Source organism: Protomyctophum bolini (assembly GCF_963924005.1).
Source record: "Protomyctophum bolini genome assembly, chromosome: 24".
NCBI classification, from domain to species: Eukaryota; Metazoa; Chordata; class Actinopteri; order Myctophiformes; family Myctophidae; genus Protomyctophum; species Protomyctophum bolini.
The window spans coordinates 10618853-10741160 of NC_137885.1; the positions used below are offsets into that span (position 1 = coordinate 10618853).

Consider the following 122308-nt stretch of genomic DNA (forward strand, 5'->3'; position numbering starts at 1 on the left):
TTGTGTTGCGGAGGAGTGTGTTTTTTTGGGGGGCGGGGGAGATGCGACCTGTTCACAGAGTCACATGAGTGCCTAGGCAGGGAGTGTCTGACAATGTGTCTGACACCTTACAATATGTTTATGTTTAGTTTTAGTTTTTATTTATTTTGTGTAATTGTGTTATAAAAAAGGATGCATGATTAATACTGTATAAATAAACAAGTTAGGAAGAGCCAGTAGGCTTATTTATTATTATTATTATTATTATTAATAATAATAATAATAATGAATGTAATATTATTATTAATATTAATCATCCCATAGCATATTTAAATTATGCCTACCATACGCACACACACACAGAGAGAGAGAGAGAGAGAGAGAGAGAGAGAGAGAGAGAGAGAGATAGATAGATAGATAGATAGATAGAGAGAGAGAGAGAGAGGGGGGGGGGGGGGGGGGTTCTCCTGACAAACATGACCTCCTCTGCAACGGGTGAAGTCAGAGATTAACCAGAACAAAAGTTACCATTGGCTCTCCCCCTTCACCATACATGGGATTAAGAATATTGGTGCCACTGAAAAGCCCACATCGCTCGGCAAGATAAGAGCCACATGAGCCTCAGAAACCAGGGCAAAGAAGAAGAAAAACATATAATATGAATACATTTAGAATAATGAACTAATGATCTCTCTCATGTGAGGCTTAAGGTTAATGAAACATGACCCCCCCCTCACACACACACACACACACACACACACACACACACACACAAATGCCGATTTGTAACATCCCCCCTCCCCCGTGAGTTCTGTTGAAGAGAAGCTACTTGGCTTAAAAGATCAAATTAGCCTAGTTATTATAGTAGCACCCAAACTGCCATGGTGTTGACGTTTCAACCGAGGCCGCTGCCCTTTTCTACAATTGTTTTCAGCTCATTTTCCAAAAATAATTACAAGCGTGGCAGACGTGTCCCCTGACGGCGGTGACGGTGGCCACACTGTGCAGCTCGCTGTCACACCCACGCATCTATCTAGGCCCGGGGCCTCAATCCACTCAATTAGCTGCCAGGCTCTCCATCCAGGTTAATGGAACTTTTGATTGGGGGGACAACGGCTGTTTCCTGGGTCCTGCAACCTCTTGTAGATGGGGTTGATAGAGCCAGAGAGGGTCAGAGCGCCGGCGTCTTATCTGCTGGAGCAGAAAGTAGTCTATATCGTTGGAGCCGCACCGCTGTTTGTTGGCCGTGCGCTGCTCCCACGGACCTTTCTGAAGCTCACTCACACTGGAGGAACTGAATGTTCTCTTTTTTAGAGCTTTTTGTAATGGCGAGCTCCAAAGCCGCAGACGTTTGGTGATGCGTTTTGATGTGTTCAGCCTGGACTCATCTTTACACGTTAATTTAACCAGTAAGACGCCTGAGGGCGACCTTCCTTAAACGGCGAAGTTGTGTGCACTGGCCATATATAGAGCGTATCTTGAGTGTACAGGGTTTGATGAGGGCAGATCAAGATATGGAATGTCAGAACAGGTCAGCTCCATATATGGAGATCTAAGGGTGCATGGCAGCGTGGGCAGTGTACAGGGTTTGATGTTTACAGTACATGCGTGTTTGAGGTGTTACATAGACAAAGCGTTGACGCCATCTTGAAGTGATGGCGGCAGCTCTACCGGTGTGCCATCTATAGTCGTGATTCCAAATATATCCAAACTTTGTTTTTATTCCTAGGCCTACTAGCAAAACTCCACCAGTCTCACGAAGGCCCGGCGCCACAGGTGTGCCAGAGGGGGCTGGGGCCTGGCACCCTCAGTTGCAAATTCTGTCCCCTCAGTTTAAGTTGTATGTACATATTGTACATTAAAGTGAGATGTGACACCTCACCATTTTCAACTTCCTCCTCAGTAATTTCATGTAGCCGGGCCTGCACGGCAGACACTCTTAACCACATTACCTGATTGCTTATGCACAGTTTTGACAACGGATTTTTTGAAACACTACATTTGAAAACAATACACACAACACTCTGCATCTTTATCTAAATGAAACACTAGTATTCTCACATTGTGGTATTGCTACTTGTGCATCTGTTTATGACATTTCACTACAGCATTTGTGTTCAACCTTTTTCATATCAAGGTATCAAATAAACAATTTGATGTGATTTTGCCTCTCCGTTCCAAAACGTACAATATTTTGGCAGCAGAACTCTTCCACAAGGAAGAACCTAAAAGTTACCGACTGCTGTAAAATCTCTTCAGCCTTCAGCCTGGTGGAGACAATAAGAAAAAAAAATCACACCCGTGTGAAGTAAGTGGTGCAAGTGAGGGGGGGGGGGGGGGTTCCAGACCCACAGGAGCACACAATCGCCAGCCCGATTCCGGCACACACACACACACACACACACACACAGAAAGAAAGAAAGAAAGAAAGAAAGAAAGAAAAATGGAATGAGCTGTGAAAACAGAAGTTGAATGAGCCAAGCAAGGGGAGAGGGTTTGATGGGGGGGGGGGGGGGGGGGGGGGATAATCCCAAACCATATGCAGGCAATGGAGGGTGAGACAGAGAAGAGAGAGGACTGCAGGTTCACACTTTGGAAGCAGCAGCACTGTAATAAAAGAAAGTGTCATAACACTCGATGTTGTAGACATGAAAACACATTTTACACACAGGTGCAGAATTTGTGAGAGTGGCCAGGTCTATGAAAACAAGCCCAAAAGAAGCCAACATGCAGTTCGACCACTTGAGCCCTATATAAAAAGTGAAACTAAATATTTTCAGATGGGAGTCATAATACAATTGTTTTGGCAACACTGATGGAGCATTCTTTGGTGACGCAGGCATGAAATAGTCTCTCTTTGATAGTGCTTGCCTGCCATCTACTGGTCGTTTGATAGAATGCCCCTCTCTCTCTCTCTGTGTGTTAGGTGCTTGCTGGAGGTGCCAACTTCATGCACCTGCTGGTTAGCCAGCACCATCAGCCACGAGGGCATTGCACACCTCCAGGAGCAGACCACAGAGAGGAGAAAACAGCAGCGCATACAGCGACACCAGCCTGCTGCTGGGGCCTACGGCTCACAGAATCTAATATGTTGAAAACTATTTTTGACTGGCCACCAACAATGCATAGGGCTTCAATTTTATATATATACACACTTCTACAGATCTACAAGCTGCACAATGCATTGCGCTGTGACATTTTGGGAGCTTGTAGATGTTTGGCATGTGACCCCAGCACTCAACAACTTATGACAGGGATTTAATAACAACTGTTTTGGATCTATGATCCTATAGTTTACTGAGACACTACACTGTCTCTCTGCATTCTATGATCCTATAGTTTACTGAGACACTACACTGTCTCTCTGCATTCTATGATCCTATAGTTTACTGAGACACTACACTGTCTCTCTGCATTCTATGATCCTATAGTTTACTGAGACACTACACTGTCTCTCTGCATTTCTATGTATTTATTTTACACTAGAATATGTCTTTTCTATGACGGTACTAAATTGATTGACATTGTTTTATATTTACGGACATGTCAGCCTTCCGCTGCTGCTGCTGCTGCTGCTGCGGATGCTATAGAGGCTGCTATTGATGCTGCTGTAAACGGGTAAGAATGCACAAAACAATCATGTGTATAGTTATTATAGTCATCACAGGTTACAGTAAAAAAGAAAGTGGGTGAAATTAGCTTCATGCATTTACTTATTTTATGGTTGTGTGTATTCCTGTCTTAGATGGTGTGTCTGCAACTCCGGGATGGTCTAGTGACTCTAGTGTCTAGGCAGCCGACAGAGATTAACTGCACAGCCTGGGCCTGGGAGGAGGTAGGGGTGGCCTAACTACCAAATGTACTTGAATTACTTTTCCTCCCCCTTTTGAATACTGTAAAGCTCAGGTTTACATACCGTTTGCACTGTTGGCACTACATACAACTGTTTACTACTTGGCATGATTGCACAACTGTATATTAAATAATGTTGAACATTGAGGTTTTCAAGTCATAATCAGCAAAAGTCTTAGACAATCATGATGTGATTAATCACAATTATGTATGCGTTTAAAAATATAAATAATGGACAGGTGTGATTTTCAAAGATAATGAAACAAGTTGAAGTTTATTGTCATAACAATGTACAGTACATATTTAGCAGCCGTGAAATTCTTGTCCAACTCAACTTGTCATAGTAATACAAAGAATAATGTATAAATGAATAACAACAAAACAATATTAAAATCAATAAATCATGACATTTGGTACTGTCCTCGAGGCTCGCTGTTGTTGCCCTGTTCATTGTGTATAATTTCAGCAGTGTGTGTGCTTGCGTGTGTGCGTACGTACGTGCGTGCGTGCGTTCTTCCAGGACATTGGATGCTACTGTACCTCCTCTCTCTATCACACAGACACTGAGGAGTCATGGTACCACACCCTGAACCCGACATAGAGCGGTTCAGTGAATACTGCCAGGAAGGTGTGCAGGTGAGTGCGAGTGTCATCGCGAGAGGACATCGTGGAGAAGGACACAGAGCCACCACGATAGTCAACACGCACTAATACTTTACCGGAGCCAGAGGAGGGACGGTCGGGGAGCTCGGTTTTCTGATTATTGTGACACACGGTGTAGGCGGCGTTAAAAATGCCGTCGCATTTCAGACTCCAGGACTTCTTGTTGAGACCAAACTCGCCGTCAACACTGTGGAGGCCTTTGTATGCCACTGCTATCTGAACGCCTCCGCTCCACTTGACCACCCAGGAACAGCGTTTAGTCACCGTCAGCCTCTGTCTACACATCACCTGCCTCAAGTATTTAAATCTGTTCGGGTCATCAGTGTACTTCTGATCCGCACTCGTCCATGTCACTTTCCTGTTGTTCTCAGACAGAAAGGTCTTTGTGTGTGCCGATGAGAGAACAAGACGGTGAACATTAAAAAACATCAACACACACACACTGTTGCTGCTTACCGTCCGTAAGCAGCTAATCTCCGATCGACGTGGCACTGGGTGCACAGACTCCCTGGATGTTATAGTGCCACCATGAGGCACTCACACTCCCTGGCGACCAGAGCAGAACCTCTTCACATTGGCCAGTTATAGCGCCCAAAAAGCATCCAAAAAACTCCTACAGATTTTGTCCAAACATCACAGTAATCGGTAGACATCATATCAACATTGCTGGCCCACAATAACCTACCTGACCTGGTGGAGACGTGCGCTCCTAGGATAACCTACCTGACCTGGTGGAGACCTGCACTCCTATATAGGATAACCTACGACCTACGTAACCTGGAGGAGACCTGTGCTCCTAGGATAACCTAGCTGACCTGGTTGAGACCTGTGCTATTATAGGATAACCTACCTGACCTGGTGGAGACCTGCACTCCTAGGATAACCTATCTGACCTGGCGGACGTGTGCTCAGAGGAGCTCACTTTTTTCTCCTAGTGATTAACTTCTTCTCTTTCACCAGGAGGGGGTGTCGTTAGCACATGTTTACCAGCTCCACCAGCGCAGTGCTGTGTGGAGTTCAACATCAGTTCAATTTTAAGAAGAAACTAGGGGACTTTCCTCTCCTCCCTCCTTCCACAAAACCAAGCAGAGCTTTGTGAAGGACCACTTTTATTTAGATCACCTTTTGCTTAGAATACACCTCTAGCACTGATCATCTTTCATTTAGACTTTACCGGAAGATCACTTTTTTTTTTAAAGACTACAAATCTAGCAGTGAGCCAAGCAAGCATGGATCCACTACACCTCTACCAGTGAGCTTTATTTAGACTACATCTCTGGCAGTGAGTTTAATTTAGACTACATCTCCAGCAGTAATATAATCTTGTATTTAGACTATACTACACCTCTACGGTGAGCTGAACATGGATCAGAGGACGACGCTAGAGGCTGCAGCCTCTCTGCTGTGCTTCTACGCCGCATGCGCAGCGGCAGTGATTGAACTGCCTAGACCCCCACAGCATCACTGCAGCATCTCAAACCTGGACCAGAGCGGCGCAGAAGAGCCTCCAGTGAGGTCTGGAACAACCAGGACACATTCAGCTCCAGAGGACCTTTCAGTGATGTCTGGAACCAGGACAGACCCAGAACCAGGAGAGATGTCTGGAACCAGGACAGACCCAGAACCAGGAGAGATGTCTGGAACCAGGACAGGCCCAGAACCAAGAGTGATGTCTAGAACAGACTCCTCCGTCGTGATCCATGACTGCATGCTGTTTGTGTACCAGACACTGTCCACGCTGCAGCACAGACACAGGCAGACAGACAGCCAACTGTCTCCTCACAGACCGACAGACAGCCAACTCTCTCCTGCAAATACTGTCCCCAGCTTCGTGGACCGAGCACAAGGTTGGACAACTTACTGTGTGTTTGTATTTATTTATATATATATATATTATTTATTTATTTTTATCTTCTAACAAGCTGGCCAGTGGTGTAAAAAGTACTACTTTAGGTAAAAATTAAGTTTTTATTTAATAAAAGTATCACTACTTCAATGTAAAACAAGAGTAAAAGTAAAAGTCTGGAATTCAAAATGTGTGCGCGCACCACGGAAATTATTTGATTGGCTGAGCACTGAATGTGATATATGATGACAATGATAAGAGCGCCCCTCACTTCACACGAGTGTGATTTTTGTGTGTGTGTGTGTGTGTCCAGTATCACAACGCCAGCAGCAGAACAGGGAGATCAGCCCGAAGGTGCAGCAGGGAACTCTGGTACGTAACGAGGTGCAGCAGGGAACTCTGGTACGTAACGAGGTGCAGCAGATAAACCTGGGACTTAACGAGCGCTCCACCCCGCTGCTGCGACCCAGCCGGAACACGGCGCCGCTTCGTCACGCTGGACGCCGCGGGAGGAAGAGGCGGACGGCCTCCACCCAACGGGCGGACGGCTCGCTTGGAGGGGGAGGGGCAGGAGGAGAGGCTGGCGTCGGCGGCGGTACGGGTAAGGCCTGTCACAATTTTCTATACATAATCGCCTAATTATTATTTGAGGTCGCATTTATTCTTGCATAAATTGCATGAGCCACACAATTAAATCATTAATCGCAGTCAACGGTCGCCCTATAGGCGTGGGGAGAGGCGGCGGTCGCAAGAGGACCCGCTGCGCCCGGCGCCCGCTGCGCGTCAGCTTCAAGGAGCTGGGCTGGGACGACTGGATCATCGCGCCGCTGCACTACGAGGCTCACCGCTGCGAGGGCGCCTGCGACTTCCCACTGCGCTCCCACCTGGAGCCCACCAGCCACGCCATCATCCAGACCCTCGTGCACTCCATGGAGCTGCCACGGGGGGGCGTCGTGCCGGCCAGCTGTTGCGTTCCGTCCCGCCTGAGTCCGATCAGCATCCTGTACGTCGACGCCGCGGACAACGTGGTTTACAAAGAGTACGAAGACATGGTGGTGGAGAGCTGCGGATGTAGGTGAAAACAACAAGATGTAGATGACACAATGTGGTTTACAAGTACTACGAGATGTAGATTTAAACTCTCGTAGAGGCCTATAAACTGGCCTAATATTTAAACTCTTGTAGAGGCCTATAAACTGGCCTAAGATTTTAACTCTTGTCTATAGAGGCCTATAAACTGGCCTAAGATTTAAACTCTCGACTCGTAGTGTGTACATCAAGGGTTAGGGTTAATTTTAGGCCAGTTTACAAGCAGTATGAGATGCACAACGTGATTTACAAGTAGCCTAAGATTTCAACTCTCCTAGATGTATATCTGTATACATATGTACCTGTATATCTACAAGAGTTAAAGGGTAAGACCACTTTTGTATATAATTGCTCCAGTGATTAGAAATTGATAATTCAAAATTATGCTCATCGACTTACATTGTATGCTGAAAAAGCTCTCAAAGTCACTCTTTTAGAATGTCAACAAACACATACAAAGTTGATTCAGACAATATAGACTATATAGACTAGAGCATCACCAAAACTCATGTGGTTTAATTTTGTTAACTTCCTGTTGATTTGTCCATTAAGCTGTCTATCTACGAGAGATCAAATCTTAGGCTAGTTTACAACTAAGCCTCTACGAGAGTTAACATCTTATGCTAGTTCAAGCAGTAGGAGATGTATGCGACGTGGTTTACAAGCAGAGCTAAGGCTGCAGGTGACCACGACGCACCGACTGACTGCGTATTAGAAGCATTGGTTCTCAAAATGGGGTTTGGGGACCACCCCAAGGGTCCTCGAGGAGGATCCAGGGGGTCCCGTTCAAAATGAGAAACTGTTTGGGTATAGTCAGGGGGCCGGTATTACTAAAATCTGAGAATACTGATTACTTACTTACTAATACAATATATTTGTAAAGGTGTAACACATCTCACAAAGACTACAATTAACTTTCCTTAAGCGGAGAATCTGTGACAGCTGCTGAATCCGTCCACCAGTGACATAATCTAGAAACTGCAGGCTTTCTATTCCTGAAAAGTTGCAATGCGAAAATGGAAGCCATCCACAGGTTTCTGAACTGTCCACATCCCTTCTATGAGACACAGTAGGAAAACAAAATTGTTGTATTTTATCATGAATACCGTATTGCGCCGAATATAAGAGGACTCCGATTATAGGACGACCCCCATTTTTCAAAACTCATTTGTGGAAAAAGAACATTGAATGTCAAATAGTCTAGTCCATGATTATAATACGAACCTGTTTTTTAGGATAGCCTATTTCCATTGGAAAAAAGTCGATAGGTTGAAAGTGGTCATTTTACACATGATCTAATTTGAAAACCCGGGTCAGAAATGTGAGTTGTTGTACATTTGTCCATTCCAAGTTATGTATGTAAGATTTGATCGATTATCTAGAAGCTGGTATTAATTAATGATTTATTCAAGAGTCTGTGTCCAATATATATATATATATATATATTATTTTTTTTACAGTACGTTTCTTTTGAAATGGTTGACTTAGCTTTAAAATGCACTGTATACTACCGTATTTTATAAACACAATTTCACATTTCTGTACACAATTTTTCATCTGTGTATTTATGTATTTTAAAGTATGCAAACCTTAAAGTTGTTTGATGTTATTTTTTTTTATGATTTAAAAATGTACCTAATGTAATAGGTGTTCTCTGTGCCGTCAAGGTGTAAAGATGATGTGCATGTGAATGGGTGAATGTAATGCACCTTGCATAGGCACTATATAAATGCACCATTTACTTTGAATAGTGTGCGCTGATTGGTCACCCACAACTGAAGTTCCAGACCACAACTGAAGTTCCAGACTAATATCTACTCAGTCTTTTTTTAGTCTTTACAGTCTTTACTGTACATACCAGGCTCCTCTGTGAGTCTTTAATACATCACAGGTAAAAGGTGACTTAGTGGAAAACTATTAGGAAAAACTTGGCAACTAGTACAAATCAGTAGTCGTGAAACTACAGTAATTACAGAAAGTATGCTGAAGCCATCATTTAATTCATGTTTCCTTCATATTGTATTGTATTGTATTGATGTATGTATTCATTATTTAATGAACCAAACATAATTTAGATCAGTGAATCTAATATAATTCAATTAAAATTGTCCATTAAATGTTTTACACATCTCTTCTGAAGTTTTGATCCAAACTGAGTTTGTAGCTATATAATTATATATTATGCAGATCAGATCCAAACAGAAAAATAATAATTACCTGAGACAACTCATTTTTATATTTCTTGTTTGCACTAATTGTGCTCAAAAGAGCAAACAGAAAAAAATGGAAGATCCTCATTTAGCATTACTATGTAAGCTTTAGAATAAATAAACGCATTTGTTCATTAATTTCTCATCGAGTCAATAGTGTTTTCTAATTAAAAACACATCAAATAAGTGCTTTGATTACGAAAGAAAACAAGAAGAACGACCAACATTCTTCAGTAAACCACATACAGTAGTCGATCAATAAAAAACATTATGCAAAGCATTAATACGGTTGAGAAAGAATGGCGTTACAGATTTCAACAGATCTTTGTAGGTGAGGCGTTCCATAATTTGGGAGCCATTGAATAAATCCATCTCTTATATCTTTAAGCTACGGATATGCATGCATCTTGCATGGTCATGGTCATAATACTTTGGCAACATGGCTGAGATGAAATAATTCCGTTTTTGGTCACTTTGTGTGGGACTTTAAAACTCCCAGCGTCTCCATTGTCTTTGTGTGGGACTTTACAACTCCCAGCATCTCTACTGTCTTTGTTCAAATAGATACAGTATGTACTCAACTGTGTATCATCCAGCATCAAGCCTAATTCGGAGGAAGCTAAATTCTTAATTACAGCGGGTTCAGTGAAATTCAACAGGCCAAGAAAGCAAAAGAGAGAGAGAGGGGATGTTAGATTGTCATCGTCTACAAGCCTTGACACAGTACATGAAAACAAAGGCAGGAGGAATGATTCTGAAGGAAGTCCGACTAAGCAGCAGAGACACTGCACCACTATGGCAGTTCCAGTAGAGGCAGCACCCTGACACTAGCCTGGTTCTGACTGCGAGTGTGGTCAGCAGTTCCCAGAAGAGGACAATGTGGCGTTTGTGGCAAACTCATGAGCGAAAGTGCAATTACCCATCTCCATTTGAGTAGTTTCCATGGAGGGGCTCATCTCTACAACGTCTTCTACCATTGCTGTCAGTGCAAAGTGGCCGCTTCCGATTGGTCAATCGCTGAATTCAGCGGTGAGTTATGTCTTGATAATGACCGCTCCGCTCTATAACAGACCGCTGCCTAATCAAACCCTCGGAGCACCAGCTGCGTCCTGCTTGATTTACTGTGGTGCTAGGCTAGCCACTCCTATATGCAGCTATGTGTGTCCCTATACGTGTCGGACACACCAGAGGCGTTTCCAGGAATTACATGTTGGGCAGGCAAGATGTGTTGTCGTAGTCGTCGTCCCCAATACATCAATTTAATCACATCACTAACTTAATGAGAACAGTGTCTGTGCTGTGATTAACTCTATCTCATTCATACACAAAAGCAAGGTTTGTTGTGGATCTGAAATTACTAAGAATTCCACTAATTAAACTCTGTTAGAAGTTTTACAAGACAAGAGCACTTTTTAAGGCATCAAGTGCTGTATAAAATAAATCATAATTATCTATTTACCGTGTTTGAAATACTACAGTACAGACCTATAGGACCTTACTGAGCATAGAAGGAAAACCGGGACAAGACAGCAAGTGGAACATTTGCCTGTAGCTAGCTACAATCCAGCAAATCATTTCTGATAGAGAATTTAGTCAGTGCAGCCATGGACACTGAACAGTCAGAAAACACCATTCTGGCAGCCAGCTTGGTAGCGTGCCTCGCTAGTCATTAGAGTCCCAACCCAAACCTTCTGGTATCGAATCGTGGACTACTTTTTTGACCGATAAAGTAGTGTTTGTGAGGTTAAGTTTAGGCATAGTTTTTGTGAGGTTAAGGTTAGGTTTAGGCATATAGCCACTTGCGTGGGTTCCAAATCAACACAGTGGAGCACTGACAACAAATCACAAGCAAATCACAAGGCCTGTACTAACAGTCCTACAGTCATGAGTCCGACTCCCTACCCAAAACCCACCCCTGAACCTAACCTCACTGAAAGCAATGGGTTACTTAGTTTTAACCTAGTATGTCTAACCAACGTATGCACTATGCACCACGATTTTAACCCTCTTCTTACGGGCTCTACACCAAGTAGATCCAATTCCCACTTTGCAGCTAACAGCTGACATACAAGCTCATAACTACTGATTAATATCACAGTTAAGAGCTTGTATGTCAGTCGTTTTGGGTGAAAATCCCTCTAGGGACCTAGTCATGTGTGTAGATCCATGTGGATCCATTCCAGAACCATCCTGGCCACCTCTCTCCCAGAGTCCACAGGGATCTAATCATGTGTGTGGATCCATTCCAGATCTGCGTGGATTCATTTCAGAACCATTAGGGGTGTAGTCATGTGTGTAGATCCATGCGGATCCATTCCAGAACCATAGTGGCCACCTCTCTCCCAGAGTCCAACACGAAGGCGTGACGGAGGCCTTTCTCACACAGCCGGATGTGTCCGGTAGGGAAGTCCTGCTTCAGATCATGGTAGTACTGGACAGGACACCACAGGTCTGAGGCTCCGTAGTAGAACACTAGCTAGAACACACAGATAAAACAAAAGACGTTTGTTTTTGCTTTTACGTCCGGAGACCTCCATTCAGGACAGGCTTCAGACACTCAGGAGACTTGGCTCAGATCTGAACCCATTTGATTTGGCGCCGAGGAGAACCCGTTGCGACCGCATGGCCTTGCTGAACACATAAAACAGACTGGGCACCAAAGGTCAGCAGATCTGTAGTAAAATGCCAGCTATGAAACATAACAGGATAGAGGTCAGTGGCTCTGTAGTCGAATACAAGATGATTGCAATGCTTGGATAAGTCAGAAATTAGGACAGAACATTGTCGTTCTTATCAAAACCATGGACAGCGACGTAGATTCAGAGATAATAGCATGTTTTGTCGGCCCGTAAAACAGGGAAGTGAACGATGTGTGCATCAAAAAGATGTCCAGGAGCGCTGAACAAGACGTTGCATAGCAACAGGAGCCGTCAAAAAATGGATTACAGCGATCCCGTTTTATATCATTAACACAGTTAGTTTAAAAAGGACCTAAAGATGCCCATACACATCCTTAGCACACCGCGTTTTTTATTGAGAGGACGTGTACATACACACGTATTTAGTACAAAGGTTGTTCATATTCTTACCTTGTCAAGATGTTGTCTTATGGTGACGTCGTCTCTTGCCAGGACTTGGTTCATCTCTTGACCTCCCATGTAAATAGCATTGGCTAAAAGACAGACAAACAAAATCACATACAGTACATTTAGTACAACGGTTTTCATATCAAGGTCCATTATTTATGCTCAATTTGAGCCATAGCCTCTCAAACCCAAAACGAAAGCATATGTTGTTTTTGTTGGATAAGATTTTGTAAAAAAAAAAAAAAAAGAACATCTATCCATGCTGTATTGATGTATGTGGTACCATTAGTACTTAGGGGAGATAACAGGCACATAAACAAAATAACAACTCTTTTACATTCTCTAATTGTGTAGACTTCTTGTAAATTCTGTAATGCGGGTCCATTTGGTTTCATTTTACGCTCTCAAGAGTTAAAGATCTATAAAGGTCCATTTGGATCCCAACTCTCCATCATTTAGCTGGGGACCACCTGGAACACCCTCAAGGACCACTGGTGGTCCCCGGGCCACAAGGAAAACGCTAGCCACCCCGTGCACGCACACACACGTTCTGACTCCTGTTCTCACTAAATTAAGACACACACACTCAGTCGCACGCACCCTCCTCTTGCACTATTATGCTCGAACTGCACCTTTCTAACTAACTAAATGTGTTGTATGGAACATAGACTCGAATTGCACCTTTCTAAACTTTATTTCTGTATATATGGAACATAAGCTTTACCTAACTTTGCTACTACAGTTTCCTTGTAGTAGCAAAGTTACTTTTTCTTTTACTCGTTGACTCTCTTGCACTCTTTATTCTATCCCTTTGTTTGCTGTGCTTGCTGTGATTGATTGATGCTATCTATGCTGCTGCATTGTCTGTGCCAAAGTAAGCCAAACTAAAATAAGTTTTACTCTTATGTACCTGTACACAAGATGTAACAATAAAGTACAACCTTGAACTGTCTGAAAACCCCTGATTTAGTAGGAGATGATTGGTTTGGTGACCTTCCTTCAACGACCATAGTAAAACACTTGCTGTACACAAGCCCATCAGAACTAGTGATGGAGCTCGTTTATTTTGATTGATAACGATCACCTTATCGATCAGACTTATCGAGCCGGGTTCTTATCGAGCCCACTAGCATTTTCTATTATTTCGTGGAAAGACGGGAAATAATTTCTGAAACGAACCATTATATTTTACTAGGGCCTTCAAAGTACTTTTTTTAAAAGACCTTTTAAATTTGGAAAATAATATTGAGGAAACGGTTAACTGGTCAATGTGTGTACCATCACTTTAAAAGCATAATTTTGCTTCCTCGGGAAGCGCTCGTTGGCAGGTATCAATACACTTTTAGAATAACATGTTTGTGCCAGCATGGTGATTAGATTTATTGATTGATTGCCTCTTGTCTTGATTGTTTAAACATGACGCCAAGGACCGCTATGCTCATAACAGGATTGATAAACCCAAAGCTTATCGATACTGACGGGTACTCGATACGTTAAGAGTTTTTTGTGGGGTATCGGGTTTCGAGCTCCATCCCCTAATCATAACTGACCTGCTGGGTCTCCAGTCAGCAGGCTGACAGTGGGATTGACCACGCTGGGGTCCAGACAGGACACTCCACTGAACACCAGGCTGACCAGAACTCTCAGCAGGCTCCGAGGCAGCAGAGACAGCAGGAACACGGGCAGGTACGCCGCGTAGCGCATGTGACACAACAGCGGAGTCATCAGCTGACCCTGGGGAGTCGCAGACATGCGCTCGATGGTGGGGAAGAGCAGCACCGCCTTCAGCACCTGTGAAACACAGCCGTCACGCATGCACACGCACACACTAATTCAACGGCTTTGAATTTTTATGATAACGAACAAATCTGTTTTTCTCTCCACAACCCACCTCTGCCAGAACGTCAAAATCAGTCCCTTGAACTTAATTTAATCCCTATAGCTCTGCCCATTTTTCTCACCATTTCATCAATTTGAATATTCCAGGACATTTTATTATCAACAGTAATTCCTAACAACTTTACTTCGGTTACTTATTCAATATCTGTATCCCCTATAGTGAAGTGTAGAGATTTTAACAAGTGATTTGAACCTAATACTATACATTTTTAACCTGACGCTGCCAGATGAGGGCGGTATTGCGGAAACATATTCCCCAACACAACACTCATCTGGGATCTCTGACGGAGTTGAGCCCTGAGTCAGATCTGCTTCGTACCGAACCAATCAGCGTGAGCTAAAGGCGGGATGCGGATGTGACGGTATATAGACACGTCGATATGATTGGTTGTGTTTGCACGCCCACACGGTGATAGACAGACGCTCCCATCCAATCATCTACCATGTATCTTGAAAAAAAGGAACAGCCCCGTCATCGAATTTGCTTCCGCGATCCCAGATCCAAATAAGCTGTGAAACAAATTTGTGTAGCAATCTTTTTGGATCTGGCAGCGTCAGGTTAATACATTTTGCCTTTTCTACTAAACATTTTGTCCAAAACCCTAAACTTATTTCTAACCTTATTCTCAGTAAAAAACAAAGAATACAAGAACGGCCCCACCGAGCGGTCGGTGTGAGGTCTGCGGGAAAAGAACGAGGGCGACAGTGTTTCAGCATTCCGGATACCTTAGAGAAATGGGTCAGATACCTTGAGTCCAGGGTCTCTCCTCATCATGTCCAGATGATGTATTAGATTAGATAGTGTCGATACAGTAATGTTGATTAGATCCACGGGGTCATAACAGATACCTTGAGTCCAGGGTCTCTCCTCATCATGTCCAGGATGATGTAGCAGCCAATAGAATGACCCAGCAGAACCAGGCTGGTGTCTCTGGGAACCTGAGCTCTCAGGAAGGACAGCTTGTGTTCAATCTGACCGCTCAGACCAAACACATCCTGCTCCGCTGATGACCAGTCTGTTGATTAATACATTAATAAATACATGATTAATACACAATTAATTAATACGTTCAACTGACCGTTCATTGAGTGACTCCAGTCACTCAATGTTCATAGTATTTGTAGTAGTTGACAGTAGCACAATTTGAAATGTGTTTGACTGGATTGCTGGATTACTACAGTGACTCCAGTGACAGCCCTCCACAATGAGGGCTGTCTTACTGTATGTAGTCCAGGAAGGAAGTGCCTGTAGCATCACAGACACTTGTTCTAAATCTTCTAAACATCATTAAGCCGTTTTTTCTTTTTCTTTCTTTTTTTTGCAAAGGGGAGGAGCTAGAGTGATAAAGGGGTGGGGTCATACCTTGGGTCATGTCCATGGTATCGGGAGGGTCACAGTGTCCGGCGTGGCTCACTGCCCACACCGGGTGACGGTATCCAAGCAGGCTGTGGAGAGACTGCATGAAGGTTCTGTAGAACCCCACCAAGCCTGGATTACCTGGACGAGACACAACACACCTGGGTTACCAGTACAGTAGAGAACCACACCTGGGTTACCCGTATAGTAGAGAACCACACCTGGGTTACCTGTACAGTAGAGAACCACACCTGGGTTACCTGTACAGTAGAGAACCACACCTGGGTTACCCGCAGTGGCGTTTCCAGGAATTACATTTTGGGCAGGCAAGAATTACATTTTGGACAGGCAAGATGTGTTAATTGTCGTCTCCCCGCGCACAATCGTAGCACTAAAAGGATTTCAAAGAGATATACCTGCCAGATAGTAGGATACAAAGAGATATACCTGCCAGATAGTAGGATACAAAGAGATATACCTGCCAGACAGTAGGATACAAAGGCTGAAAGGCTTGCATTTACATTCCAATGGGTGATTGAGGGTCGCGCTCTACCGCGACGGCCAATCAGCTGTCCACTAATAGTTCTCATGTCTTGTTTTTGTCCTCTTTTTTTTCTCATTGTATGGATTTTGGCCAGGCCAGAAATGGATTTGGACAGGCGGACGCCTGCCCTCGCCTTATTGTAGATACGCCTCTGGTTACCCGTACAGTAGAGAACCACACCTTGGTTACCCCAGATTGATTGATTACCGGTACTTTAAATTTTAAAAGGATAGAGTCACAAGAAAAGAGACAAAAAAACCAACACAAAAACAGGACAAATTCGTAAAAACTGGATTTTTTTCCTTTTTTCCCCTTTCTTTTCCTTTTTTTATTTGTGCTATTTATCTATTCTACACTATAAAAGTCAGTATACCGGTATGTTATCTACATTATGCATATGCTACATTATTTCTAATCCTAGACACATTTTAAACTGGTGAAGTGGGCAGGGAGAAGGTGAGTTCTAGGATGCAACTTAAGGATCACTTTAACCAATTTATTCTGGGAGGTCTGGAGTTTCTTCTTGAGGGTCATAGAAATGCCAGTATACCAAGATGTACAGGCATGAAATGGTGTGCCGTTTGATTTGAACAAAAGTAGCCTCGGAAACCCAGACATTTTTATTTCCAGGAAGAAAGGTAACCCCGACCCTCCCCCGATAGCAATAGATACTGGGCTGCCTGCGGTTGTCGTTGCCCATCCCCACCAGTCTAACCACCCTCGGCCATAGAAATGCTAATGTGTGGCTTTGTTTACATGGGGACATCACCTACTCTCCTGGCACGTACTGTATAAAAAAAAAACACCACTTGCCTCTGTGCGTTCCAGCCTGCTTTTTGCTGTTGTCTTTTAAAGCTGACCTACAAGCCCACACTGTGTTGCAAAAGCGGCAGTGATGGGCTTACAAATCGCCAGGGCAGAGCTACATACAGCTGAACTCCACTACATGTCGAGAAGTTAACGGCAGACGAGTGAGACGACACAAGAGAGAAGCAGAGTAGCCAGGTGCCAGGTCCTTCATGTTTCATAATAACGTTCGCTGTTGTCATACCGTTAATTTATATACGTTTCTGAAATGTAACTTTCAAGTGAAAGTTACATACTTTATGGATTAGTATTTCTTGCCTGACTGCCGTGAACAAACGTGTGATTCAGCGGGTCCAGATTGCGAGCAAAACGGGCACAAAACAGACACTAGCAGTGACGTCAGAAAGTCAGAAAGTGACTTTCTGTGTGTGCAGATTGTGCACTGCATGCACTCAAACTGTGTTGATCATGCGTGACGTGATGGCAATTGTATTCACATTGGTAAAACTTGCCATCTTGTGTATACGACAACACATATTTTGTCCTTGACAACATGAACAGGCGCAGAAGGTTCCCCCAAAACACACCGACCACAATGACATGCAGAGTCATATGCAAACATGTTCAAAAAACGAGAAGTACAGATGTGCCAATCCTTTCCTGAATGTTTAATGAAAATGCATTGTTTTCCCTGCAGGTTTTATTCACCGATCAGCCTAATGCTAATTCTACTGCTCTGCTACTGAAAAGAAGTGTTCCACTCCAGCAGAGGAACTCTGTCTAGGGGCATACTGGCAATGGCAGGACATGTGAAGTTCTCAAATCTGTAGGCTATCTGACTAACATCAAGGTTCTTTATGAGTCAAATATGTTTAAATATTCTAGGAGTTTTCAAAGGTTAGTGAAAACGCTCTGAATGATCAGCCGATCTAAAACCTCACAACGTAGTGCTGCACAATTAATCGAAAAATGATCGAGTTCGAGATTCACTCTATGCAATCTGATTTTGTGAAGAATCGTGAAGAAAATCGTGCAGCACTGGCTGGCTGTCCAAATCATTTTAGTCACTTGTATGTTTGTTTGTTTTTTTAATAAATATTTTCATGGAGAGAAAAAAAAATCGTGTGAGAATCATGATCTCAATTCTTGTGAGATTCACATTTGAGCGAGAATCATGCAGCACTATCGCAACGCAACCCAGCTGCGAACTTGTAGATCGGCTATTTTCGGCAGAAGAAAGGAGGGGACCATGTGCAGAGACCTGTGGGACCTCACCTGGAATGACCAGGAACAGCAGTTTGTGTGCAGAGCTCAGCCGACAGGAGCCAAACTTCAGGAGCTCTGTGATGGCTCCATTACAGTAGATGAAGTCGGTCTGAGGTTGGTCCCTGGATTCTGAATCCATTTCACCAGCTACAAGAGTGAGAGGAGGAGGAGAACAATAAGCTAAACTAAAGTATATTAATTTCACTATAAATTAACCATCTATAAGTTGGAACAAATCAGAAAATGTATATGAGTGACTATTCAGAATGATGTATATGTTAGACACTAGAAGAGAGTTCTATCGTAATTCTATAGTAAATCTGATCTTCTCTTATTGGGGTCCCAGGTAATCCTTTCCTTCCGAATGGGGGTCCACAACCTAAAGGTCCTTTCAGACGGGCATCGACTGACGCACGTCACGCACCTAGTAATTAATTTTCAATGAAAGGTCTGCATCTATCTTCTGAAATCTTATCATCACACACACACACTACAGGATATATCTTACACAATTGTTTCATCAGATTATCTCATACAGCACACACTACAGCCCACAAGGTAGATTGTGATCTATTCCTACTGTATGTAACATTAACATTTTTTGGCATCTGCAACTTGAATTAAGGTGACTGGATTGATTGACATCAAAAGGGCCTATCAGCTCAAACCCACAATGCAATATTTTGGCTATATATTTTATATTTTGTGTTGCACAAAAACGTCGGTAGCATTACAAATGAAAATACCTTACCTATTCCATTTCTACCATTTCCCATTCTAGCGATATTCCAGATAAATATCAAACATGTTTGAAAATGACCGGAGCGGCCCCGAGCGCCCCTCCATTTTTGGAGGGGCGCTCGGTCGGTGCCCCTCCACCCACCGAGGGTGGGTGGCCATCACACGGTTGATGAAATTGAGACTTATTCGCATTTTGAGGTGTTTCCATTCAGGAATTTATGCGCAAGAAGAGCCTTAAGGTGGTTGCACACCGGCCACGTTTTTCGGAGAAACCGATGGAGAAACGCTGCAGAAAATCCGAATTCGTGCTGGGTGTGTGTGGACCTTTAATGTGCAAAACCAGGGCTGAATGGAAACGTAGTCTGTGATAAAGCTTGTTAACCAACAGTCCAAAAAGGTAAGCATTCATCATGTCAAAGGTAACAACAACCTACTACCTACTAAGATAGACAGACCTTTATTGATCCTGTTGCTAGGCATGTCACAATGATTACATAATCGCCTAATCGCAATTATGTTTGCATAATCGTCAATCGTTTCCATGTTGAATTTTTTTTACACGTGTTGCACTTGTAGATCAACTATTTCCGCTATTTTGTTAGAAAGACAATTATAAAATTATAAAAAATAAATGTAACCAAATTAACATAAAAAGATGTAAACCAAATTAACATGCAACTCTGATTGTGTACAAATGTAGCCAAATGGACCCTTACAGCTCTGTAACTCTGAGACTGTACAAATCGATTGATTGAATGTTTTATTTCACAGTATGCAGAATGGTCAATACAATATGGAACCAAATGGACCCTTACAGCCAGGTCTGTAACTCTTGAGTGTACAAATGGAACCAAATGGACCCTTACAGGCATGGGCGGATTTAAAGGGGGTGCAGGGGGTGCACTGCACCCCCTGGCACAAAAAAAAAAAAAAAAAAAAGTTTTTTTTTTTTTTTTTTTTTTTCCAAACTTAACTTATGGCTTCTGACTGTAGTTTATAATCATCTCTCTTATCATGACTAGAATTTCGCGGGCCTTCGGCCCGCTCATCCTAGCGGCGCGCAGCGCAAATTGGAGGAAGGAAATTGTGAGAGGTAGACAAAGTCACAACATTTAAAATGTTGGTCTCAGTGTATTTTTTATGGAGTCTGAGTGTATTTGTAGGAAAGAATTGTCATGGCTGGTTCTTGCCTTGACAAACATTCGGAGCAGGAGACGTGCGAAAGATGAACAATATATGATTTATTAAATAATAGGCCTATATAAGGAACTAAAAAGAACTGCAGTACTTAACATAACAAATTATATGGAATGTGTAGTCAGTGAGTCAGTGGTGTAGGTGTAGTGTATGGATGTGTGATACATGGTGTGGTGCATGTGTGGATGGAAAGAACAATCAAACATGGAGGCATGGAGGCTAATGAAGGGAGTGGAGGCAGCAGGTGTGGCTCCTCTGGATCTCTCTTCTCAACTGGGATGAGTGTGGTATTTATGGCCTCTGGGAGACACCGGGCCCAGGTGCTCTCCCATCAGCCATCGGGCCAATGCCCTACCCAGGCTCACCTACAGGATGAAAGTTAGGCAATAGGCAGGCACATCCACTACTCAGTATGTGTGTGGGGTATCACACTCCCCCCCCCCCCCTTAAAGTCGTGGTCCCAATAGGAACCATGACTGTCCATTTATCCTACATACATTTACTATACATCAAATGAATTAACATGTTACATTTTACAATTAAGTGCACTATATTCATCAAATGTATACCTACGGTTAATTAACGAAAATGTCCCACTAATCAAAAGATTTTACATTTTACAATGAAGTGCACTATATCATTTTTAACATGTTGTTAAAGGAACAATTATATTGGGCAGCTGATCCAGAGGAGGGCGTGGAGGAGTGGGGTGATGTGGAAGGGGTGTTTCTGGTTCCAGAGATTGTCATGGTTGAGCTTGTAGAAAAGGAGACAGAAAAGTTTGTCAGTAGAGCCTGCATAATGGGAGAAACATGTCCACCAGGGCAGACGTGAAACAAAGGATAGTGATTTGTTTGATCATAATCATGTTCAGGTTAGCATCAGTTTTATATTATTCAGAAATGACATGTGTAGAAATGACATATGTAGCAATGCAACAGCCTTACGTGAATGGGGATTGTAGGGCCAGGAAGCACAGCGCGAAGCAAGGCTTGAAAAACCACATTGGTAGTATGATGTTCCGGCTGTCTTTCTTTCTGCTTTATGGCATAGGTGAGAGCTTCTGTGGGAGCAACGGTTGACAAAGTCAAAACATGTAAAATGTTGGTCTCAGTGTATTTTTAATGGAGTCTGAGTGTATTTGTAGGAAAGAATGTTAATGTTAACAGTGAACGCAGTTGTTGTGGAAAGGCCAACTTAGTAAAGGAACACTTATATTGGCCAGCTGATCCAGAGGAGGGCGTGGAGGAGTGGGGTGATGTGGAAGGGGTGTTTCTGGTTCCAGAGATTGTCATGGTTGAGCCTGTAGAAAAGGAGACACAGATAAGGGATGACTCAAGCACAAAATGTGAGTGTTAATGTTAACAGTGAATAGTAGAAGAAGCTGCAGTTTTGGTCAGTAGAGCCTGCATAATGGGAGAAACATGTCCACCAGGGCAGACGTGAAACAAAGGATAGTGATTTGTTTGATCCTAATGATCTTCAGGTTAGCAGCAGTTTTATATTATTCAGAAATGACATGTGTAGAAATGACATATGTAGCAATGCAACAGCCTTACCTCAATGGGGATTGTAGGGCCAGGAAGCACAGCGCGAAGCAAGGCTTGAAAAACCACATTGGTAGTATGATGTTCTGGCTGTCCTTCTTTCTGCTTTATGGCATACGTGAGAGTTTCTGGGTTACCCGTCCTTGAGCTGGCAACATAAAGCTGTCCGTGAGTGAAGACAGGGGACGAAAGCCAGACCCCCACTCTTGTAAGTGTGTGTCCTTGGGATTTGTTGATGGTGGTGGCAAAAGCGGTGCGGACTGGAAACTGCCGTCTGGCCCACACAAAGTAGGAATGTTAATGTTGAGGATCAGCAATGAACTTGATTCTAGGGATCAGGACTTCCTTTTGTGTGGCTGCAATTTTGCATAGCAGCAGTTTGTAATCAACATGTTAAATTGTACAATTAAGTGCACTATATTCATCAAATGTATACCTGAGGTTAATTAACGAAACTGTTCTACTAACCAAAATATTTTACATTTTACAATCAAGTGCACTATGTCATTTTTAACATGTTAGATACACTACTACAATAGTTCAAAGTGTAAAACACCCTTAGAGCCCTGGCCTTGCAACACCTGGACCCTCCTCCCCCCCCCAACAGTGAACACAGTTGTTGTGGAAAGGCCAACTTAGTAAAGGAACAATTATATTGGGCAGCTGATCCAGAGGAGGGCGTGGAGGAGTGGGGTGATGTGGAAGGGGTGTTTCTGGTTCCAGAGATTGTCATGGTTGAGCCTGTAGAAAAGGAGACACAGAAAAGTTTTGGTCAGTAGAGCCTGCATAATGGGAGAAACATGTCCACCAGGGCAGACGTGAAACAAAGGATAGTGATTTGTTTGATCATAATGATCTTCAGGTTAGCAGCAGTTTTATATTATGTGTAGAAATGACATATGTAGCAATGCAACAGCCTTACCTCAATGGGGATTGTAGGGCCAGGAAGCACAGCGCGAAGCAAGGCTTGAAAAACCACATTGGTAGTATGATGTTCTGGCTGTCCTTCTTTTTGCTTTATGGCATAGGTGAGAGCTTCTGGGTTACCCGTCCTTGAGCTGGCAACATAAAGCTGTCCGTGAGTGAAGACAGGGGACGAAAGCCAGACCCCCACTCTTGTAAGTGTCTGTCCTTGGGATTTGTTGATGGTGGTGGCAAAAACGGTGCGGACTGGAAACTGCCGTCTGGCCCACTCAAAGTAGGAATGTTGAGTATCAGAAATGAACTTGATTCTAGGGATCAGGACTTCCTTTTGTGTGGCTGCAATTTTGCACAGCAGCAGTTTGTTGTTGAGGGTTCTCAGGAAAAACAGTTTGGTGCCATTGCAGAGTCTGAAGTGTGATTTATAGACAATTAAAGGAGTTCAGTGTAAACAATGTTGTCAGTTTTGCCCTCATCATTATTGTCTATTAAAACTTTGACAGCACTGGCTTTCTTTCCCCTAGAGAAGGCTGTGTACAGTTGGCCATGTGCGAACACAGGCTGAGGCAAGTAGATGCCAACTCTGTCATTTTCCTGGCCCTGACCTTTATTTATGGTAACGGCGAAAGCTAACCTGACAGGGAATTGTCGTCTGATGAAGGTAAAGGGAAACTCCTCACCTCTGTCATAGTGCGGGATCCTTGGAAGGAAGATTCTTTCACCTCTGTTTGTCCCTAGTGCAATTTCACACTCAAGTACTTTGTCCATCATCTGCACCAGCACCATTCTGGTGCCGTTCTTGAGAGTGCGGTCGCGACCTGATTGCAAGTTTCTTAGTAGCATGACAGGAGCTCCTAGTTTGAGCTTCAGGTTATGGTCAGGGATTCCAGAGGGTGTTAGTGAGTTGAGGAATTCTATAGGCAGAGAATCCTTGTAGTTGTCCTCTTTAACTGAGTCAGCTGAAAAGTAGATTTTCTCTTGTCCAGGGAACTCAGCTAAGCACCTGTTGTTGATTTCGCGTATGTCCTTGTTTAATGGAGTGTATACAGTGCCTTTAAGAAGGTTGTCTTTGTGGACACAGCCATTGTGCAGGTCAGGAAAGGTGTTTGAAATGAGAGTATCCATATCCTTTACCAAGTGCTGTGGTGGAATGTGGACTTGAATGGCAGTATCTCCATGTGTGATTTTGTCTTCCCCCAAGTCCAGGAGGTAGTTGGCAAACTCCCTCTCAGCTATGTCAGTCCTCATGTTGAAGTGTAGTTTGTGTTCTTTCATGAGAGGATAGAGTGGAGACATTTGGATGCAAGCTCTAACAATTTGGGCTCTGCTTGCTCTCTTGATAACGGGGAGTGTCTGCCTAGGGTCTCCACCTAACAGGACAGTTTTGCCACCCCAAGGTTGGTCAGAATGCATCAGGTCCCTCAGTGTTCTTTCCACGCACTCTACATTGAAGCGGTTAACACTGAAGATCTCGTCCCAAATGATTATGCTGCTTTCTTTGATTAGCTTAGCCAGGGAGGACTCAGCTTTTATGGCACAGACGGAGTCTTCAAAGATAGGGATTGGTATTTTAAATCTTGAATGAGCTGTCCTGCCACCCTCAAGGTTCTGAGCAGCTAAGCCTGTGCTGCCAACACACAGCACAATGCCATTCTGTGCTCTAATGTTGGCTGCAATGACCTTAAATGTAAAGGTTTTGCCATAGCCTGCTGGGGAGTTGAGAATGAATTGTCTTGTGATGGTGTCCTCTTTTGGTGCATTCACTGCCTGATAAACCGCCTGGCAGAGTGCCATCTGTTCCACATTCAGTAGAGGACTAAGCAGCTGTACAATTTCTTCTTGTTCTGTGTTGTTGAATCTTTCTGATGTGAAAATTTGTGTCAGCTTTTCCTGCTCAGTTAGTGGTGTTGGCTGTGGCATGTCCGTGTAGTTGGATAGACGATTTCCCATTTGTGAGAGCTCATCATCCAGTGCAAGTAGTACCTGGTTGTGGATAAATGCCTTGTCTACTGCATCTGTAGGGCACATCTGTGCAGTGGCTTCTGCATGGAGGAAGTCATCACTGAGCTTTTCGAAGAATTCTTCAAAGAGGTGTTTGGGCTGTGATGGGTGACAGTATTGGAGGATGATAGCAAAGGTTTCTCTGAGTTTTCTTGAGGATGCATAACTTGAGACTTCATGCATGGCAGTGATCCATTCTCCATCGTCCTCCAGCAAGCCCATGGCTCGTGCTGTGTCTTTGAAAGTTGTGTAGTGGTTGCCCTCATACACTTTAAGGTCGTCATAGCTTGTTGGTCCCCTGATATGAGCCAGGAGCATTTTTAAGTAGAATCTTTCTCCCTGGAGTACTGATACATTGGACATCCTTCCTATTGTCGTTGGAGTGTGCGTGTGCGTGGATGTTGGAGATCTTTCCTTCCACATGTGGCTGTTTGAATTCCAAGTGTAGTGTTCTGGGATGTCCATGTACAGATGTTGCCTTGCGTGATGGTCACTGACATTTAGCTGGAAGAAGGCCAGTAATGTAGTGGGTTTGGCTGCTGTCAGGGCCTCCTGTGCATGGCCTTCTGTGAAGATGACATTTTGTTGGCCTTCTGTGTGGATAGCGAGACTGAAGACAGCAGGGACTCTGTGCTGGATTTTGTACTCCATTGTTCTCCAGTGTGCGTCATGAGCATCAATTGTCCTGGCATTGATGAATCTGGAAATCTCATCCTTATCTTCAATGGTGACAGTGCCAACATCAACTCCCTTATGGATGTACTTGTAGAGGTACTTGATGGTGTGAAAGGAGCCGACAAATTCAACATTAATGTGGCACTTGTACTTCAGAAGGACCCAGGGGTTGTAAGGCACGACCCATCTGCTGTCGAAGGTAAAGCCGTGCTTGCTAGCAGTGTGACCGTTGATGGGTCTTCTGTACTCTGGGTAGCCATGGCCATTGTGAGGTAGGCGAGTTTCATCACAGTATGCTTTAGGGAATTTCTTGGTACAGATGCCATTGACCATGCAGGGGCTGTTGGGGTTGACTGTTCCACAGGGTCCATGCAGCATTGTTTGAGACACCAGCTCATACAGCTGTGGCTCTGTCTGTGGGTTGGGTATGTCTGCCCTAATGATGTGATCGATGTCATCAACACTCAAGGTCTCATGTAGGAGTAGGAGGATGTGAGCGTGTTTCAGTCCTCTCAACTGTCCCTCAATGGTGTGTACTCTAGCCTTCATGTTCCCAAAGACACCCAACTTAATGTCTTTGAGGAGGTTATCCAAGAACCATTTGAAAACTTTGTTAACAATGTCTGGTCTGTCATTGGGCTGCTGTCCTGGAAAGAGGTTTTGCAGAACACCGTCACTCCGTGGGTTTGCAGTCATGGTGATGAATAAGTCAAAGTTCTTGTATCTGGCTGCTATTGCAAGGGCATCAAGATAGTGCTTGTACAGGTATCTGGGGCTCCCAGTGTGGCTAGCTGGAAGAATGATGCGTTGACCAATGTGGGCAGCCTCAGTCTGTCCTGGCTGGGTTTGTTGAGTAGCCAGGATGTCAGACAGACCTGAATACTGATGTACCCTGTATTTGTCTTGCAGTTCCTTCCTCCTGTAGAAGATCATCCGGCAGCTTTCTATCTTGCTGTACTGATCGCAAAAGTACTCTTGGCCAAGTCTCCCCGACCTCAGTAGAGTGTTGAAGGAGGTAGTTCTGGGATGCATGTGGAATCGGAAGAATTCTTGAAGGCTGACTTTTTGTGTGGTTGAAGTTGCATGAACTTTCATAATGTGATTATCAATGCTGTAGCCGGCATCTCCATGTGGCAAGATTATGGGATAGGCGGTTGGATCATACATAGGATGGAGTGCATTGATTCGTGTTGTTTGTCTCTGATTAGGTGCATTAGCTGCAGTTCTGTAGAGTACAACATCCCTCGGCTGTGTTTGTTCCCCGGGTGCCAGAATAACCACATTAGTCACATCTGGATTAAGATGACGTTTGTGTGCTCCCTGTGAGCTTTGGGCCTTGAACACAATGGTGAAGTCCTCACTTGGGTTGAGGTTGAACATTTCCGCTCCGCTCTTAAAGGACCTGACTAAAGGATTAACTGTTTTCAGGGCATCCTGAATCAAGGTCAAAGTGTCTTCCCTAACTCCATCTCCCCTTGCGTGATGAAGGCGGTTCTTAATTTCATTGTCTTGGTCATAGACAAAGATTTGTGAGTATTTGGGTTTGTGTGTGTTGTCAGGAAAGACTGCTGAGGGAGTGAGGTGGTACATCTGGCCACTCATCTTGAATGGTTGTGGGCCACGTCCTCTGAAGTTCATTTTCGTGCCAGACACAGACTTAGAAGCCATAGAAACCAAGCCATTGTACTGTCTGATGTTGTCAAAGAACTCCCTTGACTGTGGTGACGTTCTGGCAAACAGAGATGTTAGTGCAGGAGGTGGGTCCATGAATGGTTTGAGTTGAATTTGGCCATAACGGCAACAGGCACTGAAGGTTTTTTTTCCAACAGGACCTTTTGACGTCTCCCAGGGGAACATGAGAGCATGGCATGAAATGCAGACCGAGTCCATCCTAGGTGTCTGTAATGGATTGCTGTGTGTAAGTAGTTGAGGTGGTGTCCAGGCTTTTCGGAAGTGTGTTGTCTTTTGTCTGGTCATGCGTGATTGTGGTTCTGTGAAGGTAGATAGGAGAGTATTAATGAGTTATTAGAAGTGATGAGAGTTGTGAAATGTATGCATGTTAGGTCATGGAGTGAATGGTTATCAGCAAAAGTGCAGTACAGGGGTAATGGGAGAAGATGAGTAGTTAGTTACCTGTGGCCAGAGGCGTTTCCAATGAGCGGGTGTGTGTCGTTGTGTGGTGGCTGGCCTCATGATGCTGAGCTGTAAAGGTAGTGGTGAAATGTAAATATTGTGTTGTTAGAAGTAATGATAAACTGCAAGTGTAGGTCATCAATGGAAGAAGTGTTATTTAATGATGGTGTTGTTGCATTAAAGTGACACACACACACACACACACACACACACACACACACACGTATGTTGATAAAATGGAGAATAGGAAAGTGCATGCAAGCACAGAAAGATAACAATGCACGGGCTTGAAAACTATTAAACACAGACAGAAGTTGTCAGAAGCACACACATGCAACATGTTATGAACGTGTGATTACCTGTTTCTGGTGCTGTTGCGTGAGTGGAACGCTTCCGTTTGGCGTTGCGTGTATCTGCTGAAAGTGATGTGCGTTTTTTTCGTGGTCTGATGTGTGTTTCTGGGGGTGATGTGGTAGTTGTCCTGTCCTCATGGCTGGGAGCTGAGATGGTAGGGGAGAAACGTAAATTGTATGTAGTTATGAGAGCTAATGTTATCATCTGTGGTGCAATAGTTATGTAATAATGCTGCTGTGCATTAATGCAGTCAATTTAAATATTTGTGAAGTTGGTAAAGCACACACATGCAACATGTTATGAACGTGTGATTACCTGTTTCTGGTGCTGTTGCGTGAGTGGAACGCTTCCGTTTGGCGTTGCGTGTATCTGCTGAAAGTGATGTGCGTTTTCTTTGTGGTCTGATGTGTGTTTCTGGGGGTGATGTGGTAGTTGTCCTGTCCTCATGGCTGGGAGCTGAGATGGTAGGGGAGAAACGTAAATTGTATGTTGTTATGATAGCTAATGTTATCATCTGTGGTGCAATAGTTATGTAATAATGCTGCTGTTGCATTAATGCAGTCAATGTAAATATTTGTGAAGTTGGTACTACCATGTGGGTAATGATATTAGTGTGTAGTTACCTGTGGCCAGAGGCGTTTCCAATGAACAGGTATGTGTCCGTGTTTGGTGGCTGTCGTCATGCTGCTGTGCTGAGATGGTAGATGAAAAATGTAGATATTGGGTATGAGAAGTAATGATAAACTGTATGTCAGTAAAATGTGTTATTGCAGAATGTCAGTAGTGCATACATAATGTAACATAGATGTGTACACACACACACACACACGCGCACACTGAGCAGGGGGGAGGTGTCACTCTCTGTGTGTCACACGCACACACAGAGCAATGCAATGGGCTGTATAGGAATGAGAAAGCAATAAGCATACATTGACATTGGCAAAGCTGAAGGTGAAATAATGGCATCCCCATGCATCAAATGTCTGTTGTGTAGAAATTCTGAATGTCCATGTAATCTGTGTTTCTGTGGTAAGGCTGCTCCAATTAATTGATGAGTCGTTATGGAGTTGCTGAGTGATTGGCAACTAATGTAGTGATAGATTAATTGAATGGGCCTGAATATATCTGTGTAGGCTGCAACAATGATTTCATAAAGCGTAGTTTAAAATAGTTTTGAACAGGCAACTAATGTAGTGATAGATTAATTGAATGGGCCTGAATAGATAGATAGATAGATTTCTTGATTTTTGTGTCATGCACCAAAGGCGTCCAGCCCACATGGGCTTACAGGACACACCATGTCATTGCATTCAATATTGCATTGTGTACAATAAACAGATATGTTTTGTTGATATTCCCTTTTTTTTTTGTTACACAAACAAAACATTCTGCCTTATTTCCCACGCCCTGCATAAAAAGTCTGGCAAAGCAAAAGTACCTTTCCTAAAATAACATTCCAGTTTTTCATAGTCCTCCAACCAGAAAAAGTCTGCAAATGTGTTAATGCTTCATATAATGGGCAGTAAAACAAAAGATGATAGATTGAACAGGCAACTAATGTAGTGATAGATTAATTGAATGGGCCTGAATAGATCTGTGTAGGCTGCAACAATTGGCGTGCTTTGTGTGAATGGCTGTGGTGAGGTGAGGTTCACTGTAACTTTTTAGACATTCCACAGCGCCAGCGCCATGGGGGAGGGAGGAGGGGCACACACACACACACACACACACACACACACACTGGGGCCAGCGTGTAGGCATAGTGTACTGTAGTAAATATAGGCGACTAATAATGTGCATGGAATGGATAGTGCATGAGTGTGCCGGTTCAGCGCACAGGCGCAATTGCGATGTATGGATAAATGAAATTATTAAGCACGCAACATTGAGAAGCATGCAACATGCTGTGTGATTACCTGTTTCGGTTCGCGACACACACACACACACACACACACACACACACACACACACACACACAGGGCGATGTATGGATAAATCAAACGAACGATTAAGCAAGAAACATTGAGAAGGATGCAACATGTTCAGCGCACAGGCGCAATTGCGATGTATGGATAAATGAAATTATTAAGCACGCAACATTGAGAAGCATGCAACATGCTGTGTGATTACCTGTTTCGGTTCGCGACACACACACACACACACACAGGGCGATGTATGGATAAATCAAACGAACGATTAAGCAAGAAACATTGAGAAGGATGCAACATGCTGTGTGATTTACCTGTTTGGGTTTGTGTTGCGCGACTGGCTCGCAAAAGTTTGGAGGCACGCGTGTATTTAGAAAGTGCGCTGCGTTTTCTTCGTGGCATATTGTGTTTGTGGGGGGGTGATGGCAGAGTATATTCCAGTCCAGTTGGCGGTGGCAAGCATGAGTCGTTGTTGTTTGTGTCTTTGTTGTTGGTGGAGTGAGTACGCCTACAGTGCAGTCAGAGAGTAGTTCACAGGTCACACACAGGAGCAGTGAAAGGGGGAGGGGACTTGGGATGGCAGTGTAGAGTAGGCACGACATTGAGGGGTAGAAACCATCCCGGTCGCGTGGTTCATCTAACGCGTGTGTCACTGTGAAGGACTGGCCCCATTAAGTGAACGTAGTTGGCGTAGTAGACGCCAACATGACGATTCTGACGTAGGCTGTTGAGGTTGAGCAAGAATAGCGTGTTTCAGAAAAGTAATATTTAAGCAGTAAATAAGGCATTTTTGGCGAATGCTATGTAGTCTATGTCTTTTGTGGGAGTGTGCAGGTTTTATTTTGCATAGAGAGATGTGTGGTGGAAGTGTGGCTTGGTCGGAGATAGAGCACGAATGAGCGGCCAGGTGCTCATGCACCCCTTTCTATTAGGGTAGCAGGATATGATGCCTCGCTGTACGGCTGTAGTGCATGTGTGTATGTGTGTGAGCTGCTGTACTACCTAAATAACTCATTTTTAGGGGTTAGGGCATTGTAAAAACGCTAAAATAATAAAATAAAGGTTTAAAAAATCGGGAGTCGATAGCCAAGCAGTCGCACCCCCTGGTGTCAGGTTCAAAGTCCGCCTATGCTTACAGGTCTGTAACTGCATTAAATGCTGGATGAGTGAGAACTTTCTCAAGCTTAATGAGAATAAGACAGAAGTTCTCATAATAGGCTCTAGTGAGCAGAAGGAATTGATAAGAAACAGACTCAGTAATCCAACTGTCGGAAGTAACCCTATGGTAAAGGACTTTGATTTATAATATAAATAATTGATTCTGATTTGAACTTCAATGCACACATTAATAAGGCTACCAGGACTGCCTTCTTTCATCTAGAAACAACGAATTAGAGCCTGCCTGTCGTAATAGAAGATGCAAAAACGTTGATCCGGCATGCTTTTGTTTTCTCCAGACTAGATTACTGCAATGGCCTTTTCTCTGGCCTGCCAAAGAAAACAACGGACAGGCTACAACTTGTGCAAAACGCAGCAGCCAGGGTTTTTAACAAAAACTAAGATGAAAGAGCATTACTCCAGTTCTAGCCTCATTACACTAGCTCCCAGTTGTTTTTAGGATTGATTTTTAAGTTCTTGTACTTGTGTATAAAGCTCTAAACGGTCTTGCACCTTCCTTCCTCCATGACTGCCTGCCTAGTTATGTCCCAGACCGCCCTCTTAGGTCCTCAAGTGCTTGCCTGCTCAAGATGCCTAAATAGATAGGCGACCAAGAAATATGTAGCCCCTTTCGGGACCCTCGGTTAATTTTTCTGAATTTTGGACGGGTCCCTCATCGGTTATTCCACTCTCCATAGGTCGCAGAGGTCGTACCTGCTGTCTGTTCATGGAGCACAGGACGGTCACTTGAGTGTTGGTGACACAAACACTCAAGCGACCGAAGGTATGTAATCTAACATTTAGCCTGGGACAGATGGGACGGGACCATACGTAAAGTGTAGTGTAAACAAACTGTACGTAGGGTTCAGAGCGGGGCTAAGAAATATGGTGAGGCAGCCTTCTGCTTTTACGGCCCAACGGCCTGGAATAAATCAGACAGGCTCCCTCCGACATTTTTTAAGCACAGACTCACCTTTTCACTATTGCTTTTAATTGAGTGTTCTTGTTCATGTACTCACCAGTGTTATGCTCTATATGCTATTGTTTTATTGTCATATTGCACTGCTTGATTTGCTGCCAGTTCTATGCCCTTTGCTATTGTTTAATTGCCTCAACGTTATTCTGTTTGTTTTACTGATATATTTTCTTCTTTGTTCTCTGCTTTGTAAAGCACTTTGCGATGCATTTGTCATGAAAGTTGCTATATAAATAGTTTATTATTAACTCCAAATGGACCTTACATGTCTGTTACTCTGAGTGTACAAATGGAACCAAATGGACCTTACAGGTCTGTAACTCAGAGTGTTACAAATGGAACAAAATGGACTCGTAATGGGTCCAATTGGGTACATTTGTAACACAGGGTTGCAACACTCAGTAGTGAATTAATTTCTCAATGGGCTCAGTCAGTGCTTGGTAGCATGGATGCTAACTGAGGCTAAACCACACACCACAACAACCTCCTCTGTGTCTAGTAATGAGTGACTCATTTATAATGATTTTGAATTAATTGTAATTAAAACAGCTGCAGTAGCAGGTGCTACTGTAACTGTACGTACCAAAGTGTGTTCTATATGAAGATGTTGCTCTCTCTCTCTTCACTGACAGCAGCGTGTATTCTTCCTCATTCTCACTTCAGCGTAGAACGCCCACTACGTGAGGCATCATTTCTATTGGTCACACTTCATTGTAGAACACGCCCACTCCGTGAGGCTTCGTTTGTATTGGTCACACTTCATTCTACAACGCACGATCCGCACGCGTCCCATAGCGAAGGTTACATTGCAATCGGTGACCCATCGAAATCCGTGACTCAGAGGTCTCATGTTTTCATGCGGTTGAGTATTATGATTTATTTTCTCAAGCTTATTGAAACATTAATTATGCAGTGATTCTGATTCTTATTAGCCATTTTCATTGCAAGGAGTTTTATATGCACAGCATAATGCATGCCATTAACAATATGTACACAATGTGGGGATTGAAATAAAGTGAAATATTGCTTTTACGTTGTGAAAAATCTTAAATATGCTCACACTGTGTAAAGGAAAGGAAAGGTACTATGTTTACCCAGGGTAACTGGACTAAGCTCAAGAACTTGTTTACAGCCAGACCCTGCTCATAGAACAGGGGTTTTCAACTGATTGTAAACGAGGGACCACCATCCTGACTTAGAATCAACCTGGGGACCACTATTGTGTTGGGTGAGGATATGGCCTAAGATTAGTGCTTTTGTAAGTCAACACTTGCTATGCATCCCATGTGTATACATCCCACTGTTTCTTAACCGTTGACTACTACTGGTAAAAAGTCCTAATAATAATGACTCAACCAGACAATCCGGTGCACTTCCCCCTTCTTGAGATTCTAACTCCCATTTTCTGTTGAATTTCTTGAACTCCAACTTGTCAGTAAATGACTACATGGATGGACTCATCATAGGTCACCAGGTCATTCAGTTCACGGTTTCTCAACTAGTGGAAAGAACATTTAAAACAAATCAACAAATCCTACATTACTAAATGCATGGTCAGGGACCACATGCAATACCTCCACGGACCACCAGTGGTCCACAGACTACCTGTTGAAAACCCATGTCATAGAACATTTCATGGTAGGGGTTCAATGCCTTGTCCAAGGGCACTTCAGCGGTGGTCATTTTAACGTTAATTATGTCCGTAGCAGCGCAGGGCTGTCTGAATTTGTGTGTGTGTGTGTGTGTGTGTGTGTGTGTGTGTGTGTGTGTGTGTGTGTGTGTGTGTGTGTGTGTGTGTGTGTGTGTGTGTGTGCGCGCGTGCGCGTGTGTGCGCATGCGTGTGTGCGTGTGTGAGAGACCTTTTTAAAAAAACAACATCTGGACTGTCTGACATTAGTAGTGACATGGGTGTCATATGGGTGTCATCACCTGATGTAGCTCTGGTCCATGATAGTCCAAATGTCATGTCTGTCTGTCTGTCTGTCCCTGCAGTGGTGTACTGTAAAGTAACTTTTTTTTAAATAAAATGTTCATTGAATTTTTATGTTTTCACAAGATGTATCATAGCCTAAATGTATACAAATAAAGTAAGACAAACTAGAAAGGTATAACAAATTAAAAGCACAATATAATAAAACAAACAAGATAAAACAAAAAGAAGAAAGGGCAAGCAGCACATCACATGCAGTAATCATGAAACTATAGATACACAATAGGCTATACAGTCAGTTTTTCATTAGAAAATATATATAAACAAACACCATGGGCACATCAGAAGGCAAATTGCAAGAGTAGGCTACAGCTGGGCCGGCTCTCTAATCCAATGAATCACTTATTTTATAAAGTGATCAAATCATAAATAAAAGTAGATAGATCCCTTGGCTTAATCTCAATTTGGCACTGAGTCTTTTTCTTTCCATTGGAAGTACTTGGAAGATTTTCTCTATACCACTGAGTAACTGATGAAGGTTGGTGAATCCAATTGAACAAAATGCATTTTCTGCAGAGAAGCAGATTATAGTTTAGCTCTTCTAGGATCTATAGTAGGTCTACCCCAAATTTTGATGGCAGCCCTATTAGTTGGGTCGTTTACTGCAGTTCTGTGACTGCGGAGAGCAAAGGTCCGTTTCTCAATGAATAGGATTATTAAACAAATTGAGCCCCTGCATGTACCTCGCAAAAATGCGGGGAAAATTCATGAGAGCCCCAAATCCATATGGCCACCATCAGACACCTGTAGGCACAATAAGGCAAAATTAGAGCATTAGAGCACATTTGGGCAAGTAGCTATGGCTTTTTAGCCCAAGGAGTGTTTTTTATGCAAAACTAATGCATGGATTCAGAATTATGAAAACCCCCTACTTTGACACATGCTCACATGCTACTGAAAGCAGAATGAATTTTAGGTAATTTTGCCTTATTGTGCCTTAACAGGTTTTTGATGGTGGCCATTTCTCCACATTTTTGCGAGGTACATGTTGGCTCAATTTGTTTAATAACCCTCCTAGATGACAAATCCATTGAGAAACGGACCTTTGCTCTCCGCGGTGACGGAAATGCAGTAAACGACCCAACTATATTGCCCAGGATCTTTACAGATCGTAGACTTCATATTGAACTCAATTCCTTTGTCACAGAAGACCAGAGCTTGCCAATCTTGGGACATTACATTTCCCAGAAACAGTACCGGCACGTACCAACCACTTTTTTGCATTTATTGCACAATGGGGAAAGTAACTCTTGTACATTTAAGTACTATGCCTAAGTACAATTTAGTAAATTGTAAAAGGGCCATTTTATGACCTCGGTCAAAGGCCACTGCAGTGCCTGTTTATTTTTGCTGAGGCACTGTGCAGAAATATGAGTTCACAATATAATTTACAAATGAGTAAGACAAGTTGAAAGGTAATCTACAACGTGTCTTTTGTTTATTTCGTAGGTCGTTGTCTCTGTGTGCCGACTTATGTCTGCCCACGTCCTTAAAGCACAAAGGAACGACTCCTGGAATGTATTTGATAAATAAACAGTTTTTTCTATATACTCACACGGAGTCACGGAGACAATGGGCTGTGTGGCACAGAGTTGTAACAATGAGATCGTAATAAAGCTTGCTTTCTAACAACTGTCTATCTTTGCCCAGACAAGCTTTTTGTTGTTTGTACATATCCATGAGCTGCAATGTCATCATTAGACTCATGAAATGAGAGGGGATTTCATTGATTTAAATCCAGGTGTGAGTCAGATGGATAATCTAACCTTGACCTGTGCGTTTAACAATGCAACAGACTGACTATTGAAAGAAGTAAAGGAAGTCTAGCATTATGGTGAGTTTTATGCATATGTAATTAGCCTGGCTTTGGGCAGACAAAAGCCTCCTCCTCAGTATGAGTGAATCCACATCATCAGTCTGGCCAAAACCAGACTAATATGAAATGTGTCAAGCTGGGATATGAACTGAAAATAACTTTTCCACATTATTTCATAATGATTAATAGCACACTACATCAGTAAACACCTTGGGGTATCCTATTGTATTTCTCTCCCAAGCTTAAACCATTTCATACTTTGTCCTGCAATGGTGTTGTCGTGAGGTGAGAATGGCCGATCTACAAGCTCACAACTAGGTCACTGTGGTTAGATTGTAGATTGTGAGAAGAATTACCTACAGTACAATAGATGACATTTCCAAAACAGGGAATACGGTTGAAAACGTTACCTATAATGACGATTGACAAGGAAGGTTAACTAAGTTGGAGACTAAAACACAATTAAATGACTTGATATCCGTTATGAGTTCACTGTTTATGGACTATATGCTTCCATGCAGGTCATGTGTGTGTGTGTGTGTGTGTGTGTGTGTGTGTGTGTGTGTGTGTGTATGTGTGGGTGCAGGACTCCCCCTCTGAAATTATATCCAACCTCAGACATCTCTTCAGAGAATCTGAACTAGCGAGAGGAGGCTCAGTATCTCAGTATACAGTATATTAGTCTATATTAGTCTCTAAATACGTAATTTAATTATAGGCCTATCAACTTTACTTGATTTGCAAAAGGCTGAATGTGCTTGACTGCCAAAGTTATTAACTATTAATTTTCATTGCATTGCCAGCATCTTGATAATTTTCAATGGCGGCTCTTCTACATAGACTTCTATTGAATTTCTACTTTGAAAAACAAATCAGAAAACCACTCGATTTCTCCTTTTCTTGTTATCGGAACGTATATGTCGATCAGTGTCAGGTGGATTAAAGGAAATGCCTCTATGTATATGTAATTTGTAAATTGAGTATCGGTATACTGTGGTTACTTTGCGTATGACCCGTTTGATGCGTATGTATCGTAGCAGCATACTGTATGACGTCAGGGTATAACTGGTACAACTAGCTCTCAATGATGACGTAATAAAGATGTGGATTAAGGACCCAATGCCAGGGTGTAATTGGTTTTCGATGGTGAGTCGGTGACATAATGACGATATGTTTTAGTGTCGGGAGGATTAAAGGTATAATGCCCCTATGTATACATGTATGTAATCTGACACCACTGCCATATCAAGCACAAGTCGTCATTACATAATCAAACGGCGAAATACGAAAACGAAAACTATTACTTGCGCGCTCTGCTTGCGCAAGTGATAATAAAGAAAGGCAGTGTCACTCAGTGCTTGCTGAGGTACTGCTGGGACTTGAACCCAGGGTCTCCTGTTTACGAAACAGGCGCTTTAACCATCTAAGCCACAGTACCTATAAATGAAAGCCTGATGTTAGAGATAGAAGTGATACTCTGATAAAGAAAATGAATCATTGAAGTTCTAAACAAATTAATATTTCAACTTTCATGCTATATTTTACATATGGAAACAAAACAAGATGTTTCCATTCTGATTGGAAGTGTAGCCAACAGCACAACCTATAGTGGACACATGGAACCTGTAGAGTGCAGTGGATCACACTTTTCTGCACATGTGTAGTTGAAGAGGACCTCATCTACATGGATTGAAATGATCAGTGCCTCATAGTTTGGCTAACACTTGGAAACAAAATAAGAAAGGAGACATACCGGTATTTCCATTGTGATTGGAAGTGTAGCCAACAACAGCACAACCTAGTGGACACATGGAACCTGTAGAGTGCAGTGCATCTCACATTTGAGTACCACAGGATGAGTACCACATTGAATGTAGATGAAGACAAACAACCTCAACTACAGGATAAAAAGAGAAGGATCCGGGCACACAAAGTTAAAAAATGAGGAACGCCTTTATTTAATTAAAAGGCAACTGCCAACATGTTTCGACCCAACAGGTCTTCATCAGGGCAAGAATGATGGACATCATCAAACATACTCATTATATAGCAACAGGACACACAACTTTGCAATGACATAATTGACAGTGTCAGAGGCACGTGAGTGCCCATTGGTTAATACAGCCGTAATAACATGGACATGCCATTAGGCACTCAATCAACAACTGATGCCACACATGTGTGTGACAGCCAGAGGAATATACTGTATAAGCAAAAAGCCAAGCACCAAAATATTCAACGAAAGGACACAATAATAACTAGAACTGCACTCTGCCGAGTGCATACTTGCTTGTTGCACACTAGTAGGCCATAAATGGCCTACTAGTGCGCAAGCAGAGCGCGCAAGTACTTTCGACCGCTGGAAACTATCACATCTCAGTATCTCTGTGAAGGAACGTTTGAAATGTATAATCATTACGTGTAACTATTTGCTACCTAACTACTTTTTTACAGAAAAATGAATCATTGATATGTGATGAAAAAAAAGGTATATAAACTGGTATATAAACTAAAATATATTATACAGTATAATTATTTTATTACTTATTGTAAATTGTCAATTGTTTTAAATGTATTTCATTTTGTAATATTTGTAATATTTACGTAATAAACAGTAAACAAAGTAGAAAACGAAAAAACTAAAGAAAACACATAAAATCAATATCTTCATTAAGACCAGGAGGGGTGAGAGCGTCTAAAGAATGAATCCAAAAGGTTTCCCGTTGATTCAATTTCCTTAGGCGGTCGCCACCTCTGGGAAAAGGTTTGATGTGTTCTATACCTGTAATTCTCAAGAGTGTGTCATTGTTGTTATGGCATTGGCTGAAATGTCTAGCAATCGGATAATTGATATTATTAATGCGATATTTGTGTTCAGCCAATCTATCTCTGAGGCGGCGCTTTGTCCTGCCAATATAAAAAATGTTAGGACAGGTACATGTCAAACGATATATTACGTGAGTAGTATTGCAATTGATGAAATCGTTAATCTTATAGGTTTTCTGTGTTTTGAAATCTATAAATGATTTAGTCTGTGAGACACTGGAGCAGTGGGGGCAACACATGCATTTGAACATACCTAATTGTTTGTTAAGCCAGATCTGCTTTTTAATAGGTGGAAGTTAGCTGTGCATGAGTTTACCCCTCAGGGTTTTTTTTCTTTCTTTTTTAACCTCAACTACAGATTGAAATAATGGGTGTCTCATAGTTTGCCCAACACTTCCGTACCATCAAATGGCAATTGGCCTCCCCCCCGATGTGGGGTCTCAAGTCTCATGCTCTACCGACGAAGCTAACCAGGAATAAATACCTGTACACAGCTGCATTCTTTTACCAGATGAATATGTGAATAATTAAGTTTACATGGAAGATTGCAATGGCCCATAATATCAAGAGGTTTATGACAGAAAAACTATTGTGAATAATAAAGAAGGTCAATGTCACTCAGTGCTTGCTGAGGTACTGGTGGGATTTGAACCCAGGGTCTCCTGTTTACAAGACAGGTGCTTTCACCAGCTAAGCCACAGGTAGAAGAAGGGATGCTCTGTTCAAGTAAATTACTCAACAACAAATTAATATTTCAACTTTCATGCTATATTTTCCATATGGAAACAAAACAAGAAAGGAAACATATTTCCATTGTGATTGGAAGTGTAGCCAACAGCATATCCTAGTGGACACATGGAACCTGTCTCATGCTCTAGTCTACCGACTGAGCTAACCAGGCATAAATGTCTATTGGATTTCGCCCTTGCTGTATAAATGCCTGTTACACAGCTGCATTCTTTCACCAGATGAATACATGAAAGATTGCAATGGTCCATAATATCAAGAGGTTTATGCCAGAAATACTTTGTGAAAAAAGGACAATGTCACTGAGTGCTTCTGAGGTACTGCTGGGATTTGAACCACCGCCACCGCTCCAGCCCTTCTCTCTGTTTTTACTCACCACCGTTCAACATTATTTCAGCTCCGGTGGTCACCTCACCACCGAAAATCCGGACTATGAATAGGCTTTAAGACACCATACCTGAATGAACGCCTGATGTTAAAAAGAAAAACGAATTGATGCTCTGGTAAATGACATTAAAGTTCTAAACAATATATATGGTTCTAACCTAAGAAACCAGCACTAGAACTTTGAGCTATTTTATATTCCAGCCTTGTCCGTGTATGTCTATCTTTGTCTGTCTCTGTAGTATATGCCCAAATATGGCCAGAGATGACTAAAGTCACAGTACATACATGTACTGATGTCATACATGTGTGACATCATAGCCGGGTCTCCAAGGACTCTTATAATGAGTTCTGCAGTGAGTTTTACTGCATGTATGTTGTGTGGTAGGCCTTGATGGCATGGCAGGCTGCGATCTATTCCATTCGTGTCTGCTCCTGGTCCCTGCCCTGGTCCTGCTGGTGAGTGTGTGCCTCTGGCTGCAGATCAGAAGGACCATACGTCAGGCACGGGACGGTGGCTGTCCCACAGTGGCCTTCTTTCACCCCTACTGCAATGCCGGTGGCGGAGGAGAGAGGGTTCTCTGGTGCGCCATCAGGGCTCTCCAGAACAGATACGCCAACATCAAATTTGTGGTGTACACTGGGGACCGTGGCGTGACAGGCCAGCAAATAATAGACAGAGCCCGGGATCGGTTCAACATTGCTCTTCCCCGACCGGTACACTTCGTGTTCCTGAAGTACCGTGTGCTGGTGGAGCCGGGTTTGTTCCCCCGCTTCACCCTGCTGTGCCAGAGCATCGGCTCCATGTTCCTGGGATGGGAGGCCCTGACAGAGTTAGTCCCTGACATCTACATTGACTCAATGGGCTACGCCTTCACTCTGCCCCTGTTCCGCTACCTGGGGGGCTGCAGCACTGTGAGTTACGTCCACTACCCCACCATCAGCACGGACATGCTGTCTGTGGTCAGAGAGAGGAACCCCAGGTTCAACAACGCAGACTACATCTCTAACAACAGGTTCTTGAGCGCAGTCAAGGTGGTGTATTACCGCCTCTTCGGCCTGCTCTACGGCATGGCGGGCTCATGCTGTGACGTCATCATGGTCAACTCGTCCTGGACGCTGGGACACATCGTGGCGCTGTGGCGCTCACCTAGCCGCACCAGCGTGGTCTACCCGCCCTGCGATGTCACCGGCTTCCTGGACATCGCCCTGGACGAGGACGTGGACAGAAAGAGACATTCCGTGGTCTCCATCGGCCAGTTCAGACCGGAGAAAGACCACCGGCTTCAGGTCCGGGCGTTCAAGAGGCTGGTGGACCGCAGAAAGGAGGAGGGGCTCAGGCTGGTGCTGGTCGGTGGATGCAGGAACCAGGAGGACGAGGATAGGGTGCTGATGCTCAGGCGGCTGTGCCAGGAGCTAGGTGTAGCCCACAGCGTGGAGTTTAAAGTCAACGTAACCTTCGAGGAGCTGAAGAGAGAGCTCATGGAAGCCACCATTGGCCTGCACACCATGTGGAACGAACACTTCGGCATCGGCGTGGTGGAGTGTATGGCTGCGGGGAAGATCATCCTGGCCCACAGGTCCGGCGGGCCCAAGCTGGACATTGTGGTACCATTCGAGGGGGGTCAGACGGGCTTTCTGGCTGAAAATGAGGACGACTATACAGACGCCATGGACAGGATCCTCACCCTGCCTCCTGCCGCCAAGCTGCAGATCAGACGCAGTGCTCGCCAGTCTGTGGCTCGTTTTTCTGACCAGGAGTTTGAAGCCTGCTTCCTGGCAGCCATGGAGCCACTAATGGGAACACTGGCACGGTGAGAGGACAAGTGCCTGTGTGCTCTATTAATATTAATTAATTTAGTTATGTACAAATATATTAAATTTTACATATTCTCGGCAGGTTTTTGTTGGGTTACATACATGCCCATATAACCATTTTAAAATAATATATTTGAAGGCTGTGTAAGCACTCTGATCATGGTTTTGAGGGACTCCAATGCATGGCTTTTGAGGATTACATCATGTGGCAGTCTATGGACTTTTTGTTTGTTTAGAGTACTTATGACGTACATTGTTTCCCAGCTAAGTCTATGGACTTCAATATTTGTTTAGTGCACTAAATGATTATGTAAGATGCCATGTGCAGAATTAGCAAGCATAGCCAATCAATCTACTCAATGTGTTATGTGAGCTTGCGGCTCTAACCATAACCTCAGTAAAATTAAAGATAACCTTAACCATAACCTCAATAAAACTAAACGTCTGTATGTCATTGCCACGAGAGATAACTCATGGAAATGTGGCCACGCAATTTACAAATCTTCATATGGGACAGTAAGCAGCATGCCATGAAAAAGGAAGTTGCACTGGAACCCATTTAACCCAGAGGTCGATGGATCGAAACCATCCTCTGCTATTGTAACGCCCAGGGATTCAAACTCCAGCCACCCACGTGAAAGTCCAACGTCTTAACCACTAGACCAAAGGGATATGCACAAGGGGAGATATTAGACTTGTGCAAATACAAGTTTGTCTACTGCAGATCTACAAGCTCAACGTTGTGATGGGACACATTGTAGCTCTGCTTTTAGTTTGCCGTAAATGTTGCCAATTTTCTTCAAATGTTTGCCAGTTATCATTTAAGTCAACTTTAAAGTTAGTCGTATACATCTACAGTAGTTTTTTTGAGGGGTGCAACCACTCCCTTACGGAGCTGTGTGTGTGGGTCTGAGCACGAAAACAGCATGGCTGTTTTTCACCACATGCACATATTAACTGTATATATGATGATTTCGGGTGTGCCAGTGCAGTACAGTACAGTACAGTACAGTACAGTACAGTACAGTACAGTACAGTACAGTACAGTATGCAGTAGAGGGACCCCCATACGATAACTGTCATTTCTCAAACGTTTCGGACGTGGGGCGGCCCCTGGCCGTGGGCCTGTGGGTCTGGAACCTCCGGGGACCCCACACGGAGTTGCAACACTCACTTCACATGGGTGTGATTTGTGGTTGGGGACTCTGCACTTGTGACCCCGGCCCACCGGGCAGTGCAATACCATGGTCAAACGGCAGGGGGTGCTCTCCTACCACTACTCTAAGCGTGGAATGTGCTCCTCCACACCATCCCCCTCGAGCTGGCTCTGTAGGGAGGGGGAGGGGCATCAGAGCTAAGGAGATGCGGAACAAACATGTGGTCGAGAGAGCTTCTCTGCAGACAGGCACACGCATTATAAAGCCCGAGATTGAGAGTGGTTCCTTTAGAACAGAGGCTAATACAAATAAATGGTGTCAAGTAAACAAATAGAAATGTATTTAAGTATTTACCGCATATAAAAAATAAAATAATAATGAGCCCATCACCCATCACCATTGCATTGGTGGTTCAGTGGTAGAATTCTCGCCTGCCACGCGGGAGGCCCGGGTTCGATTCCCGGCCAATGCATACATTTATTTTCATCATTGCTCTTTTCAATGAACCTTAGAAGCATTATGTTTGCAGAAGACGAGGGGAAACACTCACACATAGGCTATCTATCTTAGTACCTTAGTACTTCTAAGGTACAGACAGGCCTTCACATTCAGTAGATCCTGTGATCTTCTGTGGACAGATGTAATTTCCTGAGGTCTATTAGGACTATAAATAATAAAATAATAAATCGCCGTAATATTTTGTAAATAAATACATATAGTTAGCCCCATGCTCGAATGCCCCCCGCCCCTCTGTCAAAAACAGCTAAAATCCCTAAAACGAAAGAAAGCAGCAAATGAAAAAAAAAATTACACTCATCTTTTACTTTCTCTAATAACAACCTTGGTTGAAAAAAACTAAAGTTGTCCTTTAACTATCTTTATTTATACTTCACATTTAACACATTAATTACTGTATTACTGTCATGAATGTGGGATGGGAGACTATTCCAAGATCGGGGGCAGCTACAGAGAAAGCCCAGTCACCTAGTCAAGTTTAAGGGACTGATGACCTGAGTGACAGATACAGAGATCTCCATATTGTCATGGAAGGGACACCTACAGATATCTCCATATATGAGCATAAAAGGACATAGACAGACCTCCATATATGGGTATCAAAGTCTTGAGCATCAGAAAGCACAAGTCCAGTCCCAAATACTATATCGGTAGCTACTGCTGAGACTTGCACTCCCAACAAATCACCACACCCCCGATTCCTGAAGTAAGCACTATTGCATTGGTGGTTCAGTGGTAGAATTCTCGCCTGCCACGCGGGAGGCCCGGGTTCGATTCCCGGCCAATGCATGTATTTATTTTCATCACTGATATTTGCAGTGAGCCTTTGAGGACAGGTAAGGGGGAAACTCCCGCTTAGGGACAGGTCGTACTTTAAAAAGTGTACTCCTGTGATAAAAGTGATAAAAGTTACCCAACTGATAAAAGAAAAGTGGTGTAACTCCATGTGGGGGTGCCTGGGGGGTCCCCGGAATATCCAGACCCACAGGAACACGCCCAGGGGGCCGGGCCGGTTCCGGCGAGCCGCCTCGCGTCCGAAACGGTCAAAAAATTACAGTTAGCGTGTGAACGTAATCATTGATTGTTTATTTTATGAATTAACATTTGTATGACCCTCCATTGGACTCAATCAAAATAAAATTAGCTGACCGAATCCCTTGGACTGAGATTAGAAAGGCATAATTGTAACGAAGGCTTTCACTATCTTTCACTATTTCACTATCTAAATTTGGAGATATCCGACATATATTACTAACCAACATTACCATCTCCATATTTGGCCCGGGCTGACCTACAGCTCCATATATGGAGATGAGAGAGACATCTAGTCTAGTGCTGACATCATGGTAATGCAGAACTATATGGATATAGACGACTGGCATCATCATCGTGACAAGCATTCAAGCCGACCCTATATAAGGAGTGGTTATTACCCTTGAGGAGATGCAAGCACTAATTTACTACGCTCCTCCTAAAGCCAAAACGGCAGACAATGTCCACTCGGTTTCCCTCCATGTTTCCACGCACAACAGAGTCCCTGTGGTTCGACCCGGATGGGCCCCGCGCCGACGGAACCGAGCTCCAACGGCATGAACAGCAGCACCAAACCTGGTTGCAGAGCATTGCTCAGAAGGACAATAACCTCATGCCCATTGGGAAGCTGCCCGTCTTTGACGCGGAAGAGGACACAGAGGATGAAGACGACGAGGACTGGGAGGATGAAGAGGACATGCAAGACATGTCTGTCGGACTGACTGACTGACTGACTGACTTCGCAGGCCGACCTCTGCACAAGTGGTTCACAGTTTTGAGTCACCCCTGTAAATAACCTTTTTCATCCACGGCACCGCTGAATTACATTGTTATAGCACCTTTTGATATTAATGGTAAATGTGCAATTCTTTCCCCCATAGATACAGTATGTCACGAGGAAAACTGGAGAGAATATTTGTTTCCATTAGGACAGACTTTTATACTTGGCATTTAACCACATAAACCTCAGCCTTCAGAGCTTGTCATGTTGTGAGACGTGAGCTTGTAGATCTGCTATTTGGGGTGAAGAGACTTGGTGTGGCTGAAAAGGGGGGTCATCCCTATATGTTCCCCAGGTTCTATGATCTTCAATCACCCGGCCCCCCAAAAAAGGTTCTATGTTTCCCGCTCAACCAAAAAGATGTTCTATGTTCCCCACATAACTAAGTAAAGGTTCTATAAAAGGTTCTATGTTCCCCACTCAACCATGGAGGCTGTGGACAGTTCAGAAGTTAACATATTATGAAAATAAAATCAAAAGGGGGGGGGGGCTGACAATGATGTCACTGGAAGGCAGGAGTCTCCTTTTATTGATTTCACAATTACAATTCCAAACATGGCCCGCTTGAATTAACTTCTGTCTAAATTAGTAGCTTAATCCCCACACATGGGAATGCCCCCATATTAGAGTTCTCATCGGGCCCGGGATCAGGCGCTCGGCCCGGCTCGCCCCGACTATTTAGCATAGATTTTAGGCCCAAAGCGGCCATAAAACGTCGGGTTGGGCCTGCTCGGGTTTGTGCAGATTTTAAGAACGCTACAGAGAGTAAAACTGAAACGCACCAAGTACAGTTCAACTTGGGTATAGATGGTCAAAGTGGTTAAACTTCAGTGACACTGATGAATTCCAAATATTATCCAAGTATTCTGAGGCACCCCTGGACTTGCGTCAAGGCACCCAAGGGTGCCACGGCACCCACTCTGAGAAACCCTGCACTAAACACTCTAATCAAGTTATAAGCATTGGTGGTTCAGTGGTAGAATTCTTGCCTGGCATGCGAGAGCGAGATGTAGATTCTTACCATGACGCCGGGCAGAAGGTGTGAAGATGAGGGGACAGCAGGCTGTTGTCTCTACTGCTATGAAGGAGTACCAGAGAATCCTTCACCACTCACCATGCTTTTTAGCCGCCAGTCCTGGCTGCTCTCATTGCGCACATACTGTACACACACACACACACACCAGTGTTGATTTCGTCAACTAAAACTATGAGGAAAAATGTTCGTCGACTACCTTTTTACACTGACGAAAACTAAATAAAAACTAAGCTATGATGATTGAAACTAAGCCTAAATATACTGACAATTTCATCAACATGTGTTGCGCTGCAAAGTGTCGTGAGCTTGTAGAACGGCTATTGTCAGCATGCAACCAAGTTTAAAATCAGCCTTTATACAACGCCATCAAGGCCGGCCAAAATAAAATTTTATTGACAAAATCAACTGTAGATTTAGTTGATTAAAATCTTATATTTAGTGGACCAATACTAGACTAACACTAAACTAAATGACATTTCATTTTAAAGACTATGACTAAACTAAATAAAAATTGGCTGTCAAAATCAACACACACACACACACACACACACACACACACACACACACACACACACACACACACACAATTTGGGGTGTTACAGTACAGTACAGTACAGTACAGTACAGTACAGTACAGTACAGTACAGTACAGTACAGGACAGGACAGTACAGTACAGGACAGTACAGTACAGTACAGTACAGTACAGGGACCCCCTGGGGACCCCCACACGGTAACTGTCATTTCTCAACCTACAAGGTTGAGAAATCATTGCAATGTGTTGCCTCGAAATAAAGTAAGTCTCGGAGCTCTAGAAACTAGTGTGAAGATGTTCTTTCTCTTCCTCAATGTTTGCCTTGATGCCTGACATCCAGCACATGGCCTAAATATAGGCATTGAGATGTGCACACAATCTTCTCTGTGAACTACATAACAGTAACACAGTCAACGCAAGAATATGTACAAGATATGCACATGTTGAAAAGGTTCACAAAAAAAACTATTTTCAGTTTACACATCAGCCTCTATGAATTATTACACTGCTAGGTTTAATATGCAGCAGTATGGTCCTGTGCAGAAACCACTGTTGTCTGGAGTTGTACCTGTCCAGCAACCAGCGCCTCCAGCAGGTAGACTCTGGTATCGCGCCAGGACCTCAGGACCACCTGGCATCTGAACCGACCAGTGGATTCTGCCTGGAAGTGCAGAGGCACACAGACATACTCCCTCTCTGAGAGAGAGAGAGAGAGAGAGAGAGAGAGAGAGAGAGGTGAAAATAAGTTTACTCATTAAAACCGGCAAAGCATCTGTGTCACTTTAGATTTTAGCGTTAGCTATTAAAAAATAAACATTGATTGATTGATTGAAATCTTTATTAACAGTTTGCAGAATTACAGTACATTTCAAGCACAAACTCAATACAAAGACTGTTAACTGTGAGTGGACGACCCAATTAAGCCTTACACTTGTTTACAACAGGGTCCACATTGTTCAATTCATCAAAACATTTAGAGACAAACAAATAGACACTTCTATGTAAACAAATATGCAGTATGCCACTCACTTTATGCATGCATAAAGTGAGTGGCAAATCTAGTGGCAAAGTGAGGGGCCAAGTCAAGTGAGTTTAATGTCAGTAAATGCAATCAGATAGGACATTTCTGTATGGATGTATGGGCTGTCAAGGCCTGAAAGTACTTTTTTTCCGCACTCAGTATAGGCGTTCCAGCATTACTTACTTACCGGTATGATGATAATGCCACACACATACCCTCTATACAAGCTCACAGCGTGCATCTTTGTGCAGCGCTGCGAGCTTGTACATCTGCTATGTTTTTGACATTTTTGACAAATCTTTTAACACAAAACTTCTCTTCTGGGGATCCCTGGCACAAGGAAAAGTTTGAGTACTACTGATTTAGAAGGCTTTGTAATGGGTTAAGGAAAGAAAGCAGACGAACAAAGACAAGAGAACATTGGACGGGGTGGGTGAAGGTGGTATCAAGCTGCAAACCAATGCAGGATTTTCTAAAGTTATTAAAAAATAGGAATAGTTATTATAATTTACGTCATTAGTAGCCTAATACACAGAGTAACATTTTCACTAAGGTCTGTGCCATTAGCCTTCAACATTTTCCTACCGACTGCTTGGAAATTAACGTATTACTGCTGTGAACGTACAATCATACATTGTACCGCCATTTCAATAACTTCAGGGCACAGACACAGTTTTTTGAAATAAAAACGTCTAAAATAACTTTGGTTCTACAACATTCCGTTCTAGATTCTTGGAACCATGACACTTCCACGGAACCGACAGACATTTTTTTGTTTCCAGTTACAAACCAACTTTCAGGGTTCTGAACCAAGTCATTTTCAGAGGAACACAAGGCGGGAATATAAAACCGAACCGGTGGAAAAGGGGCCTGAGTGGACCACGCAGCTTGAGTCTGACAATCAGTGCACGGACATGTGAAAAGATGTGGAAAAGAACTGAAGGCTGCATGCAAGCACGAGGGAATGAAACCCTCATAGTCATAGACATAGGATATGAAGTGTTTTAGTTGAACATGTCTGTACCTGCGTCTTCGACCATCAAAGTTTTAGCATTCTCTCCAAGAGGTATCGTAATGGTGCGAGGCAAACTGAAGTGTTCCGGTGAAGACACCTCCACACTGTAGTCCAAAACTTCACTCGTAAGCTGGGCCAATCACATGGCAACAGGATAGGCAGCATAGCAAATCAGACACCGGAGGAGGGGAGGGGGAGGGGAGATCAGTCGTTAACAATATATGCATCCACCTGTACACATACCTGCCTTTCAACCATAGACTGTAAAAAATATGGACAAAGCGTTCCCCGGGTCTTTCTAGATCCGTTTTGGCCCAGCTGGCCCATTGGCTGGCCCAGACAACGAGGCGGGACTTTCCCCCTTCTTCTTAGTTGGTTTTTATTTTGACTCGAGTGGGTGGGAAATCCCGATCATAGACTGTAACGGTAGCCACGCCCCTCAGAACATACACGACTTTATGGTCATTTTTCAAATAAATGGGACCATAATTTTCCAAAAAGAATATTATGACATTAGAAATGAGACTTTAAACTAGTGACTGGAAGCAGAAAGTATTCATGACCATGTTTATTAAGGTAATACAGTCTAGGTGAAGTTGGGCCCAAATACATGGACTTCTATGGGGCTATGGGTTTTTTTGGGCCCAATGACAGCGCCACAACAGGCCATTATATGAACTTTCAGGAAATCCCGATTTCCTTAGTGGCTTCACAAAATATCTGTTTGACTGCCCCCCTGCTTTCAACATAAAACTGGGCTATATAAGACTAATTAAGCGTGAATTTTAATATGGCCAGAATATGGCCAGAAATGAGTTCCCTCTTACTCGTGATCTCAGTTCCTGAACTTCAAGTGTTGGGCTCCTCTGTGTCTCAAATATTATCTTGGTTTCTTTTTTAAATAAAGTACATTATATCCCACAATTTTGTAACCCATTTCTCACCCAGTGTGGTCCTTGCCTAAGCTTTAATCCTGGGCGCTACTCTTCTCTGCCAACCTGGGGAGAGCCTCAAACTGAGCTCATGCTTCCTTCAATGCACGAGGAGTGAGCAGGCCACTTCTTATCACCTGACGGTCACAGGGGGAGTTTTTCCGGTAGGACGGAATTCCAACCAGTTCCTTTCCCCTCAATCAGGTGTCCAGGGGGAGGAAGTATAGAGACCAAGATTACTGCATGTTTTTTGTGAGGGTACCTAGCACTACCTACCCTAGGGGACATGGGGGGATCATGCAAACTGCAGGGTAACATAGGGTATGGGCAGAGGAGAGAACATGCCCCCAGCTCCCACAGCGTCCTAGCTGTGAGGCGACAGCGCTACCTATACCGACTGCGCCACCGTGACCCCTAAAAACATGTCCTAGCTGTGGGTGGATGTACAGTATACACAGTACAGTATGTTTCTATGTATACCTGTTGTTTGGTGAGCCTGCGTGCGACCACGCCAGACCTGACCGTGCTGCTGTCCAGTGTGCGAGTGAGCGTCCGTCTGCGGCGCTCCTCGGGGCTCATCAGGGCGTGTTGGCCCCATGCGGTCAGAGCCTGTTCCCGGGCCACGTTGACCAGTGGAACACACAGCACCTCCTCACACACCTGACCGGGCGGGCACCGCAGCCTCAGTACCTCCACCTCACACACACCTGAGTCTGTGGCACAGGGGGAAATACATACACTGTTTTATACAGTATAGAAATACATACATAGTTATATTGCCGCTGTCGGGGCAGAAACCTTGTATCTCCATTGTAATTTCACCACTTTTTTATGGTATTCATATTCGTATGAAGATTTTTTTCTTTTTTTCTAGGAATATTCAAATTTTGCGAATCTAGGTGATGATCCAGTCATCACCATGAATTGAGTTATAGCCATAACCATACATGGAGAAGACTCTCCATGCATGGTTATCCAGGGTTAGATGAGGTCAGTGTCGTGATCTTCACATATGGAGATGGCCATATATGGTGTCACGAGGCGTGATGTCACGAGGCGTGACCATATATGGAGGCGTGACCATACAGTATATGGAGACGTGACGTCACAAGGCGTGACGTTAGCCTATATGGAGGTGTGGGTGACTAACTGACGGAGGGACGGACGGACGGACGGACGAACGGGAGATGCAGTTTTTCATAGGAAATGCGACATACAGTACGGTCGCAATTATCAATTTCCCCGGGCCCTACCAGTGGCTGTGCAGGAGGATGGGGCTATGTTGGGACTGGGTCCGGCTGCGAGGGGAGAGGGGAGAGGCAAGTCTGCTGTGGCCTTCACCATGCACACCATATCTCCCACCTAGAGGAACACATGCATGAACACACGCGCAAACACGCGCACACACACACGCACACACGCACGCGCACGCACACATGCAAGCAAGAATATGTTTGGTGATAATCTCTCAAGAACAGATTCCAGATGATCCACCCTCAGCCCTCCTCTTCCTGCAGGTCTATGTTTTCAGTCCCACTAATAACAATGTATAGACGTTCGGAATCCAATGCTTGCAATGGATTCCGAATCATAAAAAACCCTATTTTGACGCCTCACATGCTACATAAAGCAATTTTTCCTGCATATAGGTTATTAACCCATTCAGGATGGGAAACCCTTTAGTTTAGCTATTGAAAAATAGCAGATCTACAAGCTCATAGCGTAGCACTGAGTGCCATGATACAAGCTTGTAGATCTGCTATAAAAAGAAGAAGAGATGAAACGAGAACAAAACGAGAATGACTGACATAGAAAATAGTTTTTTCAGAAAACTTCAAAAAAGCAGCCGTCACAGATTCCCCTAGGGGAAACTACATTTCTGTCTTTGTGAGATGTGTTACTAGATACCTTCACAAACAAAACAAACACATTGGGGAAGTGAATTGGTATAAGGTCAGATGTTTTTAATATCACCCTGACTATATATGAGCTATTCCTTATAGGCACACACCTTGCATGAAAAATAAATAAAACCACCAGACCTGTGGGCACACCAGTAGCACAGAGCAGTACTTGCTCCCGAGGTTGAAGGGCAGATAGCTGAGCTCCAGTGTGTCCTCCTGGCCCGGTGTCAGACGCATGGTCTTCACAGCACTGAAGAACTCCTCAGCATCATCGCCTGGAGGACACACACCAGGAATGCACGATCAATCTCAGCCAACATAAACACATCAGATTTTATGGTACAGTGTGTGTGTGTGTGTGTGTGTGTGTGTGTGTGTGTGTGTGTGTGTGTGTGTGTGTGTGTGTGTGTGTGCGTGTGCGTATAAGTGCATACATGCATGTGATGTGTGTGCAGGAGTAAATGTGGGGAATAGATCGGGCCTACAGTACATGCTTATGGTGAAAATGAAAATTAGATAGCATGTTATGTAGGCAGATGCCAGGACATTATTGACCCGGCATTGATCCTATAGTGTTCCTATAGTTTCAATGTACCAGAATATTGATTTTCTTGATGATGGTTCTTGGTTTACTTATGGTTCTAGGTGACTATTTCTATGAATGCGATCCATTACCCTGTGCTGTTCTTGCTTACTGTAAATCGCTCTGGATTAAGAGCGTCTGCTAAATGCCTAAATTGTAAATTGGGAGGGGGATGTTATCAATGATCACTGACTGAGATCTGTATGCTGCGCTTCAGTCGCCTCCGCACAGTTGCTGTCAGAGTTGATCCGTTCGGGACTGTGAGCGAGAGACAGAAAGGGACAGTAGAGCGAGAGAGAGAGAGAGAGAGAGAGAGAGAGAGAGAGAGAGACACAGACAAATCTAAATGATCATAAACTCAACGGCTCCATTTATTGAATGAACCAGCACTGTCCACCTGCTAGTGGTTTCACACATGTCACATCTGGTGTCCAGATGTGTAATAATTTGTCAATGTTAAGCATAATTTGTACTGTGTGAGCCAAAACCATGGCTCATATGTAGGAGTCATCACCATGTTGGCTCGTGGAGGACATCTTTGTCGAAATTCTATTTCCATTTTCAAATTCAATTTTGCCACAGACATACAAATGAGTGGCCAATAACATTAACAGAAACACAAAGGGATCGGATTTTTTTCGGTATCGGTTAGTGAGTGCCATCCCTCCCAAATAACAACATTATAATGGTGTGTAAAACAGAAAATCTAAAACGTACTACGAACAAGGCCAAGTCTTTGCCACGGGCACATGTGTCCGTGTACGGACATATTGATGACCCCTGCATTGGCCCTGTCAGGGGAGACCACTTGATGCATTACCTGGCTTTGGAGGACATCTGTTCAATCAGCTTGTTATGCCCCTCAGGCTCCAGTGGATTGGATTTAGACTCCACAAGCACCACCCTGAACGCACACGCATTTGTGCGTACACACGCGCACACACACACACACACACACACACACACACACACACACACACACACACACACACACACACACACACACACACACGAATAAGTGCACAAACACAAAATAATATGCACTGCACATAGGACACATGAAACAAAGCCTGCAGGCACACACCTGAATTCAGCTTCTTTGTTGAAGGGATTGGTGATTGGCAGTGGGATGGCTTTCATCTGATAGCATGGGGACTTGCATTTGATGGTCTTCTAAGAAGCAATGGTGATGGACAGTTATTAGCTAGCCTATTTGCTAGGAGTTTCACATCACAGTGAGCAAAGTGTTAGCACTCTAATAATCCACTCACACATGCTGTATGGCTGGGAGATCATGGAATATATCACATTTCACGATATCAATATTTTCAGGTTGTTGTGAAGGATGACTATTGGTGCTTACAAACAAATATTTACAAAATTACATTTAAAGGCAAATAACAGAACAGCTAGAACAGTCAGGTACAGCTAAGAAAATATAGGTAAGCTCAGGTAAGCTCAGAAAATACAAGTTATGCCATATCACAATTTTATGATTTCCAAAACACCAGACTATATAAAAATGTCATATTATACAATACCAATTTGTCGATAATTGCTCAGCTATAGTTGGCCAACCACCAATCCATTGGTCTAGGCCAAGTTAACCAGGCCTAATCGAAAATCATTCAACAAATAAACTCACAATACTGTAGCAGTCCTGTTTGTAGCTTAGCTTGCCCTCCAGACGACAGGACAGCCTAGGCAGGCTGTAAGACAGCCGACCAATAAAGATGCATCAGGTAGCCAGAGAGGTTTAAGAGTTTACCATACTCACGCCAGGTGTGATGTGAGTGATCAGGGTCTTCAGGGTAAAGGTGAGAGTGCAGGAACCACCACCACGTGCGCCGACAGCAACACAACCGGAAGTGAGCAGAAGGACACACTCCATGGGCCGCAGGAAGGAGCCAGCAGCCTGGATGGTCAGTTCTGTGCTGGCCCTAGGAGATATTATATTGAAATTTAATTTAATTTAGACTAGGATACGCTTATCTCTATATCCTCCCGGAAGGTCCCGCGCAAATCTGCCGCGCGCCACAGATCTGGTGTAGCCGGGGCATTTCGCACGCATACTTTGTGCGCACAGTGCGCTTACATCAAACGCACACATGCCCGGTGTAGCTTGGCCGTATGTCAACAAAGTTATCACTCGCCACGAACCCCCATCTAAACATTTGTGCCAGGGACCAAGAGCTGTTTAAAAAGAAATATATATTATTATTCAACAGTTAGTTAGTTAGTATAGTTAGGATATATCTCGTAGTAAATTATATGCACCTTATGAAGGCTTCATTGTGAAGGGGAGGGGGAGCAGTGGCATCTATTGACACAAAACATGACATTTGTCAAATCAATAATACGGAGACCAAAACAGGACCGAGGCCGAGTCAAGGCCAAGACCAGAAACATTGTGAGCCATATGTCCGATATTAGATTATATCGTTTGTCTAAAAGTGGAAGTTTCTATTAGACTAAGCCTAGATGTTGATTAGCTGTTTTCTCACCGTCTAGATATTATACAGCCATTTAAATTACGTTGTTTCAACTTCTAGGCTAAGCTGGTTTGAGCCTAGCCGTTTAGACGTATTTAATTTAAAGACGTCTAATAGCCCGAAAGATGCCCAGTGTGTTTGTAAACATACTTGGGAGGGATGGTGATGGTAGAGCCACTGGGGAGGGAGAAGATGTGAGCTTCCTGGCCCAAGATGAAGGCTTGGTATCGGAGAGGTTTAGAGGTTGGGTTCTTCAGACGAACCTGTGACGCACGTACACACACGCATGCGCACACACATATTACATATGTCCTCCATATTTCCTCTCATATATGCTTTGTCGCAGTGTCAAGCAAAAAGTAGCAAAAATAGGCAATCTACAAGCTCACAACACGTCACGATGCAACGCCTTGTGAGCTTGTGGATTGAGAATTTGTGTGTGTGTGTGTGTGTCACCTGCTTGGTGAAGGTGTCATGCAGGGCTCCTGACAGAGTGATGGTGTGTGATGGGACATAGTGAGGAAGTCTCTCATACAGGTGGACACACAGCATCAGCATCTGGACGGGGTTGGGGTCTGACAAGTCTGTCGGCTGGATGCACACACACACACACACACACACACACACACACACACACACATTTGCGTGTCACGTGATCGGGCGTAGCAAATGACAGCTCTGTCGCTCTTCTTCTTGTCCATGTATGTGGGACGTCGTTGAAGGCATGTTGAAGAAAGTGACGTGTCACTGTAGGCTAGCTAGCAACTAAACATACGCCACAGATAAATCCTTGGAGACACACGGAGGCTTAAGTGGTTAAGAGAGGAGCCATCAACTGTGTTCCATGTATTGTGAAGATCTCTTTTGTGTCATTACCATCTCCTGGAACCAGAAGAATCTGCCTTTGCAAAAACAGAATTTCCCCGAGTGATATGCCGGCCATGCCAGGCTAGTCTCATTGCCAGTCAACCTACCTGTATATCCATGTTGAGAGCTAGGGTGGTTAAGGCATGGACCAGTATGATGTTATTGTGGAAAATCTGTTCCAAGCTGCAGGCTCTGGTGTACATCCTCTTGAAGTGACTGCAGATCTGATCATGGAGAGGAAGGTTCAAAGGAAACGTTTTCTTTGTACATGGTCATGTACATGGTCATGTTTTTTTTGGATTGATTGAAATATTTATTAACAGTTTGCAGAATTACAGTACATTCAAGCACAACTCAATACAAAACTGTTAACTGTGAGTGGACGAGCGCATAAAAGCATTTCTACTTGTTTACAATAGGGCCCACCATTTTCATTTCATCAAAACATTCCGAGATGTACAAATATACAACACACATGTAGCCAAAAGCAGGAAATCATAGTGGAGGTAAAAAGGTGTTTAGTAAATAATATCCTGATTCAACGGTATACAGATCGGAAGTTAATATTCTATTCCAATTGAGTGGAATATATACCGGTCAAGATATATATCAAGATATATATCAACAAGCTTATAACCTAGTTAACACGCATGCTCTGAGCTAGTACTACGTTGCGTTCTGGATGGTTTTTCTCTCTTTATTTATGTTTGCCTTTACCACTGGTAAAGATTACACATCAGATTACAGTAACAATTAGAAAAGCACTGGTCTGGAATTCTCCATTAAATGATCTGATTAAATGAGTGCTGTAAAAACTAAAACAAACCAAAACTAGCAAATATATCATGAATAAATAGAAATAAGACACACGCACACACACGCACGCACACACACACTGACCAGGTAAGGACAGTAAGCAGCTAGCAAGGCGGCTAGCACCAGTCCGTCTGCAAGGTCCAGGTCAAAGTTCACTACCCAGTGGGCCGGGGGAACCTCACCTGGAAAACACCATGACGGATATATATTTTTATATATTTTTCAATTATTATTGTTTTTTTTCATCGTGTCCCATCCTAAAGACTTATTCCAGTTATTCTGGGACGTCAATGGGGATATTAGGTGAACACAGTTTACAAAAGAAGTATGAAGACAAGACAGTATAAAGACAATGTAACACCGGGCCAGTGTTGATTTTGTCGAAAAATGTACGTCCACTACATTTTTTCACTAACGAAAACTAAACTAAAACTAAAGAATAACTTTGGTTGTGTACTGTTCGGACGACAAAAATATGACTATAACTGAATGGAATTTTATTCAAAAGACTATAGCTAAAAACGACATCAAAATCAGCACTAGTGACGACACTCATATTTCATAACGCCACCTGTTACGTAGCGACGTTGTTGCTGATACGTCATCAGCCAGAGCCATGCTTTTTTCACTGATGAAAAAGTTAGACTCGAGAGTAAAACCTACGGTATAAAAAGTAAACACTAGTTTGATAGTAGTCCACTGTGTCAGGTTCAGTAGTACAACAAAAACTGCCGGCTGTGTGGGGTGAGTTTATTGAATGAGAAGGGGACGGACGGCTACAGGGCAACAGCGGCGCATTGATATGACGTCAAACCGGTGTTTTTGTCCCAACCAGCACCACAATTAACCTCAGGTCGATTCTCAGTTTTGGCATGTCCCACCCAGAGCTACAGTATATAGAGTAAGACAGAGTTACGAAATCTCTGTTCATTTCATGGGCCAGTTCAATGGGGGCTCTTCTATTGGTGAAGAGCAGTGACAATGTCCTGGACCGGAAGTTGGCAGAATGCACTGGACTCAGGCAACAGCCCAGCTTTAATGATCTTAAATCCCTTTATTTTAGATTGTTTTTAGTAATGTACAACATAAACATTACAGAGACTTTAGTTGTCACTGTACAATACTTTAAAACAGTTTTCACGTTGCACACATGCCCAAAATTGCTGATATGTGCGCCGGCCTTGTTGAAAACAATGTATTTCACACTCCAGCTCTCCAGGCTGCATGAACAGCGCTCGAGCGCTCCGTTTTCTGTTCCCTCAATGTCGTAACTCTGTCTTACTCTATGGCTCTGGTCCCACCTATACCTGGGAGATAGGAGACTATCAGACTGAGTAGAAAATTGACAAAACTAATCCCGGAACGCAGCTAATCCAGCTGGCTAGCTCCTCATGGCTTGGTAGACTTACCGTCTGCCCAGACGGTGCTCCTGGTGGCCTGGTAGTGCACGTTGATCCACCGGAGCAGTCTCAGCTCCCACACAGAGTAGACGTTGCTGACCATCAGCATCTCTGAGCTCACAGCTGGGGCGTGATCCACCACTACCGCCTCCTGGCTCACAGCCACCTCTGACACGCCGTGCAAAATCAGCACCTGGACACACACACACACACACACGCACAATATTTATTTTTTATTTCTTTAATGTAATTTGTATGGTTTTATAGTTAAATGCTTCAAATGACAATGGATTCACCTTGTATATTTGCAGCAACACGTCAGTCCAAGATCGTTTGCTCAGAGACTCATAGTCAATGCTGCTGTAGTCCATCTCTTTCACCTGAGATTAACATGCGCACACACAGAAAATGACACGTGGCATGTCATAATATACTCGCTTTTAGTATAAGCTTTCATCTCAAATGGACTTGAGATTTGCGATGAGACGCTAAGAAACTGGCAGCTCTTTGAAAAGCAAAAAAAAGACTTGTGATTATAAACATCCTGCCATACCAAAATGATTAAACCCATTATAGTGAAGAGATAATCTCTTGGTTGCATGCTGAGAGGAGGTGGTGCTGGTTGACTTAAAACAAGTTAAAATTTAAATTTTCAATATTCGTTCAATGTTCAATATTTGCAAGAGATTAGAAATGCAATGATGTCACTGAATTTCAACAGGAGCTGAGCAAGAAAGGTGCAAAGTGAGTGAGTGTGTGTGTGTGTGTGTGTGTGTGTGTGTGTGTGTGTGTGTGTGTGTGTGTGTGTGTGTGTGTGCGTGTGTGTGTGTGTGTGTGTGTGCGTGAGTGCACAGTGTACCTTCAGAGAGCACCAGTGTTTGAACTCCGGCAGGTCCAGCAGGTACTCTGGTCTGATATGACAGAGTGAGGCTCCCTGGGTTCTGCACAGAGAAACACAGGACAGACTGACACCCTGCTAACAGCAACAGGCAGGTTTGAATTGTGTCAGCGAGTACACGACCCCCCCCCCAACCTGTGTCGCCATGTCTGCTTATTAAAAGCGACTTTGGGCTTGTATTCTGTAAAGTTGGTTGTAAATATTGGTAGTTGTGGGTTGCGTTTCCATGGGAGGTCTTGTTTCTAATGCTTATGTGGCCTATAATATTCGCTTCTTTCGGGCTTGTTTTCATAGACCTGGTTGCTCATTTCTGTCACAAGATCTGGCAACGCTGGCCCCTCCTACCTGAGGAATGCCAGCATGGCGTCGTGCTGTTGGAGCAGCTGATTGGTGCGCTGGTCTGTGTCCGTGGAAAATGTCTGGGTGCGGGAAATACCCGGAATGTGTATGCCAGTCAAGTGATGCAGCATGTCCAGAACTGACCTGGGAACATAACAGCCAGACATTTAATTTAGTAGATTTAGTCTAGATCCCTGGTCTTCAACAAGTTGGTCTTCAGAGTTACAACAGGGAAGCTGCCAAATATTTGTGTGATAAGATTTTTATGAAATAGCAGATCTACAAGATCATAGAACGGCTATTTCCGGCAAAGAGGATTGGTGTAGATCGAAAAAGAGCAGACCAAGTACAAAGCTAAATGTCAAATTTACTAAGAATTTAGCGTGGTTAAATGTCTGACAATACACATTAACATATTCATAGAAAATATATTGTGTAAACAAACAAAACTAAAAAAAATAACTGCACAAAGATAAATGAGAAAAAACACAAGCTAGTAAATGAGACTTGAATTGATAGGAATTGGCTCCCGTTTAGTATAAATATTTTTTCAGTCACCAAAACAAACTGCAATACCATTCCGCTAATGCTGAATAATTAAAGTACAGTATCATTAGAGAGTTAATAATCTCCTATTCAAAATACAACAATTATTGTGGCATCTAAATAAAACAAACACAGCTGGAATATATGCAGACCTGGAGTCTTTACTCTGACTGACTCGATAACTCCGTCCGACAGAAGCCTTTGTCTGAATCTTGGACACAACCCTGGAGTGAGAGAGAGAGAGAGAAAGAGAAGAGACAGCCATTTACAATGACAATTTGTACTTTAGGCTAAGGGTTTTATCAGATGCTCTAAGATAAACACGAGGTAATGCATAAACAATAGACATAGTAATCTAGGATCATAGGTCGATGGTTCTCAAAGTGGGGTCCGGGGTCTTTGGGGGGGTACCAGGGGGTCCCCAGCAAAATGTGTTGATATAGCGTCACAAACATAGAAACATTTAAACCACTTTAAACATAGTTTATACTTTGGCTTGAACTTCAAGCTCATAGCGCGTGTCGACTCAATTGTGATATTTTTTTAACTGAAATCTTTGTTTCTTGAGGTCCCTTTTTCAGATGGGGGTCCCCAAATAATATATATAAATTTGGCCCGCCTGCCTACCTGCCTGTACACCTCGCATTGTGCTTCTACTACTTCAAATGAGTGCTCACAGCAAATGTTGAAGCATTGTCACTCATTTAATAATGGCATCGAAGGAGTCCCCTGTGTTTAAAAGTGTACCGTCTCAGCGTGTGTGGTATGGAGATGGGGTGCAGTCCGTTTGGCCAACCAAAGAAGGTGAACCACCTCTGGGCAGCCATCAGGACGCTCTGGTAGTAAGAGCCCTCCTCTGAATCAGCAGCGGGGAATGCTGGGGCGCCTGGGTCGGACATGTGCTCGATGTAAGGACGTCCCGTCTGATGAGGACCGACACAGCCAGCCACCCTCTCATCTGAATGTAACGCACGCACGCATGCACACACACACACACACACACACACACACACACACACACACACACACACACACACACACACACACACACACACACACACACACGAATAAAAGTCGGTTCAGCTCTGTAGAGACTTCAATGTGACGTCATTTGAGGTTCGGGGGGGGGGGGGGGGGGGGGGTTCCCGTCCTAAAGTCGGCTCTTCGGTGCTACTTAAAATTTCTGACGAGCCGAATTCATTTCGGCACTACAGCGGTAAAATAGGAGTATGAATCGGCCCTTAGACAATAAAGTTGTTGGTCCTATGTACTCAATTAATCAACATGGCACATGAATTTAACACAATAATACATGTCATCAACAAATACAAACCCTATATACTGTATGTACAAAAGTGATGGAAAAAACATGCCACGGGCTAAATTAAGCGAGAAATAAATCTGGTACATTTTGGTGCCAAAACGTTTGTACTTTACCTCAAGTGAATTTTGAATGAAAGACGCTAACTTGTAACAGGGTATTTTCGTTTTTTACAATGTTGTATTGATACTTTTACACACACACACACACACACACACACGCACACGCACGCTTTTCTGACCTGAGACAGAGTTGCTGCAGGTGGAAGAGGCGGGGCGCGTAAAAGACGAGGAGGAGGAGGAGGAGGAGTTAGTGAGTCCAGAGGCGGGGCTTGGAGAGTGACGGTGCTGAAGGACCGCCTCTATGGTGGCCTGGGGCCTCATCACTCCTGAATGTATTAATAGAGTATGCGCATGCATCACTTTTCCACCGGGACAACACAATCCGATTCTGTTTGGATGTATGGGCTGTCAACGCCAGAAAGTCATTTTTTTGCCACTCAGTTCCTGCATAACATCTGGGTATGATGATGCCACGCATATTGCCTCTATTCAGACAGACGGTTATCAGTGAGTAGGAAGACAAAATAATGGAGTTAGTCCATTGACTTCCAGTGCAAGCAAAACATGAGACTGTAATGCACGCGCGTTTGTGTGTGTGCACTGGGCGAGCCTTCAGGGGAGCGTGTCGCCGTGCAGAATGCTGCTTCAGCCGACTCAGCGCCGTTCCAGTTCCGACAGTTACAGAATCGTACCTCACATCCCCCCCAAGTCAACAGGTGACCCCGCGGGTGCCCCACGGGTCACGTCCATGTTGACGATTGGTCAAACACGTCCCAAGCCGTCACCCGTTGACCGTCTTGGGAGTGAGAATGCGTCTTGATGTTTGGTCATACAGTACACGTCCCAAGCCATCACCCATTGACCGTCTTGGGAGTAGAAATGCGTTGGGGGGTGTGTGTGTGTGTGTGTGTGTGTGTGTGTGCTTAGTCAAATTCTGCACACCAGTGTCGTGGACTGTGAATAACAAATTTAAAAGCACGTTGCGATTGCAACACCTGCACAACACAAAGAATAAATAAGGCTTCATGTGCATTGTGTGTGTGTGTGTGTGTGTGTCTGTGTAGTACCGGTCTTGAGGATGATCTGCTGCTGGGAGCGGTGCAAGGCCATGTAGGGCCACACGGTCAACAGACAGTTGTCTGCCGTAGCACAGACTGCCACTTGAAACCTGGAGAGAAACACAAACGGTGTGAGAGAGAGCAGGAAGTGTTCAATATATTCAGCTGTTTGGTACGTTTCACTACCACAGTCAGAGACAATAGATCTCCCTGCTGGAATCTTGTATGATGATGAAAATAAATGTATGCATTGGCCGGGAATCGAAACCGGGCCTCCCGCGTGGCAGGCGAGAATTCTACCACTGAACCACCAATGCAATGGTGCTACGTTTAGGGAGTGGGGGAGGGGTGATTTGTTGGGAGTGCAAGTCTCAACAGCTACTTGGGACTGGACTTGTGCTTTCTGATGCTCAAGCGTTTGATACCCATATTTGGAGGTCTGTCTGGCTGTGTCCTATTTTTGCCCATATATGGATAGACAGGGGGTTCAGGAAGTTTTCAATACATTCAGCTGTTTGGCACGTTTCACTACCACAGTCAGAGACCACCCTGGGCAAGACCTACGCTGTAAAGACTATCATTTGGGCGGAAGTTGCAGGATTTTAGCGGAAATGACGTTGATGCTTTACAAATGAGTTTACATTCTCCGCGAATGAAACAATTGTTGCGGTTGGTCAGGAAAATATCGTATCCGGGGGAAATATGTCTGACGGATGTTTCCGGAGGATACATGCGCCGATAGCTTCTCTCTCTTACGTTGTGACCAGGCTTTTTTTTTTCACAGAAAAGTTAGCCTGGGACCGAGGCTAGACAATAGGTCTTCCTGCTGGAATCTCGTATGATGAAAATAAATGTATGCATTGGCCGGGAATCGAACCCGGGCCTCCCGCGTGGCAGGCGAGAATTCTACCACTGAACCACCAATGCAATGGTGCTATGTTTAGGGAGTGGGGGAGCGGTGATTTATTGGGAGTGCAAGTCTCAAGTAGCTACTTGGGACTGGACTTGTGCTTTCTGATGCTCAAGCGTTTCATAGCATATTTGGAGGTCTGTCTGGCTGTGTCCTAGGCTATCTATGCCCATATATGGAGATAACAGTCTGTGTCCCTTCAATGACAATATAATAGAGGTCTCTGTATCTGTCACTCAGGTCATCATCATCAGTCACTCAAACCAAAGGTGATCGGGCTTACAGCTCGCCCAAGGATGCACACGCAGATTAGACACACCAACGGACCGACAAGCGGAAGCAACGGTCAGACATGTGGTCGAACTTGCTTGTGGTTAGGTTGTCGGTCTAATGACACATTCATACTCGCACATACTACCCATGTGTGAATGTTTCCCCTTGTCTTCTGCAAACATAATGCTTCTGAGGTTAATTGAAAAGATATAATGAAAACATTAATGCATGCATTGGCCGGGAATCGAACCCGGGCCTCCCGCGTGGCAGGCGAGAATTCTACCACTGAACCACCAATGCAATGGTGCTGCTTTTAGGAACTGAGATGATAATTAAAGATTATCCCTTTGTCACTGTTAGAAATCAGTTTGTGATGTCAGTCATCTATGACACCAATCATCCCCATATATGGGCAAAGACCGGGGACAGACAGACACGCTGGGGGGGCGGCCTGAGCACGGTGGCGTGCTGTACGGCGAGGAGGGGGGAAAGGCTCTGGGTGGGCGGGAGGCGAGCGGTGGGGAGCTTGGCGCCGGTGGGGCTCTAAGTGGGCGGGGCAGAGGAGAGAGGTGCCTGAGGGGCAGGAGGAGGAGACGAGGAGGTGAGGGGTGTATGCCCGCCTGGCGACGCGGAGGAGGAAGAGGATGGGGAGGAGAGCGCTTACGAGGCGGTTGCCGAGAGCGACTGGGGCGAGTGGGCGTAGAGGGGGAAGGGGAGATGGCGTGGTCCTGGCACGCGTGGGGTCGGACTGGGCCGGGGGGAGGGTGGGATTGGTAGGTGGAGTGGCGTTCAACTTGAGGAGAGGAAGGAGGCGCTTGCTGACCTGTGGGAAGAAAACGGGAGGAGGGAGGGGGGTTGGAAGAGGGCGAGGTGCATTCCCGGCGTGCTCGTGGGGGGGGGGGGGGGGGGTGTTTAGAAGAGGGTGAGACGCGGAGTGCCTGCCAGGGGGAGCTGGTTGGAAGTGGACGGCCTTGTCCGCCAGCGTGCTCATGAGGTGGGGGGCAGGAGGGGGAATGGGGAGTTGGAAGTGGGCGGGACGCGTTACTAGCCGCCCCGCGTCCGAAACGGTTGAGAAATGACAGAGTTACCGCGTGGTGGTCCCAAGGGGGTCCCTCTACTGTACTGTCACACCCGAAATCATATACAGTTAATGTGTGTGTGTGTGCAGTGACACACTCAGACAGACCCAGCCAGGGACCCAGCAAGGGACAGACATACACTCCTTAATGAAGTGGTTGCACCACTGAAAAAAAAGAAATGGCGGTGCCACAGTGGTGGTGAGAAAGAAAAGAAGCGCTGCTGCTGCTGCTGATGAGCAGCAAGCTGCTAGTCTGAGCGGCTAAACAAGTGAGCAAACAAATGCTTTCAAAACGAAAATTAAACGGAGAGGAACTGTCAAAAGCAAACTGTGAACTGAAGTAGAAAAGAAGTTGGTAATAAGGAGACGCTTGGCGAAACTCACTTACGGCTGTGTTAGTTCCAGACCACTTACAGTAGGTAGTAAGAACAGGCAAGTGACGGTTCACAGGTGTATTTATACTGTGGTGATTGTGACGGGGATTGGCCGAAGGATAATGAAAGGCAGGTGATGTTGATAAGGAGGGAGTGGGCGGGGAGTGGCTGTGATAAGCAGAAGGAGGTCTCTACTCCTGAGTATCTAAATAGCAGTATTGATACTTTTACTATAAGTATACAAATAATAGTAATTAGTAGTACTTTTTCCACCACTGATTGCATGTCACCTGTTGTGGAGGTGGTCTCTGAAGGTGATGCTGGTGCAGACGGACACAGGGACAGGTGAGCAGAGGGACACCGTGCACACCAGAGACCATGCCGCCGCTTCCTGTGGTGACTTCTGGTCCTGGAGGGGACATACAGTAAGGTTATTATAGTTAAAACCGGGAGGACAGACCCAGGGACAGACCCAGGGACCCAGGGACACACATAGCTCTGTAATGGAGTGGTTGCACTACTCAAAAAACTATAACTAACTGAAACTGTATTGTACAAAACTAACTAAAACAAACTGAATAGACAACATACCATTAGCTTTAGATTTTCTCGTTACCAACAGTAACTGAATATATAGTAGTTAGTTAGTGTTATAGTTATGGTAGTGTCCCTACCAATGTGCAAACCAAATCCAACCTTCTTCAAAGTCTATATACGGGACCTGTACCTGGAGGTGGGTCGCGGTGGGCCCAGGGATGGTGTTGCCCCGGGGAAAGCTGACCGAGACAGGCTTCAACTTCCTTCCATTATCCACCTCCACTTCCTCCACCTCCACCAACACAATGGTCCCACTGGGGGGGGTGGAGAGAGAGAGAGAGAGAGAGAGAGAGAGAGAGAGAGCAATCAGGGTGTCAGGGGGTAGGACAGGGACTCACTTTGTTTTAAACAGAGGCGTAAGAAATGGCAAAAAGGTAAATCGATGAAATCAGATTAATCTGCAAAAACATGCCTCAGATGCCCCTGAAGGAAACTCAATGGAGCGTGGGTCTTTGTACCTGGGATATCCGGAGGCCAACAGGGTGAGGGTGGCCGTAGTGCTCGTGTCCAGAGGCGTTGGTGTGAGCAGGAGGACTGGGGAGGGGACCATGGTCAGGGTGGGGCGGTGGAGTAAGATGGTGACATCCAGCTCCATGTAGGGGTGACGACGCGTCTCGCATCCCTCCTCCTCCTCCCCCACGTAGAGGGGCAGAGCCAGCCGGGTGACTCTGTCACACACTGACAATCCAATTGTGAATTAGTCATGCATTTAATAATAGCATTGATTAATACTAGCACTGTTTCCTTAAAGATGGGGTGCCGTAATTTTTTCCCACAGCGACGTACTGTACTGTACTGTACTGTACTGTACTGTACTGTACTGTACTGTACTGTACTGTACTCTTAAGCCAATCAAGTGTTTGGACATGTTTTTTTATCTTCTTTTCAGAATGATGGGATGTGTGTCAGACATGACACGTAGACAAAGAACGCAACGTTATCAACGCGTGTTTATAGTTACCTGTGCCGACAGCACTGGGCCTCAGGCTGACAGCCAGGCAGACAGACTGTCCAGCCTCCAGCCTCCCTGACGCTGGACACACCGTGATCACCTGCTCCTCTCTGCTGCCGTCCAACCACCAGCACACACCACGTGAGGATGCAGTCTGCCAGTACACACTGTCTGCACACGCCGCCTTCAGCTCCACTGTCTGGGGAGGGGGGAGAGAGAGAGAGAGAGAGAGACCTCTGAGAAGCTGAAAAACTAGTATTTTCAGTATTCATGTATTTACACTTATGGCAGTCAGGGGTGGAAAGAAACTAAGCACATTTACTTAAGTGCTGTACTACAATACAATATTGAGGTATTTTGTAGTTTGCTTGAGTATTTCCAATACATTTACTTCTATATTGTACTTTTACTCCACTACATATATTTGAAAACTTTAGTTACAAGTTCCTTTGTAAATTTGGATCATTATTATTATTATTACTAAACCTACATTAATCACTTCAGCCCTATACATGAAAATAGCCTACAAGCAAACGCAAAGCAAGGCGTTTTGAGATCACAAGCTTTGAGATCTGCCATTTTCAAAAGATTATTTACATTTCAAAACATGAAATGGGGCATTCTGCACATTTTTGATGGATGAAGGGAAGATGAGAATTGAAGGAAGAAAGACCGAATAGAAGAAGGAAAGATTGAATTCTTATAGATGGAAATTGCTAGGAATAATCTAAATGAAGGAGGATGGAAGAAAGGACAGCATGGAAGATGGAGAAAATGACCAAATACCTGAGTAAACGTAGACTGTGGTGCCAGAGATTCCACGTGGAACTTGAGGCTAGAGGGGGATATTTCCAAAGGGGCGCACAGCACTGGACAAAGAAAAGAGCATAGTCAATAAAACAGTAAAGAACTGAAACAAATAATAATTAGCAAATAAGAAATAATTAAAATCTTCTAAAAAAGGAAGGAACACAGTTACAATAGCATACACACATGCAATATGCATACACACACCAACACTATCAACATAGCAAACAGGTGGCGGCTTGGGACCAGGACGGGGGACTGCGGGGGTACCCCGAGGCCCAGGGTCACATTTTGACTAGGGGTCAACATGTGACCCCAACATGTGAGTCGGGAGATATCTCCAACGGCGCTGAGTCAACTGAAGTGGACTTCCCAACGTTTGTCATGGAGCCCATACTGTATATCCAAACAGAAAAGTCCTCTCTGATTGCATTAAACAATGTTAAACTCACCAACATTGCAGCTGTACGGAAACCTTCAATTATCTTCTTTCTATCTGCATAGGTTTTGTTTCATAAAAATCCACCAAAGACATTCTGTCAAGACATTCCCTGCAGGTGAAGTGTCAGAGTTTGGAAGAGCTCGTTTTCAATAATGTCCTGCTGCGACCTGCATTATGTGCAATTTAGAATGGTGGTACGTGGGACCCTTGAGTAATTTCCAACGCACGCTTCCAAACTCTAATGCTCCATGCTGCTCAATGTTTGGCCACTCAGTTTAGATGAGGGGGGAGGGGGGGTGATGCATTTGCATACTCCGTTTTGCGAGTGAGAGTGTGGACACACACACACACACACACACACACACACAGCACAAAAATATGCTGACCTGTGGCTTGCACGCGACATGACTCCATGGGTATGTGCAGGGACCGCGGCGTGACGATGTGCTTGCCACCGCGGCTGGACGACAGAGAGCTGGAGGAAGAGGAGCAGGGAGGAGAGAGGGGGGTAGTGGTGGAGGTGGAGGGCGGCAGCAGCGGAGAGGAAGAGGAGCGGGGAGCAGAGATGGGGGTAGAGGTGGAGGGGGAGGGGGAGAGCAGCGGAGTAGAGGGAGGAGCAGGCGAGGGACAGCGCACACCGTTGACTGTCACCGGCAGGATGAAGTCATAACCTGCCACCTGCAGGGACAGACCAAACAAACGCGCCTGAAGGTCTTCAACAAGAGAGTAGAGAATAGCAGTCATTGTTTGGTTCCACAGGTAGAAAGCCCATTCGTTCAGCCGATTTTCCAAAAATAATTAAGTCTAGAACCAAGTCACCAGGTGAATCATGACCATGAAACATGTATTCTGTGTCAAAGAATATTTGAAAACCGAAATTAAAAAAATAAATCTACCTATTTCTATAGTTAACCATTTTAAATCAAATATTCAGTCAGTCAGTCAGTCTCACCTCTGTGGGGTAGAAGTCCAGAGAACAGTTGATGGTCTGGTGGCTCTGAAGGTCAACCACACTCACACCCGACTCCTGCTCTGCTGCTGAATGTGCATGCGTGCGCACACACACACACACACACACACACACACACACACACACACACACACACACACACACACACACACACACACAGATGACTTCCACTTGCAGTGTATGAGAAACACTGCACTATCGTGTCTGCATGCGTGCGTGCGTACGTACGTGTGTGTGTGTGTGTGTGTGTGGCATTTACCCAGTGAGGGCTGTGGGATGTGGACCGTGAAGTCTGTGTATTCTGACAGGTCAAAGGTCACCCTGGCCGTGGCCGCCGAGCGGTTGACCAGGGAGAACGGAAGCACGCGACGAGAACCATCATGCACCCCATGGAACTGGAAATGAGACTGGATGGAGGGGGGAGAGAGAGACATGTTGTCCACAGGAGAAGGATGTCTAATGCAACAGTGGGTTGAAAACACAAACTCACCATGCTGATATCAACTCTCGGAGGCTCCACTGATCCACTCAGTCTCAGTTCAATGGACTTCATGCTCCTTAGAGCTATCTGAAACGAGCACGCACGCGCGCACGCACGCACACACGCACACACACACACACACACACACACACACAGTGTCACACACACACGATTACATTTAAGCATGTGGATGTAACTCTCCATGCAGTGTACACACACACACAGGTGCGCTCCCACCTCCACTCTGGTGTCAAACTTGATGAGGGCATCAGGGTTGAAATGGACGTTCAGCACTGCCTGCCCCCCGACGGGCACCAGCCCCTCTGACGGAGAGACAGCCATGCCGGGGAGAGGACACACATCCAGCACCTAACACACACACACACACACACACACACACACACACACACACACACACACACAATGTAGGCCTTTAGCAATTGCTCTCAACTCATTTTTACTCACCTTTCAAGTAGTCACAGAATATTTATCTTCACTACGATCGCACACCTGGCCGTTGGTAATGAGAGAGCCGTTCGTTGTGCGTTAGTGGAAAAAAAAGCAGGATTTTTTTATGGAAAAACTGTAGAAAAAATGTGCATCTGTGCAATAGTTAGAGCACATTGAAAATGCAATGGTGGTCAACGCTAAGGTGGAACGATACAGGAAGAGAGATGTGAGCGTTGTAGGGATGGCACGCATTAGTCCGACATAGGTGGCCGGTTAAGACTCACCCTAGGGTTAGGGTTTGGGTTAGGGGTAGTAATGTCTGATTATTGGGCCTTTGGACTAACGCTATGCACCCACGTTTATTTCACAAAATTCTCTAAAATAAGAATCAATGGCATGCGAGTTTTTGCGACCACGTGGTTTCCTGGTTCTTGCCTTCACTGGGACTCGAACGGAAGATCATAGGTTAGCTAAGAGCGCCATCTAGTGTAAAATCAAAAACTCAAAAAACACATCAAAACGCGTAAGTAAATGAGTTTTAATCCAGCCTAACAAACTCAGTCACGCACATTCACATCTGTACAGATCTGTATGTGTGTGTGTGTGTGTGTGTGTGTGTGTGTGTGTGTGTGTGTGTGCGTGCTAACCTGGTAGTAGGCGTGGTTGGGGCCAGTGTTGTGTAAGACAGCGGTCCTCACAGAGGGGACGTTGAGAGCCACCGAGCCAAACATCACATGTCTCTCTGACAGCTGGACTTTGCTGAATCCGACCTGACAGAGAGAGAGAGAGAGAGAGAGAGAGATGAATAGAGTATATCATTGCAAAACATGGTTACAATCATTAGCAGGCAACTTTGATCTAATCTAAAAAAAAATATTTGCACTGTTACAAGGTCAACCTATACACACACTGCCAACGCTTGATGAGTTGAATACATAGAACCCGAATGGAAACAAGTCCTGTGTTATTCTTTTAGCATTATCTGTATCTCTGTACTTCTTTGCAAACTGTTGTTAACGTATTCAATCAATAAATCAAACAAGAATCCCTTCTGTATTTCTACTCAGCCGACACAGATTTGTTGCATGAGTTACAGGGACAATGCAGAACTAACCGGTCATTTAAGAAAACAATATGCATTCCCTGCCTGATTCAGTTGTTTTAGTGTAGTGAGTGAGCAGCAGACCTTGGCGACGCAGTGCAGGCGCTGGGCGCTGCCTTCGTGGACGCACAGGTCAAAGTCTCCTTCTGGTGGTGAGGAGAAGGAGGGCTGCCACACCACCTCACAGTCCAACTGTCTGTACGCCTCTACTGTGCCTGAGGCACACACACACACACACACACACACACACACGCGTCAACTAAAACGATTACATAATTAATGTTCGTAGACTGCCTTTTTTCATCGATGAAGACTAAACAAAAACTAAATAAACTAAGCTATGACACTATCGACAACTTCGTCAACAAATACAATTTTGACTAAAATGTTAGGGAGGGACTAGCGGAGAAGAGATCCAGTAGAAATAAAAGACAAGCGTTGTGAGCTTATGTAGATTGTCTATTTTCAGCATTCAGCATGCAAGTGCAAAATCAGGCATTACGCCTAAATACATTTTGTCGCCAAAAACTACTGTAGATTTAATCGACTAAAATCTCATGGCATTTAATCGACCAAAACCAGACTAACACTAAAACATTTCAGAAGACTAAAGGGAACTTTATTTAAAAGACTATGACTAAAACTAACTAGTTCGCTGTCAAAATCAATGCTGACCTGCAGCAGGCCGTATGGAGAACAGAATGCCTCCGTCGGTGACCACCGGTCTCCAGGTAAAGTCGGCGGGGTGATTGCGACGGTTCGTCAGGGTGACGGTGCTCCTGTACTCGGACGGAGCCAGCAGGCCAGGGCTGGGGCCCAGCGCCAGGCGGCTGCTGGACAGCTCCAGAGCCACAGGGACCACCTGGGCCCGGACCACCACCTGGCCAGGGTGCTGCTGGTTCACCGTGTACCTGACGGTCCTGAGGCGCACACACACACACAAGCACACAAATAAACAAACAAATATACTACTATTATCCTTGGATTCAAGCAAATTACGATTATTACGATTATTTATTAGCTTTGTTTGTTCCAAGATCATTGTTACATTTTGCAGGGCTGTGTCCCAAAGGGATTGACAGACGTAAAGACAATCCAGGCAGCCGTGCAGAATTACCCCGAATCACAGGTAATGGCATATTAAGTGATCCTTCACAGTGTCACATAAAAGTGACACCACTGTCGCAACACATTGTGAGCTTATAGATCTGCTATTTTCAAAAAGGTATTATACTTCAGTACTTTTTCTACCACCGCTAGTAACCAACCTGTGGAAGTGGCCCAGCTCGTTGCTCTGAAACATGAGGGGCAACGAGGCGCGCGACCGTGGCGGCAGCACGTGGGAGACAGGCGAGGTTTGACGAAGCTCTGGACAGTTCACCTGGAGCTGCACCCAAACGCTCACAGACAGCCGGTTGACCAGCTCCAGCCTCTGGACGCACACCGACTGCACACACACCTCGCCAAAGTCCACCATCAAGGGGCCTTGTTGGGAGGGGGGCAAAAAGAGTAATTTCTCACACGCACGCACGTACACAAACAAAATGTTGCAAGAATGCAGCCCAAATAGAAATACTCCGATACTGGTACTCATTGCTATATAGTGTTTGTTCAGTAACAGGAGTCTCAAATTGTGTTTCAGGAGAATTATCTGTCCTGAAACGTCAAAGCATTCCCAGTCTTAACGGTGAGTGATGGACGCAGCACTAGACCTCACCAATGACCACTTGGTAACGTTCCCAAGGTGTGAGAGCCCTCCTGCAGTCTTGTACTTCCTGGCTGGTTGAAGGAACTACATTCACCTCCTCTGTCACCTAGAATCGGATCACACAACACAAACTAAACTGAGATTTGAATGTATACAGAATATAGGCACAACAGGTGACTGAAGGGATAGTTGGTTGGTGAGAATTGCAGGTGCTGGCTAGCCCCATCTTGGAACTTACCTGGCTGTTGCTAACCTGTCCAGTGATAGGTGCTTTAGCCAGAGGACCACTGCCGTTAGCCACCAGGGTACTGTGGCTGTCACAGAGTTCCTGTACCTCTGCTGCCGTGCTGAGGTCTAAGTCGCCGAGGTGGGGATTAGGTGAGAGTAGCCCCTGGGCCGGAACAATTCCAATGTCCACCTCGTCCTCAACTTGTCCCTGGTGTCTGGCAAGCACACACCACATACAGTAGTTACAGTTTGTAGTGGACACCAAGATAGCATTTAAAATTAGGTGCTTATCTTTTCTTTTATGATTTCAAAAGGTATCAAACTCAACAGACAATGTTTTATCATGCACTACTATACCATGTGAGACCATAGGTAGTAGTCAGCCAACTCATCTTTATGCAAAACCCATCCCACTGACAATTGATGCTGCCACTTTTCCGTTTGAACCACTCAAGTGTTCTCAATGGATATAAATAGCTTTAAGGATTATTGCACTTTGTGTGGCTCATGCATCCATTGTGAAGTCATTTTGAATAACAAACACTACAAAGCATTTCACGGTTATGTCCCTGATTGTGAACTCAAACCCATATAGCACTTTCAGATTCCTGTGGCTCTCTAAAGAGTTGTCAGTTTCCTCCCCTTAATCTCAGATTATTTGTATCAACTATAATCTTTAACCACCAATATAATGTATTGACTCCTAAGGCTCTATCATAGTGCTCCTTATTCCCCTCTACACAAAATCTCTTTACTAAATCTAGCCGATCTACAAGCTCACAGCATGTTGTGTTCTGATGCATTGTGAGCTTGTAGATCTGCGATTTTCACGGAATATTCATCTACTATATCGTGACATGCCCAGAATAATGTGGTTAAGCCATTTGGTGCATAATGTGAGGTGTACCTGGCCTTGGTCCTCTGCGGGCGTGTGTGTCTGAGCTGTGCAATGAAGTCCACGTATATCTGTCTGTGTTTCTGCCTCTGCCCCTCTTCGTCCTCGGTGAAGGCGTAGTCTGAGTCCACGTAGCGGTAACGACCAACGCCTGTAAAAATGGTCCTGCAAAGGGAAGCACACGTCAAGAATTGAAGTCACAATTGAGTATAATTAGTTATGGCTTGTGGGCTTTGAACATTTGTTCAAAGCCCAAAGAACATGTGTATCTGACGCGCATGCACGCACACACGCACGCACGCGCGCGCACACACACACACACACACACACACACACACACACACACACACACACACACACACACACACACACACACAAAGAGAGAAACATTGTGTGTGTGTCTGTTTGAAATCTACCTGTACTGTCTATGTGGAGAGGAAGGCCGGAGGCTGGCAGCTCGGTCGTTTGGAAACGCCACAAACTCGTCCCCCTCTGAGCTGCGTCTCTTTGACCGGCTGTGTGTGTGAAGGTGCGTCTTGGCTGCGTTGACGACCGCTGCGCGCACCGTCCCTCTGCAGCGAGCCAGGTCAGCGGAGCGAACGTGAAGCACCGTCCCAGTTGGGTTTGTCACAACGGGCGTGAGGCCTGTGGTAACAGCCAATCAAACCAGAGCTGAAGCTAAACTGAATCATTTTAGTGGTAAAGTATGTGCACAAACAATATAAATCAATATAAACAAATATAATCTGGATATGAGACTTTCTGGACGGAAACCCGTTTTGGTGTTTTACTTTAGCTATTGAAAAATAGAGCTCAAGCTCGTAGCGCGTCTGCTATTTTTGAAAGATCGTGAAAATGTGGCACAAATCTTTGAATATAATAAATTATTTCAGAAGACTTTTTATTTTTTTCGACGTCAGGTCTACATAAATGGTTTAATTGTGCATGAGAAATGGGCTGTTTGGAAATCTCATAACTCAGGGTTTGCTTAAAAAATCACACCCGTGTGAACTGAGTGGTGAACTGAGTGGTGCAATCCCCCCCCCCCCCCCACCTCTCTCTCTCTCTCTTCGCAGCACTATCCCTCTCTCTGTTTCTGGCGCCCCCTACTGGTACTAATAAGTCATACTCATGCTCAGATACACACACACACACACACACACACACACGCATACGCACAGACATTGCTGGTTGTAGGAGTGGTTGCACCACTCAAAAAGGGAAGCAGTACCTTGAGAATGTGTGTACCGTAGCTATGGTATTGTGGTCAGATTTATATTTTCTTTATTCTTTTGTCCTTTAATCTCAATACTTTTTCAGTTTTCTGTGTGTACCAGGGTTAAGTCTGGGCTCTGGGTGGGTGGTCTCAGCGCGGCAGGCGGCAGAAAGGTGTAGTGCGATGGTGTGGAAGCTGCGAAGGCGGAGTTCAGTGATGTCATCGGTTCCTTCATCGCTCTTATGACCAAAAACCCGACCCAGGATGTCCAGCTTCTGACGAACATGGAACCTACCCACCTGACGGGGGGCGAACGACAGCACTACATCCTGGAACCAAGACACAAGAAAAACTGATGAAGTAGCACACACATACGAGGACAACCCCATTTACATACAAGGATTAGTATTTGCTTATACGCTGATAAAAATATGCCACCCCATTTATTTAAAAAAAACAATGAATTTAATTGAGTCAAAAAGGTACTTTTATTAAACAAGACTAGTTCTTGTATAAAATATGTAATCCAGTCAATTCAATAGTCTACATTTTCCAGTAAAATCTACAAGATATGTCCAGTAAAATCTAAACGATATGTCCAGTAAAATCTATAAGATATGTCCAGTAAAATATACTGGATCTACAAGATATGTCCAGTAAAATGTAATGGACATATCTTGTAGATTTTACTGGACATATCTTGTAGATTTTACTGGACATTTCTTGTAGATTTTACTGGATATATCTTGAAGATTTTACTGGAAAATGTAGACTATTGAATTGAATGGATTACGTATTTTATACAAGAACTAGTCGTGTTTAATAAATGTAAGTTTTTGACTCAATTAAATTCATTGATTTTTTAAAATAAACTGGGGTGGATTTTATATATCTGTGTAGAAGAAATACACTGATATAAAAATGCCACACCATTTATTTAAAAAAGATCAATGAGTATTTTCAGTTTGTAATCAGAAGTTGTACAACTTCTTATTACAAACTGAATATACTCAAACAAATGTTTGTATTGTCCTATGACCACCACCAGCAAGAGTCAAATGGCATCAGGTATAAAAAACAATTTATTGTTTTATTCCTCAAACTGGAACATATAACCTTCATGGATGTACAGCTTTTCTTTTAAAACAAAATTATATAAGTGCAAAACAAAGTAAATACAGCCACAATATGATAGCTTCGTATATGAAATAAGAACCACTAAGCTTTTGTTTTAAGGCTGCAGGCCTCGACTAACCTCCTATTTGCTTGCCTAGCCTATACTGCATTATATGATTATTTTAACCACCCACTTGTTATAATTATTGCTCAAACATAACTATTATGTACAATTGCTACTAGCTACAACAATATTTACTGCATATGCTGTGCACAATTAATTTACTTTTTTTTTCTTTATTTGACTATTTACAATGTTTCCTCATTGTCGTGGATTACTTAAGACGGGAAAAAAATTACAATTGAAAATCCCCCACAAGTAAAGCTAATAAATAACCGGTAATGGCCATTGACAACCATATAGCTACCTGGCACTGTCCAGGGGCGATGGTGCCAGCGGAGGGTTCTGTGATGAAGTGGGCCGTCTTGCGGAAGCAGAAGGCAGCAGGGAGCAGAGGGCTGGCGTTCCGCAGCACGCAGAGCAGATCCACGTGCTGGCCCTGCACACACATGGGGAAACTGAAGCGTGGCGTGGGATGGGGAACCACACACACGGGTAACCCTGTTCCTGTCACAGCCAACTCAACACTCCTTCCACCTAGAGAGGACAGAGACAGTGCTTCTCAAACATTTTCTCTTCAAGGACCCCCAAATTGATATTTGGCCGCAGACGCCCGTCTCAAATTATTTCAAGCAATTCACGATTTTTAAAAAACAGAGATGTATAATAAAATAATACACAAACTACATATCTCCCTGCAGTAACCAGGAGTAAATTCGACCCCCTATGCTCTCCCCTATGCCCTAGGTACTGTACAAAAGTGGACAAGGTACTCACAGCCATATGATGTGGACATGACCACTAATCAGACCCTTTTAGGCATCTATTCAAGACGAAATTCTGAAACTGATTGGAATTAGAATACCATTAGATCCAATTCACTACGTCTTAGGGGCAGACATAAATAACACTAACTAAAAGTAACCAACATCTAGTACGAGCCTTGCTCTAAATGCTGCTCGGCTGTCAATTCTTCATAAATGGATAGATGACAGCCCTCCTAGTGTTATATTATGGTTTGAAAAAGTGCTACGCTTAATGCCACTGGAGAGGCTCTCATGTGTCCTACAGGGCAATCTGGCCGAATTCGTCGAAGCATGGCTGCCATTGGCGCCTCATATAGAGGTTGAGTGGTCAAATGTTATGTGTATTGGAGTGACTGAGGAGGCCCGTTAGATGACATACGAATAGGGAGGTAGGGGTCAAATTTACATAATCTAAGAGATTAGATTATGATATTATTATAGAGAGGCAGCTATATTGTGATGTCTAATATACTCAATTTGATGTGAAACTGTAAATAGGTACTTATTATTTGTATATACTTTATGTCCTTATGGCATGTGTATTTTATGATTTGCATATACTTTTTGTTTTAGATTTTTATGTTCTGTTATTGTACTGTCAACCCATTTGGGATTATGGTTGATTTTACGAATGTTTTATAGATTATGATCTAAACCCTCTGAGAACTTTCAAGTGTTTAATAGAGGGAGAAAAGAAAAACTGTTACAGAAGGGGGTTCCCGCCGAGAATGGTTTAAGTGTTGTATGTTGTGTCCATGTGTCATAAGTTCATGTATTGTCCATGCCTTTTTCTGTTTAATAAAAATATTGAAACACAAAGTGACAGAGTGCACATTAACTGATACGTGAGAGATTACCATTGTGTGGAGCGAAGCCATGCTTGTTCCCCACACACTCAAACAGCAGGAAGAGAGAGTAGTCTTGTCGAGTGGCTGTGTCAGAACTTTTCTTCTTAGTAGTGCTTCTGATAGAAAAACATTTTATGTAGAGTTATAGTTGACTTAGTTAGACTTTTTTAAATGAGCAAAGCAAAGCATGGGTTAACAACATTTGAAGCATGCTATAATGTAGGACAGGGGTTTATAATTAGGGACATAACATTGTTATAACAGTGAGATTGAGTGGAACATGAGACGTAAGTCATAAATTGTTCACTACATGTATCATGTATCCTACCTTTTTAACCATTGCAAGCATTTTAAACAACTATTGAGTAAAGAATTGTATGTACTTCAGTTGAACCAATGGGGTTCAGTGCTCAGAAGGGGTTCAGTGCTCAGAAAAGGTTGAGGGTTGAGTTTTGATTCAATTTTAGAAATTTGTTTGCTTTAGGAAACCATTTTTTTGGGGGGGGGGGGGGGGGGGGGGGGGGGTGTTGCTATGGAAAGTTTATAGCAACATTACAAAAATAATAATAATAATTTTTCAGAAAAAGGGTTTTTAGATCAGCCTCAGTCCTAAATGGGTTAACTATTTAAGTTTGTATTATTATATCATTTTTTTTTTCTATGAATCTGTCACTAGATTTTGAAAAGAAAGAAAGAAGTTTGTATTATTAGTATTTTTCAAATGAGGCCCTTCAACACAGTACATGTCACAGGACACACACAGATTAATAGCCGCAACTAAACTAAACTAGGCTACCAGCAGCGTAAATACTAAGGCACGTTAATCGTGCGTTAACGCAAATTCATTTTAACGAGTAAGTAAGTAAAATTTATTTATAGAGCAATTTTCAAAACAAAGTTACAAAGTAACGAACGGTGACGTTTGAAAGAGCGGTTGTTGCATTCCTCCACGATAACCCCGCCTCTCTCTCTCTATCTCTCACTCCGCTCTGCTCCTCGCTGTCATTCAGCAAGAAGAATGGAAGTACTTGTTCATTTCAATTATTTAAAGCGCAAATAACATGCATTTTAAAACTGCTTTTAATATTTCACCCATTCTTGAGATAATTTTTTTTTTTTTTAAGATACATTCAAATCAAATAGATGTATTTGTAGACACAGGTCTCAACTACCAATCTTGAGAAGGAACAGGTTTTTCGCGTAACATTTCTTTCTAAAATGGGACATTTATGCACTTAATACCTGATTCATGTCAACTCCGTCAGACACACTAAAATCCCTTTTAATTGAATTTTATCATTTCAACAATAATATAAAGTCCTCAGTTATCTTATAATGGCTTTCAGTAATCAAGTTAAGTAATACAAATCTTTTAATATTATTTTGTTCCAATATCACACTATTATGAAATATCCAATTTCTCAAAACCGTCATTTCAACCTTTATTTTCAATATTATAACATGAAAACCATGTAAAAAAAAAAAAAAATCATCATTACGTATCATTTCAGTTGGTGTTTCAATACATAAGCACAAAAGATTTGACAGCAAATTTTCTATTTCTTTGGAAATTAACAAAAACATCACGGGACGAACGTCTGACGGAGTTGACGAACATCTGACGGAGTTGACAAGTTTAACTGATTTAGGTTCTAGACCACCTAGGATCTTGATTCTGGTGACTAATCCCACATTTTCAAGGATGAGGAATACAGTGGTACTATTTAGATTTGCCCTGTGAACATGGCAGCCATTTTTCAAAATGGCCGCCAACTTTCTGTTATTTCCCAATAACTCAAGTTCTACACCACCTAGGATCTTGATTCTGGTGACTAATAATACATTTTCAAGGATGTGGGATACATTGGTACTATTTAGATTTGTCCTGTGACCATGGTAGACATTTTTCAAAATGGCCGCCAACTTTCTGTTATTTCCCAATAACTCAAGTTCTACACCACCTAGGATCTTGATTCTGGTGACTAATCATACATTTTCAAGGGTGAGGAATACAGTTGTACTATTTAGATTTATCCTGTGACCATGGATGGTAGACATTTTCAAAAATGGTGGACCTGCTATTATTTTACCAATTTACTCAGGGAATATTATCAGAATAATATAAAATCTGTGAATACATTTCTTACCAAGAATTTTCTTCACCAATGTTTGTAAAGGTGTCTACTAACATATCCCACATTGGTTTCTATTTGACCACCCTAGGGGCATGTTTGACAGCTGCTGAAAGTTGGGTACCATCAACAACCAATATAAGGCTAAATGTTCTAAATTTCATTATGCTTTAAGTAGCATGTGGCATGTCAAACTAGGGGCTTTTCATGATTCTGGATCCATTCCAAGCATTAGTTTTGCACAAAAAACACTACGTTGGCTAAAAACGGCCATAGCCACATGTCGGCACCTTTGGGCAAGTGGCTATGGCCAAACTAGGGGGTCTATGGCCAAACTAGGGGTCAAACTCCTTGGGCTAAATTCGGTGAGGTGAACAGTGAGCAGTGAACAGTGAGGGAAAGACTGAAGACAGAAGATTTGGCTTCAGGACCATCAGGCAGGATGTGCAGACACTGAAGGCATCAGTGTCTTTCTCTGTGTCCCCAGCATGTCAACCAAAGCAATGTTACCAAATCAAAGGAGCCTTCACCTCATGTCACCTGGGGCTGGGTGAGCAATCGTATCCTGTATCTAAACTCACAACTAAATACAGACACTTGGCCAGACTGCCGTTTGAAAGGGTCAAACCCCTCATCCTGATTGGGGAAGACCACCCCACCTAATCACACCAACCGAAGAAGTGAGGTTGGGGCCTCCAGGTGGGCCAGCAGCCATCTGCACAAGACTGGGCTGGACCCTGCAGGAAAGCAATCTCCAGCCAAGACAATGTAAGTTGACTATAACAGAGCCCCAGAACACAGAGCTCAGGAGAAGGATGGAGAAACACTGGCAGGAGGCCACCAAGATACAATGCCCCAGAGACCCAGAGTGTGCCACCACTGGCAGTAAGGAGATCAACTGCTGCAGCAAAGATGTCATGAAAGGCAAGTCTCCACCAAAAAAAACCCTGAACCTAATCGGGGTGTCAAGAGACCAAAGTTTCTCCCCCACAGTTCCCTGCAGTGGCCAGTGAAGTCAAACTGTGCATCTGTACCTGAAAGGGGCAAGTCAAAGGCCAGAAAGCCCACCTCCTTTTAATGTCCTGTCAGTAGAAACTCAACCTGCACCTGAAATAAGCCCTTACCTCTCCCAGAGAAAGTTCATCCTTGAAAATGTAATGATTAGTCGCCAGAATCAAGATCCTTGGTGGTCTAAAACTTGAGTTATTGGTAAAATAACAGCAGGTTGGTGGTCATTTTGAAAAACAATGGCTGCCATGGTCACAGGACAAATCTAAATAGTACCACTGTATTTCTCATCTTTTAAAATGTATGATTAGTCGCCAAAATCAAGATCCTAGGTGGTCTAAAACTTGAGTTATTGTAAAATAACAGCAGGTGGCGGCCATTTTGGAAAGAAAAATGGCTGCTATGGTCACAGGACAAATCTAAATATTACCAATGTACCCCACATCCTTGAAAATGTATGATTAGTCACCAGAATCAAGATCCTAGGTGGTGTAGAACTTGAGTTATTGTAAAATAACAGCAGGTGGCGGCCATTTTGAAAAATGGCTGCCATGGTCACAGGGAAAGTCTAAATTGTACCACTGTATCCCTCATCCTTGAAAATGAGGTCTTAGTCACCAGAATCAAGATCCTAGGTGGTGTAGAACTTGAGTTATTGTAAAATAACATCAGGTGGCGGCTCTTTTGTAATATGGCTGCCATGGTCACCACGAGACAAATCTGTGATGGCCCCATAGCCAAAAATGTTCCTTAAGGCATGCTCTAACTGTGTGCCAAATTAGAATACTGCCCATTATTCAAAAACAATAATTTTATTGTTTTAGGAACACTTTTGTCAACTCCGTCAGATACACGTCAACTCCGTCAGACACAAAATCTGACGGAGTTGACGTCTGACGGAGTTGACAAAATGGCATTTGTTTTCATCTTAACCCTCTTTAGTACAATGTAGCCATTTTGTTTTTGCTTAATTTTGTTAGCTAAACCTAACCCCTAAACTAAAATAATAAACATTATTTTGGAATTCTTAACAAAGATCATAATAATGTCCTGACGGAGTTGACATGTAAAAGCTGTGACCACATTGTTATCAACATTGTTTGTTTAAAATATCAAACAATTGAATGCTTGTCAGACCAGGTACTCCACTGTTGCAACAAATATAAATGGGACTTGGAAAAGGAGTCTTCAGGCTAAATCTGTCGACAATATTTTCTGATTAATTTAAGACTTTTAAAAAAACCTGACGGAGTTGACGGAGACGTGGGACGAACATTTGATATGAGATATTTAATAGAAAATATAAATTAAAATTAACTGTGTATATTATTTGCTATGTTGTTGACAATCTACTTTAATTTAGTATGTATATTTATGTGATTGTGACAGTATTAGACACTTTTTTGGCAGTTTGAAATTGTGGCCACTTGCTGGGGACAGGCTAAATACAGGCCTTTTTGGGTACAGGGCCTGCTTTTAACTAATTCAGATGGAATATGAAAACAATTATAATGAAATTAAGGGCATAATAATACACAACTGTATTACACTTAACTTTGCAAGTGCTTTTATTTTTATGAATTAATTTATTTTTTACATAAAATAAGGCTCTTATGTGTGGGACATGTTTTTTCCACTTTTGTCCCTCATCTCAAGAATGAGTGATTTAATAATCATATTGTCTATGTCCCTCAAAGTTATTTCTAATGGTTTGAGCCTCAATCACCACTCTGATATAACCAGCCTTGTCAATTATTTCTGGACTTTGAAAGCAGTTTTAGCTGCAGTACCACAATGTCCTGAGGTGGAGAGGGTGCTGATATGCAGATTATTTAATATTTGAGTCATTATAATACTCATGCTAGATAAAACCAGGCTTGTTTCCATTCCATGCCAGCTTGGAAAATCAACAATGGTGGACATTGTAAACAAAGTGGAAATGCAAATTTGCAACTAAAGACTGAGAAAAGGAGGAATTATACAAAGTAGGGTGACATTGATGACATCACGATGAGGCCAAAATCAGTCGAGCTGTTTCTGAGAGCAATTTCCATTAAAACACCCATATGACATGAAGGCCTGATTGTTCAAAATTGGTTATTTGTGGGGATAGAAAACACACATGGGAGCCCCAAAAACACAAAAGAAATTGAAAAAGTTGAATTTTATGTTATAGGTCCTTTAAGGTATATTTAGAACGGATAAAAAATATGATTAACTATAGACAATCATGCGATTAATCGCGATTACATATTTTAATCGATTGACAGCCTACACACAGGCTGACAACAACCACTTGACATGCAGGCATAACACTCCACCCCCACCCCAATACTCATTTATATACATGGTTTAGTATTATTTAATAAACATGGTCAAATAACATGGAAAATAATGTGGATCTCGACTTTGTGTCATCTCTGACTTTGCGTGGTTAGTCTATGACGTGTAGTCATCTATGATAATCTAGTATGATGTCATCATCTATAAGAGTCATTTATGCGGAAATCTTGCCCAAATATGGAGTCATTATAGTATATGCCATATTTGGTAAAGGTTTTAGCCACAAAAACCACCTATGGTAACTTATTACACTATAATAATCAGGGTTTAACTTCTTAAACCCTGTTAACGGTATGTGTGCATAGTTCCTCCTCGTTAGTATAGTGGTAAGTATCCCCGCCTGTCACGCGGGAGACCGGGGTTCGATTCCCCGACGGGGAGAACAAACATTATTTTCTTCCGTCTCCATTGATCTTCAAAACATCTATTAGACACAGATGCACACACACACACACACACACACACACACACAGAGACAGCTTACCTCCTGCGGATGGGGCTAAAGCATAAATTGAGGGTGGTCTCATCATACGGTCCTAATGTTCCTTGGCTGGGAACACACGCCAGCACGTGGGAGGCATCTTGTGTGGCCAGGCTGCATTTCTCCAACCTCACCAGCAGGGCTGCGTCTGTGCTCAACTGCAGGTCCGTGGCCTTAACAACAATCATTGGTCATTTATATTTATTAATATAGAACACGCAAGAATGAGTGTCAGTTGTAATATTATGTTGTTAGATGCCAGTGAGTTTTGCCATCATCCATATGGAAATCAGATTACATATTGATAAAATATAGACAAATATTATAGGACAGAAAAAAGACTGGTAGTGTCAATATAACAAGCCCTAAGCTTGAGTGTTGTATACATCAATGGTTCTTCAAGTGGGGCTCGAGGGAAGGGACCCCCAGGGGTCCTTGAGGGGATTCAAGGTGTCCCTTAGCTAAATGATTGATCGCTATACAAACCAAATGGTCCCTTGCCGGTCTGTAACCCTGGACCCCCCAAAATATTAATATTTGAATTGTTGACACCCCCATCCTGACAAGCACTTTGAGTTGAGGCATTTCATTCCGGGGGGATGTTTCTAAGGTAATATGTGACAATTTGGCCAATGTTTTACTATTTCTTTATAGTATAGTGAATGTGTTTCACATTAAGCTAATCATCTGGGGACCACTGGCATACGGTACCAAACCGGGGGTCCTTGAACCAGTTGTTCAGTTGTTTCTCCTCATCCACTCACCACCTCAGTGCCTGCAGCAGTCTTCTGCAGCAGGCTGACCCAGTCGCAGGCCTGTGGTCCATTGTTTCTAAGAACCACATGCTCCACACTGGACGTCCCGAAGTAGACAGGCCCAAACTGCACCAGAGGCAAAGCACGCCCCTGTAAAAAAAAATAGTTACTATTATTATGTGTGATGATGATTGATGCAATATAAGGTGAACTGGCTTGCTGTACATTATACTTGTTACACAGCTACTTAGGAAGTCAGTCAATTGCCAATAACTAAACAAGTGGCAAATTAGATTTAGACAGCATCTAAAGCCAAAATAAACCCAAGACAATTTGTGAAACAGAGTCAGATAAACAGATCAGATAAACAGATCACAGATAGCTCAAAACGCAGATAGCTCAAAACATGTCGCTTCACACTAGGGCTTTCACTTCTAGTGATTTTTACTAGTTGACTAGTTGCCTAGGTTACTAGTCGACTAGTTGTTTAACTACCTATTATGTAATATAAATAATATTTGTAAATTTAAAAACGTATCAACTAGTCAACTAGTACCAACAAGGTCAACTAGTGGATATTAGTCGACTAGTTGAATAGTCGACTAGTTGCTTAAAGCCCTACTTCACACGACATTTTGAGCTTGTGGGTCTAATACTTTTGATGCTTTTGTGTTAGTAGGTAGTAGTAGTATGATGAAATGCGGCAATCATTTAGGAAAAAAAACACAAAACCTTAGCAATTAAAGTCAAAGTCGTACGATTTGTCACACACGTTATCGCAGTGAAATATGTTCTCCGCATTCGACTCATCTCTTGTAGCGTTGAGCCGCAGCCAAGGAGCGGTGAGCTGCAGCCGTGCTGCAGCCGCGCTCGGGAATCATTTGATTGAGTTAAATTATTATGCTAATTTGAGGTTTCTGCACAACAGCAACGATATGCTAGTATATCTGTCTGAAAGCTGTCAAGCTCCCCGTGCGCAACATAAAAACATGGTTCGAACTGGGTGGAATACCTTGAGGTCGTACAGCTCAAGGCACTGCTCCACCACCTCAGCCCTGATATGGAGAGGTACAGCAGGACCATTATGGAGCTTCACCCTGACACGGAAGAGAAGAGATTTGGCGATTTTCAAAAGAATTGTGAAAATAATGAGTCAAGATACAGATCTATAACAGGCAATTTAGCAGTCCCAACCCCCCTTGTATTTATTTTTTTTAAATACAAAATTACTTAATATACCGGTACTCAATTTCTGACACACTTGATACCGTTTGGAGAAGTACATTCTTGTTTAGTTTAGTCTTTTCTTTTCTTTTATGTACAAAAAATGTCAATTATAAAAGAGAAAAAAGAGAAAAGGTAAAATAGTATTTAATCCATTTCAATTGACTAACACTGGATGTGGGTTTTGACTTGGAAGTTTGACGGGACCCCATTTCTCTATATCAGTGTGCGCATGGCTGCATGCGTGAGCGTGTGTGCATGTGTTGATTATGGCTGACCACATTCACATATATATTGATATAACGCAGTACAGTAAAGAATCTGCCTTACAAGGCCTCATGGTCAAGCCGTCTCAGTCGGTCTGTAAACAGTTCTACTGTCAACCATTGTGTAGCTCTGGCCTCGATGACACCACTGCTGTGCGAGAGCCTGAGTGATGGCTCTCCACTGCACTCAACCTGGAAGATGCCTTTAGAAACACATTGAATCGTTTATTTATGTCCAAATAAGAGATAAAATACAAGGAGAAACACAAGGTGCGGTACCAAATGCAGTCTGCAAAATGGACAAATACACACACACCCTTCAGGAGCACAAGTAACAGCGTCTTCACCAGATTTGGTTGCTAACGATAGTAGAAGAGATCGCATGCTTTTTTAAATAAATAAATGGCAAATCTCGTCTTTGGTCAATACACTGTAGGGCAATTTCACTTTCGTGTCAACAGAATAGGATCAACTGAGTCACGGCTAAGATATGCATATCATAATATATATAGTGTTTTAAATGTAAAGAAAACCACTAAACAATTGTCATTGTCATCAAATAATTCACACATGATCTACATTCAAATGTAAATCAAAGAACCGCAGTAGTGTGAAAGTAACAAAAGCCAGATAATTAAACCAGCCTGGCCTTACAAAGGACCTACTATAAATGACAATGTGGTGGACCCGAGTCAAACAGGATCATACTTGACACCTTGGGTTTCAAAAGCAAAGTACTGTTTTACATAATTATTTGTGTGGCAGAAACATCAGATTGGTTGTGCAGATAGAGCAAAATACGCCCTTGTCTGGACAGGCCCTAATTAAGACACGAGAGCGTACATTCATTATGTCCCCCAAATGTTTGTGTCCGTCTGTCCGCAGAGCCATCTTATAATGTAAACCACTTCATTGATCAGCGAGAAATGTCTAGGCCATTCAAATATTTGTTCTTGAATAATGTTCCACATTTTGTGAATTCAAGGTCTCAGATCCACTGTCCAGCTGATCCACCAAACCAACCTCCATATTTAGGCATTCACAGGGAAAGTCACTCTGTATATAGATCCTATCTTGTTTGTTTATTTTACGTTTCCTGCGTTAAGTTAAACATAAACACGTCTATGATGTCCGTAATCTATGATGCCAGTATTTATGATGTCAGTACTGTGATGTAATCTCCATATTTGGGCATATCCAGAGACAGGCACGCAAACAGATAGACGGATACAGATATTCCTGGAATGTTTTAATTAAAAGGTCCAATCTCAATCTAAGGGCAAGGATTGTTATGCAAAGGTTAGGTTTAGGACTCTCCTCAGTGGTGTCCGAGTAGAACTTAAACCAGGAAGGCTCACCTTGGTCATTTGCCAGATTACCATAGTTACCAGCCAAATTGGCAATACAATCTCAACATTATTTATTACAGAATTCGTTTGTAAGTTTGTAACCCACTAGTTATTACAGTGTAGTAGCCGTTATGTTCTTAAGTGCAAATAAGGGGGCAGGTGGCAGGTCCATTCCTCGTTAGTATAGTGGTAAGTATCCCCGCCTGTCACGCGGGAGACCGGGGTTCGATTCCCCGACGGGGAGGCCATCTTTAGTTCACACAAATATATAATGTCATCCACTTTTAAGTCATTTTTCACTATAACTATTAGAAAAGGTCTATACTTTGACTAATTTTTTTTGATTAAAATATAATGAGTTTGTAACCCACTAGTTACTACAGTGTAGTAGCCGTTGTGTTCTTAAGTGCAAACAAGGGGGGAGTGGGCAGGTCAATTCCTTGTTAGTATAGTGGTAATTATCCCAGCCCTTGACCCATACATTAAAATCTAATAAGTTTGTAACCTACAGGTTACTACAGTGTAGTAGCCGTTATGTTTTTAAGTGGAAACAAGGGGGAAGGGGTCAGGCCCATTCCTCGTTAGTATAGTGGTCAGTATCCCCGCCTGTCACGCGGGAGACCGGGGTTCAATTCCCCGACGGGGAGGCCAATTTTTTCTTCTTTACATCACACATATGTCATCCACCTTTAAGTCATTTTTCAGGTGAGTTTGTAACCCACTAGTTATTAGAGTGTAGTAGCGTTATGTTCATAAGTGCAAATAAGGGTGCAGGTGGCAGGCCCATTCCTCGTTAGTATAGTGGTCAGTATCCCCGCCTGTCACGCGGGAGACCGGGGTTCAATTCCCCGACGGGGAGGCCATATTTTGGTTCTTTACTTCCCTATGTACATGACTATATTAAACTCATTCCAATTCAAAAGCACTCCTCATATAAAAATAAACACATCATGAGAATAATTTAAAATGTACAACATAAAAAAGTTCTATTAAGGTTTATGCGGTGTCTGTTTTAGGGCCATGACAGTACAATAATACGAGTGCCATACTTTATGTTCATTGTGTGAATAATATGAGAATAATTACATTTTAAATATTTCTGATTGAGATTACCACAGGGTCTTAGGAAAAGAGAAGAACCTCAAACATGTCTTTGCATTAAAGCCAAACACTGCCACAGCAATATCTTACATTGTAGCGCTTACCGGTATGTATAGTGCAGTGGCACCATCTAGTGGCCATTCACGGAGACACAGTAGCATCCTTGCAACCACCCAAGTAATAGTCTCAGTATGCTGTACTGTACTGTACTGTACTGTATTAACTGTACTACCATGTATATTGTATAATATATAATATAGTAGTAGTAATATAGTACTGTCCGGGCGCCGTGGCGTGTGGTGGTGTCCGTGTAAGGCACACCTTCGCATCTAGCATACAACATTGACACATGCTAGATGCATGCTAGATGTAAACAAAGGGTAAGTGTCAATGCATTTCCAATGGAAGTCACATGGTTTGACACAATTATTTTGCTGTACAGCTTTCGGCTGTGTTTCGACTGCCCCCCTCACCCTCATACAACACAAATGTTGTGTCAAACCCATATGACTCCCATTGGAAATGAATTGAGAGCTTGCATCAGTAAACAAGTCTCATACATCAATCTGTTGTGCACGTGTGAGTCAGGCCTTAGCCAGTAGCAGTCTTGCTAATGTGACGTTGAGGTTCATGTATACATGATGCATTAAAATCTTTTGAAAATAGCCAAAGTTAAAATAGGGCTGTAGTGGTTAATGTCTGTTTTGTAATAATAATTCAAATCCACAAAGTAACTAACTAAAGATTTAATTAGAGAGGAGTATAAAGTTAAATTCAATATAGTTCCTTTCCAGCATTGGCTAATGCGAATGATCATCATAAACTCTTTGCCCTGCAAAATTAAATTGCTGTACTGTCAAATAAAAAGCCCCATTGGACAAAGATTATGTAGCGTGCATCGTGCTTGGTTTACCTGCTGCTGTGCCCAGATTGGTCAAAGGCAGCCGTTTGCTGATCAACTTGCTGCAGGCCACAACGCAGCCAAAGTCTACAGCCGACTCCATCAGCAGGGAACAGGACTGTGGATACCTGCGGAAACATCCTAAAAGTCTGAGTATTCATTTAACTGGGTGTAAAAGAAAGACTGACCAATATGGGTCCAACTTTAAGCCAAATCTTTACCCTTTTTGGGGGGGTCTGTCGTTAATAGGGCTGACCTTCGATTCCGTATTCGATGATCGATTCCCGCGTTTCGAACGTCGACGCTTCGAAACGTCAACGGGGGGGGGGGGGTGCGCGCGCGAGCAGTGACTCTTTGGCTTAAACAACGATATAGCGGAGAGAAAGGCATGCTTGTATTGGTCTCATTTATTTTAAACAATAAGCAACAACTGTAGCAGGCTTGCAGCCTTCATGAAAGCAGTGACGCACAAATAATTTGGCTTAATAAAACATCCGACCGTAACAAGTCAACTGCCTGAAACAGGCATTACCTCTCCATCAAATAAAAATATATATAATCCAAACTCCTCTGTCAATTGTAAACGAACGGTAACATGAATGAACTTTTCAAGCCTGACACTTGTCAGAAATAAAATCAACCACGGTTGATTTGATTGATCATAAAGTTAATGTGACTGTGAGTGTGCGTATGGGAAAAAATATATAAACTTCACAGATTATAGATCACTTGGAATTATAACAATCTGAGTATTGCCTGAATAATGCCACTAGTGAAATCCCATTTTTTTATCGACATGCGATGCCGATGGAGAAATCCCACATAGTTAAATTTACCTCATAGTCATGCTGCATGCGCTGTTGGTCGATGAAGAATTATAATCCAAGGTTTGTCAATCATATTATGGTTTATGGTTGAAAGTAAACCATAATATTAAAGTAAACTCTAAGAAGAGATCTGCAGACTGCAGTGCAGAATGCATGCAGCTCCACTTGCTAATTGAGTTGACATTTGCGCAACTTCACTGCATTACAGTAATTAGTTATTTGCCAGCACCTGCTCCAATATAGGCCTAAATCAAACTTTATTTATATAGCACATTTAAAACAATAAAAGCTGACCAAAGTGCTGTAGGCCTGCAGGCTGAAACAAGTGGAGCATCGCATCACCATCGGCGCAAAAAAAAAAAAAGCATAATTAAAAGACAAAACACAGGCAAATAGTATATGCTACATTATTACAATAATACGATCAGGTGCAATTAAATGCCAAAGAGAAAAGGTGTTTTGGTCTGGGTCTGTAGGAGCAAAAAATATCAATTCTTCGGTGCACTGAGCGCACTCACCATGTGAATCCAAGCAGCGTAATGGCTCATCGATAAAAGTTGAGATTTTATAGTGGCATTATTCAGGCAATACTCAACAGATTGTTATAATTCCAAGTGATCTATAATCTGTGAAGTTTATATTTTCATTTTCGTGTAAGTAATGTTTTTATATGACTTATCAAACAAGGTAGCCTATATTTAATGTCCACTGAGCTGTGGTGCATGCGCTTGCCTTCCTTGTTAACACGGGGAAAGAGGAGGCGTTGCGAGGTGCTGCGAGGCGCAAGCATGGCTCGCGGACCAAATGGGGCCGTCTCGCGGACCAAAAGCGGACGCTTTTTTTTAAATGACTATTCGATTCAAAATTTAAAAATCGATTCCCGTGCGTATCGATTGAACGTCGATTAATCGATTTTTTTGGGTCAGCCCTAGTCGTTAACAGTGGCAAATAGATTGCAAAATGTTATCTGCCACAAAACTGCAACAGGACAGTGAATAATACCTGGTTACCTGCAAAAAATGACTAACTTGCCAAAAGACGTGTCAGAAAAGACGTTACAGTCTATGGTCAGTAGTCACTAAACTCAGCATTTTGTGTGGGTGTCATTGCAATGCAACATTATTTATAATATACCGGTAATATAGGTGGTGCTTCTGGGACCACCAGGGGTCTAAATGGACCTGTACTGCTCTGTAACTGAACAGTGTACAAATTCCACTATGAGGCGTTGTGAGCTTGTAGATTGGCTATTTTAACAACTTTAAAAACTGGTCAAACTTGGCTAAATTGTCAAATAGTATAAGAAAGAGGCAGAAATGGTAAAAAATAGCCAATCTACAAGCTGCGTTATCTGCGGAACCGAGTCAAACTAAATGTAATGCCTCAACTCCAACATTTCCAAGTTCAGTTCATGTGATTATTATCACATGAACTGGTCCAGTGCAAATATGATTATTTTGGGGGTTGCCATACTTACACCAGTATGGGCACCTCTATGGCATCATGTTGGTCTACACGAAGCAGCATGCGGTCTGTGAGCGCCTCCTCTTGCTGTGCAGTGAACTCCAGTGTACCAGTTACACACAGGCCAGGAGCTACCGAACCCACTGGGTCACGGACCCTGAGCTTGAATTTCTGATTTTTGGGAGAGAAACGAAAGAAGATAGATAGATAATTTTAAAAGCACGTTGATTTATAGTCCGAAGTAAGCCTGTCACAGTAATTACATCGCCTAATGGTAATTATTCCGATAATAGCAATAATTTTGCATAATCATAAACCTTTTCAAGAATAGTGGAAATTGCAGATCTACAAGCTAAACTCACAACACAGAATCTCCATCTGTCAAGTCACTGACATTTAAGAATGTGCATTTTGCACTGAATTCTCCTCGAAATATGGTAAGATAAACACTGTAGTGACACACTGAATAAGAATAGGCGAGAGGAGACAGTCAAACAGTGTTGTTTTTGGCAGCATAAAGAGTCGAAACCTGTAGACTAAATCTACAGGTGATTTAGTCGACTAAAATGTATTTTGGCGGGCCTTGATGGTGTCGTAATGACTGTTTTTACATTTGCTGAAAATAGCTGATCTACAAGCTAACACGTTGCAGCGCGACGCATTGTGAGCTTGTATATCTGCTATTTTCAGCATGCAACCAAGTGTAGAATGACTTAAGTTATACTGGGTCTCTTGTGCACTAGTCCCTTCCTAACATTTTAGTCTAGTTTGTATTTGTTGACGAAATTGTCAATATATTTAGTCTTAGTTTTAGTCATCATAGCTTAGTTTTCATTTAGGCTAGTTTCCATTTAGTTATCAGTGGAAAAAGGTAGTCAACGATCATTTTTCGTCTTTAATTTTAGTCAACGAAATAAACACTGCAGTCAAAGGAATGCACATATAGCCGCCAATACAGAAGCAGACCATTTAGAATGAATTATAACATACGGTACTCAGGGTTGACTATATGTAGTCTACCAGCTATAAGTAAGTACATTGTGTTTGTATAGCACTTTTCACAGAGACAACTCACAGTGTGTCACATACATGTATAAAAACAGCAAGAAACATTCAAATTATAATCAACAAAACTAATAAATCACACACGTGTGAAGTGAGGGGAGCTCTTATCATCATACATCATCATACATAATGGCCAATCACAATTTGCGTCCTCACATTTGTCTTCAATGTTTGTATTTACACAATGTTTGTGTTTACACAAACCCTCAAAGCTGGACATAGGAAGGTCTAGTGCCACTCAAAAACCAAAAACTGTACAATGCATCTCAGAAAGAAAATAAATCACACTTGTGTGAAGTGAGGGGCCCTCTTATCATCATACATCACCACATTCCACCAAAATCACTCTTGGCCTCACTTTTTAAGCCCTCAGCCAATCAAATCATCGCTATGGGGCGCACGCACACACATGTTCGGCTGTAAAAATAGTAAAATCTACGAAAACAACTAGTACTATATTCTGTACTGCTAGGCTATATGGTGCTTCATTGCGGCTTGCCTAAAGAGCCATGTGGCAACAACTACTGCACTCTGTTTGTATATTCTTCTATTTACTGTTTTTCCTGCTTTGTTTGTAGGCTATGCCTCAAGTTTCTTTATTTGAATGTGTTGGTTTATTTTAGCAGATTTATTGTATAGCAAATTGCAACAATTGTTTTGAAAGGCGCATATTACATAAATGCAATTACCTTACAACAAACTCACATACAGTTGCCCTGCTTAATGTAGTGCAGCATACATCATTATTTAAAATCTGGTACAAAAACCAATGCAAACAACCTCCCATTAAAGCACAAAGAACAACTGAAGTGCTTTGAAATCCTTTTCAACTGATTGAATGATTGAAGTAATTATTAACAGTTTGCAGAATGGGTACATTTCACATGAAAGCACAACTCAATACAAAGACACTGTGTTGCAATGAGCTGACAAGTAGCCTATACATAGCTGCACGTTGATTCACCTTCGATGCAGGCCTCCCGAGTCTGATTGTTTTCGACGTTTTCCCGACATTGGTCACCGTGACATGAGTCCTGTAAACCTGGCCTACTTTCACCCCAGTGAACACAACGGGAGTCGGCTCAACTCGAACGCCTTCTACCGCTGCAGCCATAATAACGAAGCTACCGTGTTTGTTTCTCTGCTGCTTCGATTACAACTTCTCTCAACTCACATACCGATAGACTGTTGCGATGTTGATTACAGCGGTAGACCGCTGCCGTTGCTAGGCAACGAGCGACGCTTGTTTTACTGGACTGACTGGCTGCCCCAGACAAATCGATTACACACAGAGACACACATAACAAAACACGACGACAGTCTGTTCCCCAACGCTCAACACAATCATCCCCCGCATCTAGGCTACATCCATATGTAGGATCCAAACAGTAAAGAGAAAAAGATATCGCCCAACGTGGGGCTCGAACCCACGACCCTGAGATTAAGAGTCTCATGCTCTACCGACTGAGCTAGCCGGGCATGGTGCTAAGGATATTCGGCCTCCTTTAAAAACCACATATTACACAGTTATTACCAGACTGCTTTGACTGATCGATGCAACCACACTTGATAGTTCAAAATCACACGTGAAAGGGAACGATCAATAAATTAAAGTTACACTCTCGATTTCGTTCACTTAGGTATAACAGTGGTAATAACAGCACAATGGCATTGATAAAGCTGGAATTTCACCGACCACCAACATTTAATTCCAGACTGTATCCGAGGGACATAACCAAACTATCGCGCTACTATCACAAAGTTACACCACGGATCACAAAATAGAAAGGAAAAAGAAAAACACTGCCCCGTGTGAGGCTCGAACTCACGACCTTCAGATTATGAGACTGACGCGCTGCCTACTGCGCCAACGAGGCCTGAGATTACACCTTAAAAGTATAATTTATAAACCTACCATGGACAGTATTGTACTCAATCGTGTTTTTTTAACCAGAAAAACAATCTGAAAGGATAACGGAACTCGTTTCCATTGTATTGTAGCGCCGGCCGCAGCTAGAAGAATATGCAGGCTTTAGACTCTCTTTAGACAGCCTTCAGGCAAAAGCAAACGATCCCCGAGCCTACAGTATCACATTTCTTTCGAAAATAGCCGGCGTGCAAGCTCACACAACTCTCAAAACGGCTTCAGTTTCCCAAATACTTTTACTGTATTATGATTTTTCGCCTATCCCTGACGAAAAATACAAATAGAAAACAGTTCCCAATCCTGTCCACATGGTGGCGGCACAGCACCACTTTGCGCGCCACCCATCACCATCACCTGGCTCATGAAGTGGCTGTGGGCAATCTCTTTGACCAACGAACAAAACCTTTGCAAACCGAATTAATCTATCTAAACAAAATCCCTATCCACCCAGAGCAGAATAAATTAATACATAATTATAATTTATATCTATCTATATTTTTCTTCTGGTTGCTGCGTTATTTTTTTTGCAGGGTCATTATTACAATTAGGGGCCAACACTCATGCTACAGTGCTTTTATTTATTTTTTACCATTTGAGTCAAATATAACAAAGAATAAACTATGTCACGAACCCTGGGGAAATGCAAAGAGTGCAAATAAAACAATGTTGTCAAAGTCGCATTCGCTGATGCCAGCTGCAAGCTAATCATCAAACCCTAGAATTTGTCTAGTAGTCGATATTGCGCTATAGTATATGTAAATATCTTATAGACAGTATTGTGCGGTAAAACAAAATAGTAGGCCTAGGCTAAGTGTGAACATCTGCAGCAGCAGCCATGTCTAAACAAAACAAAATGTTTGTTTGTTTGATAGATAGATAGATAGTTGCAGTTGCAGACTTACCACGTCCGTCGTGCTGTACATCATTAATTTATCGTCTCCGTTGAACTGTGTCGCTTGACGCTTGACGAAAAAAGTATAGTAGGCCTAGGTCTACCTACAACAAGCCACGCATCTCGCCAAGCGTCCCTCTCCTCTCCGCAGGCGACACCGTCCATTTCCATCGTGTGACGCACGCGGTCCAAAATCAAACCAAGATTGCACTAAAACAAAAGTATGTTGACCGCCTGCATCCAATTAACTAAGACTGCGCCACGCGTGCGATTAGTTTATGGTGCAATATTAAGTTTAATTTTGACCAAAGAACTAGAACTTAATTACCTCTTCGGCTAAGAAAAAACGTCCATGTAAGTCCATAAGTAGTTTAGTATCAGGTAAACAAGAGAAAACTGGATGGAATGAACCTGCAGCAGCCAGTAAGGTATGATGCTGCGGCTGCGCACTTCTCGTTGTCGTATGCAAATTGCAAGCTGACCTTTCAACTTGATTTGACCTCAGCAGAGACACTGGCGCCTATACCAATGGTTCTCAACCATGGGGGCCAGCCCCAATACTCTATGGGGCCACCAGTGGTCCTTGAGTCCAGGTGGTCCCCAGCTAAATGATAGAGAGTTTGTAACCAAATGAACCTTTATAGATTTTTAACTCTTGAGCATTTAATGATCATTTTACACTCTCGAGTAATTTTTTGAAATTATAGCTTTTAAATGCTATGTCATGAATTTGCAAACCTTTGAACTTACAAGTTGCCCCATTTGGCTGTAGCCTTATGTAACGCCTGATTTATATTCTAGGCCTACTTGGTGCAGCATGGTGTTTTTAGTAAACTCTGTGAGAAACTGATAATGTATTCTGATGTTCAGTCAATATAGACCTACTTTAATTTCACCCAAACCAGTGACCCATCATGTCTTCAGAAGAGCTAATATAGCTGTTTCAAGGAAGTTTCCTTTATAGCCAGAGACTTCAGAGCAGCCAGAGAATTGAGGAGATTGAGGACAAAATCCTAAATCTTCAGCATCCAGGCAATAACCTCATACTTCACTATTTTACTTCATTTTTATATCTCTCCACCCTAACATTCTAATTCCACCAATAAAATCCTACAGATACAAATTCTAAATGAATATACTCCGACATTAATGACTTTTCTCACATCCTTTGACTTCCAAGCCTACTTTTCTGTTATTGGGTATAGGATAGCTATGTCTCCTGTTTTTAATAGCTCTGCTATGTAGGCCTACCCAATTGTCATATAGTTACACAATATACCCATTAATCCCTTACTTGATTAATAATACACTTTTATATTTAAAGTATCAACACTATCTTTATGCAACATAGCATTCAAGGCATTTATTTTATCTGCTGCTCTAATAGTATATTAACTTCACACATGTAATACTGGATTTGCTAAATCTAATCTGACATCTTCCTTCCTTATTAAAGTTGCACTCTGTAACTTTTGTTCTACTTTTTTGAACCCGAGTCTCCTGCACTGCACTGCACAGCTGCTTATTCAATAGAACCTGCCTGCTTGCTCTGGGGAGAAATTTAATTTTGATCTAAATATCTCAATAGAGCAACAGGGAGACCAAATACAAGCACTCTAATATAGGCTGCATGCATAGCAGCCACATTGGAAAGACATTGGGTCTCTTTCTTACTTCTGTCACATGTCTGGTACTTTAAGGTACCAACCTATAGACGACTGTTCTACTTTTTCTAGCACTTTGATATTTTCACAAATGTAAAGTGCAATATAAATAAAATCCATAATTATTATTAATTTAAAGTTTGGTCTGATTATCAGACTCTGAAGCTTGATTATCAGACGCAGTCCACTCAGAGAGTGGTCAGAGTCTAGCTCTGGTCCATATCGCCCTAATGCTAATCGGCAAAAGAGCTATGGACCAGAGCTAGATAGGGTCTATATGGGCTGGATCCAGGCAAGCCTCGTGGTTCCTTGAGGGGGTTCCAAACATGGCCCTTATGGGTGTGTAACTCTGAGACTATACAAATGGAAATGGAAACCAAATTTGGTTCCATTTGTACACTCTCGAAGTCATTTGTGTCATTGAAATTAAAAGAGTTTGAGGACCACTGTGCTAAATGGAATAGAGCCTTAAGGTCTCATTGTGAGGCACAATTTCTTTCCAATATGGCTGCTGACAGCAGCCTGCTGTGCACAAATCCAATTGTTTAAGTTAATTATATTGTATTACCATACTCCACCACACAGATTGGACAAAATAACATTTAATTCACAAAGAAATGACAATAATGACAATAGAGCAATGACAACAATAGAGCTTTAACACAGAATTAATTAGAGATCAGAGAAAAGTTTCACCGTCCTGATCAGTGATCACTCATCCACCTCCTTGACTTAGTTGACTATATTGCTCTCTAATTATCAATCATAGTTTAGTTTCCCTAACTTTCTCTATGGCTCTTCCAATCAATTCATGAAAATGTTTCTCCCATCCGTGTGCGATACTGTAGGGCAGGCCTACAGCGTGAATTGTCATTTCGGTAGCAGTGAGAGTGTTCCTCAGACTAGCATAGACAAACTAGCATTTAAGTTCAGCACAACGGCTTAGCAAACAAGACCGGTTGGCGATCGACATCTGACAAGAAGGCCCGGCTAGTTCCCGACACATCGATAGCGCAGTGCAGAAGTTGTCGGCAGGAGACTATCCAACTCCTTCCGCGGCCGACGTCGGTGCGGTGTGCAGCTACCTTTATAACGTACACAGCGACACAGAGGAGACAGAACCAAACCAGAACCCGGGGTAGAGGGGTTCAGTGAAAGTGGACTGGTAGGTGTACCGGTGTGTCAGTGTGTCAGCAGCGACGCTGTAGAAGGACAGAGTGCCAGCAGGCCAGTCCAGATACACTCCTATTCGGTTGGAGAAGGAGGAGGGAGGAACAGGGAGGACAATAGTCTTCCCGTTGTGACAGACAGTGTAACTGTTGCCATGGATACCATCGAACACCAGACTCCAGGACTTGTCGTTGTTTCCAAACAGACCGACGGCACCCAGATCTCTTCTGTTGATTGCTCTGTGCGTCGCTGCTGTTGAGACAAGTCCACTGCACTCTACCTCCCAGTAACAACGTCCAGTCAGACCCTCGCTACACATGACCTGTTCCTTATCAAATCTGTCTGGATGATCAGAATACGGCTGCTTTTCCTTCACACGGGTCACCTTTCTGTTCTTCTCCGACAGAGAGAGCCTTCTGTTTATGGTGTTTTGGTCCAGTGTGAGTTCACAGGCATCTGATGGAGAGAACAAGAAACAAAGCAGAACCAGTTTACAATCAAATATAACATCTACTACTACCATAAATAAATTTTGTGTCAATCAATATTTAATATCAATTAATCATTTTCACATGAATATGTGACCAAAAACTGCAAATATTGTAGACGGTCATCCGCAGCAACACAATTCACAGTCGAGCAAAACAACCAACATGTAATTTCATTTCTGTCAATTTCTCTCTTACAGTACCTGTACCTTTCTTATGTTTTATTCTCCCTGCTGCTATGACTGATCTTATCAGGTAATCAGCTGCATGCGTTATGCTTTGATTTAATCATGAATAAAACAGAAAACACACTTACACTTCCTCAAACCTGATTTCAGCCTCGCAACTCCACCATGGTTGACACTGGGGATGGAGGAAAAACAAAGTCAGCCCTGCCATATTGTCTTCGATAATAGAAACAATGATTCATAAGGATTTTACAACACTACTACATCGAGTCTTTGCATACTTGAGAGTCTTGAGTTTCAGATCCTTCAGTCCATCAGACAACATCTTCACTATTGTTTGATTGTATTGATTGTAGCTCAGGTCCAACTCTCTTAAATGGGAAGGGTTGGATCTCAGAGCTGAGGCCAGAGAAGCGCAGCCTTCTTCTGAGACGAGACAGCCTGATAAGCTACACACACACACACACGCAGATGCACGCGCACACACACACACACACACACACCAGAAAAAAATTACCCACCAAAATTTAAAGAGCACCCATATGTAATTGATTTTTTACATTCATTAGTGGTATTACACTTGTAGCCTACAACAGTGGTTCCTGGACCTTTTCATGTCAAGGACCCCCGAATTGACACTCATTAGCCCGCGGACCCCAGATATATGCCGGGGACCAACATAAGAGAATATCTTTACGGCACTAGCAGTGATTTTCAGCCATTTTTATTTCAAAGACCCCCAGTTTCACCTGAATTAGGCTACTGTCCCCCATTTCTATCTCTGGGACCCCAATGTATATTGCAAATTCAAAGTTAATTTAACTCACTAAAGAGTGTACAAATGTACAGGGAAATTGGTATACCCATAGTATGTACACTCTCAGAGTTACAGACCATTTGGATCATAACTATCCTTTAGCTGAGGACCCCCTGTAACTCCCAGTTGGTATGAGAGATCCTATTTTTGTTTAAGAAGCGCCAATACATTTGAAAATAGATTAATTTGATTCTAAATACCATCTCTGCTAGGAAAAAGATGCTGTCACCATGTGTGTGTGTGTGTGTGTGTGTGTGTGTGTGTGTGTGTGTGTGTGTGTGTGTGTGTGTGTGTGTGTGTGCGTGCGTGCGTGTGTGTGTGTGTGACGCTCCAGAGTAGACATTCCATTCAATGGAACTCTTTTGTTTCTCACAGCTGAGCTGAGTGAGGTCAATCACCCAGCTGCAGGTCTGGGTGATTGACCTCACATTGACCCCTGACACACACACACACACACACACGCACAGTCAACAGATTTAGTCGACATCGACAGTATGGAGGATTATTCAATATGTATAATATATAACACATAAGTAATGCTTATTGTAAAATACAATAGCCTGCACTTATGATGTGTTTATCTGTCAGAGATCGAGCCAGTTTTCTGTCATTCACAGCACAGGAATGAGAAGATCAAGTTGTCTAACACAGAGAACTCACATGGCCCCTCCACTCTGTATTGAAACTGATGATATGTGACAAATAGGTGATACATCTTTAACTGCCTCTAAATTTAAAACTAAAACTAAACAGAAGTTAAGTCCAGATTTCAGCGTTTTCTTACACGTTGCAAAGTTAGTAAATGAGACATGTTCTCATGTAATATCTGTCATTAGTCATGTGTTACGTTAATTTTGTGTAATGTTGATAAAGCAGTTACTTTCAACTATACAAACACCAAATGGTATGCTTTGTCATTCATTTTATCAAGAAGCATTTTATGCTCCTAACAACAGAAGCAATAAGGAGGAGAAAAGAGGACATTGGAATTTGGAAGCAGTTCACAGTGACTAGAAAATAGAGAAAAGGTTAAGGAAAACTATTGTATTGCTGATCATTCTATGATTCTAGCATTACCTCTGAGGGGGAAATGATCAAATCAGTTGAACAGAAACAATTCAGTCTGTTTGACAAAATGGTGAATCACGGTGGTGCGTGGTGTCAAGCAACATAATGGAATGTTGCCCTAAATTCACATATATGAGTGAAGAAGGACAACTATTCTTAATTCTGATTAATTGAAAATGGAGGACCCTGATGTAAACAAGTTTTCAATCAAACTACAGCTATTTTCTGCCTTTTCAAAGAGCGTCTGTGGTTCAGGAATACTAACCTGAGTGCCTCCAGTCTACAGTGTGAACTCCCCAGTCCACCACACAGAAGTTTTACACCTGGATCGCGCAGATCGTTGTTGCTGAGATCCAGTTCTCTCAAACTAGTGGAGTTGGAGACGAGAACTGCGGATAACTCTTTACAGCACCCCTCTGACAGGCCACAGCCACTCAGTCTGAAGAAACATTAGTGACATTGACAAATACAATGTTAATACCTTTTGTTCTGTGATCACTTATGCTCATTTAAATGTAATTCATTCCTTGTCTTTAATAATAATAATAATTTTCACCGTTAACTTCTGAGTAATATCAGATGCACTCAGCTACACCCTGGCAAACTATACTGTCAATAACATCACGTGAACGCACTGCTACATTGACCTAATGTACTCTCATCTGTTGCACACAACTACAAGCTGACAAACTGATTCCGATGCACGTGAAGGCCAGGTACGAAATAAATTCCTAGCATTCCTTTGTTTGTGTCCATGGTCTATCTCCCTGTTTCAATTGTCTTTGAGCTGTGCTCCTTATGCCCCCACTGCCCCCCCTACAACTACAGCCTTTCCTGCCTTGCTCATCTGTTGAACAGGAATACTCGCCTGAGAGTCTGCAGTCTGCAATGTGGACTCCTGAGTCCAGCGCAGAGCGATTTCACTCCAGAATCCTGCAAATCGTTGTTGTTGAGGTCTAGTTCTCTCAAACTAGAAGAGTTGGAGCTGAGAGCTGCGGATAGCTCCTCACAGCAACTCCCTGAAAGCTTACAGCCACTCAGCCTGAAGAGAAATGAGTGGAGAAAATGGATGCTGAATTGGAAACCTTGATATTTGCACTTTAGCTTTGTTCTTCCTGTTTCTGTGTAAGTTTAATATTATTTACGATTGCTATTGTCTCTTAGCCTATACCCCCCAAAAAATGAGCTTAGCATAAACAGTCATTTTTAAAACATACTTGTATGATTGAGTGTGACAATTCAATCTCTTGAATCTTGAGCCGTTTCAGGAATACTGACCTGAGTGTCTCAAGTCTACTTTGTGGATTGGCCAGTCCATCAAAGAGCAGAGTCACACCTGATTGTTGCAAATCATTGTAGCCCAGGTTCAATTCTCTCAGACTAGAGGAGTTGGAGCTGAGGACGGACGACAACTCCTTACAACATTTCTCCGAGAGGCTGCAGCCACTCAGCCTGAAGAAACATTAGTGATACAGGATCAATGTAATGTTTGTATTTTATATATATATTCTTTTTTTTCTTGTAAAAGAAAGATCACGTGACATTTCTAGTTATTAGGGCTTCACTGGAAGTCAGCACACAATTTTAGCTTCACTTTTTATTAGAGGACTCAGTGGGAGTGAGCGCATTCATGATATCCTTCACTGGTCTATATTCCACACTGTTGCCTTGCATTAAGAACAAACATTTGTAATATATTTATATTATTTACAATATTGTCTGCCATCACCAAATCCAGAAAAAATAAAAGTAAATTTATCAGATTTAACTATGTGCAGTCAGGATATGAATCTTTTCATCTGTTCAACAGCTTCAAGAATATTGACCTGAGTGTCTTCAGTCTACAGTTTGGACTCCCCAGGGCAGCACACAGCAGCTGTACACCGGAATCCTGCAAATCGTTGTTACTGAGGTCCAATTCTGTCAGGCTAGTGGAGCTGGAGCTGAGCACTGCAGATAACTCCTTACAGCACCTCTCTGAAAGCTTACAACCGCTCAGCCTAAAGAAACATTAGTGATAAAATCTATGTTTTTCTGTAAAAGACCACATCATTTAATATTCAATGTATACAGTTATTAGTTTTTTTAAAAGCACGTTTTACAAATGTAATGTTATATTAAAATGTTTCAATTAGTGATTATTAACTCGATTGAAATGATCAAATTATTTGAATTGTTTTCACACCATCATTTTGTTTGTATGTCTATCTGTTAAATAGTTCTGCCTGAACTCTACTGTAGATGTGAGGGCCACCTAGCGGTCCCCAATACTCTGGTAATGATAAAGGAATCAAAGTATAGCCTAAATATGTATTTACTTTAACAAATAGAAATCGATTCAGATTTCCCACCGCCCCACCGAGTCAGGATATACTGTATGTGTTCATACTGACCCGAGAGTCCGCAGTTTACAGTATGGACCCCATAGTTCCGCAGAGAGCAAGTTCTCTGGCAGGCACCCCAGGCAGCCCGTATAGTTTCATGAATACTGACCTGAGTGTCTCCAGTCTACAGTGTGGACTCCGGAGTGCAGAGAACAGCTGCACTGAATCCTGCAGATCGTTGTTGCTCAGGTCCAATTCTACCAGACTAGAGGAAATGGAGCTGAGAACCGATGATAACTCCTTACACCATTCATGTGAGAGCTTACAGCCAGTCAGCCTATAGAAATGAAATAGAAAACATGTTGTGTTTTCAAGGTCACTTTACTGAGTTTCATGATTTATCCTTAGTAAGTAAGACTGGTTATGAGGTTAACAGTGTCAGGTCCACTGGCAAGTGGCAATAATGCATGAAAAGCTATTCACATATTTTAAATTATTTACATTTGTTATTGACAGGATTTTCCTCCAACCCACGAGATCAGAAAACAACAATAACTCAATTCATCAGGGGAAACTCCACGTGTATTAAGTCAGGATATGAATGGTCATCTAATTCAGTTTCATGATTTTTTCAAATAATTTTTTACCCCTTTTCCTCCAAATGTAGTTGTTTGCCAATTGATTCCTCCCCACACACATTTGTCACTGTTGTCGTTTCCTACTGACTCACCTGACACTGACAGTGAGGAGCCCCCGCCAGGAGGACGTAGAGCCTTCGTCCTACTCCTCCCGCCAAACACTCCCCGCTGACAGGTGCCACCCCAGGCAGCCCGTATAGTTTCATGAATACTGACCTGAGTGTCTCCAGTCTACAGTGTGGACTCCGGAGTGCAGAGAACAGCTGCACTGAATCCTGCAGATCAGTGTTACTCAAGTCCAACACTCGCAGTCTAGAGGAGTTGGAGGTGAGAATAGATGCTATTGCCTCAAAGCTTCTCTTTGAGAGGTTACAGCCGCTCAGCCTGAAGAAACAATAGCGATAACATCAATTTATGTTATTTTCTAACCTGAAAAGAAAGATGACTTAATATAATACAAGTATCCAGTTATCAGTTGACCTACAGAGCTGTATTGGAGGCTTCAACAACTGGCAGCAGCTTCAGAAGAGCCTCTTCGGAAGCAGAGTATTTCTTCAGATCAAATACGTCCAGCTCCTCTCCTGATGTCAGCAACATGAAGACGAGAGCCGACCACTGAGAGGGAGAAAGTTTGCCGGTGGAGAGACTTCCCGGCCTCAGGTACTGTTGGATCTCCTTCTCCAGAGAGTGATCATTCAGCTCATTCAGGCAGTGGAACAGATTGATACTTCTTTCTATAGTGGGGTTGCCTCTGATCTTTTTCTTGATGTACTCAACCGTTTCCTGATTGGTCTGTGACTTCTCTGGGATACTTTCTGTACGTTCCAGTAGTCTTTGTAGGAATGGCTGATTGGTCTCCAACGAGAGACCGAGCAGGAAACGAAGGAAGCCGTTCAGGTGTCCATTTGGACTCTGTAAGGCCTTGTCTACAGCACTCTTGTAGAGCTGATTTATCTGAGGGTTTTTTGACTTGGGCCGCTTGGTTGCCTGTGGATCTGAGAGAAGGTTGACACCAGTGTTGACGAATTGGAGGAAAACATAAAGCGCAGCCAGAAACTCCTGAATGCTCAGATGTACAAAGAAGAACACCCTGTCCTCCGACCCATGCTCCTCTTTAAAGATCTGTGTCAACACTCCTGAGTACACTGATGCATCTCTGATATCAATGCCACACTCTGTCAGGTCTGCTTCACTGAAGATCCGGTTGCCCTTATCCAGCTGTTCAAAAGCCATTCTTGCCAGAGACAGAATGCCCTGGCTATTGTCTGGATCACACTGAAGCGCCATGAAGTGGATGAACATCTCAGTCTGGCTATTTGGCAGCACTCCTTTCTTTGACGTTCTCAACATGTTCTCCAGGACTGCATCAAGGATGCAACAGAAGAGTGGAAACTGACACATGGTCTGGAGGCTTCGTGATGTTTTGATGTGTGCGATGATTGCCTTGGCCTTCTTTTCATCACTGCAACTCTTCATGAAGTACTCCTCCATCTGGGATTCAGTGAATCCTTTCACCTCTATCACCCTGTCAACATACTGCGAGGGTATCCGATTGGCAGCTGCAGGCCGTGTAGTTATCCAGATGAAAGCAGAGGGAAGGAGGTTTCCCTGAATGAGGTTTGTAAGGAGAACATCCACTGAGGTTGGCTTCGTAACATCAGTCCAAATCTCATTGTTCTGGAAATCAAGAGGAAGCCTACATTCATCTAATCCATCAAAGCTGAAAGCAACTCGGGACCCCTTTAAAGTGCATATTCCTGCTGCCTCGATTTCACCAAAAGAGTGATGAAGGAGTTGCACCAAGCTGAACTTCTTGTCCTTCATCAAATTCAGCTCTCGGAAAGTGAATGGAAACATGAAGTGCATATTCGGTTTGGTTTTGCCTTCTGCCCAGTCCGAAGCGTACTTCTGAGTTAGGGCTGTTTTACCCATGCCAGCATCTCCCTTCATCAACACTGTTCTGATTCTATCTTGTCCAGGTAAAGGTGTATAGACGTCATCCAATTTCATTGTTGTTTCTGTTCTGGATGGTGTCCTGACCAGACCAGTCTCCTTGCTGGACGCCGTCTCAATCTGTTTGACTTCATGCTCATTATTGGCCTCTCTAGTCCTGACCTCTGCGATGCGGGGCTCGGTGAAGTGCTCGTTCAGAAGTGTCGAGTTGTACTGAAACTTCTTCATCAGAATAGACTTGAGTTGTTGCTGCCACACAGGAGCGAGAGTTTCTAAATGAACAGAGAGAGGACACCAATGTTATGGTAAATGTGGTCCTCAAATGAGCAGTGTTGGAAAAAGTACTAAAATGTTTTACTTAAGTAAAAGTACAAGTATTGGCATGAAAATGTACAAAAGTACAAAGTACTCATTATGCAGAATGTCACATTTCCAGTTTTCAACTTTTCAAAGCCGATCGATGCGACGCATTGTGAGCTTGTAGATCGGCTATTTTCAAATGGCCAAAATATATACAGTATAGGGCTGTGGTTAATATATGTTTTGTAATAATAATCCAAATCTACAAAGTGAAGTATAGTAACTAAGGTTTTCGAATAAATGTACTGTAGTGTAGTACAATATTTGCCTCTGAAATGTAGTGGAGTAGAAGTAAAAGTACAGTACTGGAAATTGGAAAGACTACGCACGGGTATATAAGGCCCAGGTGTGCGTGATTGCACTGGTTTTACTTGATCAACATCGCTTACGAGCAACGTCGATGTGGAGAGATAGTCTCCTTCAGAGAACGAAGGTTACAGAAGGTTTTACTGTTCTCCTCAGTGGTGTAAAAGAATAAGTAGGCCTACATTTACTCAAGTACTAGTACTTACCTCGATTCCACTACATCCACATCCTGTTACGAGTTACTTTGTAGATTTTGATTATTATTACAAAATGTACATTAACCACTTCAGATCCTATATGTCCCGTGATGGGATGCATTGTGAGCTTGTAGATCTGCTATTTTCAAAAGATTGTCATACAATTATAATGAATAAAACAGTGAAATGGGACATTCTGCATAATGATGAGTACTTTCTACTTTTAGGACGTTAAGACATTTTTGATAGTGATCATTTTGACTTTTACTCAAATCAATTTCTAATTCCGAACTTTTACTTGTAACAGAGTATTTCTACATTGCCATATTGATACTTTTACTTAAGTAAACAAGTAGTAGTGAATAAAGACTGTCTTACTGCTCTCCAGATTGTCAGCCAGGTCATCCTGCCTCAGACTCCTCAGGAAGCACTGTGTGATCTCCAGAACGGCCTCTCTGAATCTCCTCCTCTGCTCCTCCGCACCATCCACCGACTCCTCCTCCCTCAAACACTCTAAGCATTCTGGGAAATCCGTCGTAAGAACCTTTTGGATCCACTCCAGGTCGTCCTTCAAGAACTCGCCGAGATTCTCCTCCAGCAGCTGAAATGCAAAATGATAAAGTTACATTTCGATAATCCTGGATTCAAAAGTACATTTTAGATATTGTGTCTATTCCGAACAACTAACCATTTTTCATTTAGTTTATACTCTGTGGTAGAAAATGTAGAAAAGGTGTTGTTTTACACTGACTCGCCTTAAATGTGGATGCCAGGTCTGTTTGTTGCTCCTGAGAAGACTGACCACTGTCATCCTGGGAGCTCTCTTGGTGGTTTCTGTGGGGAAACATCGCATTTGGTATATAGTCTTTTTTTATTGGCCAAAAATATTGTCTATATACATGCATTCATAAATCCACCTGCTGACCAGCTGTCAGTATTGAGCAATGTTTTTATAGGGATTTATATGTGACCCTAACATTGACATCCTATAAAAGGCAAAAATGTCAAACTTTCCTTATGCTTTAAGTAGCATGTGACATGTCAAACTAGGGGGTTTTCATGATTTTGCATTAGTTTTGCACAAAAACACTCCTTGGGCTAAAAACAGCCATAGCCACTTGCCCAAAATGTGCTGACCTCATCACATTTGTGCTGACCTCATCACAGTTGTCAAGACGGCTATGGCCGTTTTTAGCCCAAGGACGAGTGTTTTTTTGTGCAAAACGAATGCTTGGAATGGATTCAGAATCATGAAACCCCCCTAGTTTGACATCATGTCATCATTTGTCACATGATACTTAAAGCGTAAGGAAAGTTTGACATTTTTGCCTAATATAGGATGTTAAATCTGAAATGTATGAAGTTATTTTCAACCCGTCATAATGGAAACCTATTCTCTCAAGTTTTCCTTGTGACACGTGACATACTGTATCTTATTATGGGGAAAGATTTACATTGATTACATGTCGTTAATATGACATAAATGCAAAGTTCTATAAAGTAACAATGCCATTCGGGAGTGCTTTGGATGAAAAGGTTATTTACGGTACCTTCTTCGCTGAAGACGATTAGATTTTCCCCACCGCTTTGCCATGCTTCTCTTCAACTGACTGCTGGCACACACACACACACACACACACACACACACACACACACACACACACACACACACACGCACACACGCACACGCACACGCACACGCACTCAGTTCACTGCAAGCCCACATTTGGTTAACACCAACATAACGTTGCTAACGGGTGGAAACATGTCCAAAGCTTTTCAGGATTTAAATTAAAAATAAATAGCTGTAGATTTGTCCTTCTTTGTTGTTACTTTCATTTCGTGTGACGCTGTGGTATGACAAAGTAAGGCATCTTAACAGGAGACAAATAAAAAGCTAAAATGTGGAGATAAGAGGTTAATTTCTGCCCCGACAGCGACAATATATACATTTATAAATGTGAGAACAATACAACCCCCCTCCCCCACTTATGACGCGTGCAAATTAACACTTAAGTTGTGGGTCATAGTTCAATAGTTTCCCACTCTAATAGTTTCCTGTTCGTTTGGATACAGCCAGGATAGGTGGGCACTAGGGACATCTGGGCACCTCAATGTAAAGAAATCCAAAATGTTGAAAAAATAGAATATTAAAACAATGGTCTTAAGTAATGTAAAGTATACAATGATGTGAATATACATGGTACAACGTGGACATACACTGTTTTCTAGCAATTGTAGAAATATTAGACCTTTGTTGAAGCAAGTTCTAATCATGTTTACATTTTGGACAAAATAGCCAATTTTACATTGAGGTGCCCTGTTAGCGTTAGTTTAGCTCTCTTCTCTTTCAACTGCAGACCTTTCCTCAGCAGTTGTAGCCTCGGGTTCATTGTTGACCTCTGTACGGTCACACGAGGACTGGTCACTCTCCATGGGGCCGCTACAGGCTGCAGGAGACTCTGGTTTCTCCTGATGGACCCTGACAGGATGAAATCCAACATGAAACATTTGGAACACTTTCTTTTTTTGTTTATCCCACGATTCTTTTTACAGTTTTTCTTTTTTTTTCACCCAGTGTCAATTGTCTAATGTAATCCTGTCCGCTACACTCCCTCTGGCAACCTGGGGAGAGCAACAAACTGACCTCATGCTTCCTTCCTTCAATGCATGAAGAGTCCAAGCCGTTTTTTTTCACCTGACAGCGGGGAGTTTCCCCGGTTGGACGTAGCACGTGGAAGGAACGCGCTATTCTAGCCAGTTCAGTGTCTTGTTCAAGGGCCACTCTACCCCGGAGCCACCACCACCCCGTAGACTAGTAGTAGTAGAATAACATCAACAACCTTTCAGATGACTAAAATATGACAAAAACAAAATGGAATTTCATTCAAAAGACTATGATTAAAACCACATGAAAAGTTGCTGTCAAAATCAACACTTTTCCCATGTCTATAATGTATTATAAACATTCATGAAAGAGCACAAGGAGGAGTGCAGGGAGAGCATGCAGCTAGCATGGGGGTGAACAGTCTTGATGTTAATTTAAATTGAGACATTCATCTAAATTGACATTAAAAGAAGGCAGGCACCCGTGCGCACACACACAATCACGAGGCTAAATCAACATTTTTACCTCTGATCAGTAGAGTACTGTTCATCGTCACTCTGCATGGAGTCACAGCTGGGCGCAGGAGACTCTGGACTCTTCTGTTGAACCCTGGTGCAAAGAGAAGATAAACACTATTTACTTTATTTTTCATTGAACCGTACAGTCCACGTGGAATCCACAGTCCCGTCCCGTCACTCGACTCCAAATTAAAAGTTTGTACAGTAGACATAGCACATCATAAATGATACATACAACAGTGTCCTACCAAAGTAGAGAAAATAGCTAATCTAGAAGCTTGTATGTCTACATATTTTAAAGGAATTTAAAGTTTAAACGCTTTTTCTTTATATACATTGGTGGTGAAATCCAAGGTCTGTGCTGAAGAAAGGCTGGAAGGTCCAGGCGGTTCATCTTCCTTCGGGTCAATTTATTGGTAAGAAACATTACATTGGTATTGGTGACATGGAGTCCCTCTCTCAGTGATCACGGAGCGGGAGTCACCTATACCTTCTTCTTCCCATTTATTTTATACGGGCCGACTGTCTATGCATTTGATTGTTGCTTCCTGTGACTGTGAGTGTGAGTAAGCGTCGTGTGACTTTAGGGGCACTCTGGCACTGTGCTAAGACAATGGTAACCATCTTATCATCAGCTTATTCTCATCTGAGTTAATCAACAGCCACTCAACCAAGTGTAAAATCAGACATCACACAAGGTTGTGAGCGTGTAGATCGGAGATATTCGGCATGTAATCAGGACTAAAATCAGCCATTACGCCGCCATATAGGGCCCGCCAAAATATTTTTTTAGTAAAAAATGACTAAAATCTTATGATATTTAGTCGACTAAAACTAGACTAATACTAAGCCTAAGATTTCAGTGAGATGAGTAAAATGTCAAAATCAACACTAGTAGAAGAGGAAAGTTACAGCTTTTAAACGACCGACTCACCAACTTGAGGGACGAGAGGCATTTTCACCAGACGTGGTGGTTGCCGTTTCCTCTGCCCTCTTCTCGGTCTCGGAGGTGAGGTTGAGCTGCTTGATGAGGCTGCCGATCCTTGTACCCACTCGGCCCACTGGCACCGCGTGGCTTTAGTTTTTGGGAGGGGGGGGATAACAATTAAAACATCTGACTAAAGCATGACAATATGTCAACAAGTAAGTGTGCAAGGTGATAAATGACAGACTATAGAAGCAGGTGTTACGAGCATAATATGTGAAAGCTGTAGGGTTAGGAAGGACAAACAAACTGTTTTTGATGATGTGGTATGGGAAACGCCTAAAGCCTGATTTATTTACACACAAATAGCAAGATCTACAAGCTCACAACGTGTCACATTTGTGACAGGTTAATTGTGAGTTTGTTGATCTGCTCTATTTGCAGAGCACGACATGGGTATATGCAACTAAGTATAGACTGGGGGTATGTGCATGCATAAAGTGAGTGGCAAATTGAAGGGGAAAATGTGAGCTTGAAGATCGGTTATTTTTGGTGAAGAGACTTGGTGTACTGTAGAAAAAGTACAGTGCTTACTGTGCTGTGCAACTTGATCAGGTCCGTTTCCCAAAAGTTAGATTTAACTTTTCACTGAATTGATATTGATCAATTGAAAATTCGAAATATTATCAAAGTATTCTGAGGCACCCCCTGGTTTTGCATCACGGAACCCACTTTGAGAAACCCTTACAAGCTCACAACTTGTAGATCTTGTGAGCTTGTAGATCTGCTAAAGTTCTCCCCAGAATAGGGATGCTGGGGTTCAAAATCACAGAGATTTGGCAAACCCCCTGTAGTAACTCTGAGGACCCCCTCTTGACTTGAAGACCACTGTAAATCTAGATGTTCATCCTTACCTCTCTGCTTGGGCGTGGCCCACATGTTCTCCAGACAGAGTGGGTTCAGACACTGGGGCCCCCTCCTCTCTCTCCATCAGAGTGGGTTCAGACGCTGGGGCCCCCTCCTCTCTCTCCATCAGAGTGGGTTCAGACGCTGGGGCCCCCTCCTCTCTCTCCATCAGAGTGGGTGCAGACTCTGGGGCCCCCTCCTCTCTCTCCATCAGAGTGGGTTCTGTTGTCGATTAAATAATCTTGCAAAGATGAAGGAATGACGAAGTGAAGTGTTGAGAATTTATTCAGAAGATTCGGCAGAGTAACAACATACAGAGAGTGAGGAACAGGCCTCCTTGCCTATTCCATCAGCCCATCCAGACAGTCCTTATAGTCTTGTCCTAACAGAGATGCCACACTGAATGTCCATATACGGATCTGCGCTAAACATAAGGGCGACACACAAATAAATATACCTTTGCTGACAGTGTGGAGGAGTCAAGTTAGCTGTTGGATTGACAGCTGCATGAATTAGACTGAGCACATTGGTGAGCAAAGAGACTTAATGGAAAGAAGATAAATACACAATAATGCATATATCTGGCACTGTAGTTGGCATTCTAAAATTCCCATTACAGTCCACAGTTATTTGGTTTTTGTAAATGAATAATCAAATATTATTTACATGCCACAGGAGATTTATAGAATGACAAATTAATGACAAATTAATAAACATTAAAGCAAGTACATGTTGAAACACATTGAGACAGGAACTATTTGATTTAATGATTGAGATGTTACATCGGCATATTGATTATATGGCTATGGCAACCCAAAAATATTTATATCAGTATGGTACTGATAAGGGAATATAACCACATGGACTTCAGCCAAAAAAATATTTATATCAGTATGGTACTGATAAGGGAATATAACCACATGGACTTAAATAGTGTCCTTTCTCTCTGTTTTCAGTTGACCCACAAGTCTATTTGGTTAATGTGTCTTCCAGCAATCTTCATTGGGCTGTTGGTTCCAGTGTTCCAATGGCTCCCACATGAGTGTGTGCATGTGTATCTGTGGCTTGGTCTCCTGCTGTGGCAAAGTCTCTTGGTGTCATTCATTCACCTTTACCAGTGGTGGAAAAATAATTCACACTTTTTACTTAAGTAAAAGTCTCAAATTTGGGGTACTTTTAACATCTATTCCACTATATCTCAGTATCAATTATATTGTAGGCTACTTTTACTGCACTACAATTATGAGTCCACTAGATGGTGCACAATATCCGCATTGAATGAGAAAGATACAGGCACCAGGCAGAACAGGGTTATGTGTGTGTGTAGTGTACAACAACTAACTATAGTCCCATACCCCAGTCTCGTCCATTTGAAAATAGCTGATCTACAAGCTCACAATGCGTCGCATCGCAGCACATGGTGAGCTTGAAGATCTGCAATTTTCAAAAGATTATTATACATTTGAAAACTTGAAATGGGATATTCTGCACAGTGAGTACTTTTGGCACTTTAAGTACATTTTGAAGCCAATCCCTTTTTTGACTCTTTCTCAACCTGGCAACAGAGTATTTCTATATTGCAGTATTGATACTTTTACTTAAGTAAAACCTTTTCCACCACAGTATCATGTTAATTCATCCAAGCTGTCAGACAGAGACTTTATGCATGACTCATCATGAATGGAATGCCGATTGTTAATCTACTGTTAACACTGTGTTAAACTTTGTCCTATTGTCTTTATTGATGTTGTTTGCATCCACTAAGGATCAAATGATCGGTCTGACCTGTGTGCAATCCTGGTCTCATGAGATGCACATCAATACTAGCCTACAAGTTGAACAAAGTGCAGTGCTGGGGAAAAAGTACCCACTTTTTTCCTTTTCTTTTTCTCTTTCTTTTTTTTTGAGGGCTCCTATATACAGGTTTAATGTTTGTTTTAAAAACGCCATTGACAATGAAGGGAAAATGTACATAATCTTGTCCCTAACACAAACATTAAATGCCATTAACAATAAAGATAATTTAATGTTTGTTTTGACACCGTTTGTTTTACATCACCTAATCATATATAGCAACATGAGTTAAACTTACCCTAGGGGACACGGGGAGAACATGCAAACTCCACATCGAACCCAGGACCTTCTAGCTGTGAGGCAACAGCACTACAGACTGTGTCACCGTGCCCCCAAAAAAGAATACCTAATTTAAATATAAAAAATACATATACTGTATATCAGCCTGTCAGCTCAAACCCACAATGCAATAATGTTTCCAAGAGTGTTGCTGTGCACAAACGTCGGTAGCATTACAAATTAAATACAAAAAACGAAGAAAATGTCCCATTCCAAGTGCATTTGTCTTATTACGTAACATCAGTGGCGCTATGCCAAAGGCCCCTCGGGTAAATATTTAAACTATTTTCAGCAATGGTATAATATTTTCTTCTGTGGGTATAGATCTTGTTCCTGGTCATTTTTTAAATTAGCTCTCAAATAAAAAAGTGTGGGTACCCCTGCTTTACACCAATGATACATTGTGACATCACGTGTTTATAGGAATGGATGTAGATGTTTTATTTATTCTATTTAGGCCTATTTATTCTATTTGGCAATCACTGCACATAAAGCATACAATATAAATGTTTCTGAACATTGCTGTACATTTTGACCTACACGTCAAAAACATACTACACATTTTTAAAACACTGCAACAATCTTGAAATGAAACAACACACCATTTCTATCTATCTATCTATCATATCACCATGTTCCTATTGTAGCACAATACACTTTAATATGATTAAAAATGTTACCCTGCAAGGCCTGCATCAAATGTGGATTTGAGTATTATCAGTAGGCTATAGAATTCATACATTGATAATATACAATGTAATGCCACACAAACATGTCATAAAACATCCCCTTTTAGGATCCTTACCTGGTGAATTCAAGATGCAGATCAAGTCAAAGCTGATCCATGTGCAGAGCGTGAGAGACACTGTAAAAGAAGACAACGTTTCTTCACCTTCATCCGTCCAGACGGCAGACAGAGTGTGCATGTGACTTGATGAGGGAGTGGTCACGTCCTTATTTCTCTCCAAAACATCTGTGCATCGTCAGGCTGCTCTGAAAAAAGTGTCAGGTTACATTAGTGTATTTCTCCTGTTGTGTAAGTGGTGGAAAAGTTACTCACATTTGTTTTACGGAATAACTTTTTTACTGGAGTAAAAGTATTGATATCAAAATGTATAGGCTACTTAAAGTACCAAAAGTAGAAAGTACTCAATGTGCAGAACGTGAAGTTTCAACTTTTCAAATGTATAAAATGTAAAAATCTTCAGAAAATACACAAAAAAAATCTACAAGCTCACAATGCAAAAGAGAAATTAGACGTCTGTCCGGGACCCAATAAACTAATGAAAATAGCAGATCTACAAGCTCACAATGCGTCAGTCACTTCACACCTTGCTTTCAGATCTACTGTTTTCCACTACTCCTTCACTATTCCTATATCATTTAGCTCTATCGTCGAACTCCCTCAAATGGTCCAAGTCACTAGGTGTGGTCACAGGAAGAACAGGAGACCTCTCTCTAGAATAGATGCTGCTAAGCTAGATCAGAGTCCTATAGCTATTTACCAGAGAGTGCCAGCTGTGAATGGTGCCCATGGCTGTCCTGTCCCGTTGTTCCCGTTTAGGGGAAACATAGACCCAGGTTTAGTTTTAGTTTAAAACAGTTATGCTATTATTAATGTGAATTGTGGTTCCATCAGATACATACCACAGCAGTCTGATTGAAGAGCTGCGTTTAATTTAAGTTAAATAACGGCTACATCTACATGGATCGGGTTAGGGTTGTTGACTTGTTTCCCAAGGCTACTGTACTCACAGAACATGTTGGATCTCTCCGAGGGTAAAATACACAAAGCAGAATGTTTACCGTGGGTAGATCATACTCACTGACTTGAATCTAACTACGGTATGTATACGGTACAGTATGTGTGTTTTACCCTCAGGAAGATCCTGAACATGCCATATCAATCATGTAAAAAAAAACTTCAATACACATTGTGTCTCCTCATGCCGAACAACTTTCGTGTTCTGACTTTTGACCTCTCACACACACACACACACACACACACACACACACACACACACACACACACACACACACACACACACACACACACACACACACACACACACACACACACACACACACACACACACACCTGTGTGAAGTGCAAGCAACTTGCAAGCAGTTGCAATAAATTGCAGTGGTCTGGACTGACCAGTGGCAGACCGGTGCCATTTTGGGATGATGGTTGTGTGACGGCCCCATGCAGGGCCTATGTCAAGGCAAATGTAAACTTTATCTAGACCTCCAATTTTGACTTTGACTGTGACTTTGTGACTTTGACTGTGACTTTGTTTGTTTAACACACGTGTGTTAAACAAAGTCACAGTCAAAGTCAAAATTGGAGGTCTAGATAAAGTTTACATTTGCCTTGACCAAAGCCATGACTAGTTCTTGTTCATGATTTAATTTTTTTGCTGTGTTTTCACTACTGTCTTAAACTGCTTCAAAGGTACCTGTTGCTGAGAGGGGTGTGGGTTACGGCTTAATATAGATGTGAGCAGGGGCTAGAGGGAGGTTGGGTTCTGGGCTATTTGAAAGTAGGTCTATGACTATATTGATATGTTTAAAAGTATACTTTCAGTAATCGGTATACTGCAGTAATTTTGTCCAGGGTTCCTGTTGGGACCCTGTCTTGAAGGGGGGGGGGGGGGGGGGGGGGGGGGAGTGTGACGGCCCCTGCAGGGCCTATGTCAGGGTTTGTGTGTGCTTTACTATAGTCTGTCTTTCAGTGTGATGGGACCTGGTTGGAGAGTGGTGGCAATCAAGGATTGGAGGCAGCTGGCCAGTGCCTCCAATCACTATAAAAGAGCCACCTTGCCAGTGGTTCTCTCTCTTTCACCTGGGCCACACCCGAGCATGGCCACACAGGGCATATTGTTTGTTTGTCTATCAGTTCTCAGTTTGTGGTGGCAGTTTACTTTCCTTGCCAAGTTTTTGTTGGAAACGTGTTCGTTCTACTTTAAACTTAATTATTCTATTTAATAAATTACATTTTTGCATTTATCCCATGCTTGTTTCCCTTCTTTGTTATGGTCTGAGAGCCGGACCTTAACAGTTGCACGGAGTTGCAAGTACCTGATTGTGCATAAAAGTTAACCCAAGCACACCCATGCAAGACGATGGTGATTTATGGGTTCGTGTTGTGTAGCTAAGAACTACGTGTCTGGACATTGCTCAAGCTATAGGATCTGAAAACGGTCTTCCGTTGAAACTGCAAGTCAAACAAGCACAATCATGCTTGTTATTAATGTTACCCCTGCCCTCTGGAATGCACTCCCCAAACACATCAGGGATGCTCCCTCCCTCCCGCCTTCAAAACTGCACTGAAAACCTGCTTGTTTAGAATAGCATTTCCAAGCTTGTCATGTACTGTTTTAATTCTTATTTTATTTGTTTGAGTGGTGCAACCACTCCTATAGACGGCTATGTGTGTCCCTGGGTCTGTCCCCATGGCTGGCTTGCACGAAAATAGCTTCTCGTTGGTTTGTCACTGTTGCGCAGCCATACACAAACTCCGTTTTCCGGCCTCTGCTGACAATCAGGTTATATCTTCCCTTCTCTGGAGTCCTGCCTCAAAGCAGACCAGCGGTAGAAAACTGTCGTTCCCTGATGTCATTGCTAGGGACACATGCATCAGTAAGCACAACAATTTTCATTGTACCAAAGTGCTGTACAGACATTTCATCAACACCAGATAGAGAGAACACAGCAAAAGAAAATTACAGACAATGAAAGCACAATTATAAGCAAACTATATAAAAAATCAATCAATCTACTGTTTAAAAACACAAACAGGGTCACGGGCAATCGAATGCTTGGGAGTAAAACAGCGTTTTAAGTCTGGATTTAAAAACGTCAATGGAGGACCTGAAAGTCTGGCGTGGCATTGTGAAATCCATGATATCGACCGCGGTCGATAAATGATGATGATGGGGTGTGTGTGGGTGTGTGTGTGTGTGTTTAGGCTGCTCAACAGTGCACCACTCAAAAATTTACTGAAAAATGGGTTTAAAAGTCTTTCAACTGGTCGTCTAAACTAACACTAATTGTATATCTGTTCTTAAGGTAATTGTTTACCCCCCCCCCCCCAACATAGAAAGCCTGTTGGTTTTTAGTTTGTAGTATGTATACTAGAGTAGCTACTGATCTCACTCCATCTGACTGTTTCATACTGTGCATCCACGGCCTCATCTAAACTGAACACGCTAAATAAACAACACAAGCCCTGCCACAGCTGCCTGCAATTATGTCAGACAAGCATGCAAATATTTGGTACACACAGTAGATGGAATAGCTTTTGGCAAACAGCCTTTGGCAAACATTCATGTCACCCAATAAATAAATAAATACCTACACGCACGTACTGACAAGATAGGATACAAATAATATCATATAGAAAATACATGGGCAACTGGCGGCCCCGCCGGCCCGGGGGCCTTTTAATTAACACAATGTGATGTCACTGGTGGATGGGTTTCTGAACTGCCCACAGGCCTCCCATGAGACACAAACTTCACACAGGTGTGATTTTTGTAGAGAAAGGAGCCATGTTTCATGCCAAGGGATAAAGTGTGTATCTGTCACTGGCATAATTTTCTATACTCAATACACTTGGCTGTGGAAAGCTCACAAAATTCCTCAGATTAAGCATCCCCTCAAGATAGGCATTCGTGATGTCTGTCTCTAATTATTTTTGCATTTCTCAGCATGTGATAACTTGTTTTCTTTGCCGTCTGCGTTTCACATTTAAGACTTCCACATAATGTGAAATAGGAGATTATTAGGAGAATAGGAGAATATTATATCGTGTGGTGTTTGAAAGTGAACAAAGTTTTGACTGTCTAAGATATCAAGCGTCTTCAAGAAATAAATCTTAGCATGTACATTATAATGGTTGATCATTAATAGATTGCATTTCATGTTTACTGCAGTGCGTGAATGAAGTTTTTTGTGTTGTCATGACCAAGTTCCTCTGCCTATCAGAGATCAAAAGAGCCCAGTGGTAAAGTGGCCAGTTTACAGCTTGCAGTGGGTCTGCATGTTGTAGACTAATCTGTGAAGACAATTAAAGAGCTCAATTCAAAGAAAAAGAGGGTGCTGTTTCTTCCTTTTATTTTTGCTGTTGGGTTCCCAGATTGGTTGTTGACTAATTAACACCAGAAGACACTGTGTTTATAAAAATAGAATATATAAATCACATGGCCGTGCAGCAACTGACAACTTGAAATTGCACTTCATGAAAAGCCATCCTCTCTCTCTCTCTCTCTGGACATCTTTATGTTGTCCCAAAGCATTAATCCCAAAGCCCCATGAAGACACTTTTAATTCCTTCCAAAGTGAGTTTGCGTTCTTCTACTTTATTTCTTCCTGCGTGTTGTCAATGTGATATCAATCCAACGTACAGTTAGTTATCTGCTATCCTGTAATATTAACAAGGCTAACTCATTGTGAACTACATGGATAAACATGTTTGCTGCACTTCTAATTGCTCCCCTCTGGAGTTGGGTGGTGGCCTATAGCTTGCAGCAGATCAGGCCATTTCCCAGAAATAATCCTCAGGCACAACTGAAAGTGAAAGTATGCAGCTGTTCAGTCAGTGTCCTAGCTAGCACATGACTCACATTAATCAAATGACTATCTGAAGTGAATCAACTAAACAGCATTGTTCTCTCACAGCCATGTTTTATGCTTCATTTCATGCCAGAAGTATAGGCTAAGAAGCGGGGTTGAGGGACTATACCAGGTTGAGAATCACTGCCTGCTAAATAACAAACCAGTGGTTGACTTTAAACAAACATTTTAAATGGTAGCCTATGAGATGACTAATTAAGCATGTACTTGAGTATATGTACTTAGTTACTTTACACCACTGCCCGTTGGGAATCACTGGGAAATGCTTATAGTGACAGCACATATTACCCACTATAAGGGCTATGTGCATGCATAAAGTGAATAGAAAACCGGGTGTGAGTGAGTTTAATGTTGTTTAATGCAACCAGTTCCTGCATACCTTCTGGGTATGATGATGACGTCACACGCATGTGCTAGACACGATGACGTCAGCAAAGTTCCTCAGTCCAGAGTATAAAAGACAGAGCGAGGTCTTTTGTCCGTATATACTTTTGCATTTTGACCTCATGTCTTTTTGATGTTTTAGGAACTTAATTAACGTGGTTGTAACTGAGATACCGTAAAAGCAGCCATGTCTAAAAATACCGAAACCAGCAATATGCTGTTTTCAGCTAACACCCCATGGCAGCCGAATTATGTGGCCTTGGACAAGAAGATTCTGCGTTTCTATGCCTACATCTATGAGGAGGTGAAGCACTCGCAGCAGGAGAGCTACCGTGTGCGGCCTGTAGTCATTTACTACTATCTGGAGGATGACACCATGTACATCATCGAGCCACAGGTGGAGAACTCGGGACTGTGTCAGGGCAAGTTGACCAAACGCCAGCGTCTGCCCAAGAACGAGTGGGGCGATTTCTACCACTGGAACGACCTGAACATAGCCTGTGAAATAACGGTGTACGGGGTCAAATATCGCATCACGCACTGTGACCTATTCACACGGAACTTCATGGAGAGCAAAGGCATTGCTTTGAACGACCCAGAGCAAACTCCGATAGATCCTTACATCACACATCGTCTCCAACCCGACCGCTGCTTTACCACACCACCAGACTTTGACCGATTGAAGCAGTTCCTCACGCTAGACCGCAAGGTATTGCGTTTCTTTGCCACGTGGGACTGCAGTGACGTTCCGACTGAAGCCAGGCCCGTGACCATTCAGTATTACCTCGCAGACGACAGCGTGGAGATCCTGGAGGTCCAGGAGCCAAACAACGGCCGAGACAACTTCCCTGTCCTGCTGAAGAGGCAGAGGCTCGCCAAGGAAGTTAAAAAAACTTTCCCTAGCTGTGTGCTGGAAGTCACCAAACGGGAAGTGATTGAATATTTCTCTCCCAAAGACTTCAAGGTCGGGGAGAAGGTGGAGATCCTGGGCCGTACCTTCACACTGTACACATGTGACGACTTCACCAAAGGCTTCTATGAGAAGAAACACCCAAGCATTACCCTAAGGCCCAAGGAGATGCCACAGAAGAAGGTGAGTGACTTGTCGAGGGAGATGCCTCGCTACAATGGTTTTGGCTCACTCGAGGACACTTTCGAGAACTGCGTGAATCCTCTGTTTCCGAAGCGCCCCAAAAAGGACTACGTTAAGATGATGGACATGGACAAGAAAGAGCTGCGCTACGTCGCCAGGCTGGACTCCAAGAATGTCAACGACGAGGGTCGCTTCTTCATCCTGTCTTACTTCCTGGCCAACGACACGATCAACATCTACGAGCGGCCCATCCGCGGGATCGTCGGCGGCATGTTCCTGAGCAAGACGCGCGTCCCCAAGCACGGCAGCTCCGTGGAGTACCCCGTGTACTACACGCCGCACGACTTTGCCATCGGATCCACTGTGGACGTCTTCGGAAACCGCTTCATCCTGGAGGACGCCGACCTCTACGTGCTGAAGTACATGGAGTCCATCGCGGACGAGGTCCCCCCCGAGACCCTGGAGTCCCTGCGGAGGAAGCTGGGTGGCATGATTACGGACAAAGAGGCGTCTGAAACCGGAGAGGGTTGTTGTGACGACGACGTACCACAGCTTTCACCGTGATGCAGCGATGCAGAGGACATGTTATGTCTCGCCACTTTCACCCCGCCGGACAATTCTGAATGTTCCCTTCTCCTGACTCCTGAGTTTGTGCATGTAATAGAATAGACAAGACTAGTGGAGAAGGATTATTATTGTGTGTGGAGACGACTATTCCAACATTTAAGGGCACTTCAAAGATGGGATTTGAGGCATTTCAACAGTGCTGCTGATGGACATGAATCTCTCTGTGTATTGTGCTCTCTCCTATAGTGACTGTTACCATCTGTGAATCTCCCCATTGAAATTAATGGGATTTTTTTTTGCAATTATTCCCTCCCTTGTGACATAATGTGGGTCAAAACATTGAGTAGTGAGCTACTTGAGCCCACATTGTTTCTTCAGAGAACAGTATTTTCAAGTTATTGTGGCACTATTGTTATCGTACAACCTTATTCCCGGGCCTGTTTTTCCTGCTGGTTCTGTGACGTCACGTGGGTCAACCAATAGGAAGTCGGAGGGACGTCAAATGGGTCAATACATCATCATGGAGTAGGGAGCTACTCGAGCCCACACCGGTTCTTCAGGAACAGGATTTTCTAGTTATCGTTACCTTTTTTGTTAAGCACAAGGAAAATATAAAGAACTAAATGAAGGATGGAATTCAGTTCAGTCGACAGTGGAGGAATTTGCTGCTCAATCGTCATCCAAAAAGTAACGCATAGGCAATTATAGAGGCACGTATGATCTCTTGGATCGGGGGGCAAAAATAGGCACAGACCGACAATGAGTTAGGATTTGTTTTTGTTTAGAAAGCAAAAATATAAATATGGAGAACATCCATTTTGCAAAGAGAACATGATGGGTGTTGACGGAAACACTTATAGACTGCTGCTGATTCAAACAAATCTCCATTTGTACTATAATAATTATTATTATGCTCTCCTGGTGAAACTCCTCACTTTCCAGAGCCGAGTGATATTTATTTCATAGTTAGTATTTTATTTTATTTTATTTAGCAATTTTTTTAAATCATTTCTTTATTATTATTCTGGGCTCGCTCCAGCGAGCACACACTAGTTCTCCAGACTTTATATATATATATATATTCTTTTTTCGACATCTTACTGCTTTAATTTACTACTTTTAATTTAGTTCAAACT

General features: G+C 42.9%; 7 protein-coding genes across 9 annotated transcripts; 2 read left to right on the forward strand and 5 right to left on the reverse strand.

Moving 5' to 3' along the window:
* Positions 1-7308: 7308 nt before the first annotated feature.
* On the reverse strand, positions 7309-32888 carry ldah (lipid droplet associated hydrolase). Of its 3 annotated transcripts, none has more exons than XM_080758710.1 (7): positions 32813-32888; positions 18608-18745; positions 15988-16122; positions 15474-15640; positions 14276-14516; positions 12729-12811; positions 7309-7403 (listed from the first exon to the last, which is right to left on the reverse strand). In XM_080758710.1, exons 2-7 carry the CDS (start codon positions 18735-18737, stop codon positions 7371-7373), a joined length of 789 nt encoding a protein of 262 aa, XP_080614836.1. In that variant the 5' UTR covers positions 18738-18745; positions 32813-32888; the 3' UTR covers positions 7309-7370. The 3 variants fall into 3 exon arrangements, with proteins under 3 accessions (XP_080614836.1, XP_080614834.1, XP_080614835.1); XM_080758708.1 differs by lacking the exon at positions 7309-7403 and adding an exon at positions 11604-12115; XM_080758709.1 differs by lacking the exon at positions 7309-7403 and adding an exon at positions 11930-12111.
* Positions 22638-26938, reverse strand: LOC308311913 (uncharacterized protein). The gene is made up of 2 exons (XM_080758707.1): positions 23006-26938; positions 22638-22824 (listed from the first exon to the last, which is right to left on the reverse strand). The coding sequence occupies exon 1, from the start codon at positions 26845-26847 to the stop codon at positions 23437-23439; it is 3411 nt and encodes a 1136-aa protein (XP_080614833.1). The 5' UTR covers positions 26848-26938; the 3' UTR covers positions 22638-22824; positions 23006-23436.
* On the reverse strand, positions 26894-28883 carry LOC308311731 (uncharacterized protein; the record flags this gene model as incomplete). Its single annotated transcript, XM_080758517.1, has 5 exons — positions 28483-28883; positions 28173-28313; positions 27814-27882; positions 27042-27671; positions 26894-26928 (listed from the first exon to the last, which is right to left on the reverse strand). Exons 1-5 carry the CDS (start codon positions 28760-28762, stop codon positions 26894-26896), a joined length of 1155 nt encoding a protein of 384 aa, XP_080614643.1. The 5' UTR covers positions 28763-28883.
* Positions 32889-40391: 7503 nt separating the features above from the next.
* Positions 40392-41810, forward strand: LOC308311732 (GDP-Man:Man(3)GlcNAc(2)-PP-Dol alpha-1,2-mannosyltransferase-like; the record flags this gene model as incomplete). Its single annotated transcript, XM_080758518.1, has 1 exon — positions 40392-41810. One exon carries the CDS (start codon positions 40392-40394, stop codon positions 41808-41810), a length of 1419 nt encoding a protein of 472 aa, XP_080614644.1.
* A 5569-nt stretch (positions 41811-47379) lies between these two features.
* Positions 47380-93523, reverse strand: LOC308311733 (cilia- and flagella-associated protein 47-like; the record flags this gene model as incomplete). The annotated part of the gene is made up of 50 exons (XM_080758519.1): positions 47380-47561; positions 48911-49031; positions 50314-50546; positions 51087-51195; positions 51876-52012; positions 52514-52578; positions 53141-53224; positions 53405-53493; positions 54098-54260; positions 54963-55075; positions 55269-55403; positions 55787-55895; positions 56572-56677; positions 57905-58088; positions 58192-58275; positions 58755-58836; positions 59139-59276; positions 59831-59902; positions 60426-60636; positions 61241-61387; positions 62129-62229; positions 63740-64125; positions 65045-65163; positions 65451-65605; positions 65810-66029; positions 66313-66502; positions 67090-67172; positions 67939-68048; positions 68082-68230; positions 68505-68590; positions 68782-68929; positions 69013-69090; positions 69241-69372; positions 70101-70223; positions 70640-70770; positions 71231-71475; positions 71824-72040; positions 72273-72369; positions 72502-72706; positions 73399-73551; positions 73803-74031; positions 74721-74931; positions 76147-76297; positions 83461-83630; positions 84222-84362; positions 85225-85309; positions 85767-85905; positions 89066-89181; positions 91358-91515; positions 93461-93523. The coding sequence occupies 50 exons, from the start codon at positions 93521-93523 to the stop codon at positions 47380-47382; spliced, it is 7155 nt and encodes a 2384-aa protein (XP_080614645.1).
* A 3955-nt stretch (positions 93524-97478) lies between these two features.
* On the reverse strand, positions 97479-114360 carry LOC308311912 (uncharacterized protein). The gene is made up of 19 exons (XM_080758706.1): positions 114297-114360; positions 113451-113558; positions 111367-111599; positions 110462-110602; positions 109535-109618; positions 108764-108883; positions 107952-108014; positions 107157-107235; positions 106780-107002; positions 104070-105810; positions 103802-103969; positions 103117-103284; positions 102450-102623; positions 101902-102075; positions 101492-101665; positions 100889-101062; positions 99020-99187; positions 98867-98913; positions 97479-98518 (listed from the first exon to the last, which is right to left on the reverse strand). Exons 3-19 carry the CDS (start codon positions 111567-111569, stop codon positions 97980-97982), a joined length of 4440 nt encoding a protein of 1479 aa, XP_080614832.1. The 5' UTR covers positions 111570-111599; positions 113451-113558; positions 114297-114360; the 3' UTR covers positions 97479-97979.
* Positions 114361-119699: 5339 nt separating this feature from the next.
* LOC308311735 (EF-hand domain-containing protein 1-like) lies at positions 119700-121169 on the forward strand (the record flags this gene model as incomplete). The annotated part of the gene is made up of 1 exon (XM_080758520.1): positions 119700-121169. One exon carries the CDS (start codon positions 119700-119702, stop codon positions 121167-121169), a length of 1470 nt encoding a protein of 489 aa, XP_080614646.1.
* Between the last annotated feature and the right edge of the window lie 1139 nt (positions 121170-122308).

Excerpts from the sequence above, each read along its gene's own strand:
- ldah (XM_080758708.1), bottom strand. The coding sequence starts at position 18,737 with ATGGATTCAGAATCCAGGGACCAACCTCAGACCGACTTCATCTACTGT. Across the intron at positions 14,517-15,473 it reads GGAGAGACCCTGGACTCAAG|GTGCTGAAGGCGGTGCTGCT; the intron begins GTATCTGTTATG and ends TGTGTTTCACAG. Across the intron at positions 12,116-12,728 it reads TAAGACAACATCTTGACAAG|CTAGTGTTCTACTACGGAGC; the intron begins GTAAGAATATGA and ends TGTGTGTTCTAG.
- LOC308311913 (XM_080758707.1), bottom strand. The coding sequence starts at position 26,847 with ATGTATGATCCAACCGCCTATCCCATAATCTTGCCACATGGAGATGCC.
- LOC308311912 (XM_080758706.1), bottom strand. The coding sequence starts at position 111,569 with ATGGAGAGAGAGGAGGGGGCCCCAGAGTCTGCACCCACTCTGATGGAG. Across the intron at positions 107,003-107,156 it reads ACCTGGCATCCACATTTAAG|CTGCTGGAGGAGAATCTCGG; the intron begins GCGAGTCAGTGT and ends TTTGCATTTCAG. Across the intron at positions 103,970-104,069 it reads GAAGCCTCCAATACAGCTCT|GCTGAGCGGCTGTAACCTCT; the intron begins GTAGGTCAACTG and ends TTGTTTCTTCAG.